Source organism: Apis mellifera, linkage group LG5 (genome assembly GCF_003254395.2).
Source record: "Apis mellifera strain DH4 linkage group LG5, Amel_HAv3.1, whole genome shotgun sequence".
Classification (NCBI taxonomy): Eukaryota; Metazoa; Arthropoda; class Insecta; order Hymenoptera; family Apidae; genus Apis; species Apis mellifera.
This window is the reverse complement of record NC_037642.1, coordinates 12,528,769-12,671,531: the sequence shown is the minus strand read 5'-3', so window position 1 is coordinate 12,671,531 and position 142,763 is coordinate 12,528,769. Positions and strand designations below refer to the sequence as shown.

The following is a 142,763-nucleotide window of genomic DNA, read 5'->3' as shown; positions in this document are numbered from 1 at the left end:
AATAGAATTATAACTTCATACACGAGCTGGATAATGAAAATTCTAAACAAATGCTAAAACCATCATTACGAATGAAAAAATTACAGTGATTGTATGATAGTCTATAAAGGGAATAATTCTTTGAAACAAAGAAGTATCATAACCTATTCTTTCGTATGACAACATACAAAATATTCGACATATATCATAAAGCATCATATTCACCAGATATTTCATTTCAACCGATTATCACTTGTTTCGTCATTTACAATTGTTTTAAAAAATATTCGACACTGAAGAAACTGTAATCGCACCATTCGAAGAATTTTTTCGCGTTTAAAACTACGAAGTTTTACAAAAATGAAATACATCAGTTGGAATCTCGTTGAGAAAAGCTCATATTTTGATCGACAAAAACGCATTTTCATGTGGTATGATCTAATATCTATAAATTTTTATTGGATAACACTAATAATTTTTTTAAAAAAAGAAAATTTTCCCTTAAAATAATGTTTATCTCGAAAATATTCTTTATCCTAGGTGGAGAAAAAGGATTGGGTGTGCCGGCACTAATCGAGTACCCATTTTACGACGTAGAAACGCAATCGCAAAAATTTCCATTCCGCACTGGGGCCATGCTGGTGGCCCTGTGCACCCAACTCGTGACGAGTTTCTTCACGAGAAATCTTCTAGGAAAAGGTTACTTTCCCCGATGTTGCGACGTTCTTAGCGTCTATTCGCCCGGGAAATCGAAGGACCAATCGGGAGTTGTACAGAGCAGCTCGGGCGCAGCCCTCATGGACACTTCCTCCGTCAATGTGAGCCTTTTTTTCTTATTATTCGAAAAATTAAAGTATCATCTCTCTTTTAAAACAAAACTATTGGAAGAAAAAGAAATATAAAATTAAAATCTTTTTCAGAAATCTACCTCAGGAATAGATTCTTGCGATGGGATCGGGCCTGGAAGCTACGACGACGACCGCACCACAACTAACTCCGTCGAAGACGTGACCGATCAAAGGGATAACGGGACCATAGCCAGCGATCTATACGAGAAAGAAACTCCGAAAAAGCATATAAACAGCATTGGAACGGCAGCTCAAAAGGCGAACCAAAGCCTGCAACACCTTCAAACACTGAGAAATTCCATTCACGCGAGCTCGATCAGCGGTAGACACACCCCGACCCCGAATCAATATGCCCCTATACAAAGCAACGAGGTCTCAAGAGGTCAGATATTAGGCGTGCGAAATCTAAGAGGTTCGATGGGCCAGATGTTGTTGCCGACCGATCGTCCACCAATCATAGCCCCGTGCAACAACCCGGCAATGATCAACGTTCCAACCAATTCGACGATGGTCACTCCTGTCACGCCAGATGCTCATTATGCTAAAATCGAGGAGCCTGCATCCTTGGTGAACGACAAAACCAGGGAAAACGAGAGGCACGGTGTAGTGGACAGGGGGGTCACAGAATTTCAAACTGTCCCGGACAACATGTTAACCACTATTAACGTTAAGAAGAATGTGAAAGGTGTGAAACTGGTTGGTATGGAGGGTGGCACGTTGAGAAGGCCATCGTTGCAGGTGAGCGACTCCAATGTCACTTCCTTATGATTCTTACCTTCTATCTGTTCTATTATTATTTTAAATTCACTCTCTCTTTCTATATATTTATGTATATTTTTTGGTTATATTATAAAATTGGTTTATGTTGATTTTGTATTGTTGTTGGATTAAATTTTTTCTTTTTTTTACCAAAAACAAGTTTTGATTTTCTAGTAATTCCTCTCATCAACTGTCCCCGTTCCCGTTCCCTTGGAAGAAAAATATTTTTTAAGTTTTACAAAGCCTCCTGATTTTTTTCTCTTGTGTTTTTATCGCGGTATTTTCGTTTATGTGGTACACGCATAGGATAGGTAGATGAGGTTTGATATAAAGCGTCTTTAGGGCACGTTCTCACCGACACCGTCAGTCGAACTTGTCCATATATTGGACAGAAGACAGAGTAGCGGTTCTTACGGGCCTGGCTCCCTTTCCCCCGTTCCTATGGGAGTGGAGGCGTGCAAAACCCATGGAACGGCGTTGGAGGGACAGGGTGGGAACGAACATTGCAGGATCAAAAGGGGCATCGTCAGGCATCACAGGTATCTATATAATTTATCACAATATACGATCAGTGTCAATCAGAGAGCTTGAACAGAAAAATTCACCACGAAATTTATCCACAATTCGTTATTCGAACACGCCTCTCCGATTGTACGTTCAAACGTTTGCGCAGTTTCAACGACACGGGAGACCGTGCACTGACCACGCTCGCCAGGCAACCGACTTATCCATCTATGCCATTGCGTTCCGAGGATTGTCGCATGACATTGGTCAAGAAGGATAGAAGAACGTCGACGATCGCACGACACGGTTCCATGACGAACGAGAAAGAGCTGAGCGGTTGTATGACTGGGCTCGTAGTGTGCAGCCCCACTTACAACATGTACAGCTCGGCTGTGAAGAATTCCAATTACTTTGTGACCGACGACGAGGCGGTCAGCAGGTTTTAGAAAGTCGTAAGCAAAGGAAGGACCAAGGAAGGACGAGAGGACAATCGAATTATCGCCCCCAAAAATCGAGTCGCGAGAAAGATACGCCCGATCGTGTCTTTTTTTTAATCTATACGATCCTATATATTTTTCTCCAACGGTCGTACAACTTTACCACTGCCCGACTTTTACAATTTTTCTTACTTACTAGGGAATTTACTATCTAAGCTTTTTTTTTATTAATCTACTTTTTTTTTAGATTATTGCAAATTTATTTATATATCGAGAAATTTGAATTTTCAAGTCGTTCCGTTTGCGGTGTTCCGACGGAGACAAGTCGTTGACGCGATGAGAATCTGTGTAAAATTAGTGACGAGAAGAGAGAATTTGAAATCGTGGAAATAACGAAGATTTGAAGAGGAAATTTTAATTGTGTGTTACGTCGTAACGCGACATCTATAACCGAGCCACTTGATTTGTTGAAGATTCGAAGAGATTTGGAAACGCGGTTTAACGACGATCTTTCGTGTATATAACCTCAAATATTGTCGGGGTTGCGTCGTTTTAATTACGAATTATATTATTTGAAAACCCGCAAACGGTCCGTCCATGATTTTCGTTTTCGCTCCTTTCGAAAGAATCGTTCGTTTTCGGCCAAATTGACGATGGAATTATATCCTTAAAGCTCATCCTTAGAGATATTAAGGTAACGATAAGGTTTTACATAGGTAGCGAACGGTCAGAAAACGATCGTAGATATTAGATATAAATGAGACAAGTTTCGGTTGGAGCAACTAATATTCCACTCGTGGAACCGAAAAGTCACTACATTTTATCAAATTTATCGGACGAATCGTGAAAACAGCCGAATTTTTCGATCTCGTATTTACACCGTGAACATCCCATTGAAAAATTGCGAGCTTTTTCAACTCATCTTTATTCATCTGTTTCAAGGTTGTTCCGCTTTCGTCCGATAAATTTTCTTACTCCTTCTCGTATTTTAATGTGGAAATTTCTGAAGGGGAAAAAATCAATCGAAAGATTCATCACGAATCACTTGTCGCCATTTTTTTCTCTACCAAAAAAAGTAAAGAATTACAATTGAAATTTTGAAAACATCTTGCGCGATTCAAGATATTTTTCTCGATTTAGAATCAAGTATCTAAAAAAATGAATTTCACACAAATGTGATCGATAATTTTTATTCCGATAATTAAATATTAACACGCGAATTAGCGTTGGGTGAAAAGAGAAAAAGAAACAGAAGTTAAGAACGTACATTTTTCCTGTCAAAAAAATTCTAGTCATTATCTAGTGATTTTCTAGTCCATTGAATTCCCTTTCCAGACTGATTCTATTCAGAGGACCGAAATAACCTATAAACGGTTTTTCAGAAAGTAATTAATTTTTCTTTTTGTACAAAAAAAAATCCGAGAGCGAACGAGTGATCATCTCTTTTGCGTGATTGTGTAGATAGAGCGATTGATGTTAAATCGAGGATCTTCGATCAGTTCGTGTGTATGAAAGCGGAGGGGGGAAAGAGAAGAGAAAAGAAAAAAGAAAAAAAAAAGAGGGAAATCTTTGAAAAACACGATTATGCAATTAGATAATTATGTATGAGATACGTAGCTTTAGTCGAGTTTTAGCTGTGACACAGTGAGAGAATTGGTGCAACGCCGCTCCGCCATTTTTAATGTCCAGGAAAAACAAAGGAGCGAGAAGCGAGGGATAATCGAAGAGAAATAGAAGCAGCAGCATGAGCTTCGCTACTCGAAGCTTCTTCAATTTCGTTTCCAGCACGAAGAAAAATTTCAAAATTGAACAAAACTAGGAATGCATTTCTATTTTTATTTCTTTTTTTTTTTTTTTTTTTTATTAAATATCTTTCTGTTACTTGAATTTCTAAACTATAAGGATTTTTTGTAAATTTATATTCTCTCGGATTGTGCGATGTTTTTCATTTTTGAATTTGCTTAATCATTTGTTAAAAATTCGTTGTTACGTTCTCGGGAAAAGAAAAAGAGAAGGGGCAAGCGTTATTTTCCTTCGAGCTGGAAACGGGTCAGGTAGGGGGAGGGGAAAGGGGATGTGAAGGGTTTCCGTCGCTCAACCTACTTTTTCGTATTTTTCGTGAGGGAAGGTTAAGCTGCTGGATATAGAACGTCCAATGTATTACGTGCGTAAATTTATGATATTCCGATTGACGAAGAATAACGATATTTTTCCACCGATTATACGTCTAGTCTTGTAGGATTAATAAACCGTAAACTGTAGCTGTACGATGTACATACACACATCGCGCATGCGCGCGTACACACCATACACGCACATACACATACACATACGGAGGTTTCTCTCACGTGTCAACCGTAACGTGTAACGATAGCGAGAAAACTTACTGTTATATACGAAACCTCCGTTGGCTCAATACCATATGTGGCAAAAAAGAAAAAGGAAAAAAAAAAACGATTTTTCGTAGAGTAAACCCATTCGATCCTTCGCACGGAATCGTGTGATATCATGGTATTTTTTTTAAAAAGAAAAAAAAAAAGAAAAACAATGTAGAAAGAAATCAGTTTAATTATGCGATTTTATGGGATAAAAGAATTTTCTAATTAGATTTTTTTCCCAAACTTTGGTATTTTGATATATATATATATGTAATATGTACGATTGAAGGGAATAATTGATCATTTAATTAATTTGATTGAAAATAACTCGGTTTTGAGTTTTTTTCATTATACAGGTTCTAATGCGAAAAATGTAATGGATAGAAGTAGTTAATAGCATCTATTTAATAATACACAAATGATAAATGAAATTAAGAAGTTCGAAACATTTTTTTTTAAATTTAAAATTTAAATTAAAATTCGAAAGCAATTTCAAGATAAAAAAATTTATTAAATTTTCTAGATTTCTAGAAATTTAGATTCAGAATTCTTAATTTGAGATTCAAAATTAATTACATGATATATTTCTTGGATTTTAATATTATATTTAATTCATACATCAATATTTATTCTTAATCAATTGGATTCTTTTAATAGTTCTATTTTTTTTTATTTTTATTTTTAAAAGTTCAATATAAGATGATAATTTCAATTTTTTTCATCTGTCCATTATATCTTATCACAAATTATTATTATTATTTTTTTTTTTCTTTAGAATGTCGATTTTTGAATTTTTTCCGTATTTTTATAAAAACAATGATTAAAATCTTATAAACGTCGGGAGATGAACGTCGAAAACCTATATCAGTATTATTAAAATATACAGAAAAGGATTCGAAACTTAACAATCGATTCCTGGAGGACAAGCCTCGTGAAGGACCCCTATGGTCTTTCGTAGTGATACTTAATCATTAAGATAGACTTATTTATAACATAATATACTATTCGCACTATGTATTTGTGATTTTTTTCACGTGTTTAAAACTTATTATTATTTATATTATAATTTCACTTTCTTTCTTGAATTTCATCGTTGATTTTAAATTCTAATTATGAATGAAGAGAAGAATTAATTAATATTAAAATTAGTTTAAGTAAAATTTTTTAATTTTTCTTTTTTTTTTTAGTCCATAATATTTAAAATCAAATTTAAAGCTTAATTTAAAATTAATTATTATTCAACCTGATTTTTTTTTTTTTTTTTATTCTTTTGTAAAGATTTTCAAATACATAGTTACGACATAGTGAGTAGCCTTCCGCCTTTTATGTTCAAGGTTCAAGGTATAAGTCTCTCCATTAACATTTAGCTTTATATCATGTATCGTCACGTAAAATGCACTGTAAAATGAATATGAAAAACATTTTGTTCTTTCGAATTGCCGACACAATAAACGAATTGTGTTGAAACGTGAATCACGTGCCAAATTCTAGGATAAATGAAAGTGTACTAGCATACGTACGCTCGTAATACCGATACACACAAGTAAATTATATAGGCTTGCCTTTTAAGGATCGTTTATTATCGTAATCGATTGTCTCGATTCAACCCCTTATTGGGCATAATTAAACAATCTTTTAACTTGAATTAAACTCGATTCTTCATCCCCAATTGAAAAAAAAAAAAAAAAAAGAAGAAATAAATTTCTAATATATAATGAAATAAGTTTATAATTTTTTTTCTTTTGAATATTTTAATTTATTCAAAATCGATTTTTTTTTCAAATATAATAAAGAATATTTTTCATCACATTTCGCTCAAATAAAATTGTACAACTCGTGTAATAATCAACGCTTCGAGCTCCTTTTCAATATTTAAAAATCATATTTTTAATAATATTTGTTTAATAATATTAACAATAAATATTTATTATTAAATAAATATTATTTTTTGTTGTTAAATTTTCATTCTCATGATTATTATATATATATAATTATAATTTATATACATGTAATTATAATTTATATATATATATATATAATTTTTTTATTTAATATCAAAAATTAAGATTAATACATAATACAGATTAATAAATACAGATTAAAAGCTCGAAGCGTTAATACAAGCAAGTTACAAGCAAAGCGTAGGATTTGAATATTTTAATTAATTTATAAAAAGAAAAAATCGCGTAATGAAAAGTTTCATTTTTTTTCTTTATTATTTAACTTCAAATTACGTGATTTTTGCTTATCTTTGTAGAAATCCTTCGAATTGCTAATAACTTTAAAAAAGTACATAAAATGAGATTTCAATTAACTTTTACAATTAGTAATTCGTATAAAAATCATTCTTTGCAATAGTTAAGAGCAAGCATAAGAAAACGCGAAATTATTTCTTTCTAGTTGCTCGTAACTATTGTCTTATTTGTACTTCAATATAGTAAACATTGAATAAGTTGTCAAATATAATTATTGGGCGCATATGCTTCTTTACTGATATATGATATGTTTATTTTCAATCTTTATTCTTTTTTGTTTATTTCTCTACAAAAGGAATTTATAATTTTGATATAGATTGATATTTTATTAATATTAATTCATTAATATTTAATTTCTGGATATCGATTTTCAAGCACTTATCCAATGTTTACCGTAATTACAAACACAAATTGAAATACAATTGTTGGGAAAACTATAACCTAATAATCGGTCGACGAATAATGTTTCAACGACTTAATAACGATAAATGACAGTATATATAAATATATTAATTAACTTCAATCATCAATTCAAATCGATTCATTTCTGAATGATTATATTCTTCATAATCATTTTATATGTCGGAATATGTTTCCAATGATTGTATTTCAATTTGTTTATGACTTTGTCGATTATAAAGGTCGAAACGTTATTGTAAAAAAAAAAAAAAAATATAAAGCTCAAAGTGCCGAATAAAGGGAAATACATGTATATTATTTTAATATTTATTCATATTTAAAGATCATCTATTTAATTTCCTTTCTTCATAATATTTATTCGTTGGTATCGATATTAACAATTAAAATTATAATGGAAATATTTTAAAAGTATAAAAATATTTTATATCTCATAATAGTATTATTCATTTAATTATAATAGAATATTATTTATTTGAATCTATTAGAAGACAAATAGTTTATATATGTAAGTATGTAAGTAAATTTTATATAATAATAGTCGATTGATTCTCCCCATATTTTACGATTTTTCATTAAAATGAAATTTTAATTAAATAAATTATTTAGTACAAAAGTAATTAAAATTTTATTTTACTGTATATTCCAATATAATATGCTATTTGTATCATATCATTTAAATATGAAATATAATCTAATTTAAATCTAATTATATATATATTTTTTATTTATATGATACTATTATAAAATATTATTAAAAATTAAACCTTATTAAAATAAATGTAATTTTACAAGAATGAAGATATTTAGATTATTATGAAAATATTATTAATAAAATATTAAAATATATTTTCTTATAAATAAATTAAAAATCAAAAATATAATATTAAATTATTACTTAATTCAATGCATAATTATTGCAATGTAATAAGGTAATTTTTCTAGAAAATTATATATCATGCAATTACAATTATATATCATATATTATATATCCTTAAAATATATAATTTTCACATATTTATACAATATTTTTGTATAAATATCAAACTATAAATGTATCTCTTAATATTTTATATTTATTATTTTAAATTAGTAACATTTTGAACTTAATATATCTTATGTTTAATTTTATGAAGATTAAAGTCGTTAAAATTATATAAACGCAAATTGCAAATATTACATACAAAATTATGAAAAATGTTCATATGCAATTGCAATAAATCTTCAGAAATGAATTTTTTCGCACAATAAGAACATATATATCGAACTTCATAAGTTGTAACATTTGGCTTAGTTACTTCATACTGATTGCTCGTCATTTGGTAAACATCAGAAAAATTTACTAAATTCTGTAAGTAAAGAATTAGAAAATAAAAATACATGTGATACTAATGATTTAATTAATTCTTTAAGTTGGGAAAGTAGATCTATTCGCTTATATAATAGATTAGTAATATCAATTTTGATTTATATTAGAAAATTAAAATTACAAATTAATTTTTGTAATTAAAATCATTATTGTCTTATTCATATTAATAAAATTATTACATATTATTTTCAAAGCGACGAAATCTACAAAAATAATCTAATTCAAAGAATTAATTATTCATGTATAATTGGAATCACCAATACCTGTGATTGCTGCATATATTGAGCATTTATAATTGTTGTTGGTTCATTGTAAACTTGTGATTGATATATTTGTTGCTGTGTTGGTTGTTGCACAAATTCTATTGTTGATACATTCTGTATAGTAGGAGTAGCTTGATTCATCACTATTGACATTCCACCAGCGTTATGATTTAAATTTTTATAATAAAGAGAAGAAACATTTTCTGTTATTGGTTGATTAGTTATTTGCTGATTTTGTTTAAACATTGGAGTACTTTTATCTGAATTATTTGTAGTAATATAAGGATATTGATAACATTCAGGCAAAGAAGTATATTTAATTCCTGATTGATTTATATTTGATTGTTGAAATTGTTCATAACTTGAATTTTGGTTTTGCATAATTCTTGTCTTTGTTTGTAAATTATCAATTTCTTTGAGTTCTTTATGCTGCTCACTATGTTGCAAATATTGTTTTTCACAGCTAATATGATTATCTGGTAAGTTATGTTTTAACAAGTTTGATACATTATCTGTAGAAAAATCGCAATAATGACATTTATATTTATATTGATTTGAATTAATTGTATTATCGAAAGAAGACATTTGATCATTTTTATTCATAGAAGAAGACATTGTATATGCTGTATTTACATTTTGTTGTATATTAATAGTTTTTGCAATTTTATTAGATTCATCATTTCTCTTCAAAATAGAAGGTGATATAGTTGTTCGAGCAATATTGCAAGCTGGTAAATTCTTATGATATGTTGCTGTTACTTCTTGTGGAGAAGATGAATATTTATTTTGATTTATATTCGTTTGCAATCGCTGCTGTTGTTGACTATTTATTACTGTATTATATGGCTGCAAAACTTGAATTTCAGAGACATTTAATTGCGAATTTGAATTAGATAAAGACAATGGTAATATATTTGAATTTTTTTGAGATTGCATTGTTTTTTCGTATAATGATTTCTCAAATTTGTTCGAAGTAAAATCTATAAATTGTTCTGAAGATAATTCTTTTTCTGTAATTTTATGTTGTTTATCATTTTCATTCAAAATATTATGACTTTTAAAATGATTGATTGAATCATCAATATTTTCAATAACGTGATCATCAAATTTGTTTAATTTTACAGGATCTCTAAGCTCTGCAAGAGTTTTCACTCTTAAGAATCCCTTTCTTGGTGGAATTTCTTCTTCCTCTGATTTTAATAGTGTCGTCAAAACTGATTCTAATTCTTTTGTAGTTGAAACTATATCTTGAGGTTCATTATTCTGAAGAATTGGTTGAATATTCTTTATGATTAATTGATCATCTGTTGTTTTAATTTCTGGATCAAATTGATTGTTATTATTATTATTAATCTTTTTTGAAGATATATGTGAATCTTGCAAAACATTCGTATATTTAACATTTGAATTAAACATTTGTGAATTTAAAATATTTTGTGAAGATTCTAAATTTGTAAAATGTGAAGATGTTTCAACATTTGGATTAGTTATTGGTGATTTAGTTATATTATTTTTCAACATTACATTAGTTTGATTAATACAAGACGTTTCTAATATAGTATTAGAAGTAATTTTTTTTTCCTTACTTTTTTCATCATTTAATGATTCTGATTGATTTATCAAATCTATTACTAACTCAGAATCATCTTCATTTCCTTCTAGTATCTTGATTAATTTTTCAGTATCATTGTCTACACCAGATTTTGTTGAACAAATCTTATTTATTTTTTTTATTGTTTGAGTTTTCATTTGTGATGTTTTCTCTACAGACTGTTTCTCAACAGTTGATATTTCTGTAAGATTGGAAGTATGATTTTTCTTTGATAATACTGCAGAGTTATTATGATTTGTAACTTGATCAGTTTTAAAATATATCTGTTTATGAATAGTAATATGTTCTTGCATATTTTGAGAAGATTCAAAACCAATATTACAAAAATCACAAATAAATTTTGCTTTTTCATAATTTACTATACAGGATAACACATTATAACTCTCTTTATGTTCTTTAGCATGTTTTATAAAAGAATTTAAACTATTATGATATTTAGTATTGCAATGTATACAAGTAAAATTTACATGAATTATGTTATGCTTCAACCAATGATCTTCAAAATCATAAAAATTTTCAGTTATTACCATACAAATACTGCAAATAAATACTAATTTTGCAGTTGCAAGTGATATACAAAGAAATTGAGGATCACTAAAATTATGTTTACTTTTTATGTGTTCATAAAATTCATTTTTTTTAAAACTATTGTCACATAAATTACAAGTTACTTTTATTGTCAAATGTGTCTGAATGTTATTAGAGTTTTCTATAGTTATATTTTTAAATAAATTAGATTTATTACACTTTTGAATATGTTCTTTTAAGTCAATTTCATTAATAAAAGGTAATTTGCAATTGTCGCAAACATATTCTGCAACTTGAATATAATCTTCTGTAGGTATATTTAAATTCATTGAAGAATTCTTTTTTAATTTTGAGTTTATTATAGAATTCTTTGGAAATGATTGCTCACTAGCTATCCATAAAGAATCTCTTGCATGCTTTGACCAGTGAATATAAAAAAGAGTTCCTATTCCACAAAATATAACTTTACAAATGTTGCATCGAAAATCCATTGTAGAATTTTCTTTAAAACGGGCATGTATCTCTAAATGATGACGTACATCTTGAACTGAATTAAATATCATACCGCAAGTAGCACAAAATAAATTTGGAGAACGACCATTGTTTAAACAATTCTGATTACAGTCTGCATATTCAGGAAGACGATAATGAGTCTCAAAACATTTTATAGTTCTATATAACACTCTACAAGTATGACAAAGAAGAACTATTTCAATTTGCAAACAATTTTCATTGATTCCGGATTTATTGTGACATTTACATATTGTAAATGATTTTTTGCTACATTCTATTTTATTTATTTTCTTTTTATCTAATTTCATTGGTAATTCTATATTTTGTATTTCATTTTCAGTGAATTCTATATCTTTAATTTTAGAATTTTCTCTAATTAATTTATCTGATTTATGATTATCTGATTCTTGTATACATAATAATTCTTGTTTACTGTTAATTTTTTCATTTATTTGAATTGCATTAGATATTATATTTTTACTGTCAATAGGTTTTTTAGTTTTGCTTTGTTTAAATTCTTTCGTCCTTTCACTCTCATTTAATTTTTGTTTTGCAACTTTATAAGCTTGTTGCAATTCATTTTCTGTATGTAAATAAATATGAGCTGCCAAATCAGTTTTTGTTAGAAAATTTTTTAAACAAATACTACATTCATTTGAATTATTAATATGTTCAATCTTTTTCTTTTTTTTCTCTTTATTTATTAAACTTTTTGTTATATCTTTTTTCTTTGATTGTTTATTATTACCAATAAATTTTGACACATATTCCATATTTTTTTGTTCAGATATTTTTGGTAATTCTAATATTTTTCTTTCTGAAATACAAGTTACGATTTCTTGAGATTTTTCAGATGATTCATTAGTATTTTTCAACATATTTGGTAAAGTATTACTTTGCTTTTGTGTATGAATAATTAAATGTGACTGCAAATCAGAATATTCTTTAAAATTAAGATCACAAACAATACATTTATAAGTAGAAGTTTTAATTTCTTTCTTATCTTTAAATTTTTTATCTTTTATTGGAGATATCATGGAAGAGTAAGTTACAACATTTTTTGTAGTATCTTTAAGATGTGTATTAACTTTCATGTTTTCTGGAATTGATTTTTGTTTACATAGAGAACTTTTTACTTTTTTTTCCTTTAAGCATAACATTTCATTAGTGGATTTTGTTGCAGAATTTATGTCCAACATATTTATTGACTTTTTAACATTAACAGTATTTTCAAATATATTTGATGAATTAGAAGTTTCATTAATAGACTCATCTGAAGAAGATAATAATATAGGTTTAGTAATAGAAAGTAAATCTGATATTTGTTCTGAATGATTAATTTCATTTTGTTTAAATCTTTCTTCAGATTTGTTTTCAAATATTTTTGTTAAATTATGACAAGTTTTTTGAATTTCTAAATTTTCCTCTTTTTTTACTTTTTCTTTATTAATTGAATTTAAAGATGACTTTTTTGGAAAAATTAATAATGGTTCAATTATTGTATTTCTGCTTTGTATTTCTTTGGCATTTATGCAAATATTTTTATTTGCAGTTTCGCAAATGTTTAAATTTGAAGTATGATTTATAGATTCTTCAGAATTAACATTAGCATTTTTAAATGTACATGATATTTTACTTATAGATTTTTTATTTTTTTGAGATTTTGAAACATTAAAAGTTGTTGAAGAATTTATATATGTTTCTATCAATTTCTCAATTTCTTTAGCTGAATATTTATTATTAAAGTTTTTCAAAGCATCAAATTTTATTAAAAAGATTCTTAATTCTTTAAAAAATTTGTATTTTTGTATAAAATGTCTACTAGAATTAAATTTTTGTATTGGTTTTTGAATATTTTTGTCTTTTAAAATTGGTTTTTCAATTGCCATAAAATCATGATTTTTTCTATTTACAGAAGTATCATTTTCTATAATAGTTACAAGATTTAATTCTGAAGGCATAAAATTGAAATTATTTTCTTGTATATTTTGATCAAGATCATTGTTTTCATCATTAGGATTATATATTGTAGATAATTTATTTAATACAGTTAATTCCTGCTGTGATATATTTTCCTTTATATTTAAATTTTTTTTATCTGATAGATTAAATAATTCATTAGTATCATCTAATGATGCTATTTGCAACATTGGATTTTCATCTATATATTTTTTTTTAACATTTTCATCTTGTGCTATGTTAATTTCTAATGTTTCCTCTGGTAAATTTTTTTTCAATCTTTTTATTTTATTTAAAGTAATTTTATGTATATTGTTATTTTCATTGTTATTATTATTATCATAATCATGATTCATGTCATTTTTATGTTTCTTTTTGAAATTCTCTTCTTTAGTAATTTTTATAATTTCAGAATTAGAAGATTTATTATTATTATTTTCATTATGCTCATGTGATTGTGGAATTTTATTTACATGAGAATTAATTATTGCATTTTCAGTTTCTTGATTTTTAACATATTCATTTTTATCACTATTTATAGATAATAATTCTACTGATTCTGCAATAAATGCATTTAATTCGGTTTGAGTTTTTTTTATGCATGCCGTTCTTATATTTATTGCACATTCTTTAGTTGAAATTGTTTTTGCAAATGTTTGTGCTATTTTATTGATTACTTCATCTATTTTGTGTAATTTTATGCATGGTTGCTTAATGTTTTTTGATAAATTTTTTATAAGCAATGTTTTATCTTTATTTTTTGTTTCTTTAGAAAATAACACATTTTGAGATTTAGTTTTAATTTTTGAATTACATAAATGATGTACATGATTATATTTAGAATTTATTCTTTTAACATAATCTTTAGTTTTTCGTTTTCTATTCTTTGATATATCTTTTATTTGAGTTGTAAATGAATCTTTTTTACAGCATTTTTTTATCTCTGATTTATTTATTGGTAATTTTATGATATTTACATAAACCGGCTTACACAATTTATATAAAACTTGTAATTTATTTTCTTTCTTTGACAATTGTTCCATAGCATTATTTTTAAATCTTTTTCTTAACGTATAAGAATTACTTTTCATGTTTTTTTTTTATATTTTGTACTTATACACTGGTTTTTGAGATAATAATGGCGTTTACTTTTTTTGAATAATTATTAGATGAATATTAATTTTTATTAAAAATTCCTTTTATCAAACACAATGAAATTAACGTAGAACTTAACTATATTACTTAAAAAATAAATTATTGTACAAATTAAAAATTATAAACATATCTATATTTTCGAACATGAATCAATCATATTCAAGTGAGCAAAATGCTATATATATAAAAATCAATTGCTAACATTTTAGTCTGATACATAGAATGGTATGGTAACTATATATAAAATATGTTGCAACATATATTAAAAAAATAAAATAAAAATTTATATATATATACATTTATATAAGTTTATATAAATTTAAAGATATATAACAATATTTGAAAAAATTTTTGAATAAATTTTTAGTAAAATTTTCAAATTAATTAATATATAGTTTATATTTTATATTTTTTATAAAACATTAGTTACAAATATATTATATTTATATGGCTAGAAATATCATAAGATGGGATACGAAAAATTTTTTATCATGCTATCTTGTTTATAAATTATACATATTTATTTTAATAAATTTATTGAAATTGACCAATTGAATTCGTATTCTTCACACAAAATTTTTTTTACATGAAATGTCTTATTCATAAACTTTTCATTAATTCAATTTCCAACGAATATTTTTGGAATTATTTTATTATATAGATTTATATAAATCTATTTAAACATTTGCATCAAATAAGTACTTACATATTTAATGTAAATTTATATTTTATTAAATTGCATTTGATTGGATACTTTCAAGAAAAGAAATATCCAATTGGAAGAGTATATAATACTTGAATGTTATAATATATAGTGTATGTTATAATATATAGTGTATAATCTATAATATATAGTGTATAATATATAGTGTATAATCTATACACTAATAATAAATAAATTTGTAATATTCTATCTATATTCTATATATATAATAAGTATATATTTATGTATATATATTTGATGTATCAATGCTATTGTATTTTGACTATATTTTTTGTTATGTCATATGTTTACATTTTATATATATAGATATATATATATATATATATGTATTTATATTGTGTGTGATGTGCGCGCGCCCGCGCACATACGTGCGTGCGCATACGTGCGTGCGCATACAATTTCAAGAGGGATATCTACATAGACTTTCCTCTGTGTACTGAACACTGGCACTGGCAGCGAAAATACAGTTCCTGTATTAAAAACAATGTTGAGAATATTCAATAATTTATCGGTGATCGAACTGAAAATTTCTTTTGCTCATTGAAACACAAAGACAATGGGAAATTACGTGAGCAAAATTGCATCGATGTCAAACAATGCGATGCATTCCATGTATCGCGGTCGTAAACGAAAATGTATCGAGGAAGATGATTTTGATTCTGAATCGGATTACATCGATCGCACTCTTCAAACGCCAAAAAAGTATACAAATTTTGAATAAATAATCTTAATTCAATAACTATAATTGATTTTTAATGCAATTGAATTTTTAATAGTATTAAACAATGTTTGCATCATCGAAAAAAATAACTTCTTAATTTTGTAATTGCTATCTAACAATATATGTCGTCAATTGATTATTAAAATTGCTTTCAATCTCAATAATTTTATACATATAAATTAATTATATCGTAATTAATACATTTTTTTAAATTCATACAGAAGGAAATTGTTGACAACAGCACAATACATTTATAAAACATTATTCCAAGAAGAAAAAGGAAGTGACATAACTGTACTAATGTTGGGAAAAGCATGGAGATTACATAAAGTTTATATCAGTCAGGTAAATTGCTTATTTTAATGTTTATTGTATATATCATGCAAATTTATATATTTTTTACTTTTTATTTTAAATTATAATATATAAATTTTTTTACAGAGTCCATATTTTGCAAGTATGTTTTCAGGATCTTGGAGGGAAGCAAATGAGACAGTTATAAGCGTAGAAATTGCTGATCCTAACATTACATTAGATTGTAAATAATTTTATTTAAAAATTTTTTATTTTAATTGATAAAAATATTTTTTTTTATTTATATATGTTTTCAGCTCTTTTGACAGTTTTTGGTTCCTTTTATCAAGATGAAGTTAGTTTAGAACCAAAAGATGTCATATCAATTTTGGCTACCTCCACCTTATTTCAATTGCAAGGATTAATTGACCAGTGTACGGATATTATGGTAGAGACAACAAATATAAAGACAGTTGTTCCTTATTATAATGCTGCTGTATCTTATGGTGTACCAGTGGTAAAAACAGCAGCAAAACGATGGTTAGAAGTTAATCTTTTGGGATATGGATGGTTACATCCAACTTTTTTAAAAGAAATTACACCTGATTTAATGGCTGAATTAATTGCTAGTCCAGATTTAATTGCTATGCAAACAGAATTTTGCATATACATGATGTTACGAGTATGGTAAATAGTGGAATATTGAAATAAAACTATTTCTAAATAGGACTATTATATAATTCTAAATAATATTTTAGGTTGTTTGTTCATGTACACAATAAAGAGGAAACACTTCAAATTGATGAATATTTTAGAAATCATAAATGGACAAAACCATTTCTTACAACAGAAGAAGGCAAAGAATTTGCAGCTCCTTTTAAAGCATTAAGAATGAAATATCTTTTGTTACATGATCAAGATGTAAAAATTTTATATAGTGACAATTTAATACCACATGAGTGGTTGCACAATGCATACAAAGAACAATGGTTACATTTATTAAGAATAGATGCGAATAAAGATCGAGGGTAAGTTATAAAAGTTTTTACTTTTTCTAAACGAATCCTTGATCTGTACTTAGGTCGATGGACGTAGTAAAGAGTCTCAAATATGTGCCTTCTTTTTTCTTCCCTTCCCTTTTATAACCAGCTTTGTGGGCAGAATTTTCACTCTAAAAAACCTACTCCCATGTTTGTCCTACTTTAGGTATCTGTGTAATTCATTTATACATAATACCGAAGTAATTAACGTTATAAATAGAAAACACAAAAGTAAAATGTAATTTTTTTTTTATTTTTTTTTATTTTTTTTTTTTTTTTAAATTATTTTAGACCAAAACAAATGAGTGAAGAAGAATTCGCTCGTGAATGTTTCCGTTGTGGAAGGTGCATCGAAAAAGCTGGTGAACATATTTGGAGATGGACAGCATTTCATTTTGGTTTAGATTTGGTGGTGTGCTTAGATAGTACTACTTTAAGAATTAAAAGGAATCACAGATTAGATACAGATCACATAAAAGCAAATCATAGCAAACATAATATAATTCTGAAGTTAGTATTAGTTTAAAAATAATGATCTTTTAAGTAATTATATAATTAAAATTTTGAAAAAAAATTATTTTCAGAGTAAGTCTAATTTCATTAGATGAACAACGTCAAGTAAAACATATTCAGAGTTCAGGTATGCTTAGGTTATCACTCCATAAGAATGAAGAAGTAAGTAATATTTATAAATTTTTTAATTGTAAAAAATTCAAATCATTAAAGTCAAATTTACACTTTAGAAACAGGTAATGTCTTTGGATAAACAACTCACTTATCCTTTGTATATATCAGTCAACATGCAAGTAGTTACTCCATTTGTATCAACAGAAGAGGAAAAATCAGCTGATATAGTAATATTCTCGGATACTTAGCATATTAAACATTTGAATTGAATATAACAACGTACGCTTATCTCAGATAATAATCCGGTTGTTCCAATTTGTAATACTTGAATACGACTAAGTGCTATAAATTTTGTTACTCTCACGTGACGTTTATATTATGGAGATTCTAATTTCTGATTAAAACTTTTATAAACTCAAGAGCTTCTAGTCGACTAAATGGAATTATGAAGTTAGTAAGAAGAAGAATATAATTTCTTCCATTTGTACTTTTCAGATATAATGGAGATACTTATTTTTTCTAACTTAAAATCACACTTATTACTTATAGAAATACATTAAGGCTATTTAAAAAAAAGTCAAATATAAAAATTTTATTTTTTAATAATTGCAACTAATTGAATGTTAAATTTAAAAAAATGTAATGTGCATAAAATATCACACAGTATTATCCATTTGCTTTCACACTGCTCTTTATGCATTTATATATTTATATAATGACATTAATAACAGAATAGAATAATTTTTTAATTAATAATTTTATACATTCAATAAATATTAATAATGTAAGTGCATAAATGAATTCATAGACACGCTGATCGAGTGCTTCTGTGTCTTCCGACCAACTATCGAAACATCGAGCTTCGTGCCTTATGAATACTGATTAAAAGTAAAATAACTATGTGTAAACAAATGTAAATATTGTTTTTAAATATTGTTAACTGGAAAAAATTTTTATACAGAATTTTGAATTAATTTTTGAAAAACCATTTATTGCACGTAACATTTTCAATTTAAATAATAGATAATTAACGTTCCTTTAATTAATCTAATCTATATATATATATATATATGTATGTATGTATATGGATATATATGTATTTAAGCGCGCATACATGTATATATACATACATTTACATATGGTGCTATTGTTTAATATGCGCGAAAAATTTTTACTTTTTACTTATTATTAAATAAGAAAGTTTACTTAGTCTAGTATTTAAGATTTTATTACAATTAACAAACATTACTGACTTCAAATTAATTTTCCGATAGAAAAATACGTTATGTTTACATAGCACTATCAATTATGATTTATTACTTACCTTTTTAATAATTTATATGTATAATTCTGTTACTTTATGAAGTTTGTTATGACATTGATAAATTTTAAAAATATATGAATAATTACAATAATTTGCGCAAAAACACATTGCGCTTTAAAATATTTTTGTCTTAATTAATTATGAATGAAGATACGAATTTATAATACATCATGAAAAAAAATATCATTTATTTCTGTACATTGAAATTGCTAAATAATAAATTAATTAAATTGCAAGGTTTTTAAGGTTTACTTTATATGAAATATAGTTTTGATTTCGTTTTTTTTTTTTTTTTTGATTTTTTTTGATAACCATTTAACAGTTTATTGGCAGAATATTTTCTGTACATAGTGATGAATGTACATTGCAACAATAGAATGTGATAATAAATATTATAATAAAATCAAATTTTAATTAATATTTTCTTGACCTGGCATATCTTACAAATAAATATACTTAATGCAAAATATGCAAATGGATGATCAATTTAAAATATAATATTTTTCCATTGTTTCCATTCTTATTCATTTTTTGTTTCGATATGCTTGTATAGAGGGCAGTGTTGCCAGCAGTTTTATTTCATCAAAATATGACAGATAATAGGCAGATGATATAAAATTAATTAAATGTAAATAATTATCTGGAGAAGCAATTTCATTACATTCCGCTCAATATTTGATCAAATTTCTACGATAAATCATAGACATATTTAAAGGAAAGAGAATATTAAGAAAAAATATCATTAATATTTATTTTTATTCATTATAGAAGTTATAGTTTCTATGATTATTATTGATCATGATATATTTAGGGAAAAATAACAACAAAAAATGCATCATAATGTACGCGTATATTTTTTTGTTTATTCTGGATATTATTATTTTTTTTTGTTTTGTATTAGAATAATTTTACGCATATTGTACATATATATATGCACTAAGTATAGAAGTTTAAGATAAAGTTCTAATCTGGATTGAATTCTGGAATTAATTTAAACATTATGTACAAATCAGCAACTATATAAATTTTTTGTCACATTTAGATTAAAATCTTAAATAAAATAAAAGAGCTTAATATATTACTACTCATATTCTTAAATAATTTCTCTAAAATAACTAATCAATCAATTAAACTATATAATTGAACGGAACATAATGAAAATGTAAATTTTTAACTATCTTGATAATTTATTCTATTCGTTTGTTTATCTCACTTTTATTTATTTCCCCAGATTATTTATTTAAAGATATATGTATTTTCATATTACGCCAGGTATGAGAAAAAGAAATACAACTGTCGTAGAATTGTGTTCCTGTGAAAATCACTCTTTCAAAACAAATTACAACATTCGGTATGTACTTTTACTTAGACGTGCATCAATAAAAATTACACGTTTTTTGTCTCATCATCCGCAGTTTAAAGTGAATCAATATTTAAAGCATTTGATCAAATATAACAAGCTCGTTTATTTGATATCCATATTGTTAAAATTTCCGATTACTTTTCCATCTTTTAAAGTGTCAAAAAGTTCGCCATCGTTTTATTATATTCTTTATATTTTATTTAAGTTATAAGTTTTATTATAAGTAATAACAAGAAAAACAGGAATCATAATAGCAATAATATAACAATGTTAACAACAGTGACAATGATTAGTTTAGTATCATTAATTAGTAGTAGCAATTAATAGCTATAGTACTGATGATGGTAGTAGTAATTAGTAACCATAATAATAATGTAACGATGGTGACAATATGACACAGTGACAACAGCGGTAGCAACAATTAATTACATACTGCGGTGAGACATGTATTCATTTTTATTATATTTTTATTTTCTTTTTTAATTGTTTGTTTCAATAAGCATTCTACTTTATCTTCTACTTTCTCCATTGACAATAGTTTCTACATCTTCGTTTTACGATTCTTTTATTTTTCTTTTATTATTATTTTTGGTTTTCTGTTCATACTTTTCTTAATATCCTTATTGGCTACAATTGAAGAAGTAGCAATTTCACATTTTAATCGAACTGTATATATCTTTTAATCATTTTTTTAGCGTTTTTTGACGTGCATATAGTATACACGTACACATATACGTTGCCGTGTATCACACGTACGAACGTGCACTCATCACACGCACACATGCACACATCAATATCCTTTTTTCTTTATCGCGAGCCTCCGCTGTCTATCGTTTAGACAGCATTTTATTGCAAAAATTAGCAGAATATGGGTCGCAATCATCATGCCAAATTTTATTTCATTTTCATCTCAATGAAATGTAAAATAAATTACTCATCGACGATATGTTTTTCCGTTTTTTTTTTTTTCTTATTTTGCATTTTCCCGCGTGCATTTCGATTTTGAAATATTTTATACAATATCAGGCAATTACGAAAGCAACCCGATATTATTTTTCTAAAAATAAGCTATATCTTTCTTGCGTGCAATTCCATTGCTGTTTCCTTTCAAAATATAATATATTTGTATATATATATATATATATTTTTCATTTCTTTTATAGTAGCGTATATAGTGCAATCCGCTACACTTATATATATATATATATATACATATACATATATATATATATTATATACATATATTATATATATATATCGTATATATTCTTTAGTTTATCTCTTTCCTTATAGATAATTTTGTTTTTTCTCTTTTTACTTTCTACGCTTATGCAAGAACGGTTTCACGTGCGGAGGCCATTTTCTTCTTCTCATTTAAATTTTCCTGAAGTGTACTACTGAAGTACGCTCTTGCGTATCTGGCAGTTTGTATCACCGTTAAAACTACTATGTTGTAATTTGACTACTTTTGCGAATTGTTCGAATCCTGGAACGGCATATACATACATACATTTCTATGTGTACTGTGCTCTCAATCGAGCATTATTTTTCTTTAAAAATAACAGCTACAATAGCTGTAATTATATTCAACTCGTTAACAATCTCAGTTCCCTTATATTTCGTTTCGCTGGAAATTATTACATATTTAAAAAGTTAAATTGATCATTTAGAGAAATTATTGAAATATTTGATTTCTAAAATTTAAATGTTATTTAAGATTGATCGATAATATATATATATATATATTATATTGTCAAGTCTAGAATCGATCGCGATCTAACCTGAAAATGTAGCGAATGGATAGGGAATCGGACGAAAACGAGTTGCTCCGGATCCGAACGGTGTTTTCTATGTATCGTTGATTCAGTTTTAGGCATTAAGTATTATCCTTTGGTAACTGCTGAAGTTTAGGCTATGGAGAAGTGCGGCGAGGTCAAGACGGGTAATGCGAACGGGTATGAAAGGAATAAACTCGGCATCGTCAAAATAACCGTTAACAGAAACGTCAACGGCAGTAAGAAGGACGGTGTATGGCTTTCGGCCGAGTTACAGAGATCACCGGTGCATGCGCAGTAAGTTACATGAACGTCGTGAGTGCCTGATCTCATCAGGCAATCGCCATTGTCTCTCGGGTCCGGAATGTATCCGCAATTTCTGATAACTCTGATCTTGCCATACACTGAAAATTGATCAAAATTATAATAATACGTTACTAGATTTACAGATTCTTCATATTTTTATAACAAAAACGATACCTAAATGGAAAATACTAACTTGATACAAAGTTAAATAACAACCAATTAAACCGAATTATTTACTTAGTATAAATTATCATAGAAAATCATTTGATACGTAATAATAAAATATGCATAGTCTATGAAGAACGATAAAATTTCAAAATTTATTCCAAACTTAAACAAATTTTTGCTTTTAGAATATAAGTGATAATATAAACTATATATATATATATACACTCCTGAAGAATATCGTGGAATTTGTAAGTTTTTAATTTTAATATTTATAAGCTTTATATAAAAAAAAATTGTGATTTTTTTATATATTTAACAGAGTTATGAATTTAGGAATTTTACATGTATATTATTTTACTTTGATGTTTAAATCTTTTGAAATTTAATTATCACAATGTTAATGTAATGTTTACTCAATAACAGATGCCAATAATATTGATTTTAACAATAGTTAAAATTCATGAATAGTTTGAATAATTTATTGTATATTTCAGATACAAAATTTATTAAATAATTTTCGAAAACTATATTATACACACAATAAATAATTTTTTTGGATATACCTCTTTGGCTGATTTTTCGACAAAGAGTAGGCTCCAAATGACTTAGATGCTCCAAGCGTGGTTGAAAACTGCAATTCACGGTTCCAAGACTGTACGGATCGAATGGATCGCCGCACCTTGGATCGTATTCGCTGTTGCACTTGTAACATATTATTGCTTCTCCTATAAAATGAATTTAATATGAACCAATGAATATCATTTTAAAATTATTATATAAAAAAATATATAAATATATGTAAAAAATATATTTTATTCATAATAATTATTTATATATTTCTAATAAATATATAAAAAAAATAAAATTTTAATTTTAGGATAATTAGAACAAACATATGAGTTAAGAAGGAAATATTCAAATCATACCAAGTTTTTATAAATATCACATAACGAAACTTTGAAATATTAAACTATACTATTGATTAAAATAAGGTAGGTTCGAAAGAATTGCTGAATCCATATTGAGTCGTAGTTGTTTGTGCGCTACTCTTATCGCGTACTGCAATTTAATCAAAACTAGGCCACTTATATTCAAGTATTTGTTATTATGGATTGCAATTAAGTCTGTTAATTTATTTTTGTTTAAAAGTTTTATAACACAAATAAATATGTTTAACATTGTCATTCATTGTTATTATTCCTAATTTAAAATAAATCATTATTTGATTTGATAAAATAGTTAAAGTAAATTAAAGAAAAAATAATTTATTGATCAAATTATTCAGGATTAATGTTATAATTGAATTAATTCCAATTTTTTTAGTTCTGTTTAATTTAATATTTTATATTGATGATAAATTGCAATATGATTTAATAAAATTAATAATAAATATAAGTATTTAATACAACTAATAATAAAAATTTAATTTCTTTTAGGAATTGCTGCTGTATTTCAAATTTTTAGAATTTATTCGCTTGATTCGCAAAGTCTTGTTGATTGGCTACGACCCTGCCGCGTTGTGACGTCACCAGGCAACCCCATTCACCCTCCCAACGAGTCTGGTTACAGCACCAGCTGATATCGAGCAGGAAGACCCCGACCAATACATGCGATGACCTACTGATATACACATGGGAAAAGAGATCTATTGAGAGAAGTACAAATTTTGCAAATTTTTATAAATCTGGATAACAAATAGATATATTTATTGATTTAGGTCTTTGAAACTATAATTTAATCATTTTTATATGTTATATTATTATACTTTTTATCTCAATGAATTATTTAGTAAAATTTTTAAAAATCTTTTCTTTGAACCATATATATATATTATTCTTAATATTTTTTACAAAATTTATCAAGAGAAGAATATATAGAATTTAATAGAAAAATATTTAGTTATGAAAGAAAAAAATTATATAAATGAAATTTTTTTTTTTTCTTTGTCAGCATCTTCACTTTGAATTTACCTTGAGCGCGCGAAAATATAGATGAAACTGTTCCATACCCTGACCTTGAGTACGTAAATTTTGTAGGACCTTCCACTGGCTTATTCTACGAGCTTTTAATAAAAAGTTTCATTAAAATGTAAAGTTTCTATTTAATGATGCAAGAATATTTTATTTTAAGAAATTATTTAATTTTTAATTATATACATTTATATACATTTTTTGCATTCTTTTAATAAAAATTCTAATAAATTTTTTATAGATATACTAAGATGTATTCAACTATACAATTGAAATTGTCGACTATGATAATAAATCTCATTGAAGAAATACAAGTCAGTCAAGAGTGTTATGATATTGACAGATTAATAAAATTTCTGTATTATTATTACAATTATGGTAAAGTGTGAAAACATTGATCAAAAGTATGTACATATATACATATATATGGGAGGCTCTTCAACGACATTTGAAACCACACGAGACGTTCGATCAGCAGTAAATAGGGCAGGGCGGCTGGATAGACGGTAGGGGTGAGTCGCGTGAGGAACTAACAAGCGCTGCGTGACATTGCAGATCCTTATGTAATCGACAGGAAAACGAAGAGATTATCCCTTTTTGTTGATATAAAAACATTTCTGATAAGAAGGAAGAAAGAATATAAAGATAAAGAAAAATAATATTTCTATTTTGTAAGATTCAATAATTATAGCATTCTAGATATATATTTTTTTATTGATCTTTAAAAAATCAATAAATTTCCTCCAAAAATTTATACTTAATACTTAAGAATAAGTATTAAGTATAAATACAATAATATCTTTGGTATATCAAATATATCAAATAATTGCATAATTATGAAATAATTATAATAAAAATTATATATAAATATATATATAATAAATCAATAAATTTCTTCCAAAAATTTATACTTAATACTTAAGAATAAGTACATTAATACAATAATATCTTTGGTATATCAAATATGAAATAATTGCATAATTATGAAATAATTATAATAAAAATTATAATTAGATCTTTAATAAATATTTGAATGATTCATATAAATATAATTTAAAAGAGATGATATTCAATTGTTATTCCTGTTAATTGCCATTTTGTCAATTTACTTCTCCTTTGTTTATCTTGTTCATTGTTAAATTCATTTTCAAGGAACAAAAACATGATACAATGATACAAATTTTTGTAATTTATTAATAGATTAGCATTTATTAAAGATTAACACGAGGAACATCCCCTTGGCCACGGTGCCACACAGTGCAGGGAGAATAGAATTCAAAGAGTATGAGAGAATGCAGCGGAGGGAGGGGAGAAAGTGGGTCGCTCGATAACCCTCGCGTGGGCCAAGTTCTATGAACTAAAATTCCAAATTTTAACAAATTGCATCAAAATTAACATAATTTTTCTTAAAAAAAAGAAGAAGAAGAAGATGAAGATGAAGATAATAACCTGTTTTTGGAAACTTTCGTCGTTTCTTTCTTTTTTTCATATTTATTGAAAAGTGAACTGCAATTGAATTCGACCAGCAGCTTTAAGTTCGACCAGTTACGGAATTGTTTCTTTAAACTCATCATTTAACGATTGTAGCAAACGTTGCACGCAGCAACGTATAATTAACGACATTTCTAAATCCTTCACTTCAAACGTTGCACTGTTTTCATGAAACTGCATTATTGCAAACGTTTCCCAAACGTTAATCGCAGATTAATTTACGTCTTGTCGAAGAATTTTCGGTTTAAACACTTTTATCGTGGTTTTTTCCGTTTATTTTTATGATTATTAAAATGTTATATGAATGTTTAAAACTTAATCGTTAAAAAAAGTTGCTTCTTATAAAAAGTCGATATAAGTGTCGCAGTGCTTTAAATTTTACAAAAGTTACTTTTCTTAGTAGGACTTTTTTTCCAAGGCTTTTTTTTTAGAAATATGCATAATTAAATTTAGATATTATTCGTTTAATTTTTTCCATTTTTAATATAAGATCGATGTTGAAAAGTAAAAGATCATATTTTTCGATTTTAATAATTTTTATCGTTAAGAATATCTCGTTTTAAAATCTTACACTTTTCACCACACGGTGAAAATCTTCATTTTAATTTCCGGCAATTTATTTCCTTCCCGTGATTTATTTTTATTTATAATGAAATTCAATTTAGAAATTGAGTACAATCTGTTCCGGATAAGAATCGAGGAAGTACTACAAGTGCTACTATTGTAGGAGTTCTCTGACTAACATCTGGAAAACCATAATCTTTTACTACACTGGAATGTCCTCTATAATGTACTTTTTTTTATATCTTATATTAATTTTTTTTTTCTATATACACGCAAATATTGATTTATGACACGAAATATCGATACGATGAGAAGAGAAAGAAGAGATCATCGAGTTGATTGAAGGAAGACCGAAAATGAAAAATTGCAAGAACTGCAACTGATGAAAACTCGATTGTACCTTTTATGTAACACGAAATCAATATTGCGTTTGTTTCTTTATATATATATATATATTTTTTTTTTCTACAGTTTACACAGTTTTATAATGAATACTTTTATAATGATTCATTAGATAGAACTTGTCATTAGTATGTGAAACATATGTAAAAGTAATGCTATGTTAAATTCTTTCCTCTTACTATATATATATATATATATATATATACATATATATATAGATATAGTTACTTTTTCTATCAATTACTGCATTGCGCTGCAATATACTATATATTGCAATGTTCTTTTCAAATTTAACTTTGTTATTCATTATTCTATACTATTTTGTAATTATTCAATTTTTCACAAATTTTTAAAAATTTTATTCAATTGATTTTTACTTTTATTTATAAGAGTTTATAAAATATAAAAGTTATGAAATATAATATTTTATAATTTAAATTTCTTGTTGTAAAAGAATTTTATTTTATGAATGTTGGTATGAAATATTATATTCTATAGAGATAATGAAAAATTCTACATTTAATCTACATTTTTTTAAATATATATATATATATTCGCCTGATTTGAAAAATAAGTCAATAAAAAAAAGATTTCTTAGTGAATTCTTATCAATTAGTTGAAAAACTTGATTTAATCACAAATTAAAACGGAATATAAACAATACAATTTATTATTTCATATATATACATATATAGATTTAGTTTCTTTTAATAATTGAATGAACATAGTTTCACATTGACAAAATTCAACGTATCGATTAATCGATGACAATTTAAAATGAACGAATAGTTTCAATAGAAAGAAAGGCGCGAAATATTCGCACTCACCGGAATGAATGGTCGACAGCAGTACCACGAAGACGAGGGTGACGATCAGCGAGAGTCGATTTGCAATCATGATCACGATCACCGGACCATGTGTTTCAACTAATCACGTTGCAGTCAGTCACTTCGGACGTGTTGCCTCCACCCCCGCTGCATGGAAAATTTGCACGCGGCAGATTCGATTAAATGTTTTCAATTTTTATAAAATAGATTCACCTTGAGAATCAAACAATGATAAATAATAGATAACTTGGGAACAAATGAAGAGAATTTATTTGATGGCAGTGTTTAATCGACTTTGATCTCCTTTCTCACGTCCGAAATGACTGAACGAACGTGTACGAACCTTCTGGTTTCTTGTGTACTGCACCTTACGTGATCGCGGACGCGTCGCGTCTGATGAGAATCAGTTTCCGTCGGCTATGCGGCAGATCTGCCCCCTCTGGTTTTTCCATGCGCTTTACGTCCATCCGTTGTTCACCACCGTACCCTATTAATTGGGAACCAATTTTTATCATTAAGATAATAATTTTTTTGATTATTATTTTTCATAAATTATAATTATTAACGGAATAATTAATTGATTAACATATGTAAATATTTGAAGATTTAAGATTGCAATTTATTTTTTGTTCATATTATATAAGAATTTTTGGGCTGTTGTTTTTTTCTTTGATTTTTTTTTAATAAAAAAAATTATTTCAAATTTTATATTTGTATAATTTTTATTATTTTCTTACAATAAATAATATACAGTCTAAAATAAACAAATAAATTATTTTATAATATTTTCTAGTTATATTTATTAAACAAAAATTTTTAAATTATATAACAACAAATTTTAATAGGAATAATTATAGTTTTTTTTTACAGTTCATATAAAATTATCCTATATTTATATGGATTTAAAATGATAAATTGACAACAAAATTACAAATTACATATAATTTGATCAGTGGTAAAATTTATTTATAATTGTGCAGTCTTTAGTAGTACATAGTTAATATAGTCAGACATTGAAGATGTTTATGAAATAAAATTTTTATTTTTCATTTATTAACTAAAAACATTTTTAATACAAATTTTGATTATTTATGAAAAAATTTTAACTAGTTATTTACAAAATATATCCTATTATAAAATACAATCTATTAAAATCTCAATATTTATTTAATACATGGATATAATAGACGTATAGTAACCGCGCTATCTATTGCTAATATCATGTACTACTTTTTACCTACATTAGATATGTTTGTAAATTTATTAATAATTCATTAATAATAATGTATTAAAAAAAATTCTTTTTTATTATCTACCTGATATCTTTTATATGTATTAAAAGCGAAGTTTATACTGGTATATTTTATAAATATGTTTTAATAAAATTAAATAAATTTTTTGAATAAAAGGTAAATTATTCAACTTTATATAGGACTATTTTCTATAATAAAAGTTTATTTAATAAGCGTACAAAGCTTTCTGTTGGTAGTGATTTTAATATAAATTTTATATATATAAAATAAAACGATAATTATTTACAATAACAATATATTTACTTGTTTGCTTTTATTTGTTAAGTTTACAAAAAAAATTGTGTAATTATAAAATGACAAGAAAAGAACAAACAAGCATTCTTAGAATTTCAAAAATTTTCTTATTTAAAAAAAAAAGAAAAAAAAAGGAATGTTTGTCAATACTAACAAATTATATAAAGATAACGCTTTTATACAACTTTGTGAAACTGTCACTAATGAACAATATATACAATATCTAATTTGATGATATATCTCTTCGGCATTTATAAATCAATTTGACTAAAAATTCATATAGCACTATATAAATATACAGTACTTAAATAGGCACGTTCAATATAAGTACTAGTTCTAATCCAGTCTCCTATTAATAAATGATGCTTTATTATCAAAAATTATATTTTAACACAATCTATATTTATTTATAAATATACTATATATATTTTTTTTATTTTTCATGAAACAAAATTACAAAACTTTTATTTAAGGCCAATTATTTTGTTCAGGAACTAGTGTGCCAGATTATCAAATAATTCAGTTTCAGCATAAAACCGATAACTGTTAATATGTATGTTAATATATATAATTATGTATAACTTCTATATAAACAAAAGTTACCCTTTTCGAAGGCATTATTTTATGGTATAATAACCATTTGGCATTTTAACTTGTACAATTCAATTCTCGTGTTCGTCAGGATGATCTGTTTTAATATGATGGGTAAATGTATATTGCGTAGTAAATCGTTTTTTACAATAAGGACATTGATATGGCATCAGAGGATGTGCAGATCTTAAATGTGCAACAGCTAATTCTCGTAAAACAAATGGAGATTGACATACTCCACATCGATACCTAAATATCATAAATATTGATATTTTATACATATTTTTTAAAATTTGATTATTTTTAATATAAATTTAAATTTTACCCGCCCATTGTCTTGATTAAAGTTCGTTTAATCGGAGGTGGTGCACTTTCTTCATTTATTTCTATTTTCGGTTCAATAGGAGATATGGAATATTCCAATGATGTTTCAGGAATTAATTTTGGCATAGCTTCGTCTTCTTCTTCTTCTTCTTCTTCTTTTTCTTCTTTTTTTGATTCTTTCTTTAAATCTTGTTTTCGCACCTATGAACAATAATAGGAAGAATAATTAGAATTTTAAAACATGTTGAATGTATTAAAATTTGTAAAAATAGTTCTTGATTAATTACCATTGTATATGAACTTTCCATGTGTATTCTCATATGAGAATTTTTAGATTGAAAACTACTGAAAGAGGCATTGCATTTGGTACATTTATATTTTTTGCTGTTACTAACTGACATAGATTTTTGTGAAGTTTTTGAGGAAACACCTTTTTTACCGAGCACAGTTTCTGCCGAACATTGATGTGTTAATAGAGATACTTCTTTGAAAAATATTTTATTACATTTTGAACAATGATATGTTTTATCAATAATGTGAGATTTTTGATGCGTTTTGTATATATTTTTGTCTACAAATGATTTGTTACATACTGTGCATATGTACATTGATGTCGATTCATTTCGTTTATGGGATACCTATTATTAAGATAAAAAAGTATTCAAATATATATAAAAAAATATTATTTTAAAAATGATAAATGTATACCTCATGTCTAAATAATTGCCACTTTTCTTTGAAAGATTTTTTACATATGTGACAAGTGAAATTTTTGCAAGTATAATTGTCTGAATGTGTTCGTAAATGCGTTAACATTGTAGTATGATCACTAAACCATTGTAAACAAATACCACATCTTGCAACATTTTTAAATGCATTAGTATTTAATGGAACATTTCTTTTCGATGGTAAATTTTCATGATTAGGAATATCTTCCATCATCTGAAAATTATATTTTATTTTTATTATAATATTTTTAAATAATATACAAATAATTAAATCAACCTCTGAATATGTTCTAGTTTTTGCACGAGTTCTGGCTTCTTTCGCTTCTTTAGCTTCCCTTTCAGCATTTAATGCTTCTTCTTGTTCAACACTGGTCATTACAAGTGACACTGTAGGTTCTTGACTATGTTCACTCATTCTATGTGCCGCTAAACGTATAAAAAGTCCAAAAGATCGACCGCATATATCACATTTATGTCTTTTTGGTTCGTGAGTACGCATATGATTTGATAATGCACTTTGTTGAGTACAAATCTAAATAAAAATGAAGAACAAAAATTTAAAAAATATAGTTATTAAATTATAATTAAACTTTTTTTTATAAAATCCACATAAAATTATTTACTTTTCCACAAGTAGGACATGTAAGTGATTTAGTAGTATCTGTAAAATGTTCTCTTTTCACTTCTTTTGAAGATTCTTCGTTTTTGAGAATTTTTATTGATTGCTGATTTGTCAATTGTAATGTTTTTGTTGAATTACTGACTTCATGCAATTGAATGTGACTTTGATAGGCTTCTGTACTTGGGAAAAATCTATAAAAAAAATTAAATATATAAAGTATATAATAATATAATTTAATATTAAATACATAAGTATTAAATACATAAAAGTTAGAAAAATTAAAATAATAAAAAACAAACATTAATAAAAAATATAAACAACCTATTACATAAGGAGCACCATGTATTGATCCCAATTTCATTTATTTGAGTTAAATGATCACGTAATCTGTGTTTCTTTAACATTTCCCAACTCACAAATTGTCTATCACATTGATCACAATCTATAACACTTCTATCAAAGTCTAATGTTACTTTCAAGTGATTAGTAGCTTCATGTTTAGCTAAATCTTCTACCAATTCAAAGCAAGCAGAACATTTTCTACAATTATATTTTCTTGGACAGTGTAACTGCATATGTTTCATTAAGCTTTCCTTTGTTCTATAATAAATAATTACTAATTATAAAACTGTGGATATAATACATTATAATTATCAAAAACTTACTTATAGTAACTATTGCAAGGAGTACACCACCATTTAGATGATAATTTTGTTTCTGAGTTTAAATCTTTTCTGTCATTCATTGTTAAACTACCTGTCAGTACTTGTTCTAAAATACTAGTTCTTTTTTCTTCCTCCTTTATTTTTTGTCTTGAGACATTATTTTCATTTTTTAATAAATTTGTATTATGATTTACTATTATATTTAATTTATCATATAACTCATTTTCTATACAATTTTTATGTGATGATTCATATGCACTAACATCTGTTTCTAATATTGATTCTGTAGTCATTTCTTTGATTTCTACTTCACATGGTAATTCAGGTAATGATTCCATGCAACTATTTTGATGGTCTTGATTAATATCTATTGATATTGATGGACTTTCAATTGGCAGTGAAACTGGCAAAGGTACCAAAGGTGGTGGTGCTCTAGCCTTTTCTCTCCATAATTGAGACTAAAAATCATAATAATATTTATTCAAATAATATAAAAATAAATAATATTACACAATATAAATTAATTATTAGAAAATTAGATACCTGACAAGGATCAGGAGAATTTTTCATTGCTTCTAAATAAATCTGAACAGATTCAATATCCTTATATGCTAACAATTTCAAATACATACTTTTGTAAACACTCAAACAATATTCTCTAAATTCATAAACATCATCCAGCCTTGCGGCACAGAACTGACATATTTGCTTTGGCAGTGGATCGGTTTTGTATACTAAGACTGGCAGACAAGCACGTAATTTTTGTGCTACTTTACGTTGTACACCTTCATTACCAAAAATTGATAACATTTCATTTTTCTCTTCTGAACATAATCTACAAGCATTCTCCCACTTGTTAGACACAGCCATTATAAATAATTTAGCAGTAAACTATTTTTTATATTTTCTTAATCTTTGTGATGAAAACGATTAAGCGACGATGAACATACCACGATACGTGTTTATTTTCCGTAGTTATGTTCACGTCAAATATGTGATCGAAAAATACGATCAGTTATACGAATTAGGTTAGCCAATAGTCCATACCGAATATAAGAGTGTAATCACGAAATTGTGATCAAACGGTACATACATCTCTTTCTCACGTTACACGTGCTACCCGGATACTTCAACGGGTGATTCTTGTTTTATAAACTTCAAATTTTCTTTTTATCATTCTACTTTCACCTTGTGCTGTTTTGACCATTCGGAACTAGCCTTTCAAGTGTAACGATTCAGGAGAACCGGTTTTTGCACGTAACCGCTTATGTGCATGGATATTGCTTAATACTGTCATCTATCATATGCACCTTCCAACTATCTTCGGTTGAGTAGCTTTCTTTTTGCATTCGACAAGTTATGTAGTCACTATGTTTTGATAACTACTGCTTGAAAAACTATCTTTCAGAATTTCAAATATTATCACTATATGTATGATTCAGTGGTTTTTTTAGTAATTCTTTTTATTTCATTTATAATATTATTGTTAAAATTTAATTTTCAAACAAATATAATGTATAAAGTTGTAAATAAAAATAGTAAATCATTGATTTTATGTATTCAATATTTATAATAATGGCGTGGCAAGGATCATTGATCGTCGAGCAAGAATCACACATGTAACGAGAAACGCGGTCTATTTAAATTTATATTTGTTATTCTCTTTTTTAAAATTGTATCTAATTAATAAAGATAATGTTATGCTAATGGAATAAGAAATTAATTAATATTTAAATAATAATTATGAATTATGTAATATTTTGTTGAACATTAATTTATTGTATAAATTTACATATTTCAACATAAATATATATGATTATAATTTATTTTCCTTTGCCAATGTTTTAAAATATTATTTTTATGAATTTTTAAATTAATCTTTTAAATTAATTCTATTTATTAAGAAAAGAATAAAAAGAAAATCATAAAAGAAAAATTATAATAAGTATACATATGTACTTCCTACTAAAAAATATTGCATTATAGAATAATTTAAAAAATTAACTAAAGATATATCTTTAAATGTTCATATACAACATAATAATAAATTACATAATAATTATTATTAATAAATTATTTCATCAAACAATTGAAAATATTTTATATAAGAAATAATCGAATATTAATTTAATTATATACAATTATTTAAACAAAAAACTTTTTTAAGAGAAATAAATGTATAATTTCTTAAATTTTCATAGAACATACTTTAATTTTCATTCAATATATTAATTTTAATATTAAAATAGTTATATTATTAATTATAAATATGAGGAAAATTAAAGTATGAATTCTTATATAATTATTAATCCTTATACGATTTAAATAAAATATTCAATTGAAAAATTATTTTTTCTTTCTTATACATTATATAAACAACAATATTACTTAAATTATTAAATATTTATATTATATGAGTAACTTAATAATAATAAATAATATATAAATGCTTTTTAATAAAAAGTAACAAATATCCATTATATAATGAATATTGATTATAAAATTTTCTATGTGAATATATTTTTGCTTGTAGTTTAATTTTTAATTGATAAATTAATTGATACTACAATATTTTTTTTCAATTAATTGTTAATTTGTTAATTTGTTTCGCATCTAAAAATAGAAGTAAAATAGTGTAAGGAGAATATGATAATGCAATAAGAATTATATAGCAAATAAATGTATGTACATATAAATATATATACATATCTGTATATGTGTATATATATGTATATATATGTATATATATATACATATACATAAATATACACATACATTATAAAATCAAAATAATAATTATAAGAAATATTTCATAATAATATTATATATTTATAATTATATATTTTATAAATTATATTAAGAATTTGCATATTTTTACTGAATTCACATATAGAAAAATAATTTTATAATAAATTTTCTTAATCATTTTCTTTCCAATTACATATGAATTAATCACATGTGTGAAAATTATAAATTATTTTGTCAAATAAATTTTTTCTAGATAACAAACTTTAATTTCTTCTTATAAATTTAAATAATATGTTTAATAAATGATTTTTTAATTTTTTTTTAATAATTAATATACATATCAAATCTTAAGATATTATAATAATATTCACACACATGATGTTTATGTAAACGCATCTGTTCCCATTTCTTCATGTATATTAAATTTCTTAATATAATAAATAACGTTTTCAAATATAGTAGTTATTATTTTTCGCGCTTTAAAATTTACTATTTTATTTTATTTTATTTTATTTTTAAATTTTTAATTTACATGTGTATATTTTTAATTTTTAAATTACAAAAGAAAAATAGAAGATTTATTAATGTAGATATTTTAAAAATGCAATTATTTTAAATATATATTATGCAATCAACTGAAATTTTATTAATATTTTAGTATTTTTCATAATTCATAATTTTTTCGTATTTTTCATAAATTGATGTGAAAATTTAAAGAAAATAAGACATTTGTTTATTTATGTGAATATATATATTATTATATTTATATCGCTGTTGATAATTCTAAAAAATTCCATTAATATCAGGATAGAGAGATATACATGATAAATAAAGAATAAACAACTTTTTTCGAAATAGTTGAAAAAATAACGTTTCAATAAAATGTTATGTTACACTGTACATATTTTCCTACATTAATATTCAGCTAGGCACCAGCCTGGCATGTAGTATCTTTTGATAATTATTCACAACCGAATGAGGAGACAAGTTAGAAGCTTAACTAATAAAAATCAAATATTCATCTGAATATTTCTATATAATACATATTCTATGTTATTTGATTTATGATATACAAGTTTAATGGATATAATTGTCTGGAAATGGATCACTCCTTTTAATAGAATTATTTTATCAGTTTATCATATGTAGATTAATATTCACTAATAAATTAAAAAAATATCAAAGAATAAAGATGTTTAGATGCCTCTTTCATTCTTCCTTTTTAAAAAGTCGTTCCATTATATTGTTTGTACATTCCTACTATCTTGCAGCTGGCATTTTTTCAAGAAAATCTTGTTCAATTACTGTTTCCACTTGTGTAATATTCAATGATGCTTGTGTATCGCTCGATCTGCGGCTTAGTGTCGTAAAAAAATAATGCAGATCTTGCAATGAACGAATGTTATTTGACGTTAAAAGAAGTTCACCAGGTATAGTCTTTGTAGAGCTTGTTTCTTGTTTGTACTGAAACAAAAAATATTATGCAAAATATAACTATATTTTATGATTTTCAAAGAATGAAAAATATTTTAATAAATATTGAATATTTTATATTATTTATAAAATAAATAGTAAATTGAAGTAAGAAAATATATTTATTTTTAATTTTTTATGAAAATCTTTAAAATAAAATTAGATTAAAAATTTATTATCTAATAAATTTTTATAAAATTTTTATAAAATAATACAGAAGGAAAATGTAATTTATAAATTTATTATAATTATCATTTTATAAATTGATATTATAATATAGTATCAAATATAATTTAGATATTAAATTAGAGAAATGAAAAGTGATTGGCTTATAAAAATAAAATATGTATATGTGTATATATATATATATATATATATATATATACACACAATTTGTACTAAAATAAGTATTTCATCAGAATTAATGAAAACAATTGAAAATAAGTATAAAATAAGTATTCTATTTAAAATCAAACATTATTAAAAAATTAAGAATAAAAAATATAATAAATATAAAAACAAATAATATCAATAATAAAAAAAAGTAAATAAATATATAAAGCAATTTATTTTTTAATATAAATAATATTAAAAAAGATTTTTAATTAAAGAAAAAATATATGAGTGTATGAAGTTCATTAAGTTACTGTTAATTAAGTACATTTGTAGTAAAAGACTGCTGCACTTTACTGTTAGTCAGTTTCAAAGTGGCCATGGCAGTGACTAGATTAAGAAAATATACTTGTTTCATTTTTTATATTATAACAATGATAAATATTAATAAGTGTTATACACAATCGCGTAAGTATTTTTTGAATATTTAAAATAGATAATTATTCTTTACAATAATAAAAAATAGAATAAAAATGTTTATTTAGTTATAGATGATAAATGTGTTAATTACATTTATATTATAACAGTATATTAAATAATTAAAAAAGTTTTATCCAATTTTTTTCCTTTTTACTATTAATTTTTTAATTTATTATTTAATAAAATTAATTATTTGATTCCTTTTTGTATAAATTATGAAGAACTAGTTTTTAAATAAAAATTAAATATTTTTTTGTTGTTTATTTTAAATCATATGATTAAATATGGAAAATAAAAATACAATTGGCGATTCATTGTAACTTCTTTACTTTTAATAGACTTCATTTAAGTTAATTGGCTGCAATTAATAGAAATTAAATGATATAAATTATACAATAAATTCACTTATATGATATTTTATTATAAAAAATTAATTAAACTTTTTATAATATTTATCTATATTTAGCATTATTATCTATAATTATGCATTATAATTATACTATATTTTAGAATATATGGATGATTCTGACTATAAAGATTTAAAATTTTATGAAGATATGCCAATTAATTATATTGAAAACTTTGATAAAGATCATATGGATATGATTCAAGACGATTTTTATATTTTAAGCAATTTTGAAGATGCTAACTTACAAAACAATCTTTACTTTCATAAAAATAATCTTCAAATACCGTTTGAAACTAACAGTGATTCGTTCAAAAAAAAATCATCAGTTGAACACTTAGAATGGTATAAACCTGAAAAAATATATCGATATACGAAACATCGAATTCCTGGATACGATTATGAAGAACTTGATTATATGATTACAAAAAATTTTCAACAATGTGATGAAAGATCCATTTGGACCCATTGTCTTTGTCAATTCACGTGTTCTGAACCAGATATGGTAGATTGTTATACACCATGTAAAAGTGGATGCGAATGCAAAGAAGAATATGTTTTTGATGAAAAAACACAACAATGTTTGTTACCAGAACAATGTTTTCCAAAAGAAGATAATTTTTATATCACATAATTTATGTAATTTGACATATAAAAAATGCAATGCTTTTATTTTATTTTAAATGCTAATGTTTTGTGTAATATAAAATACAGAATTTATATTAATTTGAATAAAGATAATGATGTAAAAGTTTGTAAAATCAAATTATTTCTTAAGTTTACCTTGCTATCCATCAATTTTGCTATTCTCGTAATGTGTGGTACAAAATCAGAAGATAGATTATTGTTTTCTACAGATCCTACTGCTGAATCACCAACAAATGCCCACCGATACCTATAAAAAAAATCTCAATTTTATATAATTTTTTAAAGAATTACTAAGATTATTTAGATTTTTAACTTACATTTGAAATTGAGGAAGCCTATGTGCAGGTAAAAGCAATGCTAGATCTAATAATTTAGCAGCTGCAAGTTGTAATTGCAACCAGTGAGGATGACCATGTGCTTGAAGTCCATTGCTAGCATTTACTGCCCAAGATGAATCCAAAGCTGAGAGTAGTTTTATATGCGAACTGCACAGAAATAAAATATCTTTAGAATTTCATTTAATTAACAAAGTTTATAATAAATTTTTTTTGTTTTTATAAATTGCAATAAAAGCAGAAAAACAAAACAAACACAAATCCCATGAATTATGCATGTTGTAACTACTATTTCCCAATATTACAAAATTAGATAAAATATATTATCTTTTGATGACATCAAAAAAATAATAGTATTACATTTTTTTCAAAGAAATATCTAACAATTAAATACGTTCAGAAATTTACATTTCGTTTTATGTACGTTAATATGCAAGAAGCATTCAAAATTACCTGCTATGACGACTGATGTCCCAACACCAATCAATTTATGGAGGCATCATAAATTCCACCAAATCACGGATACCGAAACAAAGTCAAAAACAATATGACATTAGAGGTATCATTAATGTTAGTAAGGAGGAAAAACAAACAATTTAATTAGAACACAATGCTAAATGTTTAATGAAATGTTTTATCAAACTACGCAAAGACTACTAAACTCAGAATTAAAAAATAACTCAATATAAAAAAAGAAATGATACGATTTTAGTAAAATAAATAATAATTTATAAAAAAAAATATTCCCAAAAAATTATTTTAGATTTTTTTTCTTGATAATTTTTAAATAATCCTTTGAAATTTCATGCATTAAAAGCACCAAAATCCCGAAAGCAGAATAATCCAATAATTAAAAATATTAAGTATTTACTCTACCTAAATTCTTCACTATCTGCATTCAGTTCTTGTTCAATGTATAAGAAGACTTGAACAAGTTCGCTAACTATTACTGGCCATAAGGAAGTTGCGTGCTGTGGAGACATTCTAAGGAGTAATACCCGAAAACAAAGAAAGACTTGTGCTTGAATAGATGGAATCACTTGTGGTAGTCGTAAACTGTCCGCTAATCGTTCTAATAATAAACAATAATAGACAATAATAATAATAATAATAATAATAATAACAATAATAATAACAATAATGATAATAATAATAATAGCAATAATATAATAATAATAAATTCAATATTATATAAAAATTCAGTAATATTTATTAATGTTTTAGAAATAACTGACCTTGAATTTCAGGCATGTATTTATGGTATTGATCCATTTCACTGCAAAGTATTACATATGCTAATCTTTTTAATAGTTGTGCTTTCTGCTCATATTCTTGTTCTTTTGAAGAAAATATACTGATACTACTACTTTGAGCCATAGAAACGCGATCTGTAATAAAATAAATTCATAAAATATAAACTTATAAATAACAATTTATTTATTTATAATTTATTTTTTGGCATTTTTTCTAAAAAAGATAACTACTCATTAAATCTCGAAATGTTGTATTGTCATGTGTCATTAAATTATCTATAATAGTCCTCCAATATGGCAAACATGCTGGTGTCATTTGGAAAAAGGCAGAATCTAATAAAAGATCCAGCACATCTTTGCGCCATGCTTTTCTTGTATATTGATAACCTGATAAGGAACTCAGTAATTGTGAACAAGCCGTGAACGAGGCAATATTCTTTGTCCTAAAAGTTTAGTTATTAGTAGAACACAAAAACTGCTAAAACAAAATTGATTAAAAATTAGATAAAATCTTACGAATGATTCTTGAGATATGGTGTAACATTATACATGAGATTGGTTAACAAGGTCACTACACGTTCTTTTTCTTGGGAACCGTAACTAACATCGAACAAAGGTGCTACTATTTCTGCTAATACTGCTTGAGCTTGGATACTATATGCTGCATTAGGCGGAGTACCGGGTGTTACTGTAAAAGATGTATTTGTTAGCTTTTAGTCAAGTGAGGATTAGAATGCTAAAGCATATTGCTCTAACATAAAAAAAGAAAAAAATAAATAATAAAAATTATAATTTCTAATAAAATAGAAAATAAATTTTTTTCTAAAAAAAAAAGCACATTACGCACCAGCACCACTTTTGCCTTCTTTACCTTCCGAGGATCCTTCAGCAACTTCAAACGCATCTTCTCTTACCGCTAAATTTCTTCTCAACCAAGTTGTTTGTTCTAAACATGCTCCAGCTATTTGTGAACATGATTCAACTAACTAAAAAATTTTTAAGTTAATTTTATGGTTATATGAAATAAAAATTTAAAAAAGAGATAAAAACAATACTTTTGCTGAAACATCTTGTAGATCCCTAATATCTTTTTTTTCTTGCATAGGTGGACATTTCTGTACATATTCGTTTAAGATAGCTAATAAAAGAAATTGAGCAGGTGCAGTCAAAGATAAACCATCTTTAAGTAAGCCAAGTAAAGATGCCCATGATTCAATAAGAGACTGAGATGTGTTACTTTGCATATAAATATAAAGTAATTCCAATACAGAAACTTCTAACGAAAAATCTTGTTTTACACCGTGAATCGGTGGTGGATTTTTTACGACTTGATGAACAGTTTGAACTAAAGTATCGATAGGCATTACACGAATCGCGCTTACTAAGTGAACCATGACTTGTTGATTTGGACAAGCTTCTGGAAGCACCTAATTATAAATATAAAATAAAAATATATGATTATTTAAATATATACATGACATTTATTAATCTGCTGATATAGTTACCTTTTTAGAATTAGTAGAATGTTGTCGTCTTTCATGCCAAGCGACAGCAATGGCGGCCAAAAAATTTACACCATGATGAAAAGATATAGGAGACAAAAGTTCTAGAAGTTGATGTTTGACTATTCGTGGACTACCTACTACACAGCTAGCTTGATCACTAAATTTTAATTTAAAAAATTTATTAATATGCTCTATTAATTATAAAAAAAAAAATGAAAAAAAATAAAACAAACTTGTCCTTTGTTGCTAATACTGCTTGCCAAAGAGTGGAAAGAGATGCGATTATTCTTGGTAAATGACTTAAAGCAGTTCTTCGAGCATATTGTTGTAATTCACTGATCCCATTTTTATCCTTTGTTGTAGTAAGATCCTACAAAAAAATTAGAATATATAAATATTTTTCGTTAAAAATATATTTTTAAAAACATATATCTATAAGTTCTTACAGGAGAAAGAGGACTCGGCATAAATACGTGAATAAGATTATTGAATATTTGACCAGGATTTGCACCAGGAATTCCAGTCTGAATCGTACCACTTAGAGGTTGATTAAATGAAAAACCGATTTGTTGTGATGTGTCCAATAGACAATAGTGAAGTAAGAATGTTAAAGCTTCTAGGTGCGTAACTGTATAATCTGCAGGAAGACAACATTCAACAGTACTTATATCTTGTAATTTTATTGCTGTTGTTGTTTCTTCGTTAATATAATATGATGCTAAATGTTCGATGTTGCAACATAATTGATGAATGACTGATGTAACTATAGATGTTAACGAAGATCCCATGAACGGAAGACTCGATGTAACGAGAGTTGTCCAATGTTGGTGTAAATGTCTCATGTGATCCTTTAAAAAAAAATTTAATTTTTTGTAAAAATAAAAAAAAAAATCAATGAAACAATAAATTTTCTTTTAAATTAATATAATGTTAAAAAATTAAAAGAATGGAATTTAAAAAATCATATTTACCAATTGTAAAGCGCTTAATATGCTAGCAAGAAACATTGGTTGTTGTGGAATTGATGCACCAGGTATATATTTTAAGCTATTTCCCATAATATTAGAAATATTTTCAGTTGGAGTATTTGGTATTGTTGTGTTTGAAGGACATATTTCTTCACCTTTTTGATTACCACATTGATGTTCTAACATGATTAAAGCTAATAGTAATCTTAAATAATAAAAAGATTTATTAATATAATATAAAATTTATAAACATATATTTCTTCTCAAGTACTTACCTTAATAGTTGAATTTGAAAAGCTTCTGTATGATCGCTTGCTCTATATTTGCATTTATTCACATCATTATCTGTAATTGGATCATTGAACAAGATAATTTCTTCAGTAAATGTAAATACTTCTTCATTTTCCTTATGAGCATTTTTCATATTCATTACACTAGATACAAGACAATGTAATGCAACCTTTTGTACTTTACATTTAGTAAGTAGATCGATTATATAACAACTGAAACCTTTTCCTGAATCACGAACGATTGGAATTAATTCAGAAAATATAAGTGTTAACAATTCTGCGCTTGCAAGTTGTACCTAATTAGAAATAAATTTTAGTTAATAAATATTCACAAAATATAAATCAAATATTATGAATATAATTACCTGTCGATTTCCTGAAATTTCTTCGTGCGTAAGTCTCATTTGTCCTAAATTAGGATAGTAACTTCTAGCAAAATAAAGGCACACACTAATTAAAACTTCTAAATACATGCTACTTCTATAAGCCGCTATAAATTCTGTATTTGCTATCTCTCCATGAAAGTTTCTTCCAAATACACTTTTTCGGTGTCTTGCTAATAAATTTAATAATGTTGTATTTTTTGTAGTATTGGTTACACTAGTTGTTGCAGCACAACAAAGAAACATTCTTGTGTTGGTTAATAATTCGTTGCGAAGTGTACGCAATGCGTAAAGTGTTTTAGTTGAATCATAAACTCCACAGTAAAGCAACATATGCGAGTGGAGATTGTGTACACCAATTCCGAAATTGCGACCCGTTTTTGAATTTTGATATATAGCTTCATCAATCTATAAATATAGCATTGAATCAATATGATGATATTAATGTTATATTTAATTATGTAATACAAATAATTGAATCAATATGATGATATTAATGTTATATTTAATTATGTAATACAATAATACAAAATAAATCACTTACAATTTTAGGTGGTTCTACTGCATCACATATTTGCATTACTTTATCAAGTACTTCATTTAAGATTTCTTCGACTATGCTATTCCCACTAGAGTTACTGAAATATTCTTCTGCAGTTGTACTAACATCAAGGTCTGCTTCTTCATCATCCATTGTCCAGCTAGGTACTTCAACACTCGCTTCGAAACTTCCAACATCATGAACATCATAATTCGTTGCAAATTCGTTTGTGCTATGATATTTACCCTTAATGATAGTTCCTGCTACTTCTTTAGAACTACCTGACATTATAATGGATTCTTTTTTCTGTTTTCCTTGTTTATTTGTAATTTCAGGACTACTGGAATCGAAACTATTAGTAATAGAATCCAAAGATGAACCAACTTCTCCATTTAATTTTTTAAATCCATTTTTTTCTTTTGTTTTTAAGCTGGAATTTGCTGATTCATAAAGACTTTCATCCAGGCTAGCAGTCGAACCTTTGTCAAAATCCATTTTCTTAAATCTTGTTGCATTTTTTAATAATTCTGTTGTTAAGTTTATTTTTTTTACAGTAGGCAATAAATCATCCTCCATTAAAGAATCATTAGAATTTTCATTGCAATTAAGCGATAAAGGATTCACAAAAACAGAAATCTTTCTATTGCCAGATATACTAGGAGGTACTTCTAATTCTTTCATAAATTGATTTTTTTCAGTTACATATTGATTACAGTTATCACCGGCAGCTAATGTCGTCACAGCAAATATTCTTTTTACTTTCACAGGATTTATAGTCTTTTTCTTTTTTTTACCCTTTCGCCATTTTTTATCTTCGTCCACACTATCGCTAACATGGTATATTACATTTCCATCTACCGAACTGATTGCATAAATTTTTGCTGCACCTTCTGTATCATCTTGTATCTCAGACTTTTCTTCTATTGGATCATTTTTTGTGAGAACAGTATTGCTATGCTGTATACTAACATGGAGTACACTCATGCGACAAGTGGATGGATCTAAGAGCATGATCAATAATGGATCTACTATACGTGAAATATCACCTCGCATTAGAGAGTGCAGAAGCCATGATTGAGCATGAAGTTTTAAAGAAGAGTTATCTGCAAGTTGTAGATTATCCAGTATTTTTAACAATGACCTGTTAAATAAATTAAATTAATAATAAATAAAATAATAAATTATTTAAAAATGCATAAAAAAATTATGACATACTGATCAAAAGATTTCATACAGCCTCGTAATCTAGGATTCGTTTCAATTTCTCGTCCGAGATGCCATAATGTAGCGAATCTATTAAATGCTTCTATTCTTTTTTCTATATTTTCTGATGTAAGCGCCACTCCTATTACATCTTCTACAGCATCACAGGAATTATGTAAAGCATGGTGCAATTCATGCAATAATTCAACACATTTCATTCTATATTTATGAGCAGGTAATTCACCAAGATGATGCCATAGAGAATGCGCTAATACCTTCAAAATGAAATATTTATAAATATTATCCTAAATTTTAAATTTTTAATTTAAATTTAATTTTTTTTAAATATATGAATACCTGAAAAACATTAGTATATTGCATCAAATAAGTTATGTGCCATTGTTTCAACAATGGTACCATAATTACTGCTGTAACTCCTTCTCCACTTTTTGGATGTGTCTCGATATCATTATGAGCTTTTAACAAAGCTACTAAATCCAATAATGTAGCAATAGTCGTTAATTGGAGAGCAGGTTGTTTTCCCAACCAACAAGTACAAACTACTAAAACTTTTAACCAATCTGGAAGAATAATATTTCCTTTTGGTTCTTCTTCTACAAGTAATCCATCACCAGGAAAAAAATATTTAGGAAATGTAGATAATTCAACAAATAAGCTAGAAGCAATTTTCATAGTTTCATCCCATTCTGATTGGGAAACTGAATCAATGTTTAAATGAAGAATGTCCAATTGCTTAGTATCTTCAATCACAGAAAGATCTTGGCTGAAAAAACCAGAATCTTCCATATTTAATCTAGAGTTTAATAAAAGTTCTAAATATCGCATTCTTTCGTCGAAACTCTCTCTTGGACATGATATCATTAAATTATCGAACATATTCTGAACTGTTCTTTCTTTAGTTAATACTCTATCACTAACAAATTTAACATAAAAAGTTTCATACTGTCTTAAACATTTTTCCAACATTGAATGTTGTGCTTGAAACGCAGGAGATGGTCCTCTACCTAAGGATCCTGTGGAGCCCATAATACTATTTTTACTAGATTGTTTTAATGTATTCAATTGATCTTTAGTTGGGGAATTAATAGTATTCGTTTCTATATATCCAGTCTTTATATCATCCATACTTTTATTTCTTGGCAAACCCTTGGATTCTTGATCTATCTCTATTGAAATACTTGTACTTGGTTCTGGTAGAGATTCGCTTAATTTTGATGTACTTTTACTAGATTTCTTTTTTGACTTTTTATCAGATCGCTTGGTGGCACCTCCAGAGTTTGCTCTTCTTCTAGGACTGGGACTTTTCTCAGAAAACGAACTACTAGTTGTATCCGGTTTATTCAATTTACTATCGGATTGACTTTTTTCTAAAGGAATTGCTGTTAAGGAATTATCATTGATTGTGGTAGTAATTGTATCCAATTTCGTTTCCAATTCGTTTTTCTCTGTGTGATTCGAAACTATTGTTGGTTGAACCTTCGTTAGAATTTTTGCACATAATCGAAGACTTCGTGAAATCTCCATAGGAGTCAAAAGATCAATGTGATACAAAAGTTTACTAATGATCTCATGGAACAAACCGGGTAGATGCTCGGAAGGAGTGTCTATAAATGCATCCAATGATACAGTTTCAAGTAGGAATTCAGTCAATATACATATTTCCATGAAATTCGGCATCCCACTACCTACAGGCCTCACAATAATATCTTCCATTTCTCGTTTACTTTTTGCTCTAGCTTGACAAGCATTTTCAAATAAATGACCACAATGTATCCAAACATAAGAAGGTTCTAAAGTTGAAAACAATAAGTTTGCTGATTTTACTACTTCATTTGTTTTTGGTACTCTATTTGATTGTCCACAAGCATTATAAAAAGTTCTGTAATTAAAAAATTATTATAAATTATTATAATTATAATATTTCTATATTATTAAAGATTATTTTATTATGATAATTTTAAATATATATTTTTTTATACCTAAAAACTTCAAATAAAATATCATCCAAAATTACTGGACCAATATCTGCTTTTTCTAATAAAGAAACTAATATTCTATATGGTTTTAAATCTTGTGGACTTTCTTCACAAATAGTTTTCAATAATGACTTTATTGCTTCAATTAACATTTCTTTTGAATACATATCAAAATAAGTAGGTGCATTTTCCATACTTCCTGATACTTTAGTATCTACTTTCCTCTTTAAAATAGATGTGCTGACTTCAGTACCCAAAAGCCAAGCAAACAATCGTCTATGATATATATATGTATATATATATATATATAAATTAATTTCATAAAATATTTAATTTGGTATTTTTAATATTTTTACTTTTCATTTTTTTTACTTTACCTATTTAAACTCATATCTCTTCTTAATATGGTCACAAGAGCAGCTGTGACTAGTGATACCATATGCTCATGTGTTAATTGACTATTATGTACAGGAAAACCAACTAACAGCAAATCTAAAGCACTTCTTTGTACTAACACAGAATTGTCTTGTACTCCAGCACAAAGAGCAGTAACCTGATTTAATAATTAAAATTTAAGATTTAAAATTTTAATAATTAAAAAATAAAATAAGAATAATATTTAATTTTATATAATACTTTTCATATATACCATAATATTAGTATCTGTCCCCATGATATAATTCTGTTCTTCCATTGGCAGTTTCTTGTTAAAATGTGCTAATACAAAAGATATAGCAGGTAATCGAATTCCAGAATTTGAAGCTAAACAATCCCACAAGCATGCATAAAAATGTTCTGGACCTACTCCTTCACATACTTTTTCAAGTAAGGAATTTGTTCTAAGTAAAACAAATTTATACAATTTTTTAAAAATATTAATTTTATAATTTGTATTTAAAATCTATTTTATTAATAATACCTATCAAAATGATCAGAACCATCTTCTAAACCAAGTAAAACACCACTTAAAAATCCACTCAAGCCAGGCCTTAATCTTTCTCCAAGAGGTACAAAATGTGTTTCATATACTGTCAACAAAGATGGTCTTACATTCATAGCAGCATGACCCAATAATGGAAATAGACCTATAAAAATGTTTATATTAACGAATACAAATTAATAAATATATTTAAATTATGACTATGATTTTTATAAAAAATTTATTTTATTTTTTAATCTTACCAGCACTATATATAAACAACTCATGACTCAGTCTATTAGTGCCCATACATTTGAAAATAATGTCATAAGTTTCAAGAGCTTTTAAATGAACACCGGATGGCAAAGCAGGATGCATACATTGTGCTAATCTTTTAGATATCTTAATTCTTCTAGGAATAACTGGAAACTTCATATGACTTAACAACACTTTGTTTAATTTTCCAAGTGCAGATATTAAGTCTGCCCATTCGCTGGTATATTCAAAACTTTTTAACGCTTTGTCAACAGCAGATACATAACTGTAGAAAATATATTCTTCCATTTATAAAAAATTAAAATATAATTTTATGTTTTATAAAAATTTAGGAAAAAAAATATTATATAGTTTCATTTAATAAAACAAAATATAAGTCAATAATTATATTACTTACACTCTATATTTAGAGTCTTTCATAAGTTCAAATTCTTCCAAAGCTATAGAACCCATTGTTATGATGTTCTATTGTAATTTATAATAAAAATATATAACTATATATCACATATACTTGATTCTTCTTACATTATTTCAATATTATTGATTGGTATCACAAGTGATTCATAAGAAACAATTATCATTAGAAAATGCTCTTATCACATAGCACATTGTGTTTAGATAAGAGCGTATTATTTTGCCTGAAAAAGAAATTTAATAACCTCTTACAAATATATTGATCTTAATCAATTAGCCCCGCGCATTTTAGAAATTTATAATAAAGATTTTTTACAATTACATTTTCGTTTATGAATAAAAATAAATTACCACGAATATCGTCTGATTTGATGATTTTGTAGTATTAAAAATAGATCGTCTTATCTGTAGTCTGCAATAAAGAATAACTATATAATTTATTAATTGTATTCTACCATATGATTGACAAGTGATGTATGATTAAAAACATGTATTTTTTCGTATGAAATACAAAATAGTTTCCTTCTAATTATCTCAAAAATATATTTAAAATATAACTGTATATGCTAAAAAAATTATAAAAAAAAATTTAAACATGATAAAATGTTAAACGTTGTCTCTTTTTGTACATTTATGATTTGTCCGTATTAATAATTTAATCTGTCCTATACGAAAGTCATTTGAAAATATTGTGGGAAAAATATTCTTATAAATGTTTCATAAATAAAGTTAATAGACATTATTTAACATATAAATCTATCTAAAACAAATTTTAGAAAAAATCGGTTATGTCCATTCTTGCATATAAGGTCCAATGGATAGCTCACCTTTTGATGTTGACATTTCGAATTTGCATATGTCGTTAGGGATGAAGATAGAAAGCATCGAATAACCGCATGCGTTTTTCAATCACGAATGCGATCATTGAGAAATGATATTGAAAAAAATGAAGGGAATCGCAGAATCGTCCGATAATCCTAAAAATGGATCACCATAATTCTCTTAAAATGCCCTATCAAACGAGTTTTTGCATTATTTCATACACGTATGACATGGATGATCTGAAGTTGGTGGCACTGGATGAAACAGATTTCACGCGCACGTCAACGTAGATGCAACTCGCTATTTGCTTTGTTCATGTACACAGCCACGTACACAATCAAAATTTTAATGCGCATGACGTAATTTAAAAAGGGGAAGTTTATATTCATTAGTTTTTGATCGATGCTATGATAAATATAGTTCTAATTTCATTTATATTATTATCAGAAATGGAATACAAATTTTTTTATAGAATAGTCATGTAAAATACAAAATCACATGTTTTATTTTTCTACGCAATTTCATTCATTAATAAATTAATATTTTTGTGAATGTTAGAAGAAAATAATTTATTTTAATAAATGAATATATATAATGTAATTTCAAGATATTTTAAATTAATGAATTGTAAATTTATTTTTAATATAAATAAAATTTTTTTATACTTACCGATTTATAGCGGTAGACAATAACTATCAATAAGTCCAAAGTGATATATATATGTATATAATTTATAAAAATTTTGTAACGATGATAAGTAATAATGCAGGAGCAATATGAATGAAGAAATGAAGCAGAAATATGAAAAGAATAATATTATTCTATCCTGTGGTTTTTGCCCGTCGTTATCTCTTTTAGTTCACTCTTATCTGGTTGTACACAGGGGAAAATTTGTTTGATCATATACATTTTATCGACACACGAGTAATTACATTTCAAAAATACATTCATTTATCATTTCTTTATCCTTTATAATAATAATAAACTTTCCATATAATTTCGTATAGACAGTAGTTTAAAAACAAATCGATTTTTAACATTAATGAATATTTATAATTTTTTATAAAATGTTAGTTTATTTCTTTTCAAGGTTTTTATAAAATATTTTAATTACACGATGTTTAGTAATATGATTTATTTTGATTCACTACAAATTCAATGGACATGTTTTGGACATTACATCAGTATGATTAACAGATTAATCATATAGATAAAATAATATTTATAGAAATTAGTTATAAGATGTTATGATCAGCCTTTAAAAAATAGTCAGATTTAATTGTAAAAAATCAACTTTTATATGATATTAAAAGGTTATTTATGGAATGTCTTTAGCTGTTAGAAATATTTTAATAATAAAATAATTTCAACAATAAAAACAACAATATTATCATTCTTTTTAATGAAAATTTGTTCATTATTTTTGCATATATATTATGCAAATAAGTAAATTCTTTTCCATTCAATATTTTTTAATGTATTAAATATCATTTAGTGATTTAATTAAATAATTTGAATTAAGAAATTAATTTCACTACATATATCATGTATATATTAGTAAATTTGTAAAATATAAATTTGTATGTTTGAAACAAAATATCTTCGCGATATGCTTTCCCACATAGGATGAAATTTGGCTAATTTTAAAAAACATAAAATAATAATTTGTTATGCATAAATAATTTTTGATTTTTCTTATTTTTAATCGACGTTTCATGCTATAGAAAAAAGAATATTTGTGCATGAACATCATTAAGTGAAAAATTATCATTTTCAATATAAATTTTTGCAACTATTCTTCCTTCTCATCAAGAATTTAATTTTGCTCCTAATGGTTGTGGTCTTGAACTGCGTTCGATTCTCTTTTGTTGTTGTTCAAACAGTCGCTGTTCTCTTTCTTTTCGTTTTTGTTCCCTCAATGTTTTTGTGGGATCTCCAAATTCTTTTGTTGTTTCTTCCTCCCAGCCAACAGCATTGTCTTCCCATTCTCCTAATTCATTCTGTAAATATAGTTCTACTAATTAGTTTATTATCATTAAAAATTAAATATTGTAAGAAATATATAATTACAGATGGTATAGGATCATTGATCACAGCAAATTTTGTTGAATTCCAGGATGTGTTCTCTAAGCTTTTATCTTTAATTAAAATTTTTGTCTGTGTAGTGATCTTTGGTGTCATATTCTGTAAAATTAGAAAAAATGATTAAATATATATATATATATTTATTTATTATTTATTAGGATATAATAGAAATAAAAGAAACTTACCTCAAAAAAATCTGGTTGTTGCTCTTCCGTAGATTCTGGTGGTTTAGATGCTTGCTGTCTATATTGTTCAATCTTTGCTTGTATTGTGTCAACTGGCCTATCTGGCACGATCACGACAGGATTTTCCTCCCATTGATCCCAGTGCTCTAATTCCTTGAGCAAGCATCTTCAGTAATTACTATTATCGGAGTCAATGGTACAAAGGGATTTACATAATTTTTAGATCGTTGCAAAATATCGAATTGAAAAGATGGACGTAATATTTGAAACTCACTGGTTGTGTTATGTTCAAGGTGTTCGGTACTACGCCAATAGCAGATAAGGGAATAGAATCACAGGATGATCTTCTTCGACGTCGAAAACAACACATTGCTCGCCGAAATACTCCCAAAAGAAATACAACGAGTGCTTTGAATCGATTTACTAAAAATTCTATTGCCATTGTATTATATCGGCATAAAGCCTAACCTCTTTTATATAATATTAAGAAAATGTGTAATGAAATGATTTTATATATTGTGATAATTTAAGATTGATCAAATGCCATCTTATTGAAAAATTTTTAGAACGATGTAATTATCTTATATTGTACTTATTTTATAAATATTAATAACAAACAAGTAGTACTTCGTTCGGCATGCACTCCTTATGAAACAATAAAAAGGTTATCGAAAAATATCGATTAAAATCTGTATGTCGATTGTCGACTTATTTCAACAGATTTTCTATCGCTACTGGTCGTAACTCGATTTAATCGCTCTTAATCGCAATTTGAATTTGAAATTTCTCTATTATTGAGAAATAAATTTATATACAAAATAAATTGATTAAAACAAAAAAGAAATTATTTATTTTATAAAAAAAATATTATTAATATAATATTATTATTACATTTAAATAAATCATCTATGTACGAACACATTTCTCTCGTTTTGTTTTACGATCAAATTGACATTTTTCATATGGCCCACATTTTACTCCAGCGCAATAAACATCATCTAAAAAATAAATTTTATGATATATTCTAAAAAATATCCTCAAAAAAGAATTTTAAAAAGATATATCAAAAAGATATATTGAAAAAAATGTATTTTTTTTACCGTTCGATCCTTTATATCCATTGCCAGTATTAATAGGACTTGCTTGAACACAAGATTCACTTCCACATTTATTTGGACAACATTTTTCATTAAAAGAACATTGGTAATCGGAAACACATCTAGGAATGCATTTTGAAACACTATTTCTTAATGGACAATGACCTTCTTTATCTGAAAGATAGAAAGTTGTAAGAAAAGAACAAATTTTAATTTTTGTTCTATTTTTTGAAAATATAAATTCATATAAACATTTTGTAATATATAAAATTTTATTATGGCTTAATAAAAATTTTTATTAATTATTGTTAAGACTTCGTATTAATATTTAATATAGAAATATTTATTATTATAAATAAATATTAAATATAGAAATATTTAATAATTATATTTATATATAAATATGAATTTTTAATATTATAAATGATATTCGATATTATATCTTATATCTGATATTCTTATGTAATTTTAATAATGTATTTATATGCTATTTCATACTCAAAACAACTTATTAAAAGTACATATTCATATTATTAATTAACTTACAAGATAGTTGACAGACTGCTGTGGCAATTAATAAATACGCTAACACGAGAATTGTTCCTTTCTCTATGACAAAATAAAGTTCATTATCCATATATCAAAATTGCATATTATCAGTAATTATAGTGAATAATCTCAATATAAATAAAAAGTAGATTATATTTTCATCTAAAATTATATGTAAATGATAAATCAATTTTAAAAATATTTTTTTTTTCATTTTCAAGAATAAAAAATTGTCCATTTTTCTATCTTTTTATCTTATATTTTTACACTAAATATACACATATCAAAATATTGTACATACAAAAATATATATAGAAAGATTAGTTTACACAAAAACACATACTATACATTTTTGTTTATTCAAGATCCTGTTTCACAATATGTTCTTCCTCTGAATAAGATTCAATTCGAAGATAAAACACGTCTAACTGATGTAAGATAAGAGTTTAGCCTTTTAAATCTTTAATATTTTCTTTCCTTCTTTACCTACTTGTCAACCTCTATGTTATTACCTTTATCGTTTACCACCTCTACTTTGCGGTCAGCAAAAGGAAAATAGTCATAAAGCCACGTACTTGTATAAGTTACTTACATTTAGTTGATTCTATTTCTCAATATTCCTCGATTCTTTTTTGTAAATTTTTATTTTCATTATTGTTATGCTTGGAATATGATTCAACAGTTCGATGAATAAAGCAGTTGGCTATCTCAATTGTGTAAGTAAATTTGCATGACTCATGCAAATGTCCGTTCTTTGATTGACGCAAATTATTTTTATGAAAATTCCCGTCAATGGGATTAAGCAATAAGTGGTATGAAAATTGTATGTAATTCACGACTAATTTTAGAAATAATAAGTTGAGAGTATTTTCATTATTTATTGTAGATTAAATAAAACATTCTTTTTTGTTTTTTCTAATATTAAAAACTTTTTTATTCGCTTAATGTAAAAAATATCTTAATTATCTTTTTATTTTATATTGAATACGCATAAATTTAATTTCATTTAATCTTCATTTCATTGTTAGTCTCTTTAAGATTTTATTAAAATAAATTGTTATATTTATATGTTTTAACATTTGAATTATATTCACTCAAAATTCACAGAAACCAACAAACTTTGAAAATAATTTTCTGATACGTCCATTCATATTCTCAAATATTATATATTGGATTGTACTTATAGATTTTTGTACTATTATGAATAGATTTTATTAAAATTTTTATTATAATTTTTAATCAACAGGCAAAACAAATCAATAAAATTAATCAAATATCGAAGGTATATTATTTATTAAATATATCATAAATTTTATAAAATCTAAAAATGTTTTATAGAATTTAGAATATAGTAATATAGATGAAGAAAATGAATAGTGGGAGAAAGATAAAGATAGGATAAAAATATTAAAATTAGTGCCATCTCTAGAGTGCAAATGAAACATATAAGAAAAGAAAATAATGTGTAAAGATAAAGATAATATAAGAATTAATTAATAATGCCATCTTGGATATCAAAAATAAACTTAAAAAATAAGATAAAATAATGTAAGAATTAAAGAGTAGCGTCATCTTTTAAAAACATCTTCAAAGATATTTTTAACATGCATAAAAGATGGCGCTAATGATTAATTCTTATTCTATTTCTATCCCTCTCTTATTATTTTCTATTCTTTTTTATGAGTTTCATTTGCGGCATTCTAAAGATGGCGCTGATATCAGTATTTTTATGTTATCTCTATTCTTCTTTTACTATTTGATCTCTGTATTTGCTTTTGATGTATGATCAGTATAGAATGTCAATTGAAGGTATTTTTATTTCTTTTTTAAAACTATTTTTTTCTTAATTTTTAATGTAAAAAAATGTAGATTTTCGATTTTATATCATTTTTGTAGAATGACGATCACGCAATATAATATTCTGATATATGATATTATATATTTTCGTGAAATTATTTCAAAGATTAAAAAAAAATAAAAAGTATATAGCATTGGATCTGGATTTCAAATATAAGAATATATATAATAATATATAAACAAAATAAAATGTTTTTAATTAAACAATTTAAATATATTAAATATTATACCATTAAATAAATTTAAAATTTTATTAATTAACATGAAAATACAAATTTTTTATTAAATAGTATAAATATACAATTATTTATTTTTGGTATAATAGATATGGCACAGAATATTTTATTAATATAATGATAAACAAAAATTATATTTTCATATTAATGCTTTAGCATGATTTGCAATTATTTTTACTAATTATTATAAAAATAATAAGGATAATTATTTGGATTGACTCTGGGATTGACATTTCTGGAAATATCATAAGAATCTTCTGGCAGTGGAATAACTGGGATGTCCATAGATTCTTGGATATCTGGTTTTTGACAGGCCATAGCTCCACAACGATTCTTACAACATTTCATTGTACTTCTGCAATCACTGTCAACACTGCAAGTTGATGAACATATCCATCTTCCTTTAGGTATTGCTGGACAGGAACCTGGTTTTTCTAAATATATATATATTAAATCAAATTTAAATTAAAGATCATTAATTTTTTAAAATTATTAAATTATTATTCTAAAAATTACTATAGTTATATGTATATATAATTATTATTGATACAGAATTTTGTTATTGATAGGAAACAAATATTATTTTATTATACCCTTAGAAGTTTTCCTCATAGTCACAGGTTTTGTGCAAACAAAGCCTCCACAATTAGTAGGACAACATTTACCAATTCCTAAGCAATGTGAATCAGAGAAACAAGATTGACTACAAATATCCACTGGTAATGGTGGTGGGCAGGAACCTGGTTTCTCAACAAATGGTTCATATCTATATTCATATCTATGAAAATATATAAATTGTATAAAGAAATTATTATAATTAATTAATTAAATAAAACAAGGAACAAACCTGGATTGACCATATATGATGGTGAAGTACAACATCAGTGTGAAAATGATTAAAAAATGCTTCATTGTTTTCCTTGCATAAAATTACTAAAAACAAAATTACAAAAGAATGGCATTGTAAATATTTTAAATTATATTTTATTTTTTAAATTTTATTAAACTTTTTTATAAAATTTTCACTATCATACTTTCAAAAATACATCTTTATCTTCATCATATTTATTATTTTTAATAATAATCATTGTTACAGATTCTCTAATAGCTCACGAAAATATATAAATTATTCCATATTATTACTATTTTTCAGAATTGAAATAAAATTGTGAAAATGTTACTTTATTCTTACTTAAAGAGATGATCACGACTTCCGTTTTGTTTGGAGGGAGAGCAATTTCTCTACTATACAAGATTGATCCTTACTTGATGACAAATGTGCGGAGTATGAGGCAATTTCGTAAGGGAAATTGAGAATTGTTGCTCTTATTTCGGATGTCGAACCGCAGCGATAATTAACCGGACAAATTCAATTAACAAGAAATCTAAATCGAACGGAAGAAAGATAACGGTTTCTGTGAGCTTTAGGGATAAAGAATGAGGGGGGTGCCTATAGTCTGGATAATTTCCTGATTTTGTTCATTGAGAAGCAGAATTTTTTAATATAAATTTATAATTTCTTTTCATATTATTTTTTATATTTAATTAAAAATGATTTGCAAATTTTTGTTTTTGAAATAAGTTATAATAAATTATGATAAAATAAATGATTAATTTCATATTTTACTAAGTTTATTATTCTTGTTTTTTGATCAAATAATAAATATGATGAAAATTCATAATTGCCAATAAAAATAATGGAATATTAACATTGCGCTCAATTTACCGTTTAAACAATTTCAAAAAATTTAAATTTATATTTATTTTATTCTTTTTGAATTTCAATATATTTATATGTTTATTCAAAAGACTATCTTTTTAAGCGAGAAAATACCTTTATGGTACCAAAGATAATTATATATTGTAAGAGAAGAAACGTATGTCGTTCGTCACAAACACTTTTTGAAAATTTAAACACGCTTAGTTATTCCTATGATGTTGACAGCACGACAGATTATTCGATACTGTCGAGCACACTTTCAATTGCATGTTTTATTCAGAAATGCATTTGCCATTATGTACACGAATATGACATCATTTATACTTGAACATTATTTGCAAAAAATACACGTATCAATAACAAGTTGTCAGTTTTACATTTTTGAAAAATAATTTTTGAATATTTATAAATGTTTATTCGTATTTCTAATTTGATTAACGAGTTATTATTCAATTTATTATATTATAATATATATTTATATCTATATTAAAATCTAATCTAAATATCTAAATATCTAATCTAAATATTGCGATTAAAACGACAATATTATCAAAGTTGTATCAAGAATGTATGATATCTATTCTTGAACAATAGATTATTTGAAATATTTACTTTCACATTTTTTTTTCCACCCGTTATTTGTAAAATTTGCATAAACGGATCCGTCGAATTACGTAATCCATTTTAAGCGCATGATTTTCGAGGATAACCGGTTTTTCTGGAAATACAAGCAACGTTTTTTTTCTTTTTAGTATATCGCTTGATAAAAATTAGAATCTAATATCAATCAATTTTATACTCATATCATATTATAAAATTATATTCAATTCATAATAATTGAATATTAATCATTTCATAATTATATTATATTATAAAATTCTATTCAATTCATGATAATTGAGTATCATCATAGTTTATTGGCTATCATTATATTGACATGAAGAGTCAATTGAAATAATTTGTCACAATTCGTTATTTTCATTTTTATTGACGTAGACATAAATATAAAAAGGACGTAATAGATCCAGTAGAAAAAAAACAAAAATGATTTTGCAACAAAATTATTATAACATAATTACGACATTACAATTAAAACGATAAATGCATTCTTGGTACTTGAAACACATTTCATTCGTTGCTCTATGTATAAAATTACAGAAAAAAGAATTCAATGCCTATATATACAGAATATCGTTTGTATATTAGAGAATGATTGATACATAATGATATATAATGTACGAATTGGATGATCGATGATAAAATGATTACGCAATGCCACGTTTCGATATACAGTCTTTTGGAATCGTTCAAACATTTTTTTTTAACAATTACATATATATAAATTGTTTAAATTGATCTAATTTAATAATAAGGATATATATATATAGATAGATAATGGATTATAGAAATAATATATCATAAAGTAGAAGACAGTATATACAAATTGTGGTCTTGGCTTCCTGCCAAATGACGAAAATTTGATTTGGCGCTCGCTAGCATTGTATTCCTTTTTTGGATCGAGATCCGAGCAATTAATATACAACTTAATGGCATAATTAGAAAGCCTCGAATGCTTAGTTAATCAACTCTTTTTCTAAATTTCCTAAAATAAAATAATTCTTTGAATGTGATTAAAAATTAAAAATTTTCAAAGATATCAAATTGTTAACAATCTTGATTATTTGAAATCTTTAAAAATTTGTATTATTACTAATTTTTATAACTAATTTTTATTAATAAATTTATTATTAATAATAATAACTTCAACTTATTTAATAATTAAAATATATAATAAAATCTCTTGATACTTTTAGAGATATCTTTGTTATTATGAATATAATGATTATTAGGTATTAATAAACAACAATAAATTAATAACTAATTTATGCATCGATTTTATTCTCGCAATGCATTCGAGGCAGTTTAAAAATAATAACGAATAATAAACGTATGTTAATTGTAACACAATAACACAAAATAATCTACAGATGAAATCATGCTTTACCGAGTATTGGAAAAAAAAGAAAAAAAAAAAAAAAATATAAGTGCCGTGTTTCGAATATAGATTCAAGACATTTTACAGATTCTTCCCAATACGAATCATCTTGAGATGAACAATTTACATTTAAATACATTACTAATACTAACGATTACGAAGGACACACTTTAGTATTTGAAGTTATGTTCCAATAAAAACGATTGTCGAGAGCACTTCGGTCGATCCATTTGTTGAGATATTCCGGGAATAAAAAGCAACAATGCTTTCGTTTATTCGTAGTATTTTTCTTTTATTTTTTAGCGATGACTGTAACAGAAAGATGAAAAAAAAAAGCATTAGGAATCGATTATAAGAGAAGAATGAATTTTATATATATATATGTATAATGTTCCAAGTAATCAACGATGATGAAAGTTCGTTCAAACTATCAACCTTCGTAATTTCCCAAGTGAAAGGGAGAACAAGCAATGATTAATCTGCAAGATATTCGTGGAATAAATTTCAATGAACTTTTTCACTCGTTGAATATAATTTTCCTTAAAGAGTAATTTGTAAAATTTCATTATTCAATGCGATACTTTTTCCTAATTTTTTCTAATACAATAAATATTCATATCAACGTAAAAAAAACAATTTTACCTCTTGGTGGAACGGGAGGTGCAGGCATGTTCGTTGTATCGGCTTTGTGATCCTGAGAAACATCGACATTCATATATTCCGGTAGTTTATCGATATCCGGCACATCCACGTCCTCCGAATTATTCATCAAATTTGTTTCCACGTATTCCTCGTTGCTTTTACTTTCGACTTCATTCGCAACATGACCTTGATTATTTTTACATTGGACTTCATTCGTGGTATGATCTTGATCTTGCCCATTGTTGGATGTCTCGACCTTGAACGAGTTTTTTGAAGTTTCGCACACGTGATTTGATTCGAGCGTGTGTCTCTGTTCGATCTGGTGACCTTGGACAGTTTCTTGAAACTGTGTGACGCAAGCGGGTCTCACGTTCACGTAATTTGTAGGAATGCCAGCTGGCGGCACTGGCGCCGAGTTCAATGTAGCAGGGTCTATGTTTGCATAACTGTTGCCAGGATGTTGTCTAGAAGATGCGTCTGATTCTAAGATATCAGTTGTTGCTGGACACGAATTTTGTATCATATCCAGGTACTTGGGATGATCACAGGGGGAGTTTGGTGTTTTTGGTTCCTTCAGGGAAGTCTCCGTTTTGAATGCTATTTATAATTATTGAAAATAATTAGAATTTTTACTCAGATATTATTCAAGATTAAAATTATATTTATATCATATAACTTTATATATATATCATTGTATTAGTATTTAAATTATTTATTTATGATAATTATTATTTCTTAGATTTTAAGTTAAAAACAAAATTATAATAAATTTTATTAAAGATTGTTGTCATAATGAATGTTACTATTTGATTTAAATAAATATTGTTTTAGTAGCTTACAATGGATGGGTAATCCCGAAGGTGGAAAGGCGATGTAATATTCGGTATCCTCAGTCCTTGATGGTGTCTGGGATGGTCTCAGATCAAGATCGTTTCCAGTCGAGGAACGAGGAGAGGGAGAATATCTAAGCGCCGGTGAATATCTTCCAGTGAATGGTTTTGGAGTTGGTGGTATTTCATACGACATCACACCAGGTTTGTCCTCTCTGACATTTTGTAACTGAAATAATTTATAGAAAAATTGTCAATTTTAATCAAAATATTTTTATTTATTTTCCAATTACAATTGTTTCAAAATACCAACCCGACGATCCTCCGTATCAGAATGAGTTCCACTGTCGCCTAAACTAGTTCCGCTACATCCGCTAGCAGTACTCATTCTACCAGACGAAGAGGAGCCTAAGAAAATAGAAATTAATTGTAATTCTTTTCAAGAAAAAAAAAAATAGTACGTTTTTAAGAAATTCCTTTTTAACTTTTATAATATAAACATAAATGATTATCATTATTAAAATACATACTTGAAACGCTACGTAGACTCAAACTACTAACTGGTCTGCGATCGGCCAGTGCGCCATTAACATTCTCCGTTTTGCTGGTCGAAGAAGAATCGTCACTTCCATTCGAAGAATCTTTTGAATCTAAATAAAATTACAAAGTAAAAATAAAGCACCAATATTAACGAAGTTATAAATGACAATATCATTACAATATCAAACAAACCTTTCTTTCCTTTAGAAAAGAATTTCCTAATTCTATCAAAAGGCGTTGGAGCCTTCATCTCTTCCTTCATCCTTTTCTGTATCCTTTCATACTCTTCCCTCATTGCAGTGAGCTGCCTCTGTTTGTCCTTGAAGCTTTGCTGAACGTCGTTACGATTCCTCCAATTCTCGACCAATCTCTCCACCTCTGTTATCGTGAACACGTTATTCTTGAAGTCGTTTATGATCTCCAATAACTCGTCCTGAGGTCCGGACGGCTCCCTCGATTTCACGCTGCTGCAATTGGAAGTCGTTCTTCCATAAGAGCAGGAAGATTGACTGTTTTCCTCTCGAGCAGCCATGGGATGAGAATCTGCACGATTCTGCGTAGGCGTCCCTGTTCGGGACGGTTGCTGGTTTGGTATATTCGATGTTGGCGTTTTGGGACCTTGAATCGAATTTGAACTTTTAACTTTTGAACGTATTTCAAAATTGAAGTTATTGCAGTTATGAAATTTGAATGTATCTATATATATATCTATACACAAGAGTGATTGATTTTATACCAGCTGGATGCATTTTCATGTAACCTTGAAGAGAAAGTTCAAGGCCGTTCATAATGGTTGACGTCGATGTCGGTGTTGATGGGTTGACGATGACTGGAGTTGGTGCTGGTACGATCGAGTAATTCGCCTCAATGGGGTTAGTAGTGGTTACTGGTAATTGACCTGGCAAGATTATGGACGTTATTGGTCTTGCGGCCGGTGGTACCGAATAAGCTTCGCTCAAAGGTCGTGGACGACAATAATCTTCCTTGTCGTTATTGGTTTCGTTTGTTGTGTTAGTCGTTGATGGTTCCGTACCTAGAAAATATTCCCAGTTTTATCATCAAGCAATTGAACAGCAATTGAGATTAATAATATTAAATTCATTCTTTTTTCAGATTTTCCAATTTTCATTAAAATATATATATATATATAGAATAAACCTTTTAGCAGAGAAGGGACACTCACTTGCCGCTTGATCCGTCGTGGTCTCGCTGATCACTTTCAAGTAGCTGTACATGTTAGTGAACTCGTTCATTTGCTGCGGCACCGAGGATTCAAGGGGAAGCCCGAAACATGCAATTCAAAATACAAAATACCAGTTAATTCATCGAAAAAGATTAACAAAAGTATTAAAAAAAAAATTGATTAAGTCAAATCGATTGGAATGCTCATTAGTACACTGCGGATTTTTATAAGGATTTTTGCATATTTTATACAACATGACAGGAATTTACAAGAATGTTTTAATCGCATGCATTGTGTATCTTTCATCCTGTATTTAAAATTTTAATTGTTTCAGATTGAACATGGAAATTGAAAATCTTGAATCTTTAGAAATCTCAATTGATCTTAAGTGAATGTGATAGATTGTGATGAATCGATTTTTTTCACAAATTCCAACGAATTCCAACTGATTACGTTTTTTAAATAGAAGGTATCTGATTGAAGGTAGAAAAAGAGAAGCTAGATATTGAATATCCAAGCGACAGTTGCAATTAGGAATAGAGAAATATCGCGGAAGTACCGGTTTCATTGGACTAACTGTGACGTCGTTTAAAGGCGATGTTTTTGTACCATGTAGCCACGAAGCTGATGCGCAAGTCTCGCGTGTCCCGCCTGCTCCGCAAGATCCGCAGGAGTGAGTTCCGACACGTTCCTCAGGTCGCATGCTATATCACCGCCTGGACACTCCAATAGTTGCCAAGCTAATCGTTCCAGGCCGAAACGGGCGGCAAAATGTAGCAAAGTCGGATTTTCTTCGGGACCTGAATTGATCAAGGATATAATTAAATCTCAAACGAAATTGATTTGAATAACAGTTTCAAACAAGTTTTGAATGTAGAATATGAATTAAATCAAATTACTCTGATAAAACTTATTACATTTTATATTCTTACCAACCAGTCTTTCTATTTAATCCAGGAAGCGTAAAATAAATAATTTCAATAGACAAATTTAAATCCAGACCGTACGTATATTTCCCTCAATTGAGAAGAACAATTCAAACGAACAAGGGAACTCACTCGAGTGGACTTTCTGAGCAGAGACCACTCCACTGGGCGTGGATAGGAGGTTGAAATGCGGTGGAACGTTTCGTTGAAACGCGTGGACCATCCAATTATCCAATTGTTCCCTGTCACCAGGATTGAAGCCGAATGTCTGCGAATAAAGATGCAAGTTATGAAGGATTCGTAATGAATTGAATCAAATCGCTCATTGTCCTGAATTATCATTACCTGACACATAAATTCCAAGGGATTGTCGTGAGCCCTGAGGATCTGATCGAGTTCCCTGAGCCTGCTCTCGCACTTCACCTGTCTCACACCCAACGGACAACCGTTCTTCGATATACGAACACCGACCAGCATCGACACTTCCAAACATCTGTCAGGAATGGAGAATTGCAAGGCGTAGGGATTCCTTCGTTTCACGTGGGCGATGTCGATCGCTTCGCCGCAACGATCCACGATCACCGATACGTTGTCCTCGGGTCGTAAAGGGTCATTCAGCAAAGCTATTATCCGATTGTGACCCTGAAAGGATTAATTCTCGATTAATTTTACTTTGCTTTTACTTTGCTTACTTTAATTTTACTTTGCTTACTTTGCTACAGTTCCTTCCCTTTTCGAAAACATAACCACAAATTCGTATACTTATACATGTATATATATTTCACACGTGAAGTGATGGGAATATAACCTACCAACTTCACTTTCTTCGGATGAACCGAAAATGCCGTTTTGTCGCTTCTCAATGCAGGAGATGGCGTGGTACCAAGAATTCCAATAGCTGCACCCAATAATTCACCAACAAACGTCTCGTCCTGATCTTTCACGAAGAATTTCCTCCACTGATTATACGAGACCAGAATCGATTTGTGAAGCTCGCTGATGTGGTTATCGTGTACACCCAACATCATCGCGAGCACTTTGTCGGTGATCAATTGTCTGGAGAGGTTAGTCGCGTGTTCAGGACGATTTTGAATCCGTTCCAACAATATTGGACACACGACAACGATCTGCAAACGTGCCGATCGAATCCTCTCCTCGGTGCCGGCTTGTATCGATTCTTCCACCGTCACGTGACGAACTCTACAATTGAAATGGGAAGAACAAAGGAATGAAGATAAAAATTATAGATATTTGTTTAAATCTTTAATATGAATTTTCATTTATCTTGATTTATATTATCATTTTCAAGATTCTCATTTCCAGATCTAAATTTTTGAAACCATCGATCCTTTCATCCTTAGATAGTTCCTTTTCGAAAGCTAACCTAATATTTCGATGTACTTCAGATGCATTGTAGTCAAGCTTGAACTCGTACAAGAATATTCTAAATTCGTTCACTTTTCAAAAAACTAATACAAAAAAGAACTTATTACACAAAGGAAATATAAGAGGGAAACATTAAAATATTGTAAGCGAAATATAGGTTAAGTAGAGTTTACAAGTAGCAGTTGATTGTAATTTATTTTAAAATTGGCAACTTCATGTGGTACAACCTAATAATCGTAACTTACTTGAAAGGCGGCCGGCCCTGTTGCCTGCTGATCTGCTCGAAACAGGCGGTGAGATAATTGACCCACAAGCTTGAAATTTCGCTGTCTTTGCTCGACACAAAAAGCACGTCATCTTCGGGATGCGAGTCGATCTTCGATAGCCCGGTTGCTGAACGAGAACCTGTAATAATTTATGTTTAAATTCGTATTTAATTTTTACTATAATCGATAAAATAATTATAATATTATAACAATTAGGATTCAGCCTATAATTCACGTTGGATGATACTTTTTACCGATTCAACTATACTTTATTATACGTTATTATTTATACGTAGGTATAAATCAATGGCTGTTTCGTGGTATTAATTAACCGAGGAGGGTTAATTTCTACGAGCCATTAACGCGGGGAAGGCGCGCCTTGCTTTAATTTTTCTTCCTCCTAGCGCTCAATTTCGCTTAATGCAACTCGAGACACGCGAGCCTAATGAAATAATGTTACATCTAATGCGTTTGTTCCGCGTTATTCGAGAAAACGACATCACGAAGATGCCCGATTAACGAGTTGTGAAATAACATATAGCAAAAATTCTGAAAGATTATCGTGATGAAATAATATAGTACGAATAATATTACGCTTATTCAAATTGTAATATTCAGGGATTGAAATAATTTCGATACACGAGTTAAATAATTATCGTGTCGAATATAATTGAACGAATATCGAGCGTATATATTTTGCAATTTTTTTAACCTTGAAACCTTGCAGTTGGTGGAACGTTGAACGCTAGGCCACGAAGGTCTTATCTAGACGTCTGAATGTGGTAAAAGTAGCTCGTGAGTTTATCGAGCGTACAATGGTATAAATAATGGGGTCGTTCGTTTTCCATAACCGCGATCGTTTCTCGTACAACGGGGCTTTTGTGCCGGCCGATATCGATATCTGGCAGAAACCGAGCGGCTGGAAACAAACCAAGAAGGATCCGAGATTTCCTTAAGTATTCAAAAAATAACCGGAAACGCCCACATTTTTCTTCTTTTCGTCTACTTCTTTTTAAAAATCCCCTCGTTAAATCGTAACGTGTTATCGGTTGTCGTTCAAAGGGATTTACTGAGAGATGGTAAAGTTTAGAGGACGAGATAGGAAGAAAAGAACGTTTGCGCGAGTTTGAACTAGATACTACTATCCTTTTTTCGTTTCTTTTTTATCTTTCGTAGAAACGATTTATTTTTGCGTGCTTATTATTATTTCTTTTTAACCTATTCTCGTACATGTTTTACGTTATATTCGTATTAATATGGATTCATATGTAGTAAACGTGGATCAGAGACGATGGTGGAGTTTACGGTGGAGAATGGAAAGGTGGGGTGGAAAGGATCTGAAAATAACCGGGCACGGGGTAAACTTTCGTTTTCTTCCCCGTCCCCTCGCGCGCGCGTACAGTTTCCCCGTGAAAACCGTGGACAAATAAACGCGTTGTTAAGAATAGAAGAACACCATAGCCGCGTAGAGCGAAAGGGGTTCGTTTCCGCGTTCGTAACACGTGGTTTCTATCCCAAACGTTCGACGTAACGAGCGTCAACCAAGATCGTCGTTAATACTTGTCCAATAGTTATTCGTTCTGAAAAAAGATTCCGCGCGTAACAAGAATAGCTCGTCTCTCTGTTTGATGTGTTAAAAAGTAATGCGTTTAAATAGTTGGAACGAACATGTAACGTATTATTTGTTTATTATATTTTTTTCTTTTACTATAAAATAAATAGTAACGTTATATTTTCTGAACTATGTCCGTTATACGTGCTTCCTGTTCACGTGGAGAGGAGTGGGCTTTCTCGGGCGCAGCCGACGGAATAACGGCCCACGATTTTAATCGTTCGCGACTATTAATTCGGTGGAAGGCCGGATATGCCGAAAACGGAAGCCACGCGCGTCACGTAGCGAACGCAAGTGCCAATATGGCCGTCTTGGAGATCTAAGTATGGGAGGCAAGATCTTTTTTCTTCGATTGTTGCTCGACTCCTTTTTTTTCTTATTAATTAATTTTACAATTATTCGAAGAAACTGCTCTCTTCATATTTCAAAATACCTATTTCTCCCCCTCTTTTAAATTCATAAACAACGTAAATATATCTCGATTAAAATACTCGCAGGGGAGAGAGAGAAATTATTCAAACTGAAAAAAATGAATAAAGTTCTTATCTTTTTCTCTCTTTCTTTCTCTCGAAAGAAAGAAAGGAAGAAAGGAGTGGGAGTAGAAGATTAAGAGCAATTATAGATAGACTCACGGGTGACGTTGGACAAATCCAAGAAGGTCGGCCGATTTCGTCGCCGTGAGCGGGGTGTTTCGCACGTGTTCGCCATATTTTTTTTTTCCCGCGGACCAAACTTCTCTACGCCATTCTCTTCCCCTCGCGCAAAATTTTCCTCTCGCCCGTATTTTTTAACTTATTTACCGCCCTTTATTACATTTTTCCTTCTCTCGGCGATCGATAATCGACGAACGAACGGACAAAGGACGAGAGAAAATAAAGGAAAAGATCTTCTCCACGGTTTTCGAGCGGTGCAACACTGAAGATGAGGACGAGGCACGAGGCACACCTCCGATTTATCGTCGACGACTGACCATTCGGTTCGGATTCGACACCGTGGAATGACCATCGTCGAATTCGAAACCGTTCTCTCCTCTTCCTCCCCCACCATGCTATCGTTCGCGTCATTGTTTTCACGTACGGACTCAGAAATTAGACGATGCCCATATAATTATTATTACGGACGAGGGGGGAATACGGAATCACGTCCCCTCTTGCGTTTGTTTTTGTGATTCGAGATTCTGTTGCCAAGCTTTGCGGGTAAAAATATTTTCGCGCGATTATTATTTTTTTTTTCAATATTAATATTCATACAAATAATATACAGTACAAATATGATGAAAAATCCTATTATATAGGGATGTAAATAACAAAACGTCAACTTAATTAATTAATTAATTAATCAATTATAATTTTTCCGATCTCAAATGATTTACACGATGCATGTGTCTATAGTTGTGTGTGTTGTGTGTTGTGTGTTGAGTGTGTGTGTGGAGTGTGTGTGTGGTGTGTGTGGAGTGTGTGTGGTATATGTGTTGAATATATGTGGAGTATGTGTGGAGTGTGTGTGATATGTGTGGAGTGTGTGTGGAATGTGTGTGGAGTGTGTGTGGAGTGTGTGTGGAGTGTGTGTGGAGTGTGTGTGGTGTGTGTGTGGAATGTGTGTGGTGTGTGTGTGGAATGTGTGTGGAGTGTGTGTGGAATGTGTGTGGAGTGTGTGTGGAATGTGTGTGGTGTGTGTGGAGTGTGTGTGGAGTGTGTGTGGAGTATGTGTGGAGTATGTGTGGAATGTGTGTGGTATATGTGTTGAATGTATGTGGAGTGTGTGTAGAGTGTGTGTGGTGTGTGTGTTGAGTGTGTATGGAGTGTGTGTGGTGTGTGTGTGGAATGTGTGTGGAGTGTGTGTGGAATGTGTGTGGAATGTGTGTGGTATGTATGTTGAGTGTATGTGGAGTGTGTGTGGAGTGTGTGTAGAGTGTGTGTAGAGTGTGTGTGGTGTGTGTGTGTGTAGAGTGTGTGTGGTGTGTGTGTGTGGAGTGTGGAGTATGGAGTGTGGTGTGTGTGTGTATGTGAGATAGATTAATAAATAGATAAATAAAAAAAAAATAATAAAAGAATAAAAAAATAAAAGAAAATAATAAATAAATAGATACAGAGAAAGAGAGATTAATATATATATATAAAAAGATATATCTCTCTCTCTAATATATATACAATAATAATATTATTTAAATATATATAATATATATATATTATATATATACATAGAGAGAGAGGGAGAGGTTCCGTTTGAAGCTTGTCAACTTGGTGGCACGTTCGCGGGGGAAGGAAAAGGAGGCTAGGACGGTTGGCTCCAAGATGGTGGCAGATGGCCGACCATTTGTATTCGGCGCGGCGCGCGAGGCCCCGCATACGATTAGCATATACTGCATATCCTGCGCGTCAGGACGACACAACGGGAGGCGCTTTCGAATGCACACGAAATTGTCCCCCCTCCACCGCCGGGGAATTCTCGAAGGACGAAGGACGATTTATAAATAATTTTCATCGACTCGATTCTCTCGGATTTCATCCGTTCGTAGTCGTGAAACGCAACATTTTTGTTGGAAATCACTCGGAAATGAAATAAATGAATTCGGGAAAGTGAAATTGAAGAATTTAATTTTGTTTGATTAACCGGTATCGGTGGAAGAATGTAATTTTCGAAATGGTCGAAAGTGATATATGGACGTGGATTCTTGTATATTGGCGCGGATACGAAACGTAAATAGGGGGTTCATTAAAATTTTTAATCGGACTATTGTCGCGCACGATGGCCTTAAAACGATATATGGAACACTGGAACACATTTGTAAACAATACTGTGTGCGGGCTCGTTTATGGGCTCGAAGAATTTTTCTTCTTCGATCGAAATATGCGATTATTAATTTCTGTTAAATACTCATTCGTGACACAGAACGAGCTATATATAGCTCGGTATATGATCGGTATATTTTTAATAATTATTAAGTAAGAGTATGTTAAATTTTCTACATATCGTCGTTTAATATTAAACAATTTATTTGATTAAATAATAAATCAACATTACCGAAATATTCGATGCTTCGTTTCGCATAATGATTTTCCTCCTTGATCTTCATCTTCTCGATATATATATATATATATTTCTCTCATCAACGATCAACGATCAACGAATTGAAATTTTTTTACCACGAACACATCGTATCGATCATTTTTCACCCTGATATAAACGCGTTGACTTCGAGTTTGCACGAATTTCGTATGTCATACCATCAGAAGTTTTCTCGACACGTTCTATCCGATGCAGAATACCAATGATTTTCGATTACGGAGAAAAGTAATATATCGGAGAAGAGAGGGAGAGAGAGAGAGGAGAAGAAGTCCGAGAAGCGGATGAAAAATAGTAATAGAAGAAAAAACAACGTCCGGCTGGAGCGCGGCGCGCCTCGTCACTGATCATCTCGAGGGTTGATTCAGGAGATGCATTCGGAGAAGTCCGTGGGTCGCGCGCATGCGTACTTGATTGCGCACGGATCTGCGCAGACGCCGTGTTCAAATATTTTGGGAATCCACGTGGTTGCTCGCGTGAGAATCGTGGCACGCGACGCGAAACATTAACGATCCGTCGCCAATTTCACAAGTATCTTTACACTCGTGATGTAATTTATCGTCCTCTTGTAAGAATTATTCCATAACGTGGAATTAAACGAGCACGATACGTGGCCTGATAACAAAGGAAACAACGTTCAATTTCCTAATCTCATTTTTCTTCTTTTTTAATACTCCCTGTTGCGAAACTACGATGCGTTAAAGTATTCTTGCTCGTTCTCCGTCCTAAAGACGATCATTATTGTCGAATTAGTTAAAATTACGAGGAAAGGAGTCGTGATTAAACGAAAAAGATTAGTGTCGAAAATGGAAACGGATAACGATCGCGTTTTTGTCGACTCGGTTTAATTAAACATTAATTGACTTAATTAAGGAAGAACCGAGTGAGCATTCCGGTATACGTATCGCTTTATAAGGCGACCGTTTCTTTCGCGTATGATACTCGTGTACTGTTTAGTCTGCAATTGTTGTACACTCGATGCGTTTCGACGTGCCTCGTTATCGTTCTCGAGATAACAAAAACGCGAAAACTCGTATCTCAGATAAATAGATAATACGCAACAATTTCAGATAGAATAAACGCGATAATCGCGTGGCAAACATCCTTTCCATATTATTTGCTAGATTTTTTCTCTTAAAAAAAAAAAAAAAAAAAAAGTAAATAAATCGTTGTTGTTTTGTCGAAACGAAAAAAACTTTTTTTCAATTTCTCATGATTATTCATCCTCTCTCTTCGAGACTACAACATCTAATTAGTATCAACTAACGATACGTTTATTAATATGTATATATCATAGATTATAGACTTACATACAGTTCGGTTCTGAATGGATTAACATCAATATTAATTAAGGATCTTAACTATAACTATAATACAGATATTGCGAATATCGTTCGATATATAGAAATGATCGGTGAAGAAAAATTGATTTTTCCCCTCCTTTCACACGTAATAATATAGCTCGAGTCTCCTTAAACTTCTTTCTTTCTTTTTCTCTTCCCTCAAATTAAGTTCTCTTCTAGCCACTTGACACCGAGGCTCCCCAACAAAGACTCCTCACAGCGTCGAGGAGAGTTGACGGGGCGGCGGAGGAGGGGGGGAGAGCCACGATAGCCGGCGATTTTCTCGACGAAAAACCTTGAACAGGGCTCCCATTCACGAAGAAATCGAAATTCCTCGACGAGCCTCGCTGTTTAGGCGCGGCACCCTTTTACATACGCCCCTCCATACTCTCTCTATTTCCGTTCCTCCCCCCTATCTACGAAATCGTTTTTTTTTTCTTTCTTTTCAACTATTAATAAATTTTTACAATTTTTACAATCTCCGAGACTCGAATGAAATTTCGAATTAGAATTTTCTCTCGTTCGAAGAATGAAGGAAGAGTTGACATCCTCGTTTTTTTTTTTTTTTAAGAACAAGCTTTTAAAGGACACCAATTACATTATTACATACGCTTCCGTTGGAAAGGCGTTTCCTCCCGTAGGAAATGAGGGGGGGAGGGAGAAGGTCGCTCGAAGAATAACAAGGAACGAAATAAAATAATCGCTTCCACATTATTATTATCCGCGACGAAACACAACGACAAAAGCTTCATCCATGTATTTTTTAAATATCGAGCGAGAGGGGTGAGAGGGGAAAAAAATTATTAATTTTCGATCTAATTTTTCCTCTCTCGAAAGTAATTTTTTTCTCTTTCGCGGAGGAGAGGATCCGTTACCTTGAACCCCGGATAAGCGGCCGATCGTAATAATGATTGGACCGGAGGGCGCTCGCCCGACAAATACTTTTATTCGACTAGTCTAAATAGGCCCGAATAATAGTAATCCGTTTACTCGTTCCGTTTGCTCGACCCTCTCCACCAACAGGGAGGAGGGAGGGAGGGAGGGAAATTGGGCCTCTCCAATTAAGGGAGCTAGGGGAGGGGAGGAGGGGAGCCGAGTGACCGAGCTGAGAATAATCGTCTTAAGGTCTCCTCTCCTCTGGGCGCGCGGCTCCGCCACGGCGTCTTGTTGCACACGTGTCCCGCATAACAAGTTGGCAACACGTTGCCAACGGTACGATTGTATTGGTCGTACAAAGGGGAGTTAATAATGGCTCAGGTACTTGGGAGCGATAATGGAGACGATAAAAAGCGGCGTTCGACGCGGCGATAATTTTTTTTTCGTACCCCGAGTCGACGACGAAACCACGAAAACGGTTGAGATAGAGAAACGGACAGCAACGTTGCCGTTTGAGAAATAAAAATTAATAACGAGAGAGAAAGATGTATATATATATATATATATATAAGGATATATATAAAGGACGAAAACGGTTGAGATGGAAACGAATAGCAACGTTGCAGTTTGAGAAATAAAAATTAATGACGAGAAAGATAGATATATATAAATATATATAAACGACGAAAACGGTTGGCATGGAAACGGATAGCAACGTTGCAGCTTGAGAAATAAAAATTAATGACGCGGAGAAAGAAAGATAAATATATATATATTAATACGTTAGAAGAAATCGAATATGTATCTCGAACGAAACGGTAAATGTGGTTGGTTGATTCGGTTGGCTGGTTCGAAAGGGAAGCGACGTTCAAGGCACGTCGATCGATGATACGGTTTTTCGTCGCGGTTCACATTGCTCGCATCGCGAGAATTCTATTTTAGAATAATCGAGCTTCCCCGTATCTCGAACTTTGTCAAAGTTCAACAAGCATTGTTAGCCGCGCTTCTTCTTGCGTATATTATACGTTTTCACGGAAATGTTTATATCCACGCGAATTTAAATGTTATAATTAATCAATATTTTATGTATACATTTGATAAAAATTTTTCGTCTTGGAACAAATCAAATAACTAATAAGTTACAAAGTTTTATATGATATTTAAAAATATATATATTTTTAAATTTAAATGTTAAAATCAATCAACATTTTTATATACATATTCTATGTATTTTTATATAGAATTTAAATATATATATATTTTGTTGTATTTACGATTAATCAAATTTGATTTGCTCGAAAATAGAAAAAATTACACGTGTTAAAGAAAAATCGACTTTTCTCTCGATAATTAATCGCTTTTACCGACGCTTCATCAATCCTTGGATCCCGCATCGAGAACGGAACTGTGAAAAAAAATTTATCTATCCGTCTATACTTTAAATAAAAATAGGTAAGGAGAAAAGAAGAAAAATTGTTTCCAAATCGAAAATTCAAATCTCGAATTCGATCGACGAGATACGAAGATACGAGAGAAGTGATTTCTCGAGAGGATAATGCGTACATGTAAATCACGAGGATTATCTGGTCGGCGGTGATTGAACCAAAAAATCGTCGTGACCCTTATTTGTTACGGCGTATCTCGCGTGTACGCGAGACAAGCCGAGGGCGATCACAGATAATTTATCCGTGACGCTCATAAATTTCCATGTAGATAGATAAGGAATTTAGAATCGTCTCTCCCTGCCTGAAGACGACGACGACGACGACCCTTGACCCTTGCACGTGGCGTCGCAGTGGACGTATCTCCTTCTAATGCTCTTTCTTTTCAGAGAATCGAGGAGAGGAGGAAGTTATGACAAGAAAGAGTGATTTAGAACGAGAGAAATGCGGAAGAAATTTTTACGCGCACGCGAGGAAACTGGACACATCACTTTTACCGTGTTCCGCGGCACAAGGGTATCGAGTTACGTTGCCCCTGAAAATAGGCAGTCGCGAGAACACCGACGTAGAAACGGTTTCTCTTTCTCTCTCTCTCTCTATCTCTCTTTCTCTCGACTCGACGACTGCGTAGAACGAAATATCGATTTCCAGGCTCGGCCGTCGAAGATAGAAGAAAACTTTTTTTTCCAGTGGCGAGCGAGGAAGGAAACCACGTTGAGAAAAATGTTTCTTCGAGAAACAAAGAAGAGACTTCTTAACGAAACTGGTTATGATCTTCGTGGGTGGCTTTAAGAAGAAAGAAGATCGTGTCGATTCGTTAAACATGCAAATTTTCTCGACAACTCGAGTGATTTCTTTTATTATATTGTTAAAAAGCATTTGTTGCAAAGGAAAAAGATTTTTTTCTTTTTTTCTAAATTATACAGAGAAAGTTTGAAAAAAGAGATACAAGGGGAAGATAGAGGAACTGGTCTGTGAAAATAAATAGGCTTTTCCTATCGCGACCAAACCCACGGTCTTTCTTCCCCTTCCCCTCCGGGACTGAAAGAAGAAGAGCAAACAAGGTCGCACGGATTTACCGTATCTGAAGGTGAGATCTTCCTCTCCCCATTCGATACAAACGAAGGAACCACTTTGATAAATTCATTGGATATTCTTCGAATTTTTTTTCTTCTTTGTTGGACATATTAGAAAAGGAGAAACGCGAATAAAAAATTGGCGATCTCAAAGAAATGAAGTTTCGCAAGTTGGAATTTTCTTCTTCTCGAATATTATATTAAGGAAAAGTATAACTTGGTCGAAGAAAGTTTCTCGAAGAGGGATAAAAATTTTCCACGGTAAAAATAGCGAACGTTTAGAGGAGAATTGGAAGCATGGAAATGGGCACCATGGAAAATGCACATATGAACACGAAAATAAGCGGCCGAGGAGCAGATAAAAATAATAAAGGGGGCGGCTGTAAAAACAGAAATAGGCACGACTTTAACACGCCCGTGAATAAAGAGCGGCTGCCCGCCCGCTTACACACATTTCACGCGGTATTTACCGAAATTCGAATCGTTGCCGAGATCGGGCCGCGTTGCCGATTGGACGGAAATGAGCCACGACGCCCTGCTTCCGTTCCATAATTTATTCCGATCTTTCGCCTTTCGGGAATTGGAAATGGATTTTATTAATTTTCCATAATTTTCCCGATGATAAAAAAATCCCACCGCGTGCGAGAGGAGGGGGGGAAGAAGAGCACGACGAATAAATGCGAAATGGCGAGCGGTGCGGACAAACGTTGTCGACAAATCAATCAACGGCATGATTCCGTTTGATAGAGGAGCGTTGTTCGTAACATTATGCAAATGATTTACGCACGGCGGGCACGGACGTGACATTCGTACGAGAGTTATCGACAGAGGAGCAACAGTGGACTTCCGGTTAACCGAATAAATCGCAGTTGCCGGACATCGCGTATTGACCAATCAGAGTTCGTTTAGACAGTTGAGGGGGCTTCGTCCCTTTCTTTCCACGGCGCGAATCAAAATCGTTTCCTTTCCTTCTTCTTCTTCTTCCTCCTCCTCCTCCTTCTCCTCTTCCTTCCAACTTCCGCAATTAACTCTCGTTTAAAAACTGAGGGGGGGAGAAGGCTCTCTCGATTAGAGATTTCGTAATTCAAATCTTTGAATAACGTAATAAATTTTGAATTGTGCGTAATGTAATATATCGAATCGGTGGTGGAAAAAATATAAATTGTTTCGAATAGATACGATTTTTTATGGATTTATTAGTTTTATTGTACGAGTCGATCTAATGAATTTTCTTTTAAATGGCTGCTGTTCTATCTCGAGTGTACAAAAGATAGGATAAAAAAATTGATCGTGAGAATCGAAATAGATGAAAATAATCGTTATAAATTTTTTTTCATTTAAATGAATTTAAATTTTCTCAGAACTAGAATTATCTAGAATTTAATTTGATTATGATACGAAAATGGAAGAGGATGGATTTCTCTCATCCTTTTATCCGTCTTTTTCTCGTATATAGAAAGAAATCGGTTGAGACCAGGATCGATTATTCTTCTTTTTTCCTCGTTGGAAAGAAAAGGTGATTTTTGGATGAAGATTTCCGCGAAATCTTTCGAGAAGATTTTCTGAATCGGCGATAATTTAATTGAAATTGAAATGAAAAATTTGATTTTTGTAAATTTTTGTTATTGTAAATAATTTTTGTAAATTCTTTTTTCTTTCGATTTGTCGAGATAAAACGAGTTATATATAAATATTCTCGAGAAGAAAGACTTGAACGGAATTGAAATAATTCGCGGAAAAGGATCGAAGATCACCGAAGGGGAGACGGGGCGGGTAATTTGCAATTTCTCTTCGGGCGGATCGATGATTGGCTCGTTGATCGACGATCCAATTAATCCGATTAACGATGCCGAAGGACGACCGACGAATAATTAAGATTAATTGCGCGCGGCAGAGAAAAGAGTTTTCGATCTCGTCCCCTCCTCCTTCCTTCCTTCCTTCCTTCCTTCCTCGAAAGAAATAAAGATCTCAACTTTTCAACTTATCTCCAAATCGATTCTAGAATCTTCGAAGAAAAAAATAAAAGTTCAATCGATTATTTAAATTAATCATGAAATTACATATCCTCTCTCTTTCTTATTTCTTATTGCGAGGCGTTTTTCTTTTTCTTTTTCTCCTTTTAAATATACAATGAAATCGTGAATTCATAAATTTTCATAGAGAATGTTAAATATAAATAAGAAGAGTTTATTTCGAGCGAGTTATAATTTGAGAAAGAGCGAGAGCGAGAGCGAAAAAGAGCGAGACCGAGAGCGAGAAAGAACAAAAGCGAGTGAGAGAGAGGAAGAAAACGAGCGAAAGCGAGACCGAGAGCGAGAAAGAGCAAAAGCGAGCAAGAAAGAACGGGAGAAAGAGCGAGTGAGAGACCAAGAGCGAATGAGAAAGACCGAGAAACGAGCGAGACCGAAACCGAGAGCGAGAAAGAGCGGGAAAATGAGCGAGAGCGAGACCGAGCAAGAGACTGAGAGCGAGTAAAAGACCAAGAGCGAGTGAGAAAGACCGAGAAACGAGCGAGATCGAAACCGAGAGCGAGAAAGAGCGGGAGAACGAGCGAGAGCGAGACCGAGCAAGAGACCGAGAGCGAGAAAGAGCAAAAGCAAGCGAGAAAGAACGGGAGAACCAGCGAGACCGAAACCAAGAGCGAGAAAGAGCGGGAAAACGAGCGAAAGCGAGACCGAGAGTGAGACCGAGAGAGAGAAAGAGCGAAAGCGAGTGAGAAAGAGAAAGCGAGAGCAAGACCGAGAGCGAGAAAGAGCGAAAACGAGCGAGCAGGTGAGTGAGTGAGTGAGTGAGTGAGTGAGTGAGAGAGAGAGAGAGAGAGAGAGAGAGAGAAATAGATTAATAAATAAATAAATAAATAATAAATAAATTATTAATTAATTAATAAATAGATAAATAAATAAATAGATAGAGAAAAAGAGATTGATAGATATATATACATATATATAATTAATTTTTCTATTATATATATATATATATATATATAAAGATATAATATCTCTCTCTTTAATATATATACAATAATAATATATACATATATATGTATATTTAAGAAGATATATATATATATCTAGAAAAAAAATATAGAAAGATGTAATATCTCTTTCTCTAATATATATATATATATATATATATATAATAATAATATAATATAAATATTATATCTAATATATATATCTTTTTCTATATTTATCTATCTATTTATCAATCTACCTATCTATCTATCTATTTATTTATGTGTATGTGTATATATATTTATAGAAAGATATAATCTCTCTCTCTCTCTAATATATATACAATAATAATATATATATATTTATTTATCTATCTATTTATCTACCTATCTGTCTATCTATTTATTTATGTATATATATATAGAGAGAGAGATGGAAAAATTAGGAAAGGATTGATGGGCGAATCACGTTCCGGATTGTGGAGCGAGGTGTAACAAGGTGTAACAAGCGGGAGAGATATCGGATGCGGAATGAGAATCGAGCGGCGGCGGCGGCGGGGCGATCGATGGGGCGGGGAAGTGGAGTGGAGGCGTCGCGTTCCGGAAACGAAGTTGGGGCAAGGGTGGGACCGGAAATCGTCGCACGACCGACACCAGGAAGTACAACCGGTAAATATATGTACGCGGATGGAAAGAGGGATCGTCGCTTGTGTGGAATGCTTAATTTCGCCGGTTATTGACCGGCATCTCGCCGCAACATCTATCGCGACCTGCTCTATTGTCTGTTTAACATGCCATCATCGGATGCCTCGATCATGCCTCGTTACGCGAAAGAAAAAAAAAAGAATCGTCCGTCCAATTATTATTCCGCATCTCCGCGCGCTTCGTACAACAACTGTACGCATTAGTGTTTCCTCTACGCGGCTCATATAAACCGCCCGTCTTAAATATTCAATTCGTTCGTGATTAATTTATCGATCGATCGATCGAAATTATACATATAAATATATATTTCGTTTCGAGTTACATCGAGTTATATTTTCGATGGAAGAGAATTTGAAGAATTTGAGATTTGAAAAAAAGAGAGGAAAGGAGAGGGGGGATTGGGTTAAGTTGATGTTGCGAAAGAAGGATTCGCAGGGAGAAGATTTGGCAGCGAACTCTTCTCGAATTCTTCTCTCCGCTTCTGTTTTCAATTAAAGCCGGAAATGAGGCGTGGAACCTCCCCACGCCATTTTCGACGGGAGAAGAGAAAAAAATTTCAGTTTTAAACCCTTCGGGATATAAGGAACAGAGAAACTTGTGCATTTCGTTTTTTGTTTTCAATCTGTTCTCTTCTGTTGCACGTTCTACAAATGGCAGAAAAAATTTTACTCGTGGCGACAAATTTTCAAGCTTATTTACACGAATTCTATTTTTTTTTTTTTATCATGAAAAAGTTTCAAAAGTTTTTGATCTTAAATTTTAATTCTAAATTTCCAAATTTCAAATTTTCCATTCTAGATTTAGAATTTTCCATTTAGATTCTAGATTCTAAATTCCAAATTCTAAATTTCAGATTCCAGATTCTAAATTCTAAATTCTAAATTTAGATTTCAAATTGCAAATTCTAAATTTCAAATTTTAATTTCTAGATTCAAAATTCCAAATTTCAAATTCTAGATTCAAAATTCTAAATTTCAGATTCCAGATTCTTGATTCCAAATTCCAAATTTTAGATTCTAGATTCTATATTTCAAATTCCAAATTTCAAATTTTAAATTCTAGATTTTAAATTTTAGATTCTAAATTTCAAATTCTAAATTTCAGATTCCAGATTCTAAATTCTAAATTTTAAATTCAGATTTCAAACTGCAAATTCCAAATTTCAAATTTTAAATTCTAGATTCAAAATTCCAAATTCAAAATTTCAAATTTTAAATTCTAGATTTTAGATTCTAAATTTCAAATTTCAAATTTTAAATTCTAGATTCAAAATTCCAAATTTTAAATTCTAGATTCAAAATTCCAAATTTCAAGTTTTAGATTCAAAATTCTAAATTCTAAATAGATTCCAGATTCCAGATTCTAAATTCCAAATTCCAAATTCCAAATTTCAGATTTTAGATTCAAAATTTCAAATTTCAAATTTTAAATTCTAGATTCAAAATTCCAAATTTCAAATTTTAAATTCTAGATTCAAAATTCCAAATTTCAAATTTTAAATTCTAGATTCAAAATTCCAAATTTTAAATTTTAAATTCTAGATTCAAAATTTCAAATTTTAAATTTTAGATTCAAAATTTTAAATTCTAAATAGATTTCAGATTCTAAATTCCAAATTCCAAATTTCAGATTCTAGATTCTACATTTCAAATTCCAAATTCCAAATTTTAAATTCTAGATTCAAAATTCCAAATTTCAAATTTTAAATTCTAGATTCAAAATTCCAACTTTTAATTTTTAGATTCAAAATTCAAAATTCTAAATAGATTCCAGATTCCAGATTCCAGATTCTAAATTCAAGATTCTAAATTTGATCCGAATCAAAAGTGAAACATCGGTAACAGCAAGTTTACATGTTTCCTCAGATCGTTAATTTGTAAGGATTGGAAACGGAAGCGCGACAGATCTTGTCGTAAAGTTGGAATACGAATCAGGATTGGTTGCCGACACGGTTTGTTTTAACGACAGCCGAGGAAAGCGAGTGACACGACGTCTCGTCGTCCGGATGCAACACGGCGCAGAGCCGGATGCACCGGTTCTCTCGTACGCGCACAGTTTATCCTGCCTACTACCACCGCGCACGCACTGTGAAAAATATGGTGTAACGAGTGGAGCGTATCCTTTCCACGGCTCGTACGAGCGGAACGACGTGACAATGTCAACAAGTGAACGAAAACTTCCTGTTCAACCGTCCGTGTCGAACAGAGACGTTACTCGAGACGATTCCTTCTCGAATTCGAGACGTTTCTCCTTCAACGAGATGAACGAGATAATACGGATTAACGAAACGATTATTCGAGACGATTCCTATCTCGAATTCTTTCAATTCGTTTATCTTTTAACGATCAACGAGACGATAAATTTTATTCGATTTGGATTAGGATAACGTAATACGGATCATCGAAATAATTAATCGAATTGATTAACACCTTCGAAACGATTCAATCGAGTTTGGACAAATTTCATTTGAACGCGCGATAATGTAATACAAAATGTCGTCGAAACAATTATTCGAATTATCGGTCGACTATTCCAAAGACGATTGCCTTCTCACTTCTTCAATGAAACGACACAATCGGGATAAAGTGTGAACAAGTACCATTCAATTCCCGTGGTCAATAACTATCAACACTTTCGATCAAATTCGTTCGATCATCGAAACGAAACCAATTCCACTTTTCTAGTTGCCCAACTGGTACTTTCGATTCACGTCGCTTTCCACGCCACCTTCCGGTGGCTAATTAAACAGCGCGTGAGACACGTGAACGACATAACTGCCCCCTGTCCTCTCGCTCGGATCCATGGTTGCCACGTACGGCCGTAAATTTTACAATCCGTGCGGCTGCGTTTCGGGTGCCTCTCCCCCCCGCCTCGATCAGGCCTAAGATCGGAAAACGGGTATTCGTTGGACGAATACTAAGAGTGGATGGCTTCCGGAGCGTGTATCGTTGTGTTGTGTCCACACGATTGAAAAAAAAAAAAAATTATCTCCACGAGCCGATCAAAGATCACCGGATATCCTTTAGGGCCCGCGCCCAATTTCGAATTAGAATTCGAAAGAGAAGAAATCGCCATGGCAATCGCCCTTGCATTTTTTCTTTTCTTTTCTTTTTTTTACGATTATATATTTCTTTGTATCTCTCTTTAGTGTCTTTCTTCGTGATTCGAAAAAAACGCGATGACGAGAGGAATATATATATATATATATATATATAGGGTGTCCCAAGATTCACGCAAGATTTGAATTTTGCGCCATCTGTACGGTGAAGTGTTGCCAACGAAAAAAAAAAGACAGCGCAACAGTATTATTAAAAATGGAACGCGAAAGAGCAACGTTTTTATCGTTGAACGATATTTTAAAAATAAAGAAGGTTTTCGAAAATCATCTTCGACTCATCGAGCCTTTATCTTGATGGATCGATTAATCGAGAAAATTGTCGCGTTTGGGGTTCGGAAAATCCACGAGTGATCGTCGAGAAGCAATTATATTCACAACGCGTCGCCGTTTGGTGGGGATTTTGGGCTTGAAGGCATTATCGGACTGTTCTTCTTCGAAAATACGGCTGGTCAAGCAATAACGGATTAATGATGCTCGTTATCGCGACGTGATAATCCAGTTTTTTCTGCTTAAATCGCAAGATATGAATGTGAACGACGCGTGGTTTCAACAAGATGGTGCCACATGCCACGCAGTCCGAGAAACGATTCAATCGCTGTGTCGTTTCGGTAATCAGAATTGGCCGGCCATTGTGCGATTTAACGCTGTTTTTTTCTTTGAGATCTTTTTCTTAGTCTAAGGTTTATGCCTACGTCTCGAAGGAGAAAATTGAGCAAAAACATTTATGCAAAACTGGATTGGTGGTGAAAAATTTCAACAAAAAAGCGCGTATACACTGGCAAAACATTACGCGATTCTTTATAAATCCATAAAAAAATTTATAATTTTTAATTACAAACCTGTGCTTTCCATCGAAATTATACTTCTTGCGTGAATTTTTTTGAACACTCTTCACATACGGTTTGTCCCGTCGCAGGAATCGTTCGAAATTCGTAACGAGGCTTTTGTACGTGATTCGAGAAGGCATGATGCGGGCGAAACCGGCCCGTGGGAATCAGTTCAGAAATAATTCGTGAGAATTCGCCCACCATCGTTTCAAATCGACGACTCTTAACCGAGTCTATCGGCCAATTAAGTTTCATCGAACGAAGCGAAGTGGTTTCGAAATAGGATAGGAACATGGACGTTTAACCTCGAAACAATGCCGTTCAACAAACAAACCATGCTGGCCCTCGTTCAACAACCGAATAGATTCCCTCTTCTGATCGATAGCAGCCTCTCATTCATCGATTAAAACATCCGATTAAACCAGTTTCGCACAACTTCGTTAATTCCTTTCTTCACTCTTCGACTCACCTTTGCTCGAAGCGCTTCGATGCCTCCTGCGCCTGGATCTGCTGCAGGACCTCGGCCTCCGCTCCTCCCCGTCCACGCTGTCGACCGTCGGCACAGGTGGCGCCATCGCGTCAGGCTCCGCCAAACCGGCCGAGTTCTGCTGTTTCCTCGTCGACACGTTGTCGAGCTTGCTCGAACAAGAACTTGCTCTCTCCTTGCCCAAGAAAGTGCTGATCGAGTGTCTTCTTCGACCCGTTCCCGGTATACTGGACGAGAGATTGTAATACCTGAAAGATGGAAAAATTCCCAATGGATGTAGACGATGTGTCGATCGATAATTAAAAATACGTGCGATGAACGTTTCTCTAATGAGCACAAACCTGGCATCGTCCACGCCTACGAACACCTCGTTCGACTCCCGATCTTCCTCCCCTTCTCCTTCCTCCTCCCCCTCTCTCTCATCCTCCTCGTTCTCGTCCCCGTGATTATCCCTCGCCAACCCGCAATACACCATATCGTTAGACAAAAGCTCGCTGGCCGACTTCAACGCCGCCCTACTCCTCCCCGGCCGCCTCTTGTCGTTCTCCGAGTGCGAGTGCGACCTGTCATGTATAGAAACAAACGGTTACCGTATATCGATCAACTTTTTCTCGAAAATCGAACGAACAGGTGTATGGAAATTGATCAACTTTTTCTCGAAAATCGTTCAAACAAACGAGAATAGGTGTATGGAAACAAACGGCTGCCATATATCGATCTACTTTTTCTCGAAAATTGTTCAAACGAATAGATGTATGGAAACAAACGGTTGCCATATATCGATCAACTTTTTCTCGAAAATTGTTCGAACGAATAGATGTATGGAAACAAACGGTTACCGAAAATCGATGAAATCGTTCGAACGAACGGAGATAAGTGTATGGAAACAAATGGTTGTCGAAAATCAATCAACTTTTTCTCGAAAATCGTTCGAACAAACGAGAATATGAAAACAAACGGTTGCCGTATCGATCGACTTTTTCTCGAAAATTGTTCAAACGAATAGGTGTATGGAAACAAACGATTACCGAAAATCGATGAAATCGTTCGAACGAATGAAGATAAATGTATGGAAACAAACGGTTGCTATATATCAATCAACTTTTTCTCAAAAATCGTTCGAACAAACGAGAATAGATGTATGGAAACAAACGGTTGCTGTATATCGATCGACTTTTTCTCGAAAATCGTTCGAACGAACGGTGATAGGCTGTTGTATACGGACCTGTGGGGCAGATAGGGCGAGGGTGGGGCGACGTCGGACGGCCTTGGGTCGCCCTTGAGGAACTGCTGGGTCCTCTCGGGGTCCGCGTTCGCGCTCACGGACCTGAACAAACTCCTGAAGCTCCTCCTCTGGTTGGCGCAGAGGCCCCCCTGGGGCCCGTTGCAAGGCGGGTTGCTCCTCGGCGCGGTGCACCGCTCCTCCGAGCCGCCGCTCCCCTTTACTCCGCCCTCTCCTGTTGCCGTTTTGCAGGGGCGCCGACGGAACAGGGCCGTGAATCCAGGCTTCGAGGGAGGCGAGAAGGCGACGGCGCCCGTTGCCTGCGCGGAGGACGACGACGACGACGACGACGTCCCCCCGCTCGACAACGAGAAGTACGAGGGGTTGTCTGTGAACATATATATTCCTTCCTTCGTATCTTCCCACTTTTTCTTCTTCTTCTTCTTCTTCTTCTTTCCAATTCTCCCTTAACTTTTCCCCCGAGTCGTCATCCCATCATCGATCGATAAGAAGCTTCGATGATTTTCTTCCGAATAATCGTATATTCAGATTTTTTTTCTTGTTTCACTGGAGAAAACGGCGACACTTTCGCGAAAAAAAGGGGAAGGATAGCGGAAAGAAGAATCCGTCGAGAAATTCCGGATCGCGCGTGCAATGGAGAAGAGTAAAATAAATAAATAAATAAATAAATAAATAAATAAAGGTGTTGGGCGCGACCACCAAACGAACACGAGGTCCACCTGAGACTGTTCGGTTCACCACCGAGGAGAGATACACCATGCCTATAGGACGCCATCGACGATTCGAATGGTACTCGAAAGTGGGGGGATGGACCGGACGTGGTATTGTCCCCCACCCCGTAAACCAGAAGCGAGCTACGTACGCGGAGGCAGACGTACGCGGCACCGGAAGTCCGCCGTTGCGTCGTTCACGATCCAAGGCGTTATTACTCTCCGATAGATGAATCGACCTCGTGTTGTACGACGAAGGAAAGAAAAAAAAAAAAAGGAAGATAGTTTCCTGTATAAATGAACCGTTTCTCGTCTCGTAAACACGCGAATTTCGGTTCGAAAATTATTTTATCGCGCTTTAATTCTTATCGAAAGATGACGAAGGGATAATGAAATAATAGACGTGTGTTTTGTAATATAAAGTTCGGAACCACCCAACTTTTCCTATTTTTATCCTACATTCGATATTTCCTTCTATTTCTCGTATTGGTAGTAATCCAGAGAAATGTGAAATTTAAGAAGGAAGGAGAATAGGATAGAATATTTTTCTTTTCTACTTTTCGAAAAAAAAAATGTTAACGCATTGCGAGTGTGTTTTGAGCGAATGTGTATTGAGTGTGTTTTGAGTGTGTGTGTTGAGTGTGTGTTGAGTGTTTTGAGTGTATATGTTTTGAGTGTATATGTTTTGAGCGTGTGTGTTTTGAGTGTGTGTTTTGAGTGTGTGTGTGTGTGTGTGTGTGTGTGTGTGTGTGTGTGTGTGTGTGTGTGTGTGTGTGTGTGTGTGTGTGTGTGTGTGTGTGTGTGTGTGGAGTGTGTGTGTGTGTGTGTGTGTGTGTGTGTGTGTGTGTGTGTGTGTGTGTGTGTGTGTGTGTGTGTGTGTGTGTGGAGTGTGTGTAATGTGTGTGGAGTGTGTGTGATGTGTGTTGAGTGTGTGTAGAGTGTGTATGGTGTGTGTGTGGTGTGTGTGTGGAGTGTATGTGGTATGTGTGGAGTGTGTGTAGTATGTATGTTGAGTGTATGTGGAGTATGTGTGTGTGGAGTATGTGCGATGTGTGTGTGTGTGTGTGTGTGTGCGCGCGCGCGCGCGTGTGTGTGTTAAATTTTATTTATTGTAAAACGATTAGAAAGCGATTAACGTTTCGTTCGATTTTCGAAAATCGGTAGAAACGAAGACGAATCAATCCGTTTGTAAAATAAATAATACTTCTTAACACATCGCGTACGAGTCGTCTCGTTTTAATTTTTTTTTTTTAGACTCGATCGAGGAATTAAAATCGCTCGAAGCGATAAAAGCTATCTGTAAAGTCTGTTCGTCGAATGGAAAAAAAAGGCCAGATATCATACGCCGTGAAACATATTTATTACATAGTTTGTAAACTAAATAATAATCGATCGATTCGAATTTTATTTATATAATGATAAACAAGAACGTAAAAAAAAACAAAAAAAATGTAATAAACAGATGAAGATATAAAAAAATATTTTATAAACGTTAAAAAAAATTGCATACACGCACGGTACATATTTTTCTTTTAGAGCGCTTTCAAAATTTCCCGTAACGCGATGTGTGTTAAAATCCGCTCATTCCGATTTCACAATCGTCGTCGCCGTCTTCGTGACGTTTTTTTCCACCGTTTCGATCCCTCTCCCCCTCTTCGTCCATTTCCATCCGTAACGAATTTATGAATACGAATGGCAAAGAAAAAGAAGAAGAAGAAGAAGTCTACGCGAGTCTAAAGATCGAATTAGAGATTCTGTGCGCTGGTCGGAAATAATACCGTTCCCGGTATCGAGGCGCGCATAATACGCGATAAATCGATTTCGAGGGGGGGAACAGTGTGTTGTTGGATGGGCAGGGACGCCCATAAACGGCGTAAACTCGGTGAACCGAGGGCGAAACGAAGGAGGAGGAGGAGGAGGGGGGGAAGGAGGAAAAGAGAGAAAATGAAACGAGGAAAACGCGTCGGCGGGATACGCGGTAGCTGGCCGCGTGCGATTATGCGTGTGGAACGCGTGACTCGGATGCGAAAGCGTCCGCGAGATGTACGTGACCGCTTGGATTGGTCCAAGAAAGCTTACCGACTGCCATGCTGACCTCTTGCCGCGAGAAAACCCTTCCCCGCTCTTGATCCTCTGTGAACAGTGAAAATTATGCTGTTGAATCGAATATGTGGAAGAATTAACTTTGATTAATTAAATTTTCCCTATCAGTGATAACAACTCCAAGATTTTGTCATGGGAATGCTCCGTGATGGAATTATTGCGCGTTTGAATTGAAGAGAAATTGAGGTTAGGATCGAAAAAGAAAAATTTGAAATTTGCGATTTTAAAATATTGTAGGATTAGAAAGCATTAGAAAATAAGAGAGTAATGAATCGTTGAAATTCAGAAAAATTGGGGGATATCGGAGAAAGGAAAAGGTGATTTTAAAATATTATAGGAATATAAAAGGGTTAGAAAGCGAGAGAGCGAATAGTTCAAATTGAGAAAAATTGAGGAAGATTAGCGAGGGAAAAAAATTGAAGAATAATTTGAAATAGCGTAGAAGCAGGCAAGGAAGCGATATGATACGATATTTATAACAGTGTCCAAGATTTTCTAGAATTTCTAAAAGATACTTAAAAATCGTTCTTAACCTCGATCGAATAATCTAAACGCAATTTCGCGAATAAATCTGTATTTCGTTTTGTATTAAACAACAAAAACTGCTTCCTTAAAAACAAAAAAGAAAGAAAAACACGTTTTGATCCACCAAAAAATGGAAAAATAAAAATTTTCGCGAGCATTCTTCGTTTTATTTTTCGCGGATGTTTCGATTGAGAAATCGCGTGTAACGTTGTCGCGGAGCATGTGATTTCATTCATCGCTGAAAATAAGGGGGGAATATTATATTTAGCGTGTATGCGGGGAGGCGAGAATCTCGTGCGACAACCACGACAAATTTATGGTGGTATGAACAGGATGAAACAGGGGGGAAAATAGAAATCAAGTCGTGCCGTTCATATTTTATTCGAATATCGATGAATTGGTCGACGATACTGATTTATAACACGTTTATAAACGAGAATTCTAAAAAAAATAACGTGGACGTAAGATTGTTGTGTTAACAAATTTACACGTAATCTTTTTTAAACATCTCTAAGGATTTTTGCGAATTTAATATCATATAATCGATTCTTCGAGTTTCACATTTGTGGTATAATTTTTTCAAAAATTTAATTTTTTTTTTCTTATTTTTTTCTTTCTATTTTATCCTATTCGTAAGCTCGTTTTATAATTTTCGTAGAAGTTATTATGTTTGTTCCATAGCTGGCAACATTGGCCCAAGGTGTTACAAAGTATAATTATAGTCGGTCATGCAACGATGGTGTTATTAAATTCTTGGAGAATTGCGTTTCCATTCACCTCCAATTTGCATTTATGTTGCGATGTATTCCGATCGATCGTCATAGCAAAAAAATTTACCATTAATTTCCACGATTATCGTCCCCATATATATATATATATACGTTTAATCTTCGACGATTCTGATTCTGGAAAAAAAAACGACCGTTTAATCGCCTTTTAATTCGCTTTTCCATTTGTTAGATCGGATGACGTCAAACGACGAACGAACGTGTAATCGATTAACGTGGAAACACCGATAGTCACATAGTTTCGATACCGTATACACGCATCTTCTTCTTCGAGTTCGAGTCTCAGGCAACTTTAAGTTGGTAACACGAAATATAGGTCTCGACTTATCGAAGCGAATTTCGCTATTCCGTTACTTGCCACTTCCATCGACTTTGCTCGTCTAATATAGCGAAGGATAATTACCAATCTCATCGAAGGTTAATGGAAGGTTTATTATTAAATTCGATCGAGTCGACTTGCCCTTTATGCATTACGGGCATTTCAAGGGACCGAGAGCGTTGAAATAACGTTAAATCACTTTTGTTTCCTTTATATATATATACAATGTATCTCGTTGCACACTTTTTCGCTCGATAATCACCAAACTTCTGTACCGACCGAACGCGTCGAAATAACGGTTAAGTCACTTTTGTTTCCTTCGTATACATCGTATCTCGTTGCGCACTTTTTCACTCGATATTTCATTTATTTACGTACGATTCGAAATGGAAAACTTCCAATTTCCCTAGAATCACTAAACTTTTCCACTAGATATCTCTATTATACTCGTTCCAATTACGTTCCATCCCTTCGTTGACCGCGAAAAATTTACCGATTCTCGCGCGTCTTGATCCGAATCCAACGAAAGTTCGTTTTTTCACAAAGAAAAAAAAAACAAAACGGTCGCTCGAGAAATTGCCGGTGATCGAAGGAACGTTGTTCTAGCGGCGGAGCAGACCTCGCATGGCGGACTATTTTCGTACGGGTTCCGCGGAGGAGGAAGGGAGAAAGATAGAGAGAGAGAGAGAAGGAAACGGCGGAACGTGGCAGAGAGAGAGAGAGGAGAGCGAGAAGCAGATGGAGAGGTTATCGTTCCCATGAAAGCGCGCACTGATTTACTCCCTTGTCCAAACGGATCAGCTGATGGGACGAATCATCATCCGTGGCATAAATTGCCTTGCATTCGACGTTGTCGCGAGCCGAAAAACGTGCACGTTCTCGCCGTCGTTTCCATCCTTTCCATCCTTCTCTCATCGTGGAAATGTGGAACGGGACGCGTCAACTTCTTCCATGGAAACTCTTTTCACCGATTTCAATATCGTCGTTCGAGCTTTCGCTCGAGCGGAATAATCGTTATTTCTTCTTTCTATTGACCGTTCTCTCGTCATCTACTCAGCCTTCATTGTCCCGTCACGTTTGCCTGGATTGCCGCCATTTTTCTCGATATACCATACGAGCGCTACGCTATACTCGTAGTAGTTGCTTCGTTACTTTTCCATTGTCCTCGCTAACTGTGTAACTAGTGGTTTAACTCGTAACGTATAGACTGTTCGTTATACCGGGTGTCTCAAAGAGAAATTAATATTTATTAAATTTATTAATATTATATTTAATTTATATAATTGTAATATTATTAACTGTTCGTGTCGTTATACCGGGTGTCTCAAAGGGAAATTAATATTTATTAAATTTATTAATATTATATTTAATTTATATAATTTATATAATTTATATTTTTATTATAATTATAATATAATATATATTAATATTATATAATATTAATATTAATATAATATATAATTGTATAATTATATTATAATTTATATAATTTATTAATATTATAATTATAATATTTTTTTTATCGAATCTGAAAATAATTCGCGTCGAATATTCATCGATCAATTATAAACGATTGCAACGAAAATCCATCAATCGCGTAGCCCGCGAAATTTAAATTTAGAGAATCTTGAAATTCGCGGATAAATTTTGAACGTCAAAGCTGCGAATCCTTAAATTTCGCATCTTATGAATTTTCCAGTATTCACAAATCCCAGGATCAATCTAAATCGTATTTTAAATTTAAATTTAAATTTAGAATTCGTAAGAAAAAAAAAAAAATATCCGTAAATTTTAAAATTTCTTGACCTATGTTCCCCCCCCCCCCTGAATCCATAAATCCTCGAGTATGTAGAAGAATCCAAGAGTCCGTGAATCCTAAAGCTTTAAAATTCACGAGTGCATGACTCGAGAAGTGATGAGAGAACAGCATGAGTGAAAAGGAAGACCGTGAATCGCCACTTTCGATATTGTAAAAAAAAAAAAAAAAAAAAAAAGCAAAGCATCCTTGATGATTTACGCGGCGTTATAGTTTTATACGTGTAATGTAAATTCATGTTAATTAACGGCGCGTTACAACGCGAACGAACGAGCGTAAAACTTAATGCGTCAAAGTTAATATACCCTTCCCTCCCCCCTCCACCCCTCTCTTAAAACAGAGAGGCACGTGCATCGTCGTGCAACTCACGCTACCCTTTTTTCACAGCTGGCAGGTGCGTCTACCGCTAAGTAGAGAAAGAAATTAAACGCGATTCAGCCCGGCGAACTTCTTGTTTCTCTTCTTTTTTTTTTTCCACCTCGAGACGAAAATAGCGTTTCGGGTATTTCAAAACTCAACAAACTTTCTTTCCCCCTAACTGGTCCAACACAGTTTAAGAAATATAGATATACTCGTGGTAAAACGTGGTTTCGTTCTCGCCATGGAATTTTATTTAGTGCAGTTACTTTTCAAAATAAAGATAGAAAATTATCGTTATCGTAAATTGTTTTCCATATCGAGAAACAGAAAAGATTTTATACGAACGGTAATCGTGAATAATTTTAATGCAAAGAACGAATAAATATTATTATTCGTAAATCGATGATAAAATGTTATTTCGATAAAGATTTTTAATCCAGTTATTCAATGTCAACTTAACTCTGGCGGACACCCCGTATTTGAAAAATGGCCCGTTTATCGTCATCGCGATGCCCGTTCTTGCGCAAGAAAAGACTTACTTCAAATCGAATGATTCGTACGTGACACGCATCCCAACACGCATGCCCATTGCGCAACGCGGCCGTGTTATGGCACCGCCACTGATCAACTCGCAACGCAACGCTCGATTCCTTCGTCACCCAAGTGTTTATCCTTCCACGCGAGGGGCTCCTCGTTATGGATCAAGGCCGTCCTGCCATTGAATTCGGTGCAAATACCGAATACACTTCCTCCCGGTATATTACTTTCTCCCGGACCGATACTCGAATGGACAAAGGCGAGACAAGAAACGTTAATGTTAAATTACCTGTCGTTTGTAAAGAAACGTTCAAATTTTCCCTCTCGCCGACAAATATCGACACGTGTTCGCTTTTCTTATACATAATTCGCTCGTCCAAAAACAAAACGTCTAATTAAAACGTTCGATTCGTTCGAGAGCCAATAGAAATATAATCCGATATTAATTTTGTCCGTATTATCGATCTATTTTATACAAATCATTACGAGCTATTATTAGCGTTGCTAATCGATTATTTGCGTAACAACTACCGCGTGAATTTGCTAAATTTAAACTGTAATGTTTATCCTTATGTAAAAATATATTTTAAAGATAATCCACGATCCGTTTCTTTTTTTTTAATTGTTTCGCTTAATTAAGAAGAGGGGAAAAATGTAACGTGAAAAATTCGAAAATAAAGAAAGAACGAATTCCGTGAAAAAAATAAAATTTACATCGACTCGGTGTCGAGTAATACGAAAATGAAAACGAATTCGCGTGTAACGTTCGAGCGTCGTGTCTGGTTAAGTTCGGCTGTCAGGTTCGATCTATTAATACACGCCACGAGCGGCCTGCCTAATTCCTAATGGAATATTCGTACGGATTCGTCGTTGGGTCAAACATAAAATATATATAGTTTCGTAGTTGCTCGTTGAAACGTGGAAAGAAAAACGTATTTAAAAGTCGAAAGAGAAAAAGAGATAGATAGATAGTACACACATACAGAGAGAGAGAGAGAGAGAAGAGTTAAGGAATAATATTATTCCGAGAATACGTCGAACATGCGAATAAAGTGAGGTTAAACGCGCGGAGGTTTAGATTCGCGGAAAGCGACATGGTCGTTCGATCAGCTGATCGTCCACGTGCTCGCAGTCCACGAGGACAATATTTGCGTGGAATAGAATTTTTCGAGGAGAGATTAACATTCTTTCAAAATGGAAAACCACTGTGAATTTTTACGAGGATCCAGCGAGAAATACATTTTACGAGAATGCAAAAAAAAGAAAAGAAACTTACCTATCTTTAGATTCTAATCGATAATCGATCGATATCCCTTCTCGAAACGTCCATTCTTCCCTCGTCTTAGCAGCGTGTACGAATCGTTGAAATATTTTCGAATAATTTCTCGATGATTGAATCTCACTCGGAGGACAGGACACGTGTCGGTTCGATCGATCGATTCTTCGAAGGAAAGGAGGGTACAGGCTACGGGATGGGAATGCAACGAAAGGAAGGCATGAAAGGTGGCATTATTCCTTCGTTAACAAGACTCTTCGAACGTTCGTTTCGATAACTTCCTTTTTATTCCGACCTCGGTTGATTCACCGCATCAAAGTACACTCGAGCGGCGCGCGTTCCACAGACAACGTTAAATGATGCTCCTGTTAGTTTTTTCCTTCGAGTTCCACTTCGATACACTTCTCGAAAAGTGGCTACGACCAATTACGGACGAGTATTTCTTCGAGCCTCTTTTTTTTCCCTTCTTCTTCCACTTAATACTTCTTTGCCACTTTTTTTTCTATCAATTTTAACATTCAATTTTATTCCTCCCCCTCTCCCCCTTATTTTCTGATTCTTCCCTCGTTCCAACTTCCCAAAATGGCTCCCAAATTCCTTCGCGGAGACCTTCGAACCACTATCTTTAGACGGATCGACCTCCAAACTCTTTTATTCGAACGATTCCTAAACCGAATCACACTAGGATCCTCTCGTGTTCGACGACGAGAATGCCATCTGCAGAATTTTAAGAAGAGAGGAATCCCGACTCGCGCGATTCGCGCCAGAGACTCGTCAACGTACGTATTTTGAACGATCGATTCTCGGTTAACGTCTCGATTCAACTTCAGCACGTCCAGTTCTCACCTTCAATTGCGTAAGATTGAACGTGTCGGACGAAAATAGAAAATCTTCGAAAATAGCATAGTTCCACCAGAAATAGAATTTATACTACTAGAAGGAAATTTTATTCCATCGAGAATTCGTTTCTTAAATCTTCGAGGAAAAAACGCACGAGATATAACCTCAATCTTTATCTTCAAACTTAACCTGAAATATTATATCACGAAAATTCCAATTTTTATCTCTTCTTTCTTAAACTTTCTTCCTTCGAACGTGTCACTTCGAGAAAAACAATTATCGCACGAGTCAACCGTTCAATCTTCTTCCTAATTTCCACCAATCGTTCTCGAGATCCTTGCTCGAAACAATGTTTTCGAATGAGACGTTTCGATCATCGTAAGAAATTCAATTCATCATCGTTCGTTGCGTTTCTCTTGCACGATCTTGTTAAACAGAAACGATTCTTTCTCTCGTAAGAATCGAAGAAAAGGACAAGGGAGGAAGGGGCGGGGGAAAAAACGAGTGTTCTAGAACGTTTTCCAAGCGGCGTTGCGCGGGGTTGCGGACGTAAGGAGGGCCGCACGCAGTCACGGCACAACACTTCACGGAATACTGACAAGTCAGGGCAGAAGAGTAGCCCGCTACGATGCCATGTGACCGTCATTCGTGCTCTCCTTCTCTTCTCTTCACTGCCACCACCCACGCATCTGGCAGTGGCCAGAAGAAACGCCCATGTGCGACCGACGTTATTTCGAGATAAACAAGGAGGGAAAACTGTAAGGAGAAGTAAGAAATCGACAAGTGCACACGTTTCACCTACGTGCCTGTGTACGCCCGTGTACACAGTGTGCGTGCGTGGACAGTGTAAAAGGGAAACTGAGGGTATATTCCTCGAAAGGCGAGAGGAAACGTGCACCTCGACTAAATATATAATTGCTCCCCGTGGATCTCGCGTTTTCGTATGGAGAACGATTAGATGTCAACAAAAAGGGATAATTATATACGAGATATTTAATGGAAAAGTAAATGAATAAAAGTGCTTTCTTTTTTTTTCCGTGGAAAATTTGCAGAAATTTTATTTATATACATTTTCTCGATTAACGAAAGATCATTATTTCTTCGATAGTTCTCAATCGAGTAATCGAGCATTCGAATATTTGCACCAGTTCCATCTTCGATGATCCCATCTTCGACTTAACCTAACCTAAATTCAAAATTTTGTTAAAAATATTAATTCTCGCACAATTTTACCATTACCGTGAAAGCAAAACGAAAAAGGAGACGAAGCCACGGAATATCTAGAATCAAAAAAAAAAAAAAGAAAAATTAAATTTCTTCTCTTGAATAATTACCAAATAAATAAGAATTTAATTTAAAATAATAAAAGATGATCTGCTTGGTAGATACATACTTGTAAAAATAATTAGAAAAAAAGAGAGATAAGAAAAATCCTTAATATATATATATATATATAAAATAATCCTGGAAAACATTCGCCTCGATCCCGGTAAGAGGAGAAGGATAAGCGAGCATCGCGTGCGTCTCCGTCGGTGCACGCGTGCACCAGCGGGCACAAAGAATTTGAGTTGGGGTAAGGTTAGTGCCGCACGCGTGCACGCTAGCGTGTCTGTCACGCATGTGCGTACGGAAACAGAGCGAAGCATGTGTTTCCTCCTGCACTGCCGCGGGGCTTGCTCCAACTTGGGCGACCACGTTTCCTTTCGGTACAAGGCGCACAGTGACCCCTTTCCATCTTCTTCTGCGTCCAGAGTTTTGGGCATTAACTGGTTAATCGAAAAAGAAACTGATAAAAAAAGTTCGAATCAAGTCACTTTTAAATAATTTGTTAAAAATTGCTCGAATATAGCATTTATGATGCGTTTCTTGTATAACCTCGGTCACTACTTATGCTTTGAACTATAAATTATCGAAGTAACTTTCATTCGTAACTATTAAATTTTGTTTACTGATTAATGGTTTATTTATCAAGTTGCGAACGATTGGAACGAGATGGAAATGGATATTTTCGAAATTTTTTTAAATAAGATGATCCGAAAATGTATTTATTATGATTTTTTGGAAAGTAATTTCATTTTTTTCATAACGAAACTAAGTCATTTAATGTGATCATGAACAGTCGAATTCGATAAATTCAATCTCGTAACAATTTCTCGAGTCGGTTTGCTTCAATCGGTGCCTTTATTTCGTCTTCATCAACTTTAACTGAACGTGATACTTTTTACGGTAATAAAAAAGTAAAATATGTCGAAAATGCTTCTTTGGCTTTTGCATCTTTGTTATCACACACGAAAAACATAACCGCACAAAATCAAACGAAATTTTTCTAACGAGTAACCATGAAACGCCAACTGTCAAAATATATAATAACAACACGGTTTGGAATGAAGTTGGCTGGATAAACGTTTGACTAGCGACACTCGTGTGAAAAAATAAAATTAATTCCCGAACACATGTATGTACTATTGCACGTATAAGAGATAGAGTTTTGGGCATCGAAAAAGTAACTCAGAGAAGGTTAAAAATTTCGAATAAACTTACTTCGAATAATTACTTATTGAAACGGTCGAATAATATTTATTCGCTTTTCGTATAACCATTTAGCATTATTTGCGATTATTATTACATCTTGAACGATAAATTATCAAAATAATTTTATTCCTAATTTCGACTATTAAATTTTCCCCATCATTGATTGGTGACATTTATTTATCAAGTTGTTGAACGATTGGAACGGATGAAAAATAGATATTTTGCGTTCGTTCATATTTCTTCTTCGAATAAGGTTCCAAAAACTATTAAATTTTCCCCATCACTGTAAACTACATCAATCTGTTACATGCGTAATCGGCCGAATAATGCAGATCCTCAATGACATAACAAACTTATTACATATGTATTATATATATATAATACGAACAATCGTTTATCGTGGTTGATGATCGTTTCGTTGCCGGGTATAAATAATGTTTCAGTGTAATATCGAGAGAAATTGTATCTGTGCAAAGAAGGATAATATCTAATGGAAGAATAAATTTTGTGATTTTTAGTGTTCACGTAGATAAATTGACGTTGATATTGAAAAATTGGAAAGTGAAATTGAAGAGAATTGAATTGTTTGGTGTTTGTAATTGTTCGTTGAATTATTTGTAGAGTCGACTGATGGGGGAGATGTCGAGTTATGAACGAAATTGTCGCTTCGAAACTCGTGACTGTAAAATAGAATGGGTTTATTTAAAGGGTGATAAATAAGTTTTGAAATGGTACAATGGAATAGGATGCAGGAAAGGTTTCGAGCAACGAAGGGGAGGGGAGGTGAGAAGAGGCGGGAAGCGGAGACGAATGTGCGTAACACGTGCCGGCCAAATGTCAACCTTTCCTCCTTTTCTTCTTCTTTTTTTTTTTCCGTTCTGAAACAAATCAACAAGCGAAACGAAAAGCGGTCGCATCTTTCAACGTTCGAACGTACGGCACGTGACAGCACGAGCCACGGGGGCGAGCCACCGTCTTCCTCGAATTTAGAAGAAACGAGACGTTGTTTCGTCATTTGCGTGCTTTGTCCCGATGAAAAAACTGCTAACGAACATACACAAAATTGGATATTTTCGTTAAACTCGTGGATAATTTTACTATATTAAAATGAGCCAATTTCCAGTGATTCGGAATTCTTGATCCTAAAAAAAAAAAAAAAATCATGAATAATTTTACTATTAAAGTGAGCATATTTCTAACGGAATTCTTGATTTTTCTTCTTCATAATGAATATCATGAATAATTTTATTTTTACAACGATCGATTCACACACACTCGAAATTCTTCTTTCTAATAATTCTATTTTTTTTTTTTTTTCAGAACAAGCCATTTGTAATTTGAAATGATGATTCGAAATTTTTTATCTTCCTAATAAATGAATATTATAATTTTTCTATCGAAACGAGCGATTCTTCGAAATTTCCCTTTCGTTTTGAATTTTTTCTTCGAATCGAATGAAATAAAAAAGATACAACGATACGCAGGGAGGAAGAGAAATTTCAGTGAGAAAACAAAGGGTTCCATGAGGTCGCAGGAAGGCCGAAGGAAGCTCTGGAGAGCTTCCTTCGTCGAAAGCCAGGTTTCCAAGACAATGGCCTTAACAGCTGTAAGCAGAAGGTACCGATAATCAGCGGCGTCTTCGGCGGAAGCAAGACGAATGCATAATGAGCTTCACGCATTCACTCACGTTTTCTTGTCCTCCTCCTCCTCCCCTCCTCCTCCTCCTTTTCTCGTTCTTCCACTCCCGCGCCTCATCATCCAACCAAAGGGAGAAATTTGAATTTCTAATGACGCACGAGGTTGGGAGAGGATTATCCGCGAACAAAACACGTCTCGCCTTCTCTCCGTCCATCTTCCGTTCGAATTAAACTGGATAAAGGCAAACTCGTTGCCTTTCAACCAGTGTATTCACCGATCGAATATCTCTCTCTCTCGTCTCGCACCGAAAATAAAATGAATTTTTTCAAACCTCTACGTGTCGTGTAAATTAAATATTTGATCGATATTTAGTACGATGTATTCGATAAAATGCATTTTACCCACCACGATATTATCCACGGGATATTGGATCGTATCGGGACAAAATGCTACGAGGTTATGTAGCATTTTTGTAGCAAGTAAATGGGCCGTGTGATGCACAGGTGGCGCGAGCGTCTCGTAAACCTTTTGAAACATCGAAACGCAATTAAAACGGGAGTGCGCAACGAAGTGGGAACGGGACGAAAGGGTCGATCCTTTCTTTCCAGCAGACCGCCAATAGTAGCACAAGTGGCGCAAAATTAATTTTCGAGCGGCCTGTGATCGAGGGTAAAAGCCCGGTCGTGGGGAGATGGGTGAATATAATAGTGGCACAAGTTCATGGGAGTTGAAACGTTGAACCGTGCGAAACGCGTATGTATACGCGAAAGTGTGCCACTGCGTTCCGACGGCAATAAGCCTCTCGGCTTTTTTTCTAATTACGCCCTCGCTCGAAAGTGGAATAAAACGATCTGTAATTCTTGTAAAAATGAGAGAGAGAGAGAGTGTGTGTCGTTTGACCTTAATACATATTTTTATAATATTCCAAGATCGAGTTACGTTCGAAGATAAATAAACAAAGATCGTCTCAATCGTAAAAATTTCCATTATCTCGAATTTTTGTTTCTATTTATATTTTCGAAGAAGAGATAAGAAAGGAAAAATTGCAAGAGAAGATTTCCGTTTCGCGAGAATATTTTTTTTCTCCGCAGAAAGAGAGAGAGAGAGAGAGAAAGAGAGATTTGAAAAGAGGAAGAAAGAGCGCTCGAACTCCTCGAGCGTTCTATTTTAAAGCCTAAGCAAAATTCAAATTCATCGGATTCGATTTTTCATATTTTTAGATTGTTTTCGTTCGTTATTTCCATTGCGAATTGGAAAATCAAATTCTTCGTCGAAAATATCGAACGCGGAAAATTGAAACTATATTTGTACTTTTATTAGTATTCGTTTCGTAATTATATCTTAAATTATTGGTAATGGCGAATTTATTTGTGCTGAATCGGTAAGGTCGAGAATGACAGTGAAAATGAAAATGCATCGAACGTTGGTTTTGTTCCGTGAGTTGTCTGTGATCGAGATTTGGATCACTCGGTCGGTAACATCGGTAAGAGGTTCGAGGTCACGTAGCCGCAAGTGAAAGCCACAAGTTTCTGGAATGTCATGTAATCAAAACGCAGTATACGCCTGCGTCGATTCCAGTTGTTAACGTTTCACGTGATAAAGAAATCGCTCCAAGAATTCGTAAATACAATTTGATATAAAATATAAAATATCGAATATAATATTTTTTCGTCCGTCGAAAAAGATTAATTTAACCATTTAAAAAATAAAATAACGGAATTCCAGAACAGTGTTCAACACTCGACGGGAAAAGAACAACGAAAGATGGAAATTTGTGCGAGTGTAATTAATCATTCGTGAATAATTTTAGTAAGGCTCGTCGGTATTTATGCGATTCTCGATTTTCGTACAGTTTCGATTGACATAACGAGTAAACGCGATTATCGAATTTCACTCTTGAAATATTATTATAATTAATATTATTATATTATAATATTATTATAATAATTAATTATTATAATTAAACGCGATATCGTGCGTGTTGTTCAAAGGGGAACGATCTTGCGTTACGCGTTAATTAATCAACTTCGATGACGGATAGTTGATTGAGAAGCGATGATTTTCCATTCTTCTTTCGAGACGTTTATTTCCATCGAACGATAGCTCGAAAACGGAAAGAAAATATTTCGTGTATCCTCGAAATACTTTCAAAATCTATTCATCGATCGAATCGAATCGAATCGAAGAGAGGAATAACGAAGAAATAAAATCAATCTTTATTTTATAATTAAATACGTATCCGTAATTCTTATAAATCACACTATTGACATTAAAAAAAAAAAGAAAAAAATCCATCTGAAAATTGGCAATTTCTTTATCCGAAAAGTCTCGAGTCGCAAGGCTCGGCCGGTAAGCGAGAAATCAAGAGATTATCCTTAGGACAGGGAGGACCTGTGGTCCAAGTGCGCAGGAACAGTGAGCCAAGAGAAGGGGAAAGCCACGATCGACGGCCACCTTCGTGGCCGCGGCTGGATTGCGCACACGCGTGCAATTTCCCGGGAATCGGGTCTTTCCGGGTCTCCGACACGGTTCTTCCTCGTTCGGCTCACTCGAGTGTCCGACGCGCGACACGGCAACAGGTGACGGGTCGTGAGCGATCCTTCGAAATCGTCAGCGTAAAATATCCACTATCTCTGTAATCACAAACGTGTGTCACGATCCACGTTGTGCTCGAATCGATCATCGGGTGAACGAAGAGGTTGTCTCGATTTTTCCTTCGTTTCGACTTTTTTTCATCGTCCCGATATCTTCGGTTTCGATTGGAGAGGAATCGAGGAGAGGAAGAGAGAAAGAGAGAAAGAGAGAGAGGGAAAAGAAACGGAAGGATTCAGCGAGAGAAAATGAGCGTCGAGGACGCCATCAATTATAAGCCTAGCGAGGAGGAGGATTACTATGCTCTGCTGTCGTGCGACGAGTCCTCGACGGTAAGTTTTCCCGGTTAATTGCGTCGAGTAAGTTTTTTTCGCGCTTATATACGGTTGATTAATCTTCGAATAAATTCGAATAGTCGATTCGACTATTTTTTTTATTATTTCGAATAGAATATTTCTAAGTTGAAATAATTTTGTTTAAAATTTTAAAATCAATTACTTTTCTTCGAGGAATTCTGTTTTTCCTTTTTTTTTCCGTTATCATTATACGATTTTAAGTTTAAGTTTCCTTTAGATGTTTTTCTTTGAGACATTTTTTTTCCTTTCTTTCCTTGCCGGAGTTGATGTTAGCTCTGGATGATGCAAGTTCTTTTTGATATTGCATTTCCGACAACGGGATGGAAACTTTTGTGAGAAGTTAAAATATTGACCCGTGGATGATCGTGTGTCATCGATTACAAATAGAATCTCGCTTTATTTATTTACCTTCCAATTTTAGAATATGGTGTGATTCAATAGTTCGTTTAACGTTAACTTTCCGTTCGATTAAATATTTTTGATTTCTTAAATTATTCACACTCAACGTATTCGCGTTGGCAACGAGGGCTGTTTTTAAATTTTTCGCTCGAAAAAATTTTTCCAAAACAATTTTCCAATTCCCCGTCCTTGAAACTATCCACGAAGCATACCCCGAGTCGAAATTTTCGTTTGTTTTTTCCAACCGTCGATTTCCATTCTTACGATTTTCGAAATCCAAAAAAAAAAAAGAAAAAGAAAATTAACAATCGAATTTCGTTAATTTTGCGCGTGAAATTATTTTTAATATCGGTCGAGGTTTAAAGTTGGATAGGATCCCATGGTGTTTAACGAGATATTACGTATGCGTTTAATACACTTTCGAAAGTTATGCCGAGTTAATTAGGTTCGCTGTCGGGGGACGCGTCAACGGAGGATAATTGCATCACCGTTGAGCACAAGTTCAATTAGCGCTTTGGTCTCCAACTTCTCGATTAATTCTCGACCGTTCGGATTGCCGATTCGTTTAACAAAAAAAAAAAAAAATACGTCAATTTTCATCGATGCAACCACGTTTCATATATGTTCATTCTCCATGGGAATGAAAAATGAAATCGTGCCTGGTCGTAATAATCTTAATTCCGTTTAAATTAATCAGCAATTTTGCGGATCGCGGACGGAGTATTTATACGAGTAAACAATTCTCTTTCCTACGAGCAAAAGTGACGGTTGACTCGTCAAGGAATTATGTCAACATTCAACGATGCTTTCTCACTAAAAATAAACGGCGCCGGTTTAAAATAAAACCCAACGGTTAACGAGCGTTGGCCTGTTTACCGACGGAGCGACGATGATCTCATTAACTCTAACCCCCCCATTAGACAAATTTCGTTAAATTGGCCGGCAACAAATATCTGTCCAGTCGTCTCCCAGAAATCGAACGGTGAACACAGCCCCTCCTCGCTCGATCATTAAACAGGATCTAAAGCAACATCCAATTTTCTAAGCTTTGTTAGGTCTTCTTTGTGCCAGTGTTTCCCAACCTTTTTCCCCTCCCTGGTTAAAAAAGTTTCACGGATCGCCGCATTCTCACCGTCCAAAAAATACCAATAAATAAAAATAAATAAATAAATAAATCTTGATCCGGTAAATGTCGTCTCGTTGAAGAGATACGACGAATCGGATCGGAATTAGATTTCTGTGCGATTGTTTTCGTTCTCGAGAAGCGATGTTAAAAAATTTGTCCACCAGGTGGAACAGATCACGGCGGAGTACAAGCTGTTGGCTCTCCAATATCATCCCGACAAGAACGAAGGGGACAAAGAGGCTGAACGAAAGTTCCAGCAATTGAAGGTTCGTTTCTCCCTTCTCGAAAATTTCTAATATTCTTTATATACGAATCTCGCGATTGGATTTGAAAGAGTTTGATCGAGAACGGTTAATACGGTTTCTTTTGTTTTTGTTTTTTTTTTTTTTTGCAACAGCACGCGAAGGAGGTTCTCTGTGACCCCGAGCAGAGGAGCAAATACGACAAATGGAGGCATAGCGGAATCGCCATCAGCTACAAACAGTGGCTCGGTTTGAAGGACAGCGTGCACCAGGTGAGAGGGGATACGATAACATTTCGAAAAAACTTTTATCCTAGCGGTGGGAAAATGGCGCGAGTTTTCGAAGTTTCCAGGTTTCATTTCACCAATTTATTAACTTTTTGCGTTCCAATGCTGATTCTCAACCACCATCACTTCATATAGAATAGATTCCTAAGCTCTCTATGTACAATCTTGTGGAATAATATACTATCCACATTTTCGACGGCCAGTGCCAATAGAAATATTATTTTTTCTGCGTGGAATAACGAAATTAATTCGAAAGTGAGTTTTTCGTTATTAAATAATATATTAACAGATATAATATAATATATATATATTATAATTGTTGTATTAAAATTTTACTCGTTGTTTCGCTTGAAATCATTTTAACTTAAGAAATTCAACGAACGGACGAGGTTGGAGCGCAAAGGGTTAACTTTTAACTTCCATCATTCGAATCCAACTCGAACTGAACCATTGGGTCACTCGCGATCAATCGAAAATATCCGCTCGCGAGAAACAGAAATACATTATTATTATACCATGATTATTATTATATCACACTGTTACATCCCGTAATGCGATTAAACGCGAATATATTTGGACAAGTTATACAAAGTTCCACGTTTCGTGGAAACCGTTTCCTTTCGACAATTATCTTGCGGTAAACGCGAGCAGCGGTGGCCGTTCGACGATATTATTTCACGTTTTTTTCGCGCTGCGCCCGTGAGCGAAAGAGCGATAAAAAACTGCCGAGTGTTGTTGTTGCGAGTGGCTCAATGTGACCTTCCTCTCTCTCTAACTCTATCTCTTTCTCTCTCTCTCTCTTTCTCTCGAAAAATAAAGAGCAAAGAGGGGAAAGAAAGAAATATTGAATATACGATGATGTACAGTCGATGCACTGGAGCACACCGAAGACGAAGGATCGCATGCTGCAGGACGGTTCCGGGGAGGGGGCCGGTTCACCGGGCCACGCAGGCAGGGGTGGCCAGTCGACGAACGCCCACAGGAGAGCGTCGGAGGGAGGGGCGAACATCTACTACGGGGCCCGCCGCGATCTTGGCTGGGACTCGGAGGCGCCCAGCGAGGTGGTGAACAAGTTTCGCAACTACGAGATCTAAAAGTCGAGCGTCCAGCTGGCGATCTCTCCCCTCCCGTGCCCTCGTCACCGTGGCGGAGAGAGAGGGATATCTCTCTTTCTTTCTCTCTCCCCGTTGTGCGCGTGTGTCCAAGCATTCTCGCGCGATCCAACCGCAAGAACCAAGCGTGGGACGAAGACGGATGATGAAAGACGTTGACGATCTTCTTTCTCGCATCTCGTGCGCATTTGTGATCGGCCGACCGAGTTTCGAATTCCGCAGTTATTCGGAAATTTATCTCTGCTTCCGATATTTCGTTTCGAGAATTTTTTTTCCTTTTTCTTTTCTTCTTTTTTTTTTTTGGAATAGGATAAAGGATAGATAAGGTATAGATGGTTTCGTAAGGGAAATTATTGCCGTGTGAAGATTGTGAACACGCGGGGAACGTATAGAAAAGTGAAACTCGAGATGATCGTCTCTGGAAGAAGGGAGGAGGAGAAAGGGAAAAGATGATATATATATATATCTCGCGATTTCTTTCAAGAAGGGAATTCCTTTCGAGAGGGAAAATTAAAAATTAAAAATAGTTGTTTCTACTAACGTAAACGTTGCTCGCCAAGTGAAGAATTCAGTCAAAAACTGGTCCAGTTTTATCAATTTTCAAAAAACTGGAAAACCGACCGATTTAACTTGGGGTAATCTTCTCGTCGAGTAGTTAGAAGAAAGAAAGAAAGAAAGAAAGAAAAATAAATAAAAAAAAAAAAGAAAAAAAAAACAGTAACTCGTTGTTTCTACTGTATATCGAGTACCACGAGTATATTCGTCAGTGTCAAAAAAATACTCGAACAGTTTAATCACAGTGTGAATCGAGGAGAAAAAAAAAGTGATAGAGGAGGAGGAGGGGGAGGAGGAGGAACATATCGAAGTATATTTTCGAACATAGCTGGCTCTCGAGCCTCGCGTTTCGAGGCTTGGATAAATTGTTCGAGTATGATTATATTCGACTGTCGAGCAAATCGATGATCGGCGCACTTGTACCTGTGTCAAACGCAAAGTTAAATAAATATATATCGTTTTTCTCTCGACCACACTTGTGATTGTTCAAAACGAAATCGTAATAATAATAATAACGATAGTTCTCGCGTATTCCTTGCATTCCTCCCGTATATTTTTCGATCGATCCTTTCGCTTTTATATATCCCGAGTAAAAATTTAAAGAAAAAAAAAAAAAAAAAAAGAATCGATCGGACGAAATCGATTTCGACACCTCATCATCCGACGTAGACTGAGAAAAAAGGGGAACAATAATACGAAGAAACGGTGGATCAATTTTTGCGACGAACAATCCAAAAAAAAAAAAAAAAATAAATGCGAACCGATTTTCCCCCTTTCGAGAAGAATTCGCGAATATTTCCTCCGAAAGATTCGATCTGCACCTGCGAGCGAAAGGATCGAACGATATTCTTTAATTGATTTTCACTCTCATCGTTCATCGTTAAAATAGGATTTCGTGTCACGACAGCGAGTTACGTATTTATATATTTCCTTCGTATCTCTCTTTTCTTTTCTTTTTTCTTTTTCTTCCTCGACAACCGACCAGTTATACATACCTTACTTGTATTAATTATATATTATAACAACAACAAAGTGTGTATTAGGTGGTTGAAAAAGTAGCGTCGGTTGATCGTTATTACCTTAATAATTTTTGCTTGATTTTATCTTTGAAAAATATTTCAAGATCCAAGGTATTGCTTCTGGCGTCTCTTTTCTTTGATCGTTAAGAGAGAGAGAGAAAGATAAAACTTGGAAGAACAATGTATTCATCGTCACCATATAGCAATTAATTAATTTCTTAATACGTAATAATTCCGATTACAATTGACGAAGAGTGTGAGAAAACGCGAAGAAAAAAGAAAAAAAGAAAAAAAAACTTTTGCACCCACCTAATATACCGATAGAGCTAGCCACGGCGAAGAAGAAAATTTTCTAATGCACCGAGCGTCGCCACAGTCGCCGTAATTAAGGCACGTAGCCGTTTAGCTAGCAGCTAATGATCGACGGCCGAAAATAGAAGCACGGTACAGACTCGTATGTATGTGTGTATGTATGTCGATGTGACCTTTCGATATTAGTCGAGTAAGGCTTCGAGGTAAAGGCCTTAAAAAAAAACTATCCTGCCCCCTCGAATTTATTTTCATCCCCCCCTCCCTCGGAGAGACGCCATTGGATCAGGAAAATTTCGGATCGAAACTCGAAATATTTCTCGAATTCGTAGAGACGTATATACATATATATATATATATATATGTGTGTGTATACAATTTGGAAGAAAGCGAGGAAAAGGTAATAAAAATTTATCGTATATAGGATGATATCGATGGCGACGACGAAGAACGGAAAATATGGCCGATGTACCGTTGTCGAGAATGTAAACTCGAGTCCAAGTACGCGCGCGCTGTCGATCAATTTTGAAGGAACAATGTGCAATGTTGCAAGCGATCGAAAAATATATATGTATATATATATATTTTATAAAACGATCGATCTATTTTATAAAACAAGAATCGATAGTATACGTTGAAACTCTTAAAGGATCAAGAAATCGTGTTTCGTTCTCGAGTTTCTTACGTAAAAGAAGGAAAAAGAAAGAGAATCGAATACTAAAATCGATATGAGAGTGAGAGAGAGAGAGAGAAAAAAAACTCGTGGAAAGTCGAGAACGTTACGAACGATGTACGTAGATCTCATCACACTACCCGTGCATCTGTCTTCTTCAGCGAAAAATAAATAAATAAATAAATAAATAAATAAATAAATAAATATATATAAAGGAAAAAGAGAGAGAGAGAAAAAAAAAATGGAACGAAAAAACGCAACTTTCGAGACACCCTGTACGTGTGTTGTTCCCACATCTATATTTTTCTAGACGCGTCTCCACCTCGTGGAACACTGTACCTTCTATCTATTTATTATTTCCGCGCGATCGACCTATCGATAATATCGTGCATCCGGTCGGGGCCGAGGAGGAATCTGTCGTTCGATGAAAAGGGATAATAAAAAAGACAATGTGAACGATTGTGACGCGGCACATTTCACGCGCTATACTTCTATTTTTTTTTTTTTTGTGTGCATTCGAAAAAAAAACAAAATTTCTTTTCCCTTTTTTAATCGAGGCGACGATTTTAAATTAAAAAAAAAAATTTCGTGAAATATTTTTTTCACCGATGTTTTACGAATTTTTTTTTTTTAAATAAAAAATCATTTTATATACACGATATGCATATTCGAAGAAAGAGAGAGAGAGAGAAAAAGTATAATAAAGAAATTATTTTTTTAAAATATCGGGCAACGACAGTTTCCTTTTCCCTCGTAAACGCGTGAATCTCTGTTACGTATAAGTATAAAGATATATATATATATATATATATACACATGCATATGTAACGAATAAGATAAATATATATTATATTATAATCGTCACGCGCTGGACGACGCGACGAAATGTATCTATGCGATTAAAGATTCAATAAATGTGTTTAATTAAAAACAGTTTGATTCGAATACTCGTTATATAACCTTGTTAATAATAACAACCATTAAAAGCTACTACGATGACATCACGATTATCGAGACATTTCATCTCTCGAAATTCCAGAAATCCTTTATTCTCTACAATTATCCAAAAAAATTGAAAAAACACTTTTCACCAATCTCGAAATTCTAAATTTTTATTCTCTTTAAGAAAGAACGACGGTATCCTTGACAAATCATAAATATCTCGAAAATATTTAATTCCCTCCAAGAGAAAAAAACAATCATTCACAGAAAATGACGCCTCTCCTTATAAATCTATGGAAATCCAAGATTAAATTTTCAAGGGGGGGGGGATGAGAATTGGAATCATTGGCGGATCGAAACCGGGCGGAAAAAAGTGGAATTGAATTATAACCTAGTGTAACAACGGGGGAGGGGAACAATGGTCGGCCGCGATCCTTTGTCACCGATGGAAAACTTTCCCTATCTGTTGGAGCACGTTTCCACGTGGATCGACACACGAATATACACTTCTTTATGCAGAGAAGAACGCGGCGCGGAATCGTGGCCTAATTCATGCGTCAACGCGAAACTTAAACGCCGTTTGTTCGTCGAAGCGGGCATTCATTCCGGCATTTATCCGTCGCACCTTTCATTCACCGATGGAACTCTCGATGGAATGGAAACGACCAAACAGCTCCGCCTTTGTGGACAATTATCATTATCTCTCTTTTGTCGTCGAATGGAAAATTCCAATTTTAATCGGCGAGGCCCAGGACGGAAGAGATGGAAAAATAATTGGTGGTTACTTTCCAATGGAATTATTTCCGAATCTCGATAATATTTTACACAAGACGAGAATCTTTTTAGAATTTTTCGTTTATACAGAGAGGAACGAACAGTTGTGTTACGTATGGAATGAAATTTCTGACATTTACTTCGTAGTACAAAAAGGAACATTTTAATAACGTTTTAATAACACGTGGCACGCGATAATATCTGACACGCATGATCGCCGAGTGCCATTTCCACACGGTCCCACCAGATGGCAACACTCATACTGCACAAGTTCAAGTGTAATATACACAAGTTGTAACAAGGCTTTGTAACCAGTAAGATCAAATAGTGAAACAGCGCTTTTTGCGATCGATCTCTTGCTCCTACGTAATTTTCGATCTCAATCTTTTTCTTTAATTCTATTTATCCTATTAATCGGTAGGTAGAGAAACGATTATTTCTGTTTCGAGACATTCAGATTCCAATTATTACAATCCACGTTCCGATCTTTTTTGGACAACGAACGCGGAACGTGCAGCACATTCTATCGCTCCCGTGGAACATCTTGACGAGCAAAAGGATCGCAAACAGTGGGCGCTCATCAGATAAACGAGCGAAATTGTCGGGAATTCCTTGAAGCGCGAAACGAATGCCTCGCTCCAGTTCCCAATCATTCATCGGTTGGACAGCATTCTCTTTATGAAGGGTGGGAGGGGAGGAGGAAATAGCAAAATTCTCCATCGTAAACCTGCGGGTTGAGGTAGAACGTGTCGAATCGGACGTGAACACGGCCCACGGGATAAAATAACAATTAGCAACGAAGTTTCGTCGAATCCCTCTCTCGTTCCGTCCGTTCGACCATTTTTTTTTTTTTTTTCTTTCGATCGATACGATGCTTTGTTACTTTCGCTATTTTGAACAAAGCTAGCAACACACACAACCCCCTCCCTTTGATCGATCCTTTTATCCCTTGATCGTTTTGCAATTTTTTTCGTCGTTGGAGGGAAAATAAATTATAGATACGTTTAGCTTTTTTTAATTTGTTACAAGTCTTAAATCTAGATCTAAGGTTTCTTAATGAAATTTAATTTATGGAATCAATTGGATATTTTTCCAAGAATTAAAATCTTTCTTCCTTTTAGCAACAGATTGTTGAACAAATTTCGTAAACAGCGTTTCCTTTCGAAAAGATCAAACTGTAATTTTTTCTATGGAAAATATTCATGATATTATTATTGTCTCGCGAAACATTACGTCCAATCGTATTTCTGTGCAACATTGGCCAATTTCAGATTTATGCGAACAAAGTAGATACATAGTTATAAAACTTCCTGACATTTCATTTTTTTTTTTTTTTACCTTCCTCATTAGACGACGTGCACGTGGTTATTTTCCTCCCCATTGATCAAATCGAAATATCAAGGAGGAAAAAATAATCCGTTTTCGAAGGCGTGCCGACGCAATTGTTAAAGAGGCCCATTCAAATGGGTCATTATCGCTCTCTATTTTCCCTCGATTCGATCGTGTAAATTACGCGCACAATTTGCGACCGCCTTTCGATTTCGAGAATTTTTCTATCGTAAAAATTATTCGAAAACACCGTTATAAAAACTTTCCTTTCTAGATTAACACAATCAATCCGTCCCTTTATCGGAAAGATACGAATCTATTCTCCCTCGAATCGGAATATCGTGCACCATTTTCCCAGGTGTGCCACGACGCAATTGTTGCGAGAGGTGGGTGTGGAGGCCATTATCGCGGATGCACTCGCCTCGATTCGACCTAATACGAACATTGGCCTGCGTTTGCCAGATAACGCGAGATCCCACCAGCCTTTCAACCATCGCTTTAAACTTTGACCTAGCCGATCGATCGGCCCGCGGTCCCTCGTGTTACTCGGTTTATCGGTTACGGAGTGGGCGATTAAAAAGGTTTCGAGTATTCGGAATCGTACGAATTTTTTTTTTCAAAATTCACTCTTCCCATTTCGTATACGTTTTATATTATAATAAAAGAACATTACATCGGTCCAATATTTTTTGAACTTTGTTTACATTATCGATTATATCGTCGTATAAAAGTTCAGCTATTTTCAGTATTTATTTTGTTCAACGTCACTATGGACGAACGTCACTAGATGTTTGTGCTGTTAAGTAATTAAAAAAGGATGTATTAAATTAACGTTTGTTACGTGATTAAATATCAACGATAATTAATAATTAAAATTCGGGGTAAAAAAAAAAAAAATGTCAACAACTAGTGAAATGGAAGATCAGCTATTTTTTTTTTTTTTTGAAGAAGAAATTTTCTGCAATTACATTACATAAGAAAGTTACATCAGAATTGCAAACGATTTTAAAAATTTAATAAGGAAAGGTGTGCATCTGTTCACCTGATAAATCTTCCCATCCAAAGTATTTATACTTTGACAAACTCTATGCATCGATAACTAACTAAAAAGCGTTTAAGACTCGCTCAGGATGGAAATCACCATAAAACTGACGCTGTTCCAAATTCAATTTGCGTCGAATGAATTTCATTACATTTTTTTTTCGAATGCAAGTTTTCGAGACTCGATCTTCGTAACGAGATATTTATAATTAATGCGATCAAAAGGATAAACAATTAATCAGACAATTAATTCGAAGGAGGAAAGTGAAGGAAATGTTTAAAATAACTGACTGGATATTATATTACGTAATAATGGAATTAATAATTAGCTCTTAATCTACACTCGTATCGAACAATTATTCCGAGAATTAGGGCGTATATTTGATATCGAATAAGCTGATGACAACGTTTCGTAACATTGATTGTGTAACGAATTACACAATATATCCCATATATTCCATATTCTCATCGCTTCGCACATCCATGAAAATAATTAAATATCGGATAAAAGCTTCGATCATCGTTCCCCTCCCCCTTCTCTTGTTATTTTCACGTTATTTTCACGTAATAAAGGCGGGCGTAAACTTGTGGCATAAAATTTTCATAAAATGAACAGCTCCCGCATCCCAAGTTCTGATCGAATTCACTCGGCACATGCTGCGAGAAAATTTTGCTGCGCCAAAAAGGAGACGAGAGGGGGGGGGGGAGAAGAGAGAGAGAGGAGAGAGTACACACACAGACACACACACGTTCCACATACATTCCACATACTCCACACACACTCCACACACATTCCACACACACTCTACACACTCCACACACATTCCACACACACACTCCACACACACCACACATATTCCACATATACTTCACATACACTCAACACACACTCCACACACATAGCACACATACTCCACACACTCCACACACACACACACACACACACACACACACACACACACACACACACACGCACACACACACACACACACACACACACACACACACACACACACACACACACACACACACACACACACACACACACACACACACAGAGAGAGAGAGAGAGAGAGAGAGAGAGAGAGAGAGAGAGAGAGAGAGAGAGAGAGAGAGAGAGAGAGAGAGAGAGAGAGAGAGAGAGAGAGAGAGAGAGGAGAGAGAGAGAGAGAGAGAGAGAGAGAGAGAGAGAGAGAGAGAGAGAGAATCACAAGTTAGCGGATGAAAATATTGTATATATAACAACTTATTGGATTGCTGAAAGGACTGAAAGTCAATTTGAATTCAAAATGAAAAGATAACGAAAGAAAAAAATTGTAATACGTTTCTCTTTTAATTCGCTTTAATTTATTATTAATATATTCATTTATTATCACATTGAATACAGATCAAAATTATAAATGGAATAATAATTCTTGAAGATTTGTATATAATATCTTCTAATAATTTCTTATTATAATTTTCCTAATAGTGGAATGTAAAAAAAAAAAAAGAAATCAATGCGATATCTGTTTAATAAAGATTTCTTTTAATCCCTCTATTCCGTATCTACAATTTTTCTTCATTTTCTTGCAAATTCAGGAAAAAAAAAAAAGAAAAAAAAAAATTCGCTTGAAAGTTCACTTCATAAGTTGAAAAGATGAATAAGACGCGATATGGAGAAAAAGCTAAAAAAAGCGAGAAAGGTATCAGAAAAGAGCTTGATAAAACGAGGAGCGGCACAGTGATAAAGGGAGGATAGGGATAGGCAAGAAAATATAGATTGCTCGGGAATGACAAAGTTCGAATCAATTGGAGGAAGAAGGACATACGTACCGGATCGATTCGGAGGACTATTCCGTGGGTGTCGAGTTTCGTCTCTCTTCAACGGACAAATTTAGTCCAATAAGAAAGAAAGAGCAGATTCACGTAATACGGTTTCAATAGGAAATAGGATATTATGGAATTAGGATTGCTATAGTTATCTAGCAAGAGATGACCTAGCGAACATAGCGAATAGAATAATGTAAATGAGATTGCTGATTAGAGATGCCATTTATCTCGTCATTTCCCTTAGAAAGTGGCGTCAATTTCGCGAACGATCGGATATGATCGTACCATCGAATAATTAATGTCAGAGTTCATCATTGTAAATTAGTCGATCGCTAAATACAAAACGCTTAAAATGGAAAGAGTATTTGTCATAATCGAGTCAGAAACGTGCACTTTCGGTTGATAACGATTGTAGGCTGGGTAACTAGGTGAAATAACAAAGTTTCGTTTCTGCTTTTGTAAAGAGAATAAAGCTCCGGAGAAAATATATTTAGCATAGGTTATGATATCAAATGTGTGATCTATTTAAATTTTTATTAAATGACGATATATTATGAATTTTTGGAAATAATATTTTTTTGTGTGATTGAAAAGAATAATTTTTATCTAATCTTATCTACATTTCAAGTTATAAATAATTAAGAATTTAATCTTTATTTAACTAGCTAAATATATTATGAATGAAAGTAAGCAAAAGTAAGCAAATAAATATATCATTTTATCTTAATCTTATGCAAAGAATTAATAAAGTAAATTAAAAAGTAAAACAATAATGTATTTCGATATACACGTATATACGTAAATCATAACGAATTGAATTAATAAAACGTAAACTTAGGAAGTTTAAGGTTAATTATTCATTATCATGAGTGCAGGATTTGTAAATATTTATTATATCATGTTATCTTAAGGTTTATTAGTTGAATAAAGTAACGAGCGTTATAAATGAACTTACAAACTATACGTTACGTAGGAAATACAGTGATTCCATGGCACCGTATATAACCGTTGTGAAGTGAGCTGTTTCAGCTCATTCGATCTAACAATATCTCTTAAGTACGATAACAATGAATCGTAACAACTTTGTTTAATCAAAACCTAGATCGATGGTATTATTTCAGTTCGAATGTTGATATCGAAACAATTTATATATGTTCAAATTTATTCATATATTCAAATTATTTATATGAAATTGTATATATTTATAATTTGCACTAAAATCTTTTCTAATCTATCTAACCAATTACAAATTTGTGCAGTATAAAGTCTATTCTAATAAATTTTATTACCTGTTCAGATGCGTCGAATTTCTCGAAAAATAATTCCTTAGTGCAGTAATATGACATTATTTAATAAATCAATCACTACTAATGAAAAAAATTGTTATAATATTATCACGTATAATATTAAATTCAAATTTTGACAAACACGATAATTTGAATCACTTGGTGTCACTTTAAATACTAAATTACGTTATAAAATGTTATATACCAATAACATGTCAATTTCAACAAATATATTAATTTGATTGGTTCATAGCTATTGCTGGTAATAAACGAACCAATCAGCGTACCGTCTGTGTTCGCCATGTTACGTGGTATATCTTGGTACGAAATATTCTTAGTTCCAAGTTCGCCGCGCTACGTGCAAATTTTTGTGTTGTGAAAATTAAGAAAATCAAAGAAAATTTATGTTAATAAGTGTTTTTTTTTTATATAGTTAATGATTTCAAATATTTAAAAATGCACAAAAAATTTCTTTTATTTAAATATTCGTTTAAATAGTTTTTAATTTCGCGATAATTAATATTAAATGATGTGGTGATAGTGCGCGTCCTTTGTGTCAAGATTTCGATTTTCAAGTTTTTTTTTTTTATTTACCGTTATAAAATATTGAAAATATAGCTTTAAATAAAAATATAAAATTTAAGAAAAAATATGTGAAATTAATTATCAAGCTCGTGTTTGTATATAAAAACATTATTTTTACATTTTTATACGTAATATAATTTTAACAATTTTAATTAAAAATTGAGGATTGAAGAGACTTTTTTTTTTTTTTAATTTTTCACACAAGGATCACGATTGTATATGACAGGAAAAGGAATAAAGAATAATTATGGTATCTAAGGTAAGATACTCTTCGATTACTTGATTTCTACTTTAATAATTTCGATAAATTTTTGTTCGTTCCACGATGACGGACATCGAAGCTCGCAAAATAACATCTTAAATGCTAAGATCAATATCACGGTGTAAAATAGACATGTTTCTCCGTCGATAGATTCTATATTTCTTTCCATTTGTCATTTCTCCTTTCCTCTTTTATTTTATTTTTTTTCTTATTTTTACAAATGATTCGTATACAAGACGAATGGATTTAAGAAATTGTCGACGTTTTTCGATTATATTGCTACTATTTACAAAAAAGACCCAATTAAGAGGGTGAAACATGTCGTAGGAGAAGGAACGATGTGATTAAAGATTTCATTAGAATATTTTGATGAACACAGGAATACTAGATTCCACATTTTACATTCTTACACGTTAATTACGTTAATAAATGCGATGAAAATGTTTTAGGATTTTGCACAGGATTGTTACATATAATTTCCGTGCACGATATTTTTTTTTTTCTGTACACAATCACAAGAATTCCGATTTTCTTTTAGGGAAAAATCTAGTAACTGGCCCAAATGTGCAACTTGTTATTGCTTGATATTCTAACATACGCTACCGCCTACGTGCTTCTGTAAAAATCCTAGGATCTAGGGATAATATTACTCGTAGATTACAATGAACGAATTTATAAAAAGAAAACTGCCGTATCATTTTTGTAATATTTCTTATAAGATAAAAAATAAAAATATTTTTTTTTTTTTCATTTTTTTTTTTATTTTAAATGCGTAATTAAACATTGGCAGTTTTCTCCTCAAGATTGCGATCGTTTAAAATCATGTTTTTTTTTCACCATCGAGAAAAGTTGTTTGACTTGTAAAAAAATCATCGCGAATTTCAATTTCAATGTTCTCATAATTCTCGTTCAACGTTTAAATACACTGTTTACAACGGTGTAGATGTACTTTAAGTTTCTCGCGTGACATCAGTCGATTAAGGAAATTAGAGATTTATCAACATTCTCTTTTTCTGTTCATTTTCACTAATGACGATCCGGGGTCAGAATGACGATTCAGTGCCTCACATCAGCTTCATCGGTCGTTTGATTTTCGAGAGTACACGGCCTCAGAAATTCTTGACCTCTTTCGTGAAGCCATTTGTTTGCCACTAAAAAAAAATCAGACAATCAATGTTTATCAAACAAAGAAAAGATCCTTATAATTTATTTTTATATCTATCATAACAATTCTTATCATCATTGTTATAATATTAAATTTAAAATTCCAAGATTTTGTTAGTTCACATACCCCATTTGGAACCGGTGAGAACAGGACAAGCCGCATGTCTAGTTTTGAAATCTCCCTCTCCATTGGGTTTGAGATTATACCAAAAGGCGGCGCTACCTTTCTTGGGCCATAAAGCAATGTTAATGGCTGTGAAAACAGTACCTCCACCTTGTTCTACGTCACTCATCTGAAATAATAATAATTAATAATAATTTGTTTGAAATAACAATAAAATTTTGAGATTAATAAAATATTTAATAATTTTTCTGTACTTTTCTAGGTATCACTTACATAATATAAAACTGTTGCAATACGATTTCCAGTTCCCAAACTCTTGAATGCATTTGTTTCCTCTTTCTATAAAAATAACCAATCGATTTAATCGTTTTACTGCTATAATTTCTCTCATAATCTCGACTTACCCTTGCAAAATCAAAATGTGGCTCGTAATGACCACCAATACCATAATTAACCACTTGCAATTCTTCTGCCGTATCGACAGTCATGCTCGTCATATGTTCCACACGTCTGCTCACAGCTGCCACGTGTTTGTGCTCGTGCTCTTGAAGCCAGGCACTCTTACTAATCCTATAATTCGCTATCTCTAAGGCACCAGTTTTGTAATTCTGTACAGTAGCTCGCTTGAACTGCAATGTTTCGAAGGAAAGAAAAATCAATTGGAGAGAAATTATTATATCTCATTCCTTCTCGAAAACAATTTGTATCGTTCCATTATTATTTTATCAAACCTATTTACCCTCGGTTGCGCCATTCTTTTAATAGTCTCGATTTCGTCGTCGTATATCACGTTGTGGTAAACGACTATCCTCGGGTCGAGATAAGCTTCCTCCTCTTTGAATGGAGCAATTTTCAGGAAGGGAATTCCACGATCGACGTAACGACACTTGAGATTCTTCTGCACTTCTGGCGGGATCGTTACCTCGCCACGACACAGCATCTCGTAACGTTCCCTCTCCGTCATTTCGTCCAAAGTTTTTACCCTTTCCTCGGTAACCGTGAAATGCTGAAAGAAAAGGGTCCGTAAGAAAATGTTCATCGCAATAAATGAAATGATAAAAAAAAAAAGTCTTGATAGAATTTATCGTGAAACAACACCAGGCACGTAATAGCAGAATCATCATCTTACTTGTGCAGGAACAGCGGTGTCATCTTGACCATCCTCCCCCCGTTTTTTCTTCGATTGACTCGCTTTGCTCTGAATCTCCTTTTGGTAATAAGCTCTATTGCCCAGAGCACGTTCGTGCGTCGGCACCAGCTCCAGTAGCTCGTTCGTCATGCTTAAAGCTCGCGCCACGTTACCTACACACAATTGGGAAATTTATAGTATTGTCTCTTATACAAATTTCTTCATCGAAACACAAATTATTAAACGTATCATATATACATGTATCACACCTTGCATATACGTCGAGAATGCCAAATATTCTAATATGTCCGGTTTCGAAGTTGTGGTAGCGTTTTGCTCCTCTTGAAGACGATCCATAGCTTCCTGCATCCAGAGGACGGTGTGATAGTAATCACGATTGTGATAAGATTGTCTCCCAAGTTCGAAACAGTCGCTGGCTGCAAAAAGGAACAAGATTAGAGATCTAGATGTTAGATTAAATTTCTTTTAATTCTTAATTTTTTCTTTTTAAACTTTTGAAAAAAAAAAAAGTAAGTAAGTTTCACGACATGCACACACGTGTACATTTTCGATTTACTCTCAAAACTCGGCTAATTCTAAAACACAGATTCACGAGCTCGTCAGAATTTCCAACCGGTATTATTCGCAAAAAAAAAAAAAAAAAAAAAAAAAAAAGGTACGAAACTTTCAAGGAACGGGAAAAGAAAATTTATTCCCGCGATTTCGGCTTATTTCTCCTCCAGACCCAGTAGCTTCATCCCGGCTTCCTGATTGTCCCGACGAGTCTGAGCCCGACTCTGTATAATTCATGACTCTATTATCATAATTAGATTCGTAATAACATCGGTTGATGGACAACCATTAGGAAATCTGAAAGTTAAAGCTGAAAAAACGAACGTCTCCCATCTCCTTTCCTGTATTTTTCGAATCGAACGATCCCGGCTTCAACTTTCTTTCGCCTCAACTTCCAAGCATTTTTCCTCCTTCCCCATCCCGCTGCCATTTTCGTATTCCGCTCGTTGTCAAACGATGGAAGAAGTTCACCTTTCCTACCGTCTCTTCGACCGTTTCTTTCCATTTTCTTTCTCGTGGAAAAACTTGCTTCGTTAATTAATTTCCGGGGTGGTCTTTCGGGTCCAGATTGCGAAGTTTTTCGCGGTTCACCGGAAGAGAGAAAGTTCGAGCTAAATAAAGGGGGAGATTTAGGTTAGGTTCGGTTGTGATCAGATCGAGGAACGGAAAAAAAAGTAATGGAAAAAAAGTATCCTTATTTTTTAAGCATCCTTTTGTCAGATTTTGTAAAAGTATTATTGAATAAATAATAATAAATATGAATCGAAAAGTTTTGCTTTTTTTTTTTTTTTTTACTGTTAAAGTTGCATACTCACTGTTCGATATAATTAACATCCATTGCAATTCATCCAGATTATTTCAATGATTGTAATAATGATTCTCGAAATTAGAAAAAAAGATACATTTTACAAAGTATTTGTATTTTCACACAATCATTATTTATTGCAATATATTTGGACCATCAATGATTGAAATAGTGATTTTCGAAATTGTTAAAGAAACGCTAAAAAAAAGACAAACATTTCAGTATTTGTATTTCCACATAATCGTGTATTTAGATTATCAACGATTGAAACAGTGATTTTCGAAATTATTAGAGGAACGCTAAAAAAAAGACAAACATTTCAGTATTTGTATTTCGAGATTACCATATCGAACGAAATAGTGATTTTCGAAATTATGAAAGGAGTGCTAAGAAAAAAGACAAACATTTCAGAAAAGTAGAAAAATAAACATGTAATTATGAGGATAAAATTTCTTTCTCTCTACCTTTTGTTTCGACAAACGATATATTGAATTATTCGGAAAATAATTTCATTTGTTTTCATGACCGAGTCGTTTCGTGTAGTCATAAACAATCGAATTCGACAAATTCGATCTTCGTCAGTTTGCTTCGATAGGTCTTTATTTTGTCTTTATGTCAGCTTCAACTGGTCTTCTATCGTTAATACACTTTCTCCAAAGACTTCGCGTAACTTTTTTCTCGACTGAACAATATTCTTCTAATAAAAATAAAAAAATAATAAAAAAAAATGTAAAATATATGCCGAAAATATTTTTTTCGATCTTGCATCTTTGTTATCACGCACGCGAAAAATACAAACCGCACAGAATCGAACGAATTTTTCTTTCAAACAAACGACGAAGTGCCAACTGTCTAAAATATAATAATAAGAACGCGGTTTAGAATGAAGTTGGCTGCATAAACGTTCGACTAGTGCGACGCTCGTGTGAAAAACTTTCCGAACAAAATTATTTGGTTAAAGGCATAATTTTTCCACTTTCCTGTACTTTACTCGGATCTACTGATTTATCGATACGCTAAATATAACGGAATGTAAATACGCTTTATAGCCGGGAAAGTTTTACGCGGGTTTTAACAAAGTTCCGAGTCGTAAAAAAAAAAGCGGCGGGCGAGAGAACAACGTTTCCTTGTAGCAAGAATCGTTTGCAAGTTGGAAGGGGGATCACTCGTTTATAATTTAATCAGTTACGGCCGATCGTAGCAACTGGAAATTTCGCGTTGTTTCGCGGTTTACGCCTGGTATTAACTGGGGATTAAATTTATTTTAATCTAATCCACGCTGCCACGGTCAATTGGATCGAGATTTAAACTCGCTGCAAAGGCGATGGAGATTAGATTTTCGATTAAATTCAATGATCTTAACCAACGATACGTAAATGCCTCCCGCCATTTAAGATTCTAAACCACTCGCTTCGTCGCAATTTTATTTATTAATTTTTTTCCTTCGAACAGAAGATGAAACAACGAATTTAAATCACTTTTTCCTTCGGAATAAATCCTTTTGCCTCGCTATTCTCCAGAAATCGAGAGAGAGAGAGAGAGTTTAAAGGAAGGATACCGAATCTAGCGAAGTAGTAGATCATTCTCCATTATCCATTCAATATTCATCGAACTCTCCGTGGCGGGAGCATAAATGATGCAAGGGAACGGCCCGTATTCTCGTTTCGGCGAAAAAATCACTTTCTTGTCGCGGTAAAAAGCTCGAACGACCGCGTAATAAGAAAAAAGCGAGGCGGGGGGAAGAAAAGGGAGAGAGAGAGAAAAGGGAGAAAAATAGTGGCGACAATAGTGGAAAGAAAATGATGAAAGAAACTGGTCTATTAATTATTCATTATTCGTTAAGTACAGGGTAACATCGGTAGCCAATATTCCTTTTCGATTCGATTCGTTTCGTTTCGCAACGTTTTATCCCCTCCCCCCACCCCGAATAAATAATTCACCGGCGAACAAGGAGCCCGGCTTCCTTCTTTTTCCCCTCCATCCCCCTTTTTTGTCCGCCGGAAGCAGCAGCCCGGGCTAATGCGATAACGAGGCGTGGATGGCTCCTAAATGAATCATTTACCCTCCTTGAACGCGTTCAACCTTTCCAAGGATTTTATTTTCTTGGGACCAGACTTTTTCTTTCTCTCTCTTTTTTTTTTCCTCTTCGGTTCTTAAAAAAAAAAAAAAAAAAAAAAAAAAGAAAGACGATCGAATTCCACTTTGGGAAATTGATGGACATTGTAGGACATATTTTTTATTGGAAGAAATCTTTTCACCAAGAATCTTTTCTCATCGATATCTCGGGAAAAAGAAAAAAAGTGGAAGATTCCCTTTTTCTCTCGAAAAGAAGAGAATCACATCTCTCTCGAGAGTTCGACGTTATCGAGACGTTTGAAAGAAACTTTTCACCTTCACACTCCCCTCCACCTCTTATCGTAGACGCAAGAACCTACGTTATTGTTCGAAATGATCCTTCGCAGGATGGAAGGGAAACTTCACGGCTGGTTTCATTCGGCCTCGAATTCTCGCTTCTCTCTCGCACGCTCGCAACTTTTTATCGCATGGAAAGTAGGAAAGAAAAAGAAAGAAAGAGAGAGAAAGAGAGAGAGAAAGAAAAGGCGGTTGCTCACGAGGTTGCTCGATTCGAAACAAACCCCTCCCACTCTCCTCCCTCTCCTCCTAGATAAAGCGCGTTCGCAAATTCTCTCTGCGAGCCAATAAAAGCGCGGATCCTAAATTCGTTGAAGAAAAAAAAGGAAAAAAAAAAGAAAGAGAAGGAGGAACCAGGCTTACTCGTTTTAAAAGTCACGTTGCCTCGAAATTAGACGATCGCGTTTAACCGCGTATAGCATGCGTTTCTAGTCTTAAATTCATCTATGCTCGATCGATGAAGAATTGAAAGAAATATATATATATCTAAATATCAATCTAATATTATTATTTTTATTAGGCTAATACTTTATATTATAATTGCAAATATCTTTAGATTAATCCCTTACGTTTTTACGCTAACTAGTTATTTACTATTAAACATAATTTTATCATTAACCTATATATACATATATATATATATATATATGTTAATGATAAAATTATGTTTATATATATATATATATATATCAAACAAATCGAATTTCAAAGATATAAAAATTTAGAGTTGTAAAAATAATTGCACGCACGCACGCACGCACGCACGCACGCACGCATGCACACACACACACACACACACACACACACACACACACAGAGGGGGGAGGGGAGAGAGAGAGTTGACAGTTCCAATGACAGTGACAGTTTCAATGACAGTGACAGTGACAGTTTTAGAGACAGTGATAGTGATAGTTCCAATGACAGTGACAGTGACAGTTTTAATGACAGTGACAGTGACAGTTCCAATGACAGTGACAGTTACAGTGACAGTTCCAATGACAGTGACAGTTTCAATGACAGTGATAGTTCCAATGACAATGACAGTGACAGTGACAGTTACAGTGACAGTGACAATGACAGTGACAGTAACAGTGACAATGATAGTTACAGTTCTAATGACAGTGACAGTGACAGTGACAATTTTAATGACAGTGACAGTGACAGTTCCAATGACAGTGACAGTGACAGTGACAGTTCCAACGACAGTTCCAATGACAGTGACAGTTTCAATGACAGTGACAGTGACAGTGACAGTTCCAATGACAGTGACAGTGACAATTTTAATGACAGTGACAGTGACAGTTCCAATGACAGTGACAGTTCCAATGACAATGACAGTGACAGTTACAGTGACAATTCTAATGACAGTGACAGTTCCAATAACAGTGATAGTGACAATGACTGTATGCGCATCTGATTGTGCGTTCGTCGCGTGTGTGGCTCGGTGTGTGTGTGTGTGTGTGTGAGAAAGAGAGAGACGTGCTTGATGGTGGGAGGGAGAGGGAGAAAGAAAGAGGAGGTTAAATAAAATTTACGACGAAGGAACGGGGGCGGGGGAGAGAGTGTACGTACGAACCGGTTAATCCTGTGCTGTATTGGACCCCGTTCAACACGCCCCTGGCGACCTGTGCAGTCTCGAGTTTGTACGTGTCCTGTAACCTCATCAAAGCGACGGCCGCCCCATTAAGATCCTCGTCAGTTGGGAATTTAAGGTCGCTCCTCGAGCTGGTTATATTCGCCACGAAAGACTTGCCCACGTCCTGGGTGATCAGCTCCTCGACCCGTTTCCAATCCGTGGTCAGCCGTTTCACCAATAGATAAGCGTTGATCGGATTCGACAGGTACTGCTGAATGTTTCTCGACGCCTCCTCGTGCTCTCTCGCGTAATCCTCCACGTTTCTGAAGCGAGAAAGAATGAGAATAAGAAAAAGAAGAAGAAACATGGTGGGGGGAGCCGTTAAAAAATAAAAATAAAAATAAAAATAAAAATGTATATATATGTATGTACAGAGACGCGCGATAAATTTCATTCTCGAGAGAAAGGGAAACAGGATTTTTATTTAGCTCGTTATCGATAATGATCGATTAAATATCGATAATTCAATTAATCCCTTTAATTGAATTCGCGAAATTCAATCCGAAGGAAAACCAGCGTCGTGGACGCTTTTTAATTTAATCCCCTCGTTGCAAAGGGGTTGGGCTCCTCCTCCTTCTCCTGTTCCAGGAGAACTGCTTTACCGCGATTCAGCAGATGTTTCCCTCTCTCCCGATTCAAGTAGCTCGTTGTCATTTTTCTGTTTCGTTGTTTTGCCTAGCTTGCAAGGTGAAAAAATGAGATAGGAGGTGGTTCGAGCTTGACGATGAGATTAAAAGAACGAGGAGAGGAAGGAAGGATGTTTTGAAAAATAGGGTGAGGAGGAGGAGAGGAGGGAGAAGGGAGGATCCGTCGAGAACGCGCGAGAAAGTTGAAACAACGGAAAACGACGGCGTTACGCGAGACATTGTTAAAAAAATATAGACTTCCAGCTTCTCCTGTAATTTAACTTCGAAACTTGGAACCAAGGGAAAGTTTTCGAAAGTTGCGAAATCCTCAAAAGCAATGATAACTTTCCCCTTTCTCCCTCCCCCCTCCTTCCCTCTTTCGATTCTTCCATCCTCAGGAAGTTTGAGGTTATATTATATATACATAACTTTTTCGAACTGCTATCGACTGCGAAATGCGATCAGAATTGCGTTGTTTCGGCCAACGAAAATACTCGTGTTTTGTAAAAACATAGATCGACAAATTTAAATCGGGAAGATTGACGATATTTTTTTCTTATCGATTAAGAAAAGAATTTTTGCTTACCGACGCAAGCAATTCCTGTGCGATCGTATTCCAAAATCGAAGTGTACAGAAGTCTTTCTGCGATTCTTGTGTATCTCGAAGTCAATGTGTTGTTATACGAGAATTTTGTCGCATAAATGCATTACTGTATAAATTGGTGAATCATTTTCAAATTTTTCTTATCCATAATCTTGAGATTTCCTTCATTAAACAAGTTTCTTTAACATATGTATATTTTCGTTCATCGAAAATTGCAAATTATTCGAATATTTTCGTTATCAACTATAGGTACAGTCACACCTTTTAAAAAATTTTGTGGGGATCATAATACGTTTATTAGTAGAAATATTATAGAAAATTTTGTTATCAATTTTGTTATAGTAATTTTTGTATATTCCAAAGTCAAAGTGTTATTACCTTGTGATGAGAATACAGAAGTCTTTACACATGTTAGGTTATACATGGAAGAATACGTTTATCGGTAGAATATCATAATAGAAAATCGATTTTCTTAAGTAAAAAATAATTCCATTATTTTCAAAAATCATGATCACACAGTACGCGAAATCAATTTCCAAATTTGTATTCCTCGTCATCACTTTATAAAAATGAAACAGCAAGCCATAATGAATTCGTTGCTTCGACTCATTTCTACTCGAAATCTTTATATCCTCGCTCCCGCCATCTATCTCGAAACAATTTACCAATCCTCGCCGCTTCCTACCGTTCCAATTTCTCTCTCTGTTCTACGATCCCTTCCAACTCTCCCCCAACAGGGTTTAAAGAGACCCCGTACAAAGGACTCTCGGCAAGATGACGAGGGAATTATTCAACCCCCTATTTCCTCTATTTTGGCCGGCCACCGTGCAATAGGCAATAACTGCCTGCCGTAGATAACGACCGAACTTCACCTCTGATCCTCGAAGGGGGCCCAGAATAATTCGCGAAAATCACTCTTAGTGCGTGGAAAACTTTCCTCTCGAGGTTAGGAAAGAGAATCCACTCGTCAAGCTCCGGTTTCAGATTTTACTTATTTCGCTTAATTGAACGCGGTTGATTTCGTAAATTTCGTAAGTTGATATAACATGTTACGTAATAATCTTGTGAAGCATAGAGTAATATAACATCGAATAGCTAACGTTTATTCTCTTCTAACTCTCCTAATTTGAACGTTTCACGGAATATTCTTCTCTCTCGTCGTTATTTATTTTATTAAGTGTGCAAATAAGTTCCTTCTTTTTTTTTTACGATCGTAATTTTTTACTGAATTCGAATTACTTCCTGTTGGTGGCGCCATCTGAAAAAACGTTCTTTTGTTTTCAAGAAGAGTCGTGACGAGCGCTTCAAGAGTTTCCAGTCCTATGCAACGATTTCGAGCAATATGGCGTGCGAGAAACGTCATTCGCGTCATTGTTTACTTTTTGCATTCTACCTTAGAAAATTGGTTTTAAAATAGTTTGTGCGCAACACTGGAAGAAACTTATGGAACGTGCAAAAAATCGTAGCAAAGATTTAAAACCGAAAATTTTAATTTGGAAAATGATCGTTCAGGTGCACCGAAAAAGTTAGACGAGTTTTAATCCTTCGAAGAGAAGATACGAGCGAAAATATATTCGTATGTATAATAAATATACGTAGTTTTTTCGTGCAAAAACTTTTACCAACAGGATGTGTGCTAGGATCAAAAATGACAAATATCCCACTAGAATGAAAATAAGAAAATATATAAAATATAAAAAATATATAAAAAAGTTGTACAATAAAAAATATGAAATGATTTTTATCCATCGGGAAAAACAGAGATCAAATGTATTGTTCAAATTCGTTGCAAGAAATAAAAGAAAGGATTAATAGCACGTTCGTTGAAAGCAAGATAAAGATGGAATTCGTTAAGCTTGCAACAACATTTTGAAATGGAAACAAACTTCTTTTCAATAATATAACAATCCGTAGATAATAATAACATTCTTTTCTTATCGTATCTTATCTTTTCATTTTATTTTCTTATTGCTCAGAACAGATGCAGTTTCATCGTTTAACCCTTTACACACGAATGGTGTCTCTCGGTCATCACTTGGATTCGAATAGCTTCTCCAAGCTCTTTATGTACAATCATACGAAGCGTAGAGTAATATAATGTTGAGAGGTAAATTTTCTTATTTTAAATTGGATCGCGGATCGAATTACATTTTCCACGTTGGTCCGAGTTTGACGGTAAGTGATAATAGGAATATCATTTTCAATTGTTTTTTGAACAAGGCGAGTTTCATTTTTTATATAAGAAATAAAAATAATTAAACGGTGAACATTAAGAAGGATTATTATATAGGTTAATGATAAATCGAAGACGCATCTTGCCCGGTCGCTTCATGCGATATATATAGAGTTTAATACTCGACAAACTTTTCTTCTCTATGCGTAGATACGTTAATTACGCGCATGCGCGAAATCGTTTTGAGGTTAGTTGTAAGAAATTCATCGAAACGTGTGGAACAATTGTCTCGAGAGTTAATATAATATATGACGGGGACAAGAATTTCCAATCGCGTCTTCGAAACAACGGAAAAGAAGAGTAAGAAAAGTACAAAATAAAAGCTCAAAGAAGCCCTCGATAATTACGATCAAAGACAGTGTAGTAATAACCAGCTATCTCTAGGGAAAAAAGAAGTGGCAGCAATTCGTTTCCAAAAACCAAGGAATAACCGTAACGGTAAATCGAAGAGACGGATTAGAAGAAGCGGCACAAAAGGGACGAAGATTTCGTTTAGTTTCTCTCCTCGAATCGAGATCCCTGGCGGCGATTTGGCGGAAGCGGATCAACCAGCAGTTTTCTTTTCGAGCTCTCGTTTCATCCGGTCGTTCAACCGGCCGACCGAGATTGAGGACGGGGGAAGAGCCATTTGCGTGATCGGTTCGCTCGAGATAACGAGGGGAAACGGTCATGCAAATGCGATCGAAATGGAAACTCGGCCGAAACACAGCCGCTTTATCGCGACTTTAATTCGGCCGTAATTGGTACACGCCGCGCGATGATGGGCAACCGGTTAGTCGATTCATCGACTGGAAATCGCGATGGAATCATTACCGAATTCTCCCGCTGGTGGCGGGACTTATCGCGAGGTTGTTCTCGATGTTGCGCAATTATCGGTGGAAGGGATGAAACGGATGGATGGAAGTTGGATCCTGGAAATTCATATCGGAAAATGTTTTTATTATCTGTGAAAGGTTTATGGATATATATTTGTTACGTTATATTATCTTGAATGAAAGATAGTATCCATCGTTTTCTTCCAATGAAAAAGGTATCCTTTTCGATCATTCGAGTGTTTGTTTTTTTTTCTTATAGAGTAAATGTTCTTGAATTCTAAAATTTCGAATAGGTGAAAATCGATCGATGAAGGAGAATTTCATAACCTTCAAAAGTTTTTGTAAGTTTTTTACAGTAATTTAAAAGGAAAGAATATTAATAAATTGTAAAATTTAAAATTTATTAGAATCTTTTTTTTTTTTTTGCAGAAATACAAGATTTTCAAAGACACGAATGGAAGAATAGCAAAGCAATTCGAACGTTGAATGAACGCAAATCTATTACCAAACCTTTTCTCATCGTGCATCTCTGACTTTCTCTATTAACCTTTTGGCTCACAGAAATCCATCGTCTTATAACAAGTGTACTTAAATTACGAGGATTTAAAGTTTTAAAATAATATATTGGAATACTAGTAATACTTTGTAAGTAATTGTAGTAATATCGATGAGGAAGAATTTCATAACCTAAAAGAATACGAATTATAAAATTCATTAGAATGCATCTTTTTTTTCTTTTTTTGCAGAAATACAAACTTTCCAAAGATATCAATCGAAGAATAGCAAAGTATCTCGAATGAACGCAAATCCATTACCAAACCTTTTCTCGCTGTGTATTTCTAACTTTCTCTATTAATTCTCGCTCACAGAAATCCATCGTCTTATAACAAGTGAACTTAAATCGAGGATTTAAAGTTTTAAAATAATATATTGAAATACTAGTAATAATTTGTAAGTAATTGTAGCAAAATAAAATCGATGAGGAAGAATTTCATAACCTCAAAAATAATACGAATTATAAAATTCATTAAAACGTATCTTTTTTTTCTTTTGCTTTACAAAAATAAACTTTCCAAAGGCATCAATGAAAGAATAGCAAAGCAACTCGAACGTTGAATGAACGCAAATCCATTACCAAACCTTTTCTCTCCGACTTTCTCTATTAACCTTTTTACTCGCAGAAATCTATCGCCTAACGAAATGTACTTAAATCGAGAATTTAGAGGTTTCAAATAATGTATTGGAACACTAGTATAATAATTTGTGTGTATACAATACACAGAGATATCTCGTTTATCCTGAAGAAAATTGGAACGCGTTATTATAGATATACGTGTTTGCGCGTATGGAAAGCGATTAGCGAGTCAAATGCGGTAGAGAAAAGAATTAGACGTGTGTGTGCGCGCGCATCAACGGTTCGTGTCTCGACTATTCGGGAAGGAAGGAGGTCGATTTTCGTCGCGATGATTCCCCATGAAATTGCAGGGAAAGAGGGCGCGACACGACACTAGGAAATGTACACAGATGTAATCGTGCCCGTTACGGGAGAATTATTATGATTCGAAGCGAGGCATTGGGTTGTTGCGTGATAAATCTTGTTACGAGATAAACGGTACAAATAAGCGTAATTTCCGTACCGAATGAAACAATTGTTGATTATTATCGTTTCATAATAAGTTCGAGATAAGGGGATATATGATCGAGCGTATAATTAATAGGGCTATTAATGTAGCAATTATTCTCGAATTTTTCATCGTCCAAGGACAAAGTGACCGATGAATAATTCCATCGGCGGTTCATGCAAATCGGGTGTGTCAAACATTAAAATACGGCTCGTTAGGATTCTCTCCCTCGACAATGTTTCGCGGGAAAGTTTGCGATTCCTAAGAAAATATTTCGTGGGAACCGGGGGCTCTGTGTTGTCTGGCAAACCTGCATAAATTTAAACCTGGTTAAAATGGAGGAATTGAATAAACGCTTTCTAAAAATATACAACTGCTCGTAAACATTGAAAAATTGTAATCGTTTCGCAAAATGATTAAACGTTATGAAAATTACATTACGCTTAAAAATTACCGAATATTTATTCGGTAGGAACGAAAAGGAACACGGTTTATTAATCGATATTATCTTCTTCCGATCATTTCGCCTCGAAAGAGCGAAAAGCATCAGGTATACTAGATGTCGCGGAACGTCTGTCCACGGACTAGTCTCGTTCTACTTGATGCAAGCAATTAAAATAATAGCCTTTTGATCTGGCGCTGCAATTCGTTACTTCCGCTGATATAATCGAACCGGATTCCGACTATTCCACGTTGGAATTCTTCCTAAGATGGACGCCTCGTTTAATTTTGAAAAATAATTATGTATAAATAATTATACATCTTTGAATGAATTTTAAAGAGGTTTTTCGATCCTGAAAAATAATTATGCATAAATAATTGTGCATCTTTGAACGAATTTTTAAGTGCTCAATCTTCGATCCCGAAAAATAATTATATATAAATAATTATACATCTTTGAATAAATTTTAAAGAGGTTTTTCGATCCTGAAAAATAATTATGCATAAATAATTGTGCATCTTCGAACGAATTTTAAAGGCGAAGCGCTTCTTCGTGTTCAATCTCCATTTTGAATAATTTAAAAAAAATTAATAATGTATTATTTTTCTTACATCGTACATTTTTGACGGATTATTTAAAGAAAATATTTAATTCAAAAATTTAATTCGAATCAAAAGATAATCTCATCGATCAAGTAGCATTAATATGATTAAAAAGTGACGAAAAAAAAAAAGTAATTTCTTGCTTAATCGCGATTTAAGGTACCTCGCGTGTCAGGCTGCATTTTTCATACAGATTTCAGACACGGGTTCCTCTTAAAAAAAAAAAAAAAAAAGAGAAAAAAAAGAATGCTCTTACGTTGATGAATGAACGTGATTCTCTCGGTTATAGTTGCGCCAAGAGCGGTTAGATTGCATAATCTAAGTCGCGTGTATTAAAATCGCTACGTGTTTCGAATCGTTCGACGGTTCGACGAATCGATACGAGAAAAAGAAACGGAAAATTTTTTACGAACGTTAATCAATTTTCCAACCGATTCGCCCTGCGAAATTGATTATATTCGAAACACGCGCGTTTAAATTATATTCGTTCAAGTATCCAAGATAACGTGCTCCGTCATATACTTGCGTGTCCAAGAAACGTTTTTTTTTTTTTTTTTTTTCTAATAAAAATTACAAGTGTATTATCGTCGTTTAAAATTGTTGTTGTAAAAAGAAAAATTCTCTTTTTTTTAATCTCGAAATTTCTTCCATGCGAGAAAATTTATCGCAAGATTTATTATCATTGTTTTCTCGTTTAAGATTGAAATTAAATATCGTTGGATATGGCAAGAGCAAGAGAGAGAGAGAGAGAGAGAGAGGGAGTCGAGTGAATTGTTCGTTGTATCGTGAATAAAACTGTCGAGAAGGTGATTAAGTAAGCGGTCATGGTTGCGTTCAGCATCTTACTATGTATCGCCCCGAGTGAAAACTTTCCTGCTCGGCTCTCCTCTCCCCCCTCCGCCGGCCTAAGTACCTCATTTGTACTTCCATTATCTTGGCACGGTGCGCCATCGTTGAGAACGGAACAATGGCGAACGAACATTTCCAATGTTTATTCTTTCCTTCCTTCCTTCCTTTCTTCCTTCCTTTCTTTCTTTTCTTTCCTTTAAAAAAAAGTAAATACCGAAAATGCTTTTTAATATTCGATAACTTTCCTGGCTACCCGAGTTACTCGAATCTTTGGAAACTTTCCAAACACGCTTCGTTTAAAGTTTTTAAAGTAATATCTGTTGCATTCGCGAGGAAAAATATACAATACAAGGGAACGATATTTACTTTCTTTTACATCGCGATATATCAATCCAATGTTTATATCGTTTCATCGTGCACCTACGTAATGACGAGTAGTTGTATTCCCCCCTCCCCTGACCCCAGTAGTCGTCCAGTATTCCGATAAATCATCGTGATACACGTCGATGGATGACGAATGCTCCCGAATGCCCGGCCAAGTAGGATGTTCGCGCGCGCCTCCGGTAAAATTGGCATCGTCGCGGCCGATTCGCCGCGAGTACGAGAGAGAGAGAGATGGCGAGAGAGAGATAGTGGCCAGGCCTCGTGGATTAATAATCCACGAAAGCTCGGTGGCATTCGATAAATTATTCCTCGTCGTTAGATGCTAGAAATAGAAGGTTTATTAGGTTAAATCTTCTACTCCTCCTCCTACATTCGCTTGTTAATCAAACGTCGCGAATCGAGGAAAGGGAAATTTAAAAGGGAATTTTAAAAATAATTTTTCTTCCAATTTTCGTTCGTGTTACAACGATCGAAAGTGTGTGACTGTGTACGACGCGTATTTTCTTTCGGGGGGGAGAGCGGCCAACGGTTATCGAGACACGTGTCGGATAGGTTTAAAAACATCGTCTGGGATCGAACGAAAACATTCGATGTGGAAGAAACGGGCGGGTTATTATTCCAATAGCGAATCGGTTTCAATTTCTTCTCTACAAGAAATACCTCTACGAGAAACGATTAACAACGATATTGGATATTGCGACGATTTATCTCTGCGACTATTTTGTGGAAAGAAAATGATTTCAAAGGAATTCGAGGATATCTCGCGTTCGAGTTTCGTGTTGTTCAGAACAATCTATATTACTTTTTCTTTCTTTTAACCTCTTATCTTAAATTCCAATAACAATTCCACAAACAACAAAAATATCGGTCACACGTTCACGATTTGTTCGTTTTCTGTAATCAGTTATAGAGGAAATTTTTCATAGAGGAAATCTAATAAAATCGCTATCCCTATGTTTTAAATATATCTATCAAATCATTTTTTGCGATCTTAGCAAAACTTTTACTGAATACGCTTAATGCATTCTTTTCGATGACGATTATTAAAAATTACCTTTCTAATATTCCAATTATATATTTTTCAAGAAAAAATTGGATTAAGCCACGATATTTATATAAATTATAAAGGATTAATTTTAGAGGGGCTTTTATTCCACTCCATCAAAAATATAAGATGATCGACGGAAGAAAAAGGCCTCAATTATCCGTTGGAAATTGGAATCGATAAGTCCGCGTTCCTCCAAACGTCGCCGCCGCTTTCTTTTTTTTTTTTCGCAGACAAACGTGTCGATGTCTGGCGAAGTATCCAATTACAATTGGGCCGCGATTCAATCGCGATATCAACTCGGGAACGGGGAGGGAATAGGGACATCCCATTGTCCCCGGGGCTGGCACAATGGCCACAGGCGCGGACGTCTTTCGCGCTCCGTTATCTCGAGAGGGGGGAGGGAGAGATCCCCCACGAATTTCTCCCCTTTCAACCGTCGATTTCACGCTTTCGTCGCGTCGGGAAGCCACGGTGGCGCTGCATGGACAAAATTCATTTTCCAATGTAATGATAAAGGACGATCGTTTCAATTGTTGAATGACAACTATTATACGTTGAAATTTTAATAAATCAAGTATTCTTCGAGCGTTTACGAATTAAACAAAATATTTTATAAATTTTTCAAGAAACAATTTTTCGTTGTGAATTATCGATAAATTTTTTTATTTATTTTTTTGATTTCGTGAATTAAACTCAAGGTTAAGTAATTACTTCGTAACTTAGAAATTCATATGATACGATGATCTTTCCTCAACAAAATTAATCAAAAAATCATGAATATTCGTACTTTTATTATTAACAAATCGAAAACATCGTTCGTATCTAAAAAATTAAATCTTTTTTAAGTAACTTTAAAATAAAAAAAAAATTAATTTTATCTAGTTTAATGTCAGGTCTCTGTGCGTCGTACGCCTCCTCGAATTTTCGCTCGAAGTTTTTAATCAAGTTTTCGGATTTGAAATATTTTCAAATGACTTTCGATTGTCTCGAAACTATATAATTCACGATCGAAACGAAAAGAAGGGATCGTGCGCGGATCATGACGGGTCGGAATGTTGCAAGGGTGGGAAATACCAACAGGGGTGGAAGCCTCCCTAAATTTTCTCCAGGTTGAGCACAATTTACCGCGCGGGGAATGCGAGGATGTAATGTAGGGTTGTTGAACATGTTCCTAATTTAGGAAGGGGAGGGAGGGAGGGGGGAGATGCGGGAGGAGCTGCCTGCAATTTCAACCGCTGTCTGAAATCTCGCATTCTTGCCAGGTAACGATCGTACACCTCGATCGTATCCTCGAAAAGCCAGGAATTTTAAACATTTCCCGATAACATTCGCGTTAAAAGTTGGGCGCGGGGAGGGGAAGGGGTAAAGGAACGAATTAAAAATTAATCGAGGAATAATAATTAAAGGAATTTCAAAAGTCGATTTCGAGCAAAGGTTTGCGAATGAGAAAGGAAGGAAGGAAGGAGGGATTGATCAATCGTGAAATTAATTTCTCACTCGCAAACAAACTCTTGACTTGACGAGTTCGAACTTCAAACAAATTTTAATCGAGTTCTCCGTTCTACCTCGAAACAATGAAACTCGATTAATGATATCCAACCTTCTAACCTTTCTAACCTCTCTCTCTCTCTCTCCCCTTTCATAATTCCATTCCGATTTTTGAATATCCGAATATCCGATTCGCAACCGAAAATTTCACTCGATCCCTCGAATATCGGGGATCGTCGAGCAACGGGTCGGTCGAAAGGATGTATCGATCTCGCAATTCCCGGATGGGGCCAAGTGTGACGAGTGTGTCGTATAAATTACCGGAATAAACGAGCCAGGTGCGCTTGACTTTGCCCGTTCGCGCGTTCACCGTTCACCTGACATCCGCAGCTGTGACAGGATCGCCGTGACATCGCCTGCATCCCAGGATCGGTCCTCTCGTTCGACTAGAGCGAGAGAGAGAAAGAGGAGGGAGAGGGGGGGGGGAGGAGAGCGATCAGGCCAACTCCTGAGCGTCGTTCCAACGGGTCCTAATGAGCTTTCGCGATCGCTGTCCGCCACCGTGGCTCGCTCTCCCCCCCCCCTCCCCCTTCCTCGATACGTCCAACGCTGATTAAAGCCGGACGCTGCGCACGTGTCTCTCGATGCGTCGAGAATGTTCTCGAAAACGCCGCCGTTTCGTTTTCTTCCTCCCCTTCCTCCCTCCCTTCGTAGATGGATCCATCGAAATCTTCAATTATTCCTCAATTATTTACTTCTCTGCCATCGAATGGTGGTGGCTTTCGAGTGCACCACTCGGTTCTAAAATATAGCTCTTACTTAGTGTATAATATTGTAGAAATTTGCTCCACTTACTCGTTCTTACATTATTACCATAAATTTCAAAAGGATATATAGAACGGTGTGTGTGTGCGCGCGTGTGCGTATGTGTGTGAGAGAGAGAGAGAGAAAGAGATGACAATGACAATAACAATGACAATGACAGTGACAGTGACAGTGACAGTGACAATGATTGTGTGTGTGTGTGTGTGTGTTTCGTGTGTGTTGAGTGTATTTTGAATGTGTGTGTGTTTCGTGTGTGTTTTGAGTGTGTGTGTGTGTGTTTCGTGTGTGTGTTGAATGTATTTTGAGTGTGTGTGTGTTTCGTGTGTGTGTGTGTGTGTGTGTGTGTGTGTGTGTGTGTGTTTCGTGTGTGTTTCGTGTGTGTGTTGAGTGTATTTTGAATGTGTGTGTGTTTCGTGTGTGTTTTGAATGTGTGTGTGTGTGTGTGTGTGTGTGTGTGTGTGTGTGTGTGTGTGTGTGTGTGTGTGTGTGTGTGTGTGTGTGTGTGTGTGTGTGTGTGGAGTGTGTGAAATGTGTATGGAGTGTGTGGAATGTGTGTGGAGTGTGTGGAGTGTGTAGAGTGTGTGGAGTGTGTAGAGTGTGTGTGGAGTGTGTGTTGAGTGTGTGTGGAGTGTGTGTGGAGTGTGTGTGGAGTGTGTGTGGAGTATGTGGAATGTGTGTGGAGTGTGTGGAATGTGTGTGGAGTGTGTGTGGAGTGTGTAGAGTGTGTGTGGAGTGTGTGTGCGAGCGTGCGAGAGAGAGAGAGAGAGAGAGAGAGAGAGAGAGAGAGAGAGAGAGAGAGAAATTTGACAAATTAATTCTTTGCGCTCGAAGGACGACTTTCAGCCACCACTATTTATATACGATATTCTTTTGAAATGTTGCTTATATACATTTATATACTAAACTCTTTCCGTGTATTCTTGCGAAGCGTGGAATAATATATATATATATGTGTGTGTGTCGAATGTTTAGGTTTTTTATCTCAATTAGACCGCGGATCGAATTACATTTTCGTCCGTTGGTCCGAGTTTAACGGTCACCGGGAATGGAAATGTTATTTTCAAATATTATTTTCGTGTTTTGTAAGCAAGGAACACGGTAAGAAATTTAAAAAATTGATTCGAGTTCGATAATTTCGTTATTCGAGCAACGAAATTATTTCTTTTCCGTTAAGAAATCGATGATGGAAATCGAGAAGGAAAATAGCGGTGAAAACAGAGATACGGTAAGAAGAACGTATATATATATAAAAATGAACGAAGGATAAGAATATAGACTTTAATTAGTTTGACTTAGATTTTTTTCAAACGTACGCGCAAAATATTAGAATACAAAAGTTTCGTAAACGCGTTTCGAATCATTTTGAGTTAGTTCAAAATGGAAATCCCGTGAAGTTTGTTTCGGCCGAACGAGAAAGGACTGAAGTGCACAGAGTTAATAAACCGATACCGTTGTACACACGTCTCGCGAGATAAGCCGGAAGAGGCAGAAATTCGATTAAAAAACCGACCGAGCATATATATATATATATATATATATATTCTAGGGACACGTCGAAGGTGCGCGATAACGACAGTTCTTTATATTCCGCCTCCATTCGATATAACGAATCCTCTCGTTAGCGCGATTTCGACGTTTTCGCTTGCCTGTGTACCAATGACGCTGGACGTTTCGTGCACCCCTCTGCGTATTTTTCTCTCTCTCTCCTCCCCCTTTCTATTCCTTTTCACCCTCCAACGGACCAGGCGACAGATTTTAATTAGCGATATACACAGATCCCACCAGCCTCTCTCCTTTCACTTTCCCCTCCTCCCCCTCGTTCATCTTGATCTCTATTCCCCCCCCCCCCGTTAACGGAGTTAACCCTTCGATAGGGTTATTGTTATTGTTATTGTTTCTCGCGTGACTAATAATGAAAAAAAAAAAATATTGGATACAGGATTGTATTTTTTCTCGATTCGAGATGAAATGGTATCTTTTTTTCCCTTTGATTTGATTAAGGAAAAAAAAAAAGAAAGAAAGAAAGAAAAAAGCTGAGGAGAGACGTTTCCACTTCTTCTCCTCGGTGATTGCTTGTTCCTCTTGTGTCCTCTTTTCGTTGCTGTTTTCGTTGTTCGACCGTTGGAACGACGGGGGAAGAGGGGAAGGGGGAGGTGGTTGATAGAAGCGAGACAAGCTTAAGCGCTTTTGTCCCTTGAGCGTTTCAGGGCAGCGTCGAGCTTAATAATCTTGAGCTTCGTTAACGGAAGCTCAAGCGGTTGAATGAAAATATTTTTGCTGATGAATTGAAGCCTCTGTTAAAAATGTTCATTGTTTCCTTCCTTTTCTTTTTTTTTTTTTTCGTTCTTTTGTTTTTTTCTTTTCGAGTCGATCGAGAATGAGCCATTACAATTGAAACACTTTATATATATATTTTAAAAGTGTACACAATTACCCGTTAGTTAATGAGAGTTCCATTAATGGAAACGGTAAATAGATTTCATTATCGTGCAATTTACATTTCGAGAGAATTAATTTATTCGGTTGTCCTTCTCGGTTGCCAAATGGATTTTCGGCATGGACAAGAAGCGTGGCCGTTGATATCCGTGAACGCACTTTTTGTTTCGTATAACTTTCTCGTAATTGAGTTTGTCCGACCTGTATACATATATAACGGAAATTAATTGTATCAAATTAAAAATAACAACGCGAACGTTATTCAGTTCAAATATCACATCTCGTAAGCACGAAACTCAAAAGTTAAATTAGGATTACATACATGTGTATATATATATATGATGTTACAACGTCGAATGTCGTGGCTCGATTTATTCATGAGAATTAACCATCGTTGTACCGTCTTGGAATACAAAGTAGATAAGAAACTTGGTAAAGTTTGTCCGCATGCGATACAACCGTGACTCCTACATAGAAGGTAAACACCAGCTATAAGTTCATAACGGGTAGCGACTTTTAGATGGGAGCGAGAGGACAAACGAATGATATCTTTCTCCTTAGGAGAAAAACAGAAAATTATTTCAAGCGATGTAACGGTGAGTTCTTGTAAGGATATGTTTCTTCGTACGACGAGCTGATATATATTTATCAATAAAGATCATTGCACTTCAGTGCATTTTTGCACAACGAGAAACAATATTTTGTTATTTCGATTAAATAAAATTCTGGTGTCCTGGAATAGAAATTGTTCGAATTTGTTTCCTGTTGAATTATGAAGAAATCGGAAAAATATATAATTTGAAAAGTGTTTAAAGTCAAAATAATATTTTAAGATGAATATATTTTATATTTCGCTTTTATGTCGCTTCTACAGTTTATTAACGACATCATTTCTATATCCTTTATAAAGTCAATCGAGACTTGCATTTTTTTCTCTTTCTGTTTGCTGTTCTTCTTAATTTGTACTACGTAAAATTTATTTTACACCGATCTCACGTATTCTCCCTTAACTATCTTCACGCGTGGAGAGAGAGAGAGAGAGAGAAGCATCCTTCGTGTCGTTTCTCGACACGCGTTCACACGCACGAGGCGCACGAGACTTCAACACAGAACCACGACGCCACCACGCGATCGAACGTCGTATCAGATTTCCCTCGGGGAGAGTCCGAAAACGGACAAATAGTTTAGTCTCGCGTTGGAAACTGGACAATTGAAGTCCCGGTGACTTCAGTCGAATTCCGGTGGTATTTTTTCATCCATCCCCCTATTCGAGGCGTCGGAGTATAAATGGAATAGGCTGGTATCGAGAGGGAATAGGTAGGAAAGGTAACGCACGAAATGGTCGACGATTCGAAAGCTTTCAAGCCGGTAGAGGGTTAACCGCGATCCCCCACTCCTCTCCTCTCTTCGCCCCCTTTCCCCCTTCTCCTTCTCCTCTCGTCAAGGCTCTTCAACCGCCCTTCAACTCCCACCTATAACACGCGCCTCTCGCCTCTTTTCTCTATGGTGGCGCGTGGTGGTGATGGTGGTCCCTCTATCTCTCGAAACCCTTCGCCTGGCCGCAGGATAATGGCGATCGTCATTTAGCCACTTCCGGTGGTTCGATAGCGGTTCGCGATTTACATGAGAATCTTCTCTCTGGAATTTCCACCAGATTGCGCGCGAGAGGTATGGGGAGAGGGAAACGATTTCCCTTTGGTTGGATTCTGATCGTTTCTCTTCTTCTTCTTCTTTTTCTTCTTCTTTTTCTTCGGTTTTGTTTATTCGTCTGGGAGGATTGCCCATGACGATATATTCGCGATTTTTCAATCTGATTCGCGAATAAGAGTGATAGATAATTACGATCGAAGAGATCGAAGTTTTAATTTTGCTTAAATATGCGTAATCAATTTTTAATTTAAATACTAAATTATTGAGAAATATTAATTTGCTTTTTTATTTTCTTTCAAGATTTTTTTATATCGTTACTTGTATGTTCCCGTTTATGAGAAATTTGTATCGTAAAAAGATCGATGTAACAAATATGATAAATCTTTTTCCGTCGTTAAAAACGTTGCTCCCAATCGTCGATAATATCACTCGCCCGGAGTTACGAGTACGTCGATAGTCGCAAGATGGCGACGATTGTGTTCCGACATTATACGTTGGCGCATGCGCAATGCGCACAAGTAATCCATCAGTAATGGAAAGCGTTGTGCGGCGTAGAACAGAGTTATCGTAGCGATGCGTGGTGAAATAGTGCATCTGTTGCTTCGAAAACGTGAATAATCGTGGATTGTGGTATGATGTAGTTATTAATATCGAAATTTTGTTGAAATTATGCGGAATTTTTATCCGCGATCATGGTTGATCACTCGTACCGAATGAACGGAGAGGTTAATACACCGCTTTCTTCCGGCTTCGCCGAGAAGGTACATCACGACTGGGTAAAATCGGAAAATCCCGAGACGATTATGACGTGCAAACAAACGGACGACGTGTTGATTTTCCCTAATAAAAATCTTTGTTGCCGTTCGACCAGTAACAATGTGATTTTCAGTTGGGACTTCCAAATTTTGGCGAACGGTAAGTGTCGTTTTTTCATCGTGTTTACATTTGTATTTGACAAAAATAAACAGTTAATATTTGTAAACGATATTAAAGTATTTATGAAGAAAAAAAGGAAAATATGAAATATCGGAATAAATTATTATTATTATTATTATTAAAGTGATATTGATATACACTCATGATTGATGTGAAATATATATATATGTATGTGGTTGAAATTTCAATCTATGGTATCCTATGGATAGGTGTCAAAAGAATTTATTGTATTTATATGTAGGTAAGCAGTTGCAAAGAGTAGTATTAACATTGGATCAGAATCGCAGAAATTTTGCAATCAGATCTGTTCTGCATAATAACGTTAGCATCGGGATCACGAATGGCCAAGAGTGGTACAATTCAGAATTGAACGAGTCGAATGCAAGTGGAAAGTCGACGAAGAAAATGCATTATTTTGTTAAAATTTGCTTTGTTGCCAATAGATACGGCACGTATCGCCAAAACGTTATCTTTTACTTTGGAGATTATCCTGTGATACTCCAAAGGATTTGTATGGATTGTTTGCCAACCGAAGATTTTACAAGGATTCACGAGGCAACAAATTATCAATTCTCCCAGAATCCAAAGACATGGAATAACGAGACGTCACAAATATGCTGGTTTGAGTCACCATTTGTGTCCGCAAAAGATCCAAAGGAGGACAAACTGTCGGTGATCTATCCTTATCCAGACAGAAGCAATTTCATCCTGACTCAAGAGTCTCTTACCGACAATTGTTTAACACCAGAGAATTACAGAGGTCGCCTTCATGAATTGATCACCGTCGAAGAGCTAGCTAGACACGAACAGATAGCTAGATATAACGAAACCTCATACATGCGTCTTCTTAGTCATTACGTTTTGACATCTGCAGGCGATGGATCCACCATTGCCAAATATGCACCACCTGGTGAGCTCTTTGCTCAGGTGCGGTTCCTTTCAGCAATTATAGCTTTCTTTCTCTTCCTACTACTACTATTACATTCTTCTACTATTTTCAACAATAACAATAAAATTAGTGCTAGTCTCATAAATATATAAATACATACACATGTACATACATTTATACATACATACATACATACATACACACACACATACATACACACACACAATAAAAGTATATATGCTCTAATATTAGTAATATTAGTATTGTCTCGAGTTTTTGATTCTTGAAAAAAATTATGTATGATGAATTTTTATCACAGCTGCCGCTAAGCCGCAGTATCTCAGAAGATACGAAAAGCGGCAGACTGTTCCTGAGAGGTTGCAATAAAGTACTTTTCAAGAATTTGTCACGAGCCACGAACATGATATTCGAGGCGCACATAGAGGACAAGTGTACACAGACCGTGTACGTTAGATTGTCGAAAGAGTGCGTGCACACGTTAAACTTGGTTGCCAATACGGATCTCCAGGTGCAAGTGCAATTTTTGTTGAATCGGCTACCTTTCTGCGAATGGCACAAGACCGTGGATAGTTTGCCCGATATAGGATTAGTATTTCTCAACAAGATCCACATGGATATGAAAGAGATCAACTTTTTGGATCTGTTAGGGAGGGACGCGGTCAATTTCAGATTTTCCCTGCTCAACGTGGAGCAGAAGAGGGCGTTGGCAGCGATCACGGCCCCGGACAAAATCTCCATGCCCCCGGTCCTGTTGCTGGGCCCGTTCGGCACGGGGAAGACGTTCACCATTGCCCAAGCGCTCCGCTACCTGCTCACCAAGAGCTCCGAGTACAAGATCCTGCTCTGCACGCACAGCAACAGCGCGGCCGACCTATACGTGAAAGAGTTCTTCGACGTTTGGTATAAATTCGAGAAAATCCCCCGTTTGAAGCCAGTCAGAATTTACTACAAAGGTAGAGCCAAGAACACGGTACGTCTGCGCCTGCTGGGGAAAAAAAAAAGAAACCATAACCGAAAAAGGAGGTCGAATTATCAGTTTCCCTCTCCATGTTCTCATTCCACCCGTTTCAGGTGCACCCGGTGGTCCAAGAGTACAGCCTGATGAAGAAGAACGGCACGTTCCGGAACCCGACCGACGAGGATCTGAGAGATTGCGGCCTCATAGTGACCACCCTGGCAACGTCCAGCTGCCTCACCAGCTTGAACCTGTCGTTCACCCACATAGTGATCGACGAGGCCGCCCAGGCGTTGGAGTGCGAGGTTCTCATACCGTTGTCCCTCGTCACCCCCCAGACCCGCCTCGTCCTAGCCGGCGACCAGATGCAACTTGCGCCCGAGATATACAGCGACCTGGCCAGCGAGCGGGGCCTAGGCATAAGCCTGTTGGAGAGGATCTACGGGATGTACCCCCAGACCCACCCGTGCAGGATCCACCTGCATCAGAATTATCGGGCCCACGAGGACATCATCAGATTCACCTCGGAGATGTTCTACGAGGGGGTCGTGAAGCCTGCCAACGACATGTTGATACAACACCCGGTGTTGAAACCGTTGACGTTCTACGCCGTTCAAGGCGTGGAAGTGCAGGTAATCGAAAGAGAAAAAAGCATCCAACTTCCATATTCCTCCCCTCCCCTTTGGTAAATGTTTTTTTTCTTTTTTTCATCGAGCTCTCAACTTTGTTTCTTTTTTTCTCTCTCCCCCGCCCCCCCCCATCTCTCTACCAGGACATCCACTCGACAGGCTACGCGAACATGAGCGAGGTGTACGAGTTGGTGAACCGGGTCCAAGAGTTGAGGAACAGCTGGCCGGTGGACCGTTGGGGCTCGTACGACGAGAAGTCGATCGGCGTGCTGGTCTATTACGCGGAACAGGTGCAAAGGATTCGGGCCGAGTTGAGGGAGCGGGGGATGACGGACGTGTCCGTGGAGAGGGTGTTGAACGTGCAGGGGAAGCAGTTCACGGCCGTGTTCATAAGCACGGTGAGGACGAGACATTGCTGCCGTTACTCGGCCGAGAGGAACGTGAAGGATTACGGGTTCCTCACCAATCCCAGACTCCTCAACACGGCCATGACGCGCGCCAAGTGTCTGGTGGCCGTGGTCGGCGACCCGGTCGCCCTCTTCACCATCGGCTCGTGCAGGAAGCTGTGGCAGAGGTATCTCGAGCTGGCCGACCTCCACGGCATCGATCGGGACACGTTGAAGCACCACCTCAGCCTCGTGCCCGAACTACCGTTGATCGCCCCGTTGAACCCGTTGGCAAGAGAATTCGTGCCAAGGAGCAACTTCTGCATGGTGGTCGAGTACGTGCCGGTCCCGATGATGTACCCGGTGTTCCATTGCCCGTACTTCTCGTAGTGTCGGCGAGAATCGAACGATTTGACGCGTCGTCGTTCTTAACTCCGACCTCTCTGACCCGACCTTAAGTGTCTTATTTTTCCCCTCCTTCATCATCTTCTTCCTCTCCTAGCTCCTCTTCTTCTCAATCGAGAGTTGAAATATTTTTTTTCTCGTGGTGGATCGTTTGCGAGAAGATGACGAGATTTTTTTTTTTAACACACTTGATGATATTTTGTTAAACGCGATGGAAAAAGAAAGGAATGTGACGATACCGTGCGAGTCGATGTAGAGCGCCACCTATGCGTACCGTTGGGTTAGAATTAGGTTAATCGGTTGATCAACGATGATGGCTTGTATGTATACATTATATATCTCTGTCTCTCTGTGTCGGTTATTGGGGATTACTAATCCTTGGAGTGTCTCTATCTCTCTGTCTCTCTTCTTCCCTATTCCCTATCCCTCTTTCTATCTCTATCTTTCTCTCTCTCTCTCTCTCTCTCTGTGAATAGATTTAAGGAATTAACAATTGTTGCTATATAAATAGATTTGAAATTGTGCACTTAGTCTTATGAATGTGCCCTCGGAAATCAATGTTTATTATAGATCGTATTATTATTATTATTATTATTATTATTATTATTTCTTTAATCCTTTCGCCTTGTTGGTTTAACAGA

General features: G+C 33.1%; 14 protein-coding genes and 4 long non-coding RNA genes across 41 annotated transcripts in view; 8 read left to right on the top strand and 10 right to left on the bottom strand.

Moving 5' to 3' along the window:
• The window catches only part of LOC102656251, a 1,189-nt gene extending 696 nt beyond the window's left edge, over window positions 1-493 (bottom strand). Inside the window, exon 1 of the long non-coding RNA XR_411691.3 lies at window positions 1-493. This exon is cut by the window's left edge and continues 474 nt beyond it. This is a non-coding gene — a long non-coding RNA (uncharacterized LOC102656251).
• The window catches only part of LOC409043 (high-affinity choline transporter 1), a 16,688-nt gene extending 11,622 nt beyond the window's left edge, over window positions 1-5,066 (top strand). For 3 of the 4 annotated variants that reach the window (XM_026440694.1, XM_026440696.1, XM_026440695.1), the window contains exons 10-13: window positions 520-797; window positions 900-1,565; window positions 1,929-2,124; window positions 2,250-5,066. In XM_026440694.1, coding sequence (XP_026296479.1) covers window positions 520-797; window positions 900-1,565; window positions 1,929-2,124; window positions 2,250-2,536 — 1,427 coding nt within the window. In that variant the 3' untranslated portion in view covers window positions 2,537-5,066. Of the gene's footprint in view, window positions 1-519; window positions 798-899; window positions 1,566-1,928; window positions 2,126-2,249 lie in introns of all 4 variants that reach the window. The other variant, XM_026440697.1, reaches the window with a different exon arrangement.
• A 3,600-nt stretch (window positions 5,067-8,666) lies between these two features.
• LOC100576346 (protein PFC0760c) lies at window positions 8,667-15,113 on the bottom strand. The gene is made up of 2 exons (XM_006569936.3): window positions 9,210-15,113; window positions 8,667-8,926 (listed from the first exon to the last, which is right to left on the bottom strand). The coding sequence occupies exons 1-2, from the start codon at window positions 14,910-14,912 to the stop codon at window positions 8,684-8,686; spliced, it is 5,946 nt and encodes a 1,981-aa protein (XP_006569999.3). The 5' UTR covers window positions 14,913-15,113; the 3' UTR covers window positions 8,667-8,683.
• A 974-nt stretch (window positions 15,114-16,087) lies between these two features.
• LOC552325 (protein germ cell-less) lies at window positions 16,088-18,801 on the top strand. Of its 2 annotated transcripts, XM_624700.6 has the most exons (8): window positions 16,088-16,402; window positions 16,643-16,766; window positions 16,863-16,959; window positions 17,033-17,402; window positions 17,474-17,743; window positions 18,047-18,265; window positions 18,340-18,430; window positions 18,499-18,801. In XM_624700.6, exons 1-8 carry the CDS (start codon window positions 16,257-16,259, stop codon window positions 18,628-18,630), a joined length of 1,449 nt encoding a protein of 482 aa, XP_624703.1. In that variant the 5' UTR covers window positions 16,088-16,256; the 3' UTR covers window positions 18,631-18,801. The 2 variants fall into 2 exon arrangements, with proteins under 2 accessions (XP_624703.1, XP_006570000.1); XM_006569937.3 differs by lacking the exon at window positions 18,047-18,265.
• A 2,954-nt stretch (window positions 18,802-21,755) lies between these two features.
• Window positions 21,756-29,035, bottom strand: LOC411664. Of its 2 annotated transcripts, XM_006569938.3 has the most exons (4): window positions 28,916-29,035; window positions 28,573-28,719; window positions 23,882-24,043; window positions 21,756-23,248 (listed from the first exon to the last, which is right to left on the bottom strand). In XM_006569938.3, the coding sequence occupies exons 2-4, from the start codon at window positions 28,640-28,642 to the stop codon at window positions 22,977-22,979; spliced, it is 504 nt and encodes a 167-aa protein (XP_006570001.1). In that variant the 5' UTR covers window positions 28,643-28,719; window positions 28,916-29,035; the 3' UTR covers window positions 21,756-22,976. The 2 variants fall into 2 exon arrangements, with proteins under 2 accessions (XP_006570001.1, XP_395132.2); XM_395132.7 differs by having other exon boundaries at window positions 28,573-28,998.
• Window positions 24,043-26,115, top strand: LOC102656586. The gene is made up of 4 exons (XR_411694.3): window positions 24,043-24,310; window positions 24,755-24,975; window positions 25,269-25,406; window positions 25,530-26,115. It is a non-coding gene; the product is annotated as an uncharacterized LOC102656586 (long non-coding RNA).
• A 1,088-nt stretch (window positions 29,036-30,123) lies between the features above and the next one.
• LOC409153 (zinc finger protein 423-like) lies at window positions 30,124-34,675 on the bottom strand. Its single transcript, XM_016912431.2, has 9 exons — window positions 33,593-34,675; window positions 33,050-33,507; window positions 32,706-32,984; window positions 32,386-32,575; window positions 32,040-32,294; window positions 31,743-31,976; window positions 31,322-31,672; window positions 31,036-31,235; window positions 30,124-30,959 (listed from the first exon to the last, which is right to left on the bottom strand). Exons 1-9 carry the CDS (start codon window positions 33,917-33,919, stop codon window positions 30,782-30,784), a joined length of 2,472 nt encoding a protein of 823 aa, XP_016767920.2. The 5' UTR covers window positions 33,920-34,675; the 3' UTR covers window positions 30,124-30,781.
• Window positions 34,676-36,525: 1,850 nt separating this feature from the next.
• Window positions 36,526-50,298, bottom strand: LOC412544 (protein dopey-1 homolog). 2 transcript variants are annotated; one of them, XM_006569940.3, is made up of 27 exons: window positions 50,049-50,298; window positions 49,573-49,633; window positions 49,205-49,445; window positions 48,795-49,072; window positions 48,532-48,697; window positions 48,262-48,451; window positions 47,990-48,165; window positions 47,616-47,888; window positions 45,973-47,515; window positions 45,628-45,890; window positions 44,416-45,553; window positions 43,854-44,279; window positions 43,474-43,784; window positions 43,202-43,403; window positions 42,677-43,078; window positions 42,464-42,600; window positions 42,231-42,387; window positions 41,781-42,152; window positions 41,573-41,711; window positions 41,242-41,413; window positions 40,957-41,168; window positions 40,708-40,860; window positions 40,349-40,544; window positions 39,926-39,937; window positions 39,455-39,622; window positions 39,273-39,384; window positions 36,526-37,261 (listed from the first exon to the last, which is right to left on the bottom strand). In XM_006569940.3, exons 3-27 carry the CDS (start codon window positions 49,258-49,260, stop codon window positions 37,058-37,060), a joined length of 7,458 nt encoding a protein of 2,485 aa, XP_006570003.1. In that variant the 5' UTR covers window positions 49,261-49,445; window positions 49,573-49,633; window positions 50,049-50,298; the 3' UTR covers window positions 36,526-37,057. The 2 variants fall into 2 exon arrangements, with proteins under 2 accessions (XP_006570003.1, XP_016767831.1); XM_016912342.2 differs by lacking the exon at window positions 39,926-39,937.
• LOC113218759 lies at window positions 37,829-39,194 on the top strand. Its single transcript, XM_026440561.1, has 2 exons — window positions 37,829-38,071; window positions 38,594-39,194. The coding sequence occupies exons 1-2, from the start codon at window positions 37,984-37,986 to the stop codon at window positions 39,121-39,123; spliced, it is 618 nt and encodes a 205-aa protein (XP_026296346.1). The 5' UTR covers window positions 37,829-37,983; the 3' UTR covers window positions 39,124-39,194.
• Window positions 50,299-51,163: 865 nt separating the features above from the next.
• On the bottom strand, window positions 51,164-53,057 carry LOC726312 (receptor-binding cancer antigen expressed on SiSo cells). The gene is made up of 4 exons (XM_001122059.5): window positions 52,588-53,057; window positions 52,314-52,466; window positions 52,114-52,227; window positions 51,164-52,043 (listed from the first exon to the last, which is right to left on the bottom strand). Exons 1-4 carry the CDS (start codon window positions 52,753-52,755, stop codon window positions 51,852-51,854), a joined length of 627 nt encoding a protein of 208 aa, XP_001122059.2. The 5' UTR covers window positions 52,756-53,057; the 3' UTR covers window positions 51,164-51,851.
• A 107-nt stretch (window positions 53,058-53,164) lies between these two features.
• On the bottom strand, window positions 53,165-54,545 carry LOC102653764 (waprin-Thr1). Its single transcript, XM_006569950.3, has 4 exons — window positions 54,303-54,545; window positions 53,957-54,019; window positions 53,414-53,584; window positions 53,165-53,311 (listed from the first exon to the last, which is right to left on the bottom strand). The coding sequence occupies exons 1-4, from the start codon at window positions 54,307-54,309 to the stop codon at window positions 53,220-53,222; spliced, it is 333 nt and encodes a 110-aa protein (XP_006570013.1). The 5' UTR covers window positions 54,310-54,545; the 3' UTR covers window positions 53,165-53,219.
• Window positions 54,546-56,053: 1,508 nt separating this feature from the next.
• Window positions 56,054-58,141, bottom strand: LOC408864 (waprin-Phi1). 2 transcript variants are annotated; one of them, XM_006569947.3, is made up of 4 exons: window positions 57,887-58,141; window positions 56,900-56,985; window positions 56,646-56,830; window positions 56,054-56,486 (listed from the first exon to the last, which is right to left on the bottom strand). In XM_006569947.3, the coding sequence occupies exons 2-4, from the start codon at window positions 56,962-56,964 to the stop codon at window positions 56,230-56,232; spliced, it is 507 nt and encodes a 168-aa protein (XP_006570010.1). In that variant the 5' UTR covers window positions 56,965-56,985; window positions 57,887-58,141; the 3' UTR covers window positions 56,054-56,229. The 2 variants fall into 2 exon arrangements, with proteins under 2 accessions (XP_006570010.1, XP_016767791.1); XM_016912302.2 differs by lacking the exon at window positions 57,887-58,141 and adding an exon at window positions 57,245-57,567.
• Window positions 58,142-59,643: 1,502 nt separating this feature from the next.
• On the bottom strand, window positions 59,644-94,160 carry LOC411124 (phosphoinositide 3-kinase adapter protein 1). 4 transcript variants are annotated; one of them, XM_016912300.2, is made up of 19 exons: window positions 92,724-94,160; window positions 87,079-87,132; window positions 84,272-84,656; window positions 83,388-83,609; window positions 83,029-83,294; window positions 65,521-65,680; window positions 64,702-65,089; window positions 64,235-64,531; window positions 64,022-64,157; window positions 63,896-63,907; window positions 63,573-63,763; window positions 62,964-63,036; window positions 62,517-62,813; window positions 61,973-62,398; window positions 61,771-61,890; window positions 61,554-61,648; window positions 61,250-61,469; window positions 60,411-61,007; window positions 59,644-60,077 (listed from the first exon to the last, which is right to left on the bottom strand). In XM_016912300.2, the coding sequence occupies exons 2-19, from the start codon at window positions 87,086-87,088 to the stop codon at window positions 60,061-60,063; spliced, it is 3,912 nt and encodes a 1,303-aa protein (XP_016767789.2). In that variant the 5' UTR covers window positions 87,089-87,132; window positions 92,724-94,160; the 3' UTR covers window positions 59,644-60,060. The 4 variants fall into 4 exon arrangements, with proteins under 4 accessions (XP_016767789.2, XP_006570008.2, XP_006570009.2 ...); XM_006569945.3 differs by lacking the exon at window positions 92,724-94,160 and adding an exon at window positions 88,405-88,432; XM_006569946.3 differs by lacking the exon at window positions 92,724-94,160 and adding an exon at window positions 88,405-88,432 and having other exon boundaries at window positions 62,541-62,813.
• Window positions 61,262-61,935, top strand: LOC102656927. The gene is made up of 2 exons (XR_001703032.1): window positions 61,262-61,444; window positions 61,574-61,935. It is a non-coding gene; the product is annotated as an uncharacterized LOC102656927 (long non-coding RNA).
• A 5,544-nt stretch (window positions 94,161-99,704) lies between the features above and the next one.
• Window positions 99,705-106,476, top strand: LOC408863 (J domain-containing protein). Of its 2 annotated transcripts, none has more exons than XM_026441035.1 (4): window positions 99,705-100,657; window positions 102,371-102,472; window positions 102,604-102,720; window positions 103,647-106,476. In XM_026441035.1, the coding sequence occupies exons 1-4, from the start codon at window positions 100,574-100,576 to the stop codon at window positions 103,827-103,829; spliced, it is 486 nt and encodes a 161-aa protein (XP_026296820.1). In that variant the 5' UTR covers window positions 99,705-100,573; the 3' UTR covers window positions 103,830-106,476. The 2 variants fall into 2 exon arrangements, with proteins under 2 accessions (XP_026296820.1, XP_026296819.1); XM_026441034.1 differs by having other exon boundaries at window positions 99,709-100,657; window positions 103,602-106,476.
• A 7,966-nt stretch (window positions 106,477-114,442) lies between these two features.
• LOC408862 (prolyl 4-hydroxylase subunit alpha-2) overlaps window positions 114,443-142,763 on the bottom strand; it is a 323,379-nt gene continuing 295,058 nt past the window's right edge. For 9 of the 10 annotated variants that reach the window (XM_016912182.2, XM_026440566.1, XM_026440563.1 and 6 more), the window contains 8 exons: window positions 122,218-122,540; window positions 117,121-117,288; window positions 116,852-117,024; window positions 116,462-116,728; window positions 116,127-116,351; window positions 115,996-116,061; window positions 115,726-115,891; window positions 114,443-115,585 (listed from right to left, as the gene is read on the bottom strand). In XM_016912182.2, the coding sequence (XP_016767671.2) occupies window positions 115,491-115,585; window positions 115,726-115,891; window positions 115,996-116,061; window positions 116,127-116,351; window positions 116,462-116,728; window positions 116,852-117,024; window positions 117,121-117,288; window positions 122,218-122,540 (1,483 nt within the window). In that variant the 3' untranslated portion in view covers window positions 114,443-115,490. Of the gene's footprint in view, window positions 115,586-115,725; window positions 115,892-115,995; window positions 116,062-116,126; window positions 116,352-116,461; window positions 116,729-116,851; window positions 117,025-117,120; window positions 117,289-122,217; window positions 122,541-130,134; window positions 130,188-142,763 lie in introns of those variants that run through there. The other variant, XM_026440569.1, reaches the window with a different exon arrangement.
• Window positions 124,804-127,566, top strand: LOC102654095. 4 transcript variants are annotated; one of them, XR_001702919.2, is made up of 5 exons: window positions 124,804-125,083; window positions 125,489-126,770; window positions 126,849-126,896; window positions 126,985-127,200; window positions 127,302-127,566. It is a non-coding gene; the product is annotated as an uncharacterized LOC102654095 (long non-coding RNA). The 4 variants fall into 4 exon arrangements; XR_001702918.2 differs by having other exon boundaries at window positions 125,484-126,770; XR_411703.3 differs by having other exon boundaries at window positions 124,804-125,682; window positions 125,798-126,770.
• Window positions 138,379-142,763, top strand: part of LOC100576404 (probable helicase with zinc finger domain) — a 4,488-nt gene continuing 103 nt past the window's right edge. Inside the window, exons 1-5 of the mRNA XM_006569951.2 lie at window positions 138,379-138,816; window positions 139,079-139,764; window positions 140,046-140,717; window positions 140,819-141,334; window positions 141,475-142,763. The exon at window positions 141,475-142,763 is cut by the window's right edge and continues 103 nt beyond it. Coding sequence (XP_006570014.1) covers window positions 138,594-138,816; window positions 139,079-139,764; window positions 140,046-140,717; window positions 140,819-141,334; window positions 141,475-142,107 — 2,730 coding nt within the window. The 5' untranslated portion in view covers window positions 138,379-138,593 and the 3' untranslated portion in view covers window positions 142,108-142,763. The remainder of the gene's footprint in view (window positions 138,817-139,078; window positions 139,765-140,045; window positions 140,718-140,818; window positions 141,335-141,474) is intronic.

Coding starts and splice junctions, on each gene's coding strand:
- LOC100576346 (XM_006569936.3), bottom strand. CDS start 14,912: ATGAAAAGTAATTCTTATACGTTAAGAAAAAGATTTAAAAATAATGCT. Junction 8,927..9,209: donor AATATATGCAGCAATCACAG/GTATTGGTGATT, acceptor CTTTACTTACAG/AATTTAGTAAATTTTTCTGA.
- LOC552325 (XM_624700.6), top strand. CDS start 16,257: ATGGGAAATTACGTGAGCAAAATTGCATCGATGTCAAACAATGCGATG. Junction 16,403..16,642: donor ACTCTTCAAACGCCAAAAAA/GTATACAAATTT, acceptor AAATTCATACAG/AAGGAAATTGTTGACAACAG. Junction 18,266..18,339: donor AAACATAATATAATTCTGAA/GTTAGTATTAGT, acceptor AATTATTTTCAG/AGTAAGTCTAATTTCATTAG.
- LOC411664 (XM_006569938.3), bottom strand. CDS start 28,642: ATGATTGCAAATCGACTCTCGCTGATCGTCACCCTCGTCTTCGTGGTA. Junction 24,044..28,572: donor GCTGTCGACCATTCATTCCG/GTGAGTGCGAAT, acceptor TTCATTTTATAG/GAGAAGCAATAATATGTTAC. Junction 23,249..23,881: donor TCGAAAAATCAGCCAAAGAG/GTATATCCAAAA, acceptor ATCAATTTTCAG/TGTATGGCAAGATCAGAGTT.
- LOC409153 (XM_016912431.2), bottom strand. CDS start 33,919: ATGGCTGTGTCTAACAAGTGGGAGAATGCTTGTAGATTATGTTCAGAA. Junction 33,508..33,592: donor ATTCTCCTGATCCTTGTCAG/GTATCTAATTTT, acceptor TATGATTTTTAG/TCTCAATTATGGAGAGAAAA. Junction 32,576..32,705: donor TGGTGCTCCTTATGTAATAG/GTTGTTTATATT, acceptor TTTTTTTTATAG/ATTTTTCCCAAGTACAGAAG.
- LOC113218759 (XM_026440561.1), top strand. CDS start 37,984: ATGGCAGTGACTAGATTAAGAAAATATACTTGTTTCATTTTTTATATT. Junction 38,072..38,593: donor TAAGTGTTATACACAATCGC/GTAAGTATTTTT, acceptor ACTATATTTTAG/AATATATGGATGATTCTGAC.
- LOC412544 (XM_006569940.3), bottom strand. CDS start 49,260: ATGGGTTCTATAGCTTTGGAAGAATTTGAACTTATGAAAGACTCTAAA. Junction 44,280..44,415: donor CAGTAGAACCACCTAAAATT/GTAAGTGATTTA, acceptor CTATATTTATAG/ATTGATGAAGCTATATATCA. Junction 40,545..40,707: donor ATACATGCCTGAAATTCAAG/GTCAGTTATTTC, acceptor GTTTATTATTAG/AACGATTAGCGGACAGTTTA.
- LOC726312 (XM_001122059.5), bottom strand. CDS start 52,755: ATGGCAATAGAATTTTTAGTAAATCGATTCAAAGCACTCGTTGTATTT. Junction 52,467..52,587: donor CCTTGAACATAACACAACCA/GTGAGTTTCAAA, acceptor TGCTTGCTCAAG/GAATTAGAGCACTGGGATCA. Junction 52,228..52,313: donor AACAACCAGATTTTTTTGAG/GTAAGTTTCTTT, acceptor CTAATTTTACAG/AATATGACACCAAAGATCAC.
- LOC102653764 (XM_006569950.3), bottom strand. Junction 53,585..53,956: donor AGCAGTCTGTCAACTATCTT/GTAAGTTAATTA, acceptor TCTATCTTTCAG/ATAAAGAAGGTCATTGTCCA. Junction 53,312..53,413: donor TGGATATAAAGGATCGAACG/GTAAAAAAAATA, acceptor TTTATTTTTTAG/ATGATGTTTATTGCGCTGGA.
- LOC408864 (XM_006569947.3), bottom strand. CDS start 56,964: ATGAAGCATTTTTTAATCATTTTCACACTGATGTTGTACTTCACCATC. Junction 56,831..56,899: donor ATCATATATGGTCAATCCAG/GTTTGTTCCTTG, acceptor ATATTTTCATAG/ATATGAATATAGATATGAAC. Junction 56,487..56,645: donor TATGAGGAAAACTTCTAAGG/GTATAATAAAAT, acceptor ATATATATTTAG/AAAAACCAGGTTCCTGTCCA.
- LOC411124 (XM_006569945.3), bottom strand. Junction 65,681..83,028: donor TCGAAGCGCTTCGAGCAAAG/GTGAGTCGAAGA, acceptor AAATTATTACAG/GTTCTCGTTCAGCAACCGGG. Junction 64,158..64,234: donor CCTTGGAATTTATGTGTCAG/GTAATGATAATT, acceptor CTTTATTCGCAG/ACATTCGGCTTCAATCCTGG.
- LOC408863 (XM_026441034.1), top strand. CDS start 100,574: ATGAGCGTCGAGGACGCCATCAATTATAAGCCTAGCGAGGAGGAGGAT. Junction 102,473..102,603: donor GAAAGTTCCAGCAATTGAAG/GTTCGTTTCTCC, acceptor TTTTTGCAACAG/CACGCGAAGGAGGTTCTCTG. Junction 102,721..103,601: donor TGAAGGACAGCGTGCACCAG/GTGAGAGGGGAT, acceptor GATGATGTACAG/TCGATGCACTGGAGCACACC.